Genomic DNA, 138,517 nt, shown 5'->3' with positions numbered 1-138,517 from the left:
TTGGCTCCTCCCAGGTGCCACAGAAGCACAGCTGTGATATACCCCCAGGGTTGCCCCACTTTCAGATGCCCCACAAACTGGGTGGGGGGCAGTCAGGAAGGATAGGGTTACAGACACTCCTCCCATCCCCTTCCCCCTGGAAATTGGAAATCTTGTCAGGAGGAACCACAAAAATTCCCCAGCCCCTTGGCTTCTGCTTTCTTTCTCTAGAGAGTAACCTTCAGTCTGAGGAGGGCTGAGCTAACTTACCTCCATGTGGTCAAGAGACTTTCATGTCCCTGATGGGCATCTAAGGAGAATGTTGAAGAATGAGTAGGAATTTGCAAGGAGAAAAATCTATCCATTTCTTTAACAATCACATTAATAGGCATCATTCACCAGTAAGCTTTTTCATTTACTCAACCAGGACTTTCTGATGCCTGAAAAGGATCGTTTGAGGATGTTTTAAAGAGTATATAGAAGGTTACAAAAAAAACCTCATTCATTCACTCAACGATCACACTTCCTAATGCCTCTTATGGAGACATTTGAGGAGGGTTTTGATGAATGTGTAGAAGTTCACACAAAAAAACCTATTGTTGCCTAACCTGCGGTGGTACAGTGGTTAAAGTGTCGACCTAAGACACTGAGGTTGCCGGTTCAAAACCCTGGGCTTCCCTGGTCAAGGCACATATGGGAGTTGATGCTTTCTGATCCTCCCCCCTTCTCTCTCTCTCTGTTCCCTCTCTCTGAATGAATAAATAAAAAATAATTAATTTAAAAAATTTTTTAAATCTATTCTTTTTTAAAAGATTTTATTTATTCTGGCCCTGGCCAGTTGGCTCAATGGTAGAGCATCAGCCAGCGTATGGAAATCCTGGGTTTGATTCCTGGCCAGGGCACACAGGAGAAGTGCCCATCTGCTTCTCCACCCTTCCCCCTATCCTTCCTCTCTATCTTATCTCTTTCTTCCCTTCCCACAGCCAAGGATCCATTGGAGCAAAGTTGGCCCGGGTGCTGAGGATAGCTCCATGGCCTCTGCCTCAGGCGCTAGAATGATTCCAGTTGCAATGGAGCAACGCCCCAGAAGGGCAGAGCATTGCCCCCTAGTGGGCATGCCATGTGGATCCCTGTCAGGTGCATGCAGGAGTCTGTCTCTGCCTCCCTGCTTCTCACTTCAGAAAAGTAAAAAATAAAAAATAAAGAAATAGATTTATTTATTGATTTTAGAGAGAGAAATGGCAGAGGAGAGGGGGCAGGAAGCCTCAACTTGTAGTAGTTGCTTCATATATGCCTTGAGTGGGCAAGTCTGGGGTTTCAAACTGACAACCTCAGCATTCCAGGTCGATGCTTTATCCACTGCACCACAACAGGTCAGACAAAGAAATCTATTTCTTCAAAAAATGTTCTCTGATGCTTATCCAAGAGACTTTGAGATGGATTTTGAAGAATACATAAGTATTTACCATTGAAAAATTGCATTTATTCATCAGTCAGTCAATAAATGTTCCCTGTTGGACATTGAAGGGGTCATTTTGGAAGGTGTTCTGTGTAGGAGCTCTCCAGATAAAGCAGGGACATTTGAGATCTCTCTGGTGGCTCCCCATCCAACAGCTCCCCATTTACCCAGCTCAACCAGCTCCAGTACACAGGGAACCTTTCTTTTCCTCAGGATTCCATCCTAAGTCCCAAGGAAAACTCTGATTGGCTGACCTTGAGTCATATGTCCACCTTAAACCAATCACAGTGGCTGAGGTGAATAAAGACTTTAGGTCACATGTCCACCCCAGCCTGGACTACAGGAGAACTTTCAGGCAGAACTAGCCAGAGACAGAACAGCTGGCCATTATAGGGCATGAGCTTCCCATCACTTGGAATATGCAAGTCACAACCAAAGTACAGTTAGTATAGGGTTGCCAGATAAAACACAGGACACTGGATTAAATTAGAATTTCATGAAATACTGAGGTCGTTGGTTTAAATACCTGGGCTTGCCTGGTTAAGGCACATAAGAGAAGCAACTACTATGAGTTGATGCTTCCTGCTCTTCCCCCCTTCTCTCTTTTTCTTCTCTCTAAAATCAATAAATGAAAAATCTTAAAAAGCATTAAAAAAAAAAAAAAAAAAAAAAAGCCTGACCCATGATGGCTCAGTGGATAAAACGTCAACCTGGAATACCGAGGTTGCTGTTTCTAAACCCTGGGCTTGCCCAGTCAAAGCACATAGGGGAAGCAACTACTACAAGTTGTTTCCTGCTCTGTCTCTCTGCCCCTTTTTCTCTATCTCTCTACTTTCTCTCAACAAACAAAATAAAATAAAATAAAATAAAATAAAATAAAATAAAATAATAAAAATAAAATCTTAAAAAAAAAAGAAGCCTGATCAGCTAATGGCACAGTAGATAGAGTGTTGACCTGGAATACTGAGGACCCAGGTTCTAAACCCCAAGGTCTCTGGCTTGAGCCACAAACTCACCAGCTTGAGTGCAGGGTCACTGGATTGAGGGTTTGAGTGTAGGATCATAGACATGACCCCATCGCTGGCTTGAGCCCAAAGGTCGCTGGCTTGAGCAAGGGGCCACTAGCTCAGCTAGAGCCTCCACCCTGGGTCAAGGCATGTATGAGAAAGCAATCAATGAACAACTAAAGTGCTGCATCTACGAGTTGTGCTTCTCATCTCCCTTCCTGTCTGTCTGTCTCACTAAAAAAAAAGGAAAGAAAAGAATTTTAGATAAGCAACACATAAGTTTTCAGCATAACTGTGTGCCAAGTATTGCATGGAACATATACTGAAAAATTATTCATTGTTTATCTAAAATTATTTATTTATTCATTTTAGAGAGGAGAGTAAGCATGTGAGAGAGGGAAAGAGAGAGAGAGAGAGAGAGAGAGAGAGAAGAGAGAGAAAGGGGGGAGGAGCAGGAAACATCAACTCCCATATATGTCTTGACCAGACAAGTGTAGGGTTTCAAACTGGCGACCTCAGCATTCCAGGTCGAAGCTTTATCCACTGCGCCACCACAGGTCAGGCTGTTTATCTAAAATTAGGCCCTGGCCGGTTGGCTCAGTGGTAGAGCGTCGGCCTGGCGTGTAGGAGTCCTGGGTTCGATTCCTGGCCAGGGCACACAGTAGAAGTGCCCATCTTCTTCTCCACCCCTCCCCCTCTCCTTCCTCTCTATCTCTCTCTTCCCCTCTCGCAGCCAAGGCTCCATTGGAGCAAAGTTTTCCCGGGCGCTGAGGATGGCTCTGTGGCCTCTGCCTCAGGTGCTAGAATGGCTCTGATTGTAGCAGAGCAACGCCCCAGATGGGTAGAGCATCGCCCCCTGGTAGGCATGCCGGGTGGATCCCAGTCGGGCGCATGCGGGAGTCTGTCTGACTGCCTCCCCGTTTCCGACTTCAGGAAAAAAAAAAAAAAGGTTAAAATTAAATTTAACCACTGGGTTGTATTAGTTTGCTAGAGCTGACATAAAGTTTCACAGATTAAATGTCTTCAATAACAGAAATTTATTCCGTACAGTTCTGGAGGCTGGAAGTTCAATATTAAGGTGTTGGGAGGTTTCGTTTCTTCTGGAGTCTCTCTCCTGGGCTTGTAGACGTCCATCTTCTCCCTGTGTTTTCACAATGTTATCCCTCTGTGCATGTCTGTATCCCCATCTCCTCTTCTTATAAAGACATCAGTCATATTGGATTATGATTCACCCGCATTACCTCATTTTACTTTAATTACTTCTTTAAAGGTGCTATGTCCTAATACAGTCACATTTTGAGGTCTTAAGGGTAAGGATTTCAACATATGAATTAAGGAACACAGTTTAGCCCTTAACAGTAGCTGCATTGGAAAACAGTCTAGTAGTTTTTGAGAAAGTTAAAACATAGTTACCATATGAACCAGGAATTCACTCTGGGTATATACCCAGGAAAATTTAAAGCAATGTCCCCACAACAACTTGTACATGAATGTCCATAGCAGCACTATTCACAATAGCCATAAGTGTAGAAATAACCCAAAATCAATTAATGGATAAATGGCTAAACATGAAGAGTGGTACATTTATAAAAGAATATTACTCACCGAGGTCTTCTTCTTTGCCTCTCTTGGCAGGCCTCCCCTTCTTCCTCTTGACATCAAGTTGTGTCTTGAGTAGGTTTTTCCCACACGACACTGGTAGTTCCCAGTGGGCTGGAGTACTACAAATGGTGACCCCCGACATGATTGTGTGACATCTGTGCATAAAGAGTTTAGCCTGATCTGTGGTGGTGCAGTGGATAAAGCATTGACCTGGAATGCTGAGGTCGCCGGTTCAAAACCCTAGGATTACCTGGTCAAGGCACATATGAGAGTTGATGTTTCCCGCTCCTCCCCTCTTCTCTCTCTCTCTCTCTCTCTCTCGCTCTCTCTCTCTCCTCCTTCTCTCCTCTCTAAAATGAATAAAGTCTTAAAAAAAAAAGAGTATAGTAGCCTGACCTGTGGTGGCACAGTGGATAAAGCATCAACCTGGAAATGCTGAGGTTGCTGGTTCAAAACCCTGGGCTTGCCTGGTCAAGGCACATATGGGAGTTGATGCTTTCTGCTCCTCCCCCCTACTCTCTCTCTCTCTCTCCCCTCTATAATGAATAAATAAAATCTTAAAGAAAAAAAGAGTATAGTAGTTTAGCAGCGGCACCTTACAGGGAATTCCGGCAAGGAACAGTCCCTATGTGCCTTGAGGAAGGGATTGAGGCATGTAGGTCAAAGAGGGGTTTCCACATGGGTCAGGAGCTCACTAAGCAGCAGCGCATTGACATTAGAAGTTTATAACACTTGCTCCACGCTGCTCAGTGTATTGTAGAGCCTAAAACATTACAGCAATTCTTACTGGCTATACAAGAGCACTGCCCATGGTTCTCCAACAAGAGAACCTTAAATTTCAAATTATGGGAGCAAGTAGGTAAAGCTTTGAAAAGGTGAATTGAACGAGGATTAAAGGTTTCTTTTCCTCTTCTCACAACATGGCAGAAAGTAAAAGAGGAATCTCAGCAGTCAACCTGACCGCCAGTTACAGCAACAATGAAATTTGAGGAGGTCTATAAAGGAGGACAAAACACCTTTCCCTCCTTCTTTGCCTCTTCTACCTCTTCCCCACCTTCACTCCAGCCCAGACCTGGGAAGAGTCATACTCTTTCCTTAATGGAAAATTGTCTCTGAGTAGGATTAATGTTAGGAAACCCAGATACTATTAAAGCTACAGCTACCCTGGCTATTGTAAAATCCTGAATTTTTCTGATTTTCTTTAATGTTTTAGCTACAATCCTCTGAACTATCATTTTGTTTCTTCTCTATCCTTTGCCTTGAAATTAGTCCCAGACTAGGGGACCCTGAAGGATCTGACTACAGTACTTCCCAGGCAGCTGCTGAGTGTGTATTTACTCAGGGAGGTTCTGCTAGTTCCTTTCTCTAGTGCCCCTGTCACAAAACACCCTGACTGAGATCGGGCAGGCATCTTTCTGGTCTGGTTGAGAACTGAAATCCCAGATTCCTCTCTGGTTTTTCTGATTCTGGTTTCTGTTTAGTTTTTGTCTGATATTGTAGCAGAATGCATAACACCCTGTCCATTCCTAAGGATAGTCCCCCTAGGGTGAATTCTGACTAATTGGTCAATCTATGTTTATAAATCTGTAAAATAATACCAACTTAAAATAGTCAAAAGGGCCTGACCAGGCGGTGGCGCAGTGGATGGAGTGTCCGACTGGGATGCGAAAGACCCAGGTTCGAGACCCCAAGGTGGCCAGCTTGAGTGAGGGCTCATCTGGTTTGAGCAAAAAGCTCACCAGCTTGAGCCCAAGGTCTCTGGCTTGAGCAAGGGGTTACTTGGTCTGCTGAAGGCCCATGGTCGGGGCACATGTGAGAGGGCAATCAATGAACAACTAAGGTGTTGCAACGTGCAAAGAAAAACTAATGATTGATGCTTCTCATCTCTCTGTTTCCTGTCTGTCTGTCCCTGTCTATCCCTCTCTCTGACTCTCTCTCTCTGTCTCTGTAAAAAATAATAATAATATTAGCCCTGGTCGGTTGGCTCAGTGGTAGAGCATTGGCCTGGCGTGCAGAAGTCCTGGGTTCGATTCCTGGCCAGAGCACACAGGAGAAGCGCCCATCTGCTTCTCCACCCCTCCCCTTCTCCTTCCTCTCTGTCTCTCTCTTCCCCTCCCGCAACCAGGGCTCCATTGGAGCAGGGTAGGCCCAGGCGCTGAGGATGGCTCTGTGGCCTCTGCCTCAGGCACTGGAATGGCTCTGGTTGCAGCAGAGTGAAGCCCCAGATGGGCAGAGTATCGCTCCCTGGTGGGCATGCCAGGTGGATCCCGGTCGGGCGCATGCGGGAGTCTGTCTGACTGCCTCCCTGTTTCCAACTTCAGAAAAATATGAAAAATTAAACTTAAAATAAAATAAAATAATAATAATAATAAAAAATAAAATAGTCAAAAGGTGGCTCTTTTGAGGCCTAAATTAAGTTCTTGCATGCAAAAATTGGACAAGCTGGCTCTAATACTGAACTAAATAAAATAGTTTTATTCTTGCATTGTTGCTTTAAAATTGAAATATGTAAGGAGCGCCCATTTAAATTTAAATAGAATGGAATTTTGCATCCTAAGCTTTTTCTTTGGTTTGTACTTTCTGAGGTCTTGCCATGCTGATTGCTCTAGTCTGTATTCTTTGTCTTTGGAGTTGAACTCTGCTATTAGGATTAGTCAGATTTATTTATGTGTCATGCCCATGTCTCTGTACCGTAATTTTATTGTTTGTGTGTAAAATTGTACTCAGGTCTGTGAAACAGAGGGATAAATAATGGATGGCTGGTTTTTAATTTTGGCATTTTCAAATTAGAACTACTTAACTGAGAGTCTAATCAAAGAAAACCTTTGCTGGATAAATGAGAGCCTGAACTCGTTCAGCTCTGAAGATAAGGGGCTCTTCCTCTGTCCAGCGCAAATCGAGTATTCCTAGGTGACCAAGAATCTCTGTGGAGGTATTGAGAGGACATCCCTCATGACGTGTAGGCTGCCCCACAGGGACTTCCAAATTTACCTGTAACTGAATAATTGACTCATCTGGGGATGTGCACATGAAGGCTGGTTACCTAGTGTTCCGAGTCCTCACAGCTGTATTAGGCAGCCGGGGAGAGAAACCGAGACATGTAAGAGGATTGAGATGACTTGGGAGGTAAAATCCTCTTGGAGCTCAACCCACAAGCAGCACACTTGAATCCACTACACAATATCTCTAGAAATTTGTTCAGACTCTGCAGATATACAAAGGAAACTAAAATTAACATGGAAAATCATACTTTTAAGGCCAGCAAGCCCCAAGGACACCAGCACCCCATTAATAATCCTGCAGGTTAACTTGCAAGTACCCACTGAAATGGAAACATTTCAGCTTGAAGTGCCCAAAATGGGAAATTTGTGATCCCTTGTATGGCCAGTAGCCACAGCCACCATCACAGCTGCTTGGCTAGTGCAGGTTCACATTTGATTCAGACAGACAGTAATGAAACTGCAGAGCCAAGAACTGGTAAGCCATTTTCTTTATTTCTAGCCTCACACTTGGCCGGTGAGTAAATACACACAGTGAGAAACCAATTCCCTTTCCATTCAGGGCTCCCAAAGCCACTGACTCATCTGAGTTTTCCTAGAATCAAAGACCCCACTTCTGTTCCCCTTCAGTTCCCCACCATCTTGCTCCCTAGCTCCTCTAAAACCACGTGGCCTCCCTCTCCTGCAACAACGTGGTCTCTTCTCTCCCAAAATGGCCTCCTAACTCCTCCTTTTAAACTTTTGAGCATGTATTAAAACTTTTCAGCATGAAAGCCCTCCTCCAGCACACATTAGCATAACCAAGCCCCTTCCCAAGCAGAAAGGTAGTTAGATGTATCACCTGGGCCACTGCCATTCACGTGGGCAGAGCCATTTTTAACAATAAAAGTGAGCAAAACCAAATAACACAAATTTTACAAACTTATTTGCCCAACATCCCTCCTAAGTGATTTTTTTTCTGCACGCTCAATTAGAAAATGCCAACTCTAAAGTTAATGTTAAATGAACAGAAAGCAGACATTGATTGGAAATAGAAGCTTCTGGGAGAAGTACAAAAATACTTTGAAAAAAAGTTTTATAGACTGTCTCTAAAGTAATGAATGGCCTTGGAAGTTAATGAATGATAACCCCCCCCCCCATATCTCTCGTTCTATAGCTTCTCTTCTATTTGCAACCTGAGCTCCCTTGTCTGGACTCCCCCTCATCCTCCTTTCTTCCTTCCTCTTCTATCTTTGCCTCATCTACTACCACTCCCTACTGATTTAGGGGAAAATAAGAATAGGAATTCAGATAAGAATAATCCAGGAATTCTAGCAGCTCCCTTTGAAGAAAAGCTGGTTTCAGGTAGAGAGGAACCAGCAATTGTGTATGTTCCTTAGACTACAAGAGAATTAATATACATAAAAGATTTCCCTGACTTTATCTGGGACCCTGGTGAGTTCACAAAGAAATTTAAAATTTAACTGTTGGAACATTTGATCCTGGCTATTCTGACTTATTCCAAATAATATATTTACTGGTTTCTAGGAGCCAAACAACAGAATTTAGTTAGCTCAAACTTCTGCAGCAATGATGACCGGGTCATCCTTTTTTAACTGTGGGAAGCCTGGACATATGGCTCAGGATTGTAGAGCACACAAATAGGAGTCTTTTTGTTGTAAAAAGCCAGGTCACCTTAAAAAAATAGGAAGCTGAAATGGGATTTTAAAAATATCTATGCATTAAGCATAAAGTTGCACCAAGGACTATAGAAGGGCATTTCCCTTTCTCTTTACTAACAGTTTAGGAGAAATTAAAATTACCATTAAAAATGGAAATTGCTGGCCTGACCTGTGGTGGCGCAGTGGATGAAGCGCCAACCTGGAACACTGAGGTTGCCGGTTCAAAACCCTGCACTTGTCTGGTCAAGGCACATATGGAGTTGATGCTTCCTGCTCCTCCCCCCTTTTTTTCTCTCTCTCTCTTTCTCTCTCTCTCTCCTCTCTAAAATAAATACATAAAAAAATTTTTTAAAAAAAGAACTTGCTAAGGCCCGGGTAAATACTGTAGGCTACTTTATCTGTTCTTAGCCCTACCCAACTAAGTTGCATCCTACTTCAGAGTAAAGCTTATGTACAAATGGTAGGAATATGTAATCAATCAATGATTGTTAAGTCAAAACCTGTCACTTTCCAATGAGGGAATATTAAAAGGTAATATATATTTTGTTAATCAAGTTTTCCCCAGTAAGCCTGGCCGGGTGATGGCGCAGTAGATAGAACGTCGGACTGGGATGCAAAAGACCCAGGTTTGAGACCCCGAGGTCTCCAGCTTGAGTGAGGGCTCATCTGGTTTGAGCAAAAGCTCAACAGCTTGAGCCCAAGGTCGCTGGCTTGAGCAAGGGGTTACTCGGTCTGCTGAAGGCCCACAGTCAAGGCACATATGAGAAAGCAATCAATGAACAATTAAGGTGTTGTAATGCGCAATGAAAAACTAATGATTGATGCTTCTCATCTCTCCGTTCCTGTCTGTCTGTCCCTGTCTGTTCCTCTCTCTGACTCCCTCTCTGTCTCTGTAAAAAAAAAAAAAAAAAAAAAAAAAATCCCGGCCAGGGCACACAGGAGAAGCGCCCATCTGCTTCTCCACCCCTTCCCCTCTCCTTCCTCTCTGTCTCTCTCTTCCCCTCCCACAGCCAAGGCTCCATTGGAGCAAAGTTGGCCCGGGAGCTGGGGATGGCTCTATGGCCTCTGTCTCAGGTGCTAGAATGGCTCTGGTTGCAACAGAGCAACGTCCAGATGGGCAGAGCATCGGCAGAGCATAGCCCCCTGGTGGGCATGCCGGGTGGATCCCGGTCAGGTGCATGCGGGAGTCTGACTGCCTCCCTGTTTCCAACTTCGAAAAAATACAAAAAAAACCCCCACCAAACTGATTACCCACATATCATCCAGAAGAATAAAATGTCAGAGTAAATCAAATACTGCACCAATTGGGAAAAATAATAATTTTAAAGAAATTTCTATGAAAGAAAAGTAATCTTGAGACTAAAGGTTTGTTGCAGGACATTCCAATACAACTTTGAGCCTTTCTCAGTACAGATATTGGCAACATATGCCAATATCCTTTAAGATCTGATGCACTAGCCTGACCTGTGGTGGCGCAGTGGATAAAGTGTGGACCTGGAACACTGAGGTCACCGGTTTGCCCAGTCAAGGCACATATGGGAGTTGATGCTTCCTGCTCCTCCTCCCCTCCCCCCTTCTCTAAAATGAATAAATAAAATCTTTAAAAAAAAAATGCTCACCAGCTTAGACCCAAAGTCCCTGGCTCAAGCAAGGGGTTACTCGGTATGCTGAAGGCCCATGGTCAAGGCACATATGAGAAAGCAATCAATGAACAACTAAGGTGTCGCAACGAAAAACTGATGATTGATGCTTCTCATCTCTCTCCATTCCTGTCTGTCTGTCCCTATCTATCCCTCTCTCTGACTCTCTCTCTCTGTCCCTGTAAAGAAAAAGAAAAAAAGATCTGATGCACTAGGAACTGGAATTAAGACCATTATACTAGATTACTTGAAAAAGCATTTATAGCCTGGCCTGTGGTGGCACAGTGGATAAACCGTCGACCTGGAATGCTGAGTTCTCCAGTTCAAAACCCTGCGCTTGCCTGGTCAGGGCACAGATGGGAGTTGATGCTTCCTGCTCCTCCCCCCTCCCTCCCCTCCCCTCTTTAAAATGAATAAATAAAATCTTTTGATAAAAAAAAGCATTTATAATTCTATGTACAAGCCCTTATAATTCTAGCTTTCCAGTAAAATAGATTTATAAAATATCTCAAAGTTTTAAATAAGATACCATAGTTATTCCTAGACATGCTGTGGTTCCAAATCCACATAATCTATTACCAGCTATTCCTATGGATTGCCAATATTTTTCAATAATAATAAAGTCATGTAGTGCCTGTTTGAGCATGTCTATAAAAGGACAAGGATACCTCTTTGCTTTCACCTGGGAAGGTTACAAGTTTAGTTACACAGTAACACCACAGGGATACACAGAGAGTCCCATCTATTGTCTTAGATACTAAAAGCTGATTTGAATAGTGCTGAATTTTCTAGAGATTTTACTCTAATCCAATTCATAGATAAGATACTTGATGCTCTAGGTCAGGACAAGCTCTGATTCTCTACCTTTAGTGAAATACTTGGGAAATCTCACACTTAAAAATTGGCTACTAATTAACCCTGAAAACTCAGAGGAATCCCATATTTCAAAAACAAAATGGCTTACAGGATTTCTGGGTTTGATTGGATATTGTCTTAATTAGGTTCCAAAGTTTTATTACTAAAATCAAATTTATATAAAGAAAATGGACATCATCACAGTCCTATAAAATGTTATAATCAGCAACTTGATTTCAGTAGCAAAAGGGCTCCATCCCTGAATAAGGGCTATCTCTACTACAGCCATGTAATGTAAACAAGCAAAAGAAATAAGTATGGCCTCACCATTTATTCATTTTAGAGAAGGGGGGAGGGGAGGAGGAGCAGGAAGCATCAATTCCCATATGTGCCTTGACTGGGCAAGTGGATAGAGCATCAGACTGGGATGCAGGCGACCCAGGTTCGAGACCCAAGGTCGCCAGCTTGAGCGTGGGCTCATCTGGTTTGAGCAACGCTCACCAGCTTAGACCCAAGGTCGCTGGCTTGAGCAAGGGGTTACTCGGTATGCTGAAGGCCCACGGTCAAGGCACATATGAGAAAGCAATCAATGAACAACTAAGTTGTCGCAACAAAACACTAAGGATTGATGCTTCTCATCTCTCTCCATTCCTGTCTGTCTGTTCCTATCTATCCTTCTCTCTGACTCTCTCTCTAAAAATAAAAATTAAAAAATAAATAAAAACAAAAGTACTGGCTGGCATTTGCTACAATACAGATAAATCTTGAAACCATTATGCTAAGTAAAAGAGCCCGACACAAAGACCACATAGTGTATGATCCCATTTACTGTATATGAAATGTCCAGAACAGGCAAATCCATAGAGACAGAAAGCAGATTGGTGCTTGCCAGGGGCTAGGGGACAAGGAATGGGGAGTGACTACTCATGAGGACAGGGTTTCTATTGGGGGTGATGAAAATGTTCTGGAATTAGATAGTGGTGATGGCTGCACAACTCTGTGACTATGCTAAAAATCATGAAACTTTAAAATGAGAATTTTGTGGTATGTGAATTATATGTCAATTTACAGAGACAAAGAGAGAGTCAGAGAGAGGGATAGACAGGAATAAACAGACAGGAATGGAAGAGATGAGAAACATCAATCATCAGTTTTTTGTTGTGACACCTTAGTTGTTCATTGATTACTTTCTCATATGTGCCTTGACCGTGGGCCTTCAGCAGACCGAGTAACCCCTTGCTCAAGCCAGCGACCTTGGGTCTAAGCTGGTGAGCGTTGCTCAAATCAGATGAGCCCACGCTCAAGTTGGCAACCTCGAGGTCTCGAACCTGAGTCCTCCACATTCCAGTCTGACACTCTATTCACTGTGCCACCACCTGGTCAGGCTTTTATGTCAATTTAAAAATGCATGTGTTAAGAACTAGTTTTGCCTGGGGGTCCTGTGTTTTTATGTGCTCAATCTGGCCATCATAACTTGGCAAATCCTACAGAACCTCTGTTGGTCAAATAAGTTTGTAAATATGATATATATGTTTGCTCGCTTATAGTTTGCATTGGGTGTGGGGGACAGGCTGTAAGCAGGCCGGGTCCTTATAGCCTAAGGCTTAGTTTCAAAACTAAGTCTTTCCCCATACCCTTGACTGTTGCATGATGTGGAGTGGTGCACTCTCATGAGGAATCCCATTATGCCTCAGATAAGTGACTTCGTATCAGAGACTTCCTTGTTTGTATATTGGATTAAAGGTTTGGATTTCTACACTATAAAATGGGGCAGAGGAGCCCATGCAGGAGGAGGACAGAGAAAGGCCGTGTTGAGGAGAGGAGAAGCAGCCAAAATGGCTGAGTGCTGAAGGAGAAGCCAGTTTGTGCAGAGTTTGTGCAGAGAGAAGGAGATGGGGAACAGAGGTGAATAAGGCTGGTGAGGTGAGGTATAAACCTTTGTGTAAGAATGAGACAGCACTCGATCACCAGATGTGCAGGCTTTATTAGAGGAGAAAGACCTGCTGGGGCACTCCTCCAGGAGAAGCACACGGGGTTACAGACTAGGGGCGAGTTATATAGTGTTTGGGAGAGCCTGAGGGGATAGTGAGGCAAAAGTCCTGGTATGTCCGGAATGCTCCTCCTTGGGGGGCTTCGAGCATGTGGGTGTTGAATCAAAAGTCCTGGTATGTCCGGAGCCCCTCCTTGGGACAGCTTGTCAGCTTTTTGGAATTCCTCTGTCTCAGGGGCAATAGTCCAGTAAGGGTGAGGTCTGACAGATAAGCGGAACATCAAGAGGGCAGTTTGGAATACACATATCTATCACTTTGATTCTAGGAAACTCAGATAAGTCAGTGGCTTTGGAAGCCCTGAATGGAAAGGGAAGTGTTTTCCCACTGTGTATATTTCTTGCCCACTGGGTGCAAGCTAGGATTAAAGCTAATGGCCCACCAGTTCTTGGCTCCGTTGTTTCATTACCGTCTATCCGAATCAAATGCAAACCGGCATGGACCAGGCAGCTGTGATGGTGGTCGTGGCTACTGGCTTTACAACCTCTCAGGCAATTAGACAGATGACCCTCCTGAGGGTTCTACCAGCCTGACAACATATTCTTATGTACAGGTCCAACTGGGGCAGCTGAGGAAACCTGCTGCTGCAGAGACAGTGGGAGTCCTAGTAAAAAAGAATGTGTGTGGTGCTGGGCAAATAAATTTGTAAAATGTGTTTTTTAGGTTTGCTCGCTTATATTTTGCATTGGCCTGGGCAGCGCCATGTGTATGTAGTCTGTGAAAGGCTGTGGTGCTTGCCCTCATGGCAGCACATTGCAAATTGTGGATTATCTTCCTGTTTGGGAGGGGCCATTGTATTGCTAATGTTTGCTGGAGAAGGGATTTTCCCCTCCTAGCTGGGGTTTTGCAGGAAGAGGAGTGCAGATGTGGAACCGGGACTGAGGGGCATTGGGAACTCTGCTGAGGTTGGTGGAAGCCTTTGATTCCAGGAGGAACCAGAGAAGATTTTCTGAGTTGTGGAACTAGAGAATGTGTCAAGGTTTTGGGAACTCTGAATGAGAGGGAAGCGGTCTTCCCTGCCTGTTTGCTTGCCTGCTGATAGGAGACTTTAATAAACGAAATGGCCCATTGTAAAGCCAGTAGCCACCGCCACTATCACAGCCGCCTGGTCCATGCAGGTTTGCATCTGATTCGGACAGACGGTAATGAAACAATGAGCCAAGAACTGGTGGGCCATTATCTTTAATCCTAGCTTGCACCTGGTGGGTAAGTAATACACACAGTGGGAAAACACTTCCCTTTCCATTCAGGGCTCCCAAAGCCACCGACTTATCTGATATTCCTAGAATCAAAGGTTTCTAGCTCACTAGACTTATTCACCTCTGTTCCCCATCTCCTTCCTTCTCCCTGCACAAACTGGCTTTTCCCTCAGCATTCCACCATCTTCGCCTGGCCTCCTCTACGTGGCCTTTCTCTGCTCTCCTCTCCAATACTTTTAAGGTATTTTTCCTCGCCGAGAAGGAAGGAAGAGGGTAGAGTCACAAAGTGTGGAGTAGCAAACGGCTTTATTGAGTACAGAGCGCACATCCCGCCCGGCAAGGTTCCCTGGCCCCGAGGAAAGAAAGATGGAGGAGAGATGGAGGTCAGGGAAGTTGCACAGATTAAATCGCATGGGAGATATTTAAAGCAGGGGTCCCCAAACTTTTTACACAGGGGGCCAGTTCACTGTCCCTCAGACCGTTGGAGGGCCGGACTGTAAAAAATACTATGAACAAATCCCTATGCACACTGCATATATCTTATTTTAAAGTAAAAAAACAAAACAGAAACAAATATAATATTTAAAATAAAGAACAAGTAAATTTAAATCAACAAACTGACCAGTATTTCAATGGGAATTATGCTCCTCTCACTGACCACCAATGAAAGAGGTGCCCCTTCCAGAAGTGCGGCAGGGGCCAGATAAATGGCCTCAGGGGGCCACATGCGGCCGCGGGCCGTAGTTTGGGGACCCCTGATTTAAAGGGCCCCTCTAGGGAAGTGGAGCTACTATGACGTGGTGAAATTTCACTGGCTGGCAGACCATCGCTTCTTTCCAAATGGTTCCTGGGGAGCTTCCTTTGGCGGGCTTGATTGTGGGCGGTCCTAGCCAAAGTGGGCGGGTCTGAGTTCTCTACATGACTATCCCTCTATCCACCGACCTTACAATACTAATCTCAGAAACCATGAGAGAGCAAGCTGCCAGTCTGCCCCCATTTTATAGTGTAGAAACCAAAACCTTTAATCCAATATACAAACAAGGAAGTCTCTGATACAAAGTCACTTATCTGAGGCATAATGGGATTCCTCATGAGAGTGCACCACCCTACATCATACAATCAGTCAAGGGTGTGGGGAAAAGCTTAGTTTTATTTATTTATTTTTTTTTGTATTTTTCCAAAGCTGGGAACAGGGAAGCAGTCAGACAGACTCCCGCATGTGCCTGACTGGGATCCACCTGGCATGCCCACCAGGGGGCGATGCTCTGCCCATCTTGGGGTGTCGCTTTGCCGCAATCAGAGCCATTCTAGCGCCTGAGGCAGAGGCCACAGAGCCATCCTCAGCGCCCGGGCAAACTTTGCTCCAGTGGAGCCTTGGCTGCAGGAGGGGAAGAGAGAGACAGAGAGGAAGGAGGGGGGAAGGGTGGAGAAGCAGATGGGCGCTTCTCCTGTGTGTCCTGGCCGGGAATCGAACCCGGGACTCCTGCACACCAGGCTGACGCTCTACCACTGAGCCTACCGGCCAGGGCCCGAAAAGCTTAGTTTTAAAACTAAGCCTTAGGCTATAATGACATGGCTTGCTTACAGCCTGTCCCCATATCCAATACAAACTATAAGTGAACAAACATTTATGTCATATTTAAAAATTTATTTGACCGCCTGACCAGGCGGTGGCACAGTGGATAGAGCATCAGACTGGGATGCAGAGGACCCAGGTTCGAGACCCCGAGGTCGCCAGATTGAGCGTGGGCTCATCTGGTTTGAGCAAAAAGCCCACCAGCTTGAAGCCAAGGTTGCTGGCTCCAGCAAGGGGTTACTCGGTCTGCTGAAGGCCCTCGGTCAAGGCACATATGAGAAAGCAATCAATGAACAACTAAGGTGTTGCAATGCGCAATGAAAAACTAATGATTGATGCTTCTCATCTCTCTCTCTGTTCCTCTCTGTCTGTCCCTGTCTATCCCGCTCTCTCTCTGAAAAAAAATTTTTTTTTTATTTGACCAACAATTATCATCAGTTACCTATAGGAGGTGGTCCTCATGAGTCACTTAGATACCCCAGTTTTGTGTTTAGCAAAGGCAGCCATCCTTAAAACAGAACAAAAAACTGGCAACTACAATAGCAGTCTGTTCTTATAAATAAAATTTTATTGGGGCCCTGGCGGGTTGGCTCAGTGGTAGAGCATCAGCCCGGCATGTGGAAGTCCCGGGTTCGATTACCTGTCAGGGCAATAGAAGAAGCGCCCAACTGCTTCTCCACCCTTCCCCCTCTCCTTCCTCTCTGTCTCTCTTCCCGTCCAGCAGCCAAGGCTCCATTGGAGCAGAGTTTCCCCAGGGCGCTGAGGGTGGCTCCATGGCCTCTGCCTCAGAAGCTAGAATGGCTCCAGCCCCAATGTAGCAACACCCCAGATAGGCAGAGCATCATCCAGTGGTGAGCATGCCGAGTGGATCCCAGTCAGGCGCATGCGGGAGTCTGTCTGACTGCCTCCCCACTTCTAACTTCAGAAAAATACAACAACAACAAAAAAATTATATTGGGACTAGGGTGAGGTTTAGGGTGAGGTAAGTGAGGCAGGGTAGTTAGTGCAAGGGCAGAGTTTGATTCTGTCTTTATTTAAAATGTTGATGTTTAGTAAATTATGCATATTTGTATTTGTATTGATTTTTTTTTTTTTTGTATTTTTCTTAAGTTGGAAACGGGAGGCAGTCAGACAGACTCCCGCATGCGCCCGACCGGGATCCACCCGGCATGCCCACCAAGGGGCGTTGGTCTGTTGCAACCAGGGCCATTCTAGCGCCTGAGGCAGAGGCCACGGAGCCATCCTGTATTGATCTTTTAAAATATTGTGTTAAAATACTTATCTTGATTACTGACTTGGGGGGGGGGGGGCTTACGTTTAGCACAAAGGCGAATGCCTCCGCTCACCTCACCCTACCAGTCTTGTTGTATGTCTCGGCCTCAGTTCCTACATCTTTGAAATGAGGATGATAATGCCCCCTTCCTTCTAGGGAGGATTCACTGAAAAATGTTTATTTCTAGGCTTGGGTGGGGTGTGGCCTAGGAGGGCGGGGTCGGCTCGCCCAGTGGGGCGGGGCCCTCCAGGAGGCTCTGGGGGGCGGGGTCAGGCCGTGTCAGCTGACCGTCTTGGCCAATAGAGGGGTGTCAAAGGCTTAGGCGGAGCCCGAGCGAGCCTGCAGCGCGGACTAGCGGGCCATGGACGGGCCGAGCCTCCTGCGGCGCCGCGGGCTCCAGGTAAGGCTTCTTGCGCGGGCGGGCACGCAGCCTAATAAACCTGACTGAGGACGGGGGCGGGACATCGGCGGGCCAGAGGAAACTGAGGTAGAGGGCGAGGCGCGCCCCTATCTCTGTCTTGCCCAATACGCCTCTTACTTCAAGTGCTCACCTAGTGGGAAAGGGATATGTCTCCTTTGACATATGGGGAAACTGACGCTGCAAGCGCTAGCCTGAGAGAAAAAAGCTGAGAGATTCGCCTTTCCTACCAGCTGCTCCAATAATAATATGAGCAATAGCAACCCTTGAGCGCTCACCCGATGTTCATCGTTGCATTAACCCCATTAGACTGATACACTGTTATTAATTAATGGGTATTAAAACTTGCCTCCTCACCCCTGCCTCTCAGTTCATCCCTAATGCAAGCCAGGGAGATTGGGGCTGTCCAGGTGCCCGTTTGTGAGATGAGGAAACTGAGTCTGAGACTGTCACTAAGCCAAGGTAGCCGAACAGGTTTTCTTTTTTTAAAATTGATTTCAGAGAGAGAGGAAGGAGGAAGAGAGAGAGAGAGACAGACAGACAGACAGGAACATCAATTTGTATGTTCCCTGACCAGGGATGAACTGGTAACCGCTGCTTCAGGACGAAGCTAACCAACCGAGCTATCCAGCCAGCAGCAGGGATTTAACCTGGAGTTTTAGCCAGCTCTATCAGACACAAGCCACTGCTAATTGGCTATGCGCGCGGTGGGCGACATGAGGCACTTTAGCTTCCGCGGGCCTCAGTTTCTCCAAGCGCCATAAGGGCCCCCCTTTTTTTGGAGACTGGCCGGTGTTCTGGAGGCTGCCCGGAGGCTTGAGGTTTATGTTTGAATCCACGCAGTGGCCCTGTGACTCGGGCGGCAACTCTTTGACCTCTCTGGGAATTAAGAGGATCTAGCCTTGTTTCCTCCGGGGCTTAGACCACACCCTTCCGAAGCCAGCAGGTTGCAGGTGAGGAACCTGGAATTTGTCATTGACTCAGCAAACATTTATTGAATGCTTGCCGTGTGCCTGGCTCTGCAGAGGCAGCGGGATGTTCCCTACCCTCTGCTACCCGCCTCCTCCCGGATGTCCCAGCCCCGTTGGAAAGATGAGGGCCAGAGCAGCAATGACCCTGCGGAGTGGTCAGCTGCAAGGGGGGACACTCAGGCACATCAGGAAAGGGCGACTGACCAAGCGTAGCTGGTGGCCTTGGGACAGAAGAGGCAGCAGCGGGTGGCTGGCAGGGTATTTAGGGAAATGAAAGAGGCTGAGGACAGCTAGAACTAGAAAGGAGGAGGGTGCGGGGCACTGAAGCTGGTGAAGGAGGGAGAAGGCGAGCCTTGAACTGAACACAGGCTGCTGTGGGACTGCGAACTCGGCAGAAGGTGGTGGAGAGCCGTGTGTGTGTGTGTGTGTGTGTGTGTGTGTGTTGGAGGGATTCAGGGAGAGCGCTGGCAGAGCTGCAGGGAAGAGACCCCCGAGGGCATGGTGACAGTGGGGGCGGAAGAAGAAGAGCCCAGAGGCAGGAGTGGGGAGTGGGGGGCAGTGAGGTGTTGTGAAGTGTGAAGGGACAGGCCCCGCCTGAAGTCCCAGTTAGACTCAGCCCGCCTGCGGCCTCTTAAAATAGGGAAACCGCCTTCGCTTTTGGGTAGGCGAGTGGGGGCGCTGCTAACGTCAGGAAGTGGGAGCCTGTTCCATGGGGAGGAAGCGTCCATTCACTGATGATTCCCATGTTACAAAAGTAGAAACTGAGGCTCAGAGAAATGTAGCCACTATCCAGGTGTCATGATGAGTAGCTGAAAGAATCTGATTTAAATATAGGCATGTCTTGCCTAACTGGTGATGGCGCAGTGGATAGAACGTCCGCCTGGAACACTGAGGTCCCTGGCTCAAAAACCCGAGGTCCTCTGCTTGAGCAAGGGGTCACTGGCTCCGCTGGAGGCCCCGCCCCTCAAGGCACGTATGAGAAGCAATCAATGAACAACTAAAAAGTGCTGCAACTACGAGTTGATGCTTCTCACCTCTCTCCCTTCCTGTCTCTCTCTCATTTGCTTAAAAAAATAATAATAAATAAATACAGGCATGTCTTGCTTTCCCTCCAAACCAACCCCACACTGGCCCATGGGCCACCAGTTTGCAGGCCACCAATTTGTGTTGGCTGTGGGTCAGGGGAAGAGGTAGAGACAGGTCCTTCTTGGTTTAGGTTAAGTTCAGACTTCTGTATAGCACTTTAAGAGCCAGTTAACATGAGCTGTTATTACTACTATGACTATTACTATTTTTTCATCATCAGCCACTTGGAAAAAAAACAGAATTTAAAGCACCAGATCCCCAAACGGTGTCCAGAGGCAAAGAAAAAGGCTAGAGCCTGTGGCTGGATTTTGTTACTGTTGGGAAGGCTCCCTGGAAGGTGCATCCTGCTTCCTTATGGCCCAGTTCCACTTATTCTCCTCCTCCAGGAAGCCCTTGTGTTTGCGCGATGTGGTCCCTGCTGACATCTCTCCCACTTGGCTTCAGCTAAGAACTTCCTGTGAGGCTTGGTGCCCACCTTGCTGAGTCACACTTCCACCCTACTGTTTCCCACTGGCCTGCTGGCCCAGCCTGACACACCTTTCAGCCCCTTTTCTCTCTCTGGATCCCCTCTAGTGCTGCCAGTATGGGGGTGTCTATGCCCTGCTCTTTCTCCTCCTCCTCCTTCTTTAGGGTGGAACTGAGGCTTCTGGAGGGGAAGCAGCATGGCCAAGCCCAGCCAAGCACAGAATAAGATACTGTAACTATTATTATTTTTATTTTTTTGTGACAGACAGACAGAGAGAGGGACAGATAGGGACAGACAGGCAGGAAGGGAGAGAGATGAAAAGCATCAATTCTTTATTGTGGCACCTTAGTTGTTCCTTGATGACTTTTTCATATGTGTCTTGACGGGAGTGAGGGGGCTACAGCAGAGCTAGTGACCCCTTGCTCAAGCCAGCAACCTTGGGCTTCAAGCTGGTGACCTTTGGGCTCAAGCCAGTGACCTCGCAGTCAAGCTGGTGAGTTCGAGCTCAAGCCGTTGATCTCAGGGTTTCAAACCTGGGTTCTCTGCATCCTAGGCCAATGCTCTATCCACTGCACCACCGCCTGGTCAGGCTGTAACTGTTATCTTTTTAATTTTTTATTTTATATATATATATATATATCTAGAGAGAGAGAGAGAGAGAGAGAAACATTGATTTGTTCTACTTATTCATTCATTGGTTGATTCTTGTATGTGCCTTGCCTGGGGATCAACCCACAACCTTGGCATATCAGGATGACACTCTAACCAACTAAGCTACCCAGCCAGGGCTATAAATATTATCTTTAAAGGGCAGTTCCAGCCTGACCAGGTGGTGGCGCAGTGGATAGAACATCAGACTGGGATGCGGAAGGACCCAGGTTCGAGACCCCGAGGTCACCAGCTTGAGCATGGGCTCATCTGGCTTGAGCAAAAAGCTCACCAGCTTGGATCCAAGGTTGCTGGCTCGAGCAAGGGGTTACTAGGTCTGCTGAAGGCCCGCGGTCAAGGTACATATGAGAAAGCAATCAATGAACAACTAAGGTGTCCCAACGAAAAACTGATGATTGATGCTTCTCATCTCTCTCTGTTCCTGTCTGTCCTTGTCTATCCCTCTCTCTGACTCTCTCTCTGTCCCTGTAAAAAAAAAAAAAACCCCAAAAAACAACAACAAAAAAGGGCAGTTCCAGAGGGTCACGGTTCTCTCCTACTCTGCTCTAGATGGAAGCCCTTCCACTCTGTGGGAAACAGCCCATAAAGAGGGGCCTGGGGGCTGAACAGATGATGCAGGGAGCCATAGTTTGAGGGCAATACTGGGAGAGTTCCACCAGCCTTTGTGGAACTGGAGTCGCCTCTCTGCCATTTCACATCTTTTTGTATTTTGGAAGCAAATTAATATTGATGGTTAAATTGATGGTTATTATTAACCTCACAAAAGTATTGTCTTGGCTCTGATTTATAGAAGCCACCCTGCTCCTTGATTCCTCTCAGAACCCAAGAAACTAGGCCGTTTTCCAAAGAAGGAAACTAAGGCACAGAGGGGTGAAATGTTTGGCAGGAGTCACACAGCCCTGATGATGGTGGGGGATAACCAGACTGGAAACCCATGGCTGTCCAGAACTTTAGGAGGAAATGGCTGGGATGGGAAAGGGTGCAGCCAGTATCCCTGGTTCAGATCCCAGTTCCTCCCTGTTTCTCAGGTTAGTAGGAGTTGGTGGGTGGGGAGAGCTGGCATAAGATCCCATTATAATTTGAAGGGGCAGAAGGAGACCCTGATGGTAGTGGTGGTAGTTCATCTGTTTGTGACCTGTTGCCCTGAATGGTAGTGAGTTCTCTGTCTCCAGAGGTATTTAAGCAGAAGGAGACCTCAGGGTGCCAGGTCAGACTTCTTTGACCTTGAACAGCTGGGGTTTTCTGAGCTCAAAGTACCTGAGCAACACAACACCTCTAGGTACCCTCCTCTGCTCCTGCCAGAGACCCTGCCAACTTCTCCAGCATGGTTGTCCTGTGTTGGGCAGCTTCCGGCCCCCTCCAATTGGTGCGGGGGTGGGTGGGGGTGGGGCGGTGACATCACTGATTGCCACAGTGAATGCCCAGCTCTGAATGTGGGCAGCCCTGAGCCCACTTAGGTAAAAATAGTCCTGTGTCCTGGACGCAGCCGCCCTGGTGAGTGTATGAGAGAGAGAGAGAGAGAGAGAGAGAGAGAGAGTGTGTGTGTGTGTGTGGGAGGGGTGGATCCAGAGACCTGGATTCTCCATCTTTTCTCTACCAAGAGGCATGGGCTGCTGGCGTCCCTCCAATCCTCAGTATACCGGCCTGTGAAAAAACGGACCCTGCTCCTAATGGGCAGTAGGTGGCTCGGTGAATGTAAAATTTGCCAGGTATTCTGATAGTCTGTGGAGGCCCTTGATGAGTGTAACAACAATAAAAATAATAATGGCTGAGCCTGACCTGTGGTGGCTAAAGCGTCGACCTGGAAATGCTGAGGTCGTCGGTTCGAAACCCTGGGCTTGCCTGGTCAAGGCACATATGGGAGTTGATGCTTCCAGCTCCTCCCCCCTTCTCCCTCTCTGTCTCTCTCTCTCCTCTCTAAAAATGAATAAATAAATAAAATAATAATGGCTGAGTTACCAGGATTCTCCTGATGTTATCTCCAAATTGCTACTGAGAGATTTTTTTTTGTATTTTTCTGAAGTTGGAAACGGGGAGGCAGTCAGACAGACTCCTGCATGCGCCCGATTGGGATCCACTGGCATGCTCACCAGGGAGGCAATGCTCTGCCCATCTGGGGCGTCGCTCTGTTGCAACCAGAGCCATTCTAGCACCTGAGGCAGAAGCCATAGAGCCATCCTAAGCACCCGGGCCAACTTTGCTCCAATGGAGCCTTGGCTGCGGGAGGGGAAGAGAGAGACAGAGAGGAAGGAGAGGGGGAGGGGTAGAGAAGCAGATGGGCGCTTCTCCTGTGTGCCCTGGTCGGGAATCGAACCCGGGACTCCTGCACACCAGGCCGACGCTGTACTACTGAGCCAACCGGCCAGGGCCCGAGATTTTTTTTTTTTACAGAAACAGATAGAGAGTCAGAGAAACGGATAGATAGGGACAGACAGATAGGAACGGAGAGAGATGAGAAGCATCAATCATCAGTTTTTCGTTGCGACACCTTAGTTGTCCATTGATTGCTTTCTCATATGTACCTTGACTGCGGGCCTTCAGCAAACCGAGTAACCCCTTGCTTAAGCCAGCGACCTTGGGTCCAAGCTGGTGAGCTTTTTGCTCAAGCCAGATGAGCCTGCGCTCAACCTGGTGACCTCGGGGTCTCGAACCTGGGTCCTCTGCATCCCAGTTCAATGCTTTATCCACTGCGCCACCGCCTAGTCAGGCTGCTGAGAGATCTTAACCACAGGGAGTACAAGTCACTTAGTCAAGTAGAAAAGAGATAGTAGATCTGGACCCAGATCTGAGTGTCCCCAGATTCTAAACCTGTGCTCCACAGCCTTTTTAGCCTTTACAAACCCTCTTGCATGCGCCTCATTTGATGGTTGACTCTGGGTTCACAGTAATGAGGGTACCCAGGTTTGGGCAGGTCAGCTTGCTGAGCTCTAAAAGGATCTTCAATAGGAAGTTATTGATTGGTCAGTGCCTCACTCCCCACCTGTGCCCAGGACCCAAACCAGAAGGTGCATGAGAAATGGCTTTCAGATCTGAAAGTGTTCAGTGGGAGGTTGATTCAGAGACCTCTCTTTCCTCTCAACAGATTATTTGTATTTAACTACTATTGACATATTTCTTTAAAAATATAACTAATTTGTTATTTTATTTTTGTATTATTTATTTATTTATTTATTTTTTACAGAGACAGAGAGTGAGTCAGAGAGAGGGATAGACAAGGACAGACAGGAATGGAGAGATGAGAAACATCAATCATTATTTTTGTTTTGTTTTGTTTTGTTTTAATTTTTTTTATTTTTTCATTTTTCCAAAGCTGGAAACGGGGAGGCAGTCAGACAGACTCCCGCATGTGCCTGACCGGGATCCACCAGGCATGCCCACCAGGGGGCGATGCTCTGCCCCTCTGGGGCGTCGCTCTGTTGCATACAGAGCCATTCCAGCGCCTGAGGCAGAGGCCACAGAGCCATCCTCAGCACCTGGGCCATCTTTGCTCCAATGGAACCTCGGCTGCGGGAGGGGAAGAGAGAGACAGAGAGGAAGGAGAGGGGGAGGGGTGGAGAAGCAGATGGGCACTTCTACTGTGTGCCCTGGCCGGGAATCGAACCCAGGACTCCTGCACACCAGGCCGATGCTCTACCACTGAGCCAACCAGCCAGGGCAATCATTAGTTTTTCATTGTGCATTGCAACACCTTAGTTGTTCATTGATTACTTTCTCATATGTGCCTTGACCGTGGGCCTTCAGCAGATCAAGTAACCCCTTGCTGGAGCCAGTGACCTTGGGTCCAAGCTGGTGAGCTTTTGCTCAAACCAGATGAGCCCACGCTCAAGCTGGCGACCTCGGGGTCTCGAACTTGGGTCCTTGGCATCCCAGTCCAACACTATCCACTGCACCACCGCCTGGTCAGGCTTTGTATTATTTATTGATTGATTTTAGAGAGATGGGGGGAGGGAAGCATTCATTTGTTTTTCCACTTAGTTGTGCATTCATTGGTTGCTTCCTGTATGTGCCCTGACTGGGTATCAAACCCACAACCTTAGCATTGGGGACAACGTTCCAACTGACTGAGCTAACCAGCCAGGGCCTAATTTGTTATTTTAAATAATGAAGTTATTTTTAATGCTGGGCAAGGAGGTAGATTGAGAATCCTGGAGGGCTTCCAGGAGGAAGAGATGCTTGAGCTGAGACCCAAAGGATGACCTGCAATTAAATAACACCAGAAAGGAGAGTGGTCCTGGCAGAGGACATAGCTGGTGCAAAGATTCTGAGGTGGAGATGAGCCCAGTATGTGGGACAAGCAGAAAAAAGGAATTGGGTGGAGTAGCGTGTGCATGGGGCCAACTTGGGGATGGGATGAGTGGAGGGCCAGGAATGAGAAGGGCTTGTCTCCCTGGAAATCATCCCTGTTTTCATCTTCTTTCAGAAGGAGCTGAGCCTGCCTCGCCGTGGAAGGAGGTGAGTTCACCTGGGGCAGGTGGGATGGGTGGAGGCCCTGTGGTTCTTCTGAGCAAAGATATTTCAGTAGTAGCCTCCAAACAGTGAATTTATTTAATAATTACAACAAAGTTTCTCACCTTGATCCTATCCCTGGTGTTGGCAAGTGTTTCACAAGTGCCTTGCATGGCCTCACAGCAGGCTGGGAGGCTCAGGCTAGTTTGCAAATGAGGAAACAGAGATGCAAAAGGGTTGCATCATTGCATCACTGGTTCAAGAGCACCCAGCTCAGAAATAGGCAAATTTCTCTAGTATCCAGAGTCTAGACTAGAATTTCAACCTAATATCCTGGAAGCAGCTCGCATGCCTCCTATGGTGGGGAACGCACTTTCTTTCAGGGAACATGGGTGGAAAATTGTATCTTTCAGGGTCACATAGTGTTTCTGTAGGTTGGGATTTTTGGATCTCCAAAGAAGATTTTGTTCAGTGCCTTCACTGGTTAACAGATGAGGAAACCAAAACCCTGGAGGGGGTGGGGTTTATCTTGTGCTGATGGTCTGGAGGTGAATGAGTGCAAACAAATTTCTTAGCCCTCAGTGCAATCATTCGGCAATTTTTTTTTTCTTTTTGGATCACCTACTGTGTGCCAGGCCCTGTTCCAGGCACAGGGACACAGAGACTAGTCATTGCTGGACCCTGTGCATGGAGCTTGTACTCTTGGGGAGAGTGATGGTAAAGTGATGTTATAAAGTGGAGAAATGAAACAGACAGAGGGGTTGGGGTGTGGCTTTAGCCCTGAAGATGAGGCCTCTTGGAGGAAGTGACATTTGAGATAAATCTGGAACCAGGGGGAAGACCCCAAGTGAAATGTCTAAGGTGAAGAGCATTTCATGCCTGACTGGGCTGTAGAGCAGTGGATAGAGCATTGGATTGAGATGCAGAGGACTCAGGTTCTAAATCCCGAGGTTGCCGGCTTGAGTGCAGGCTCACTGGCTTGAGCTCGGGGTTGCCAGCTTGAGCACAGGCTCACCAGCTTGAGCATGGGTTACTTGCTTGAGTGTAGGGTCATAGACATGACCCCATGGTTGCTAGCTTGAGCCCAAAGGTCGCTGGCTTGAAGCCAAAGGTCGCTGGCTTGAACCTAAGGTCACTGGCTTGAGCAAGGGGTCACTCACTCTGCTGGAGTCCCCCAGTCAAGGCACATGTGAGAAAGCAATCAATGAACAACTAAGGTGCCACAACAAAGAATTGATGCTTCTCATCTCTCACCCTTCCTGCCTGTCTATCCCTATCTGTCCCTCTCTCTGTCTCTGTGTGTCACACACACACACACACACACACACACACACACACACACACAGAACATGTCAGGCAGAGGGGACAGCTTGGACAAAGGTACTGAGGTGCATACTAGCTTGACATTGGAAGAACAGCTTGGAGACAGGAGTAGCTGGAGTGAGTAAGCATAGGGGAGATGGGGGAAGAGAAGAAAAGGGAGTTGATGAGAGTTTGAAATCTGATAGTGGGGATGGGGATAGTGGCCCCCAGCCCTGACCTTCTCTCCTTGGACTGGGGTATATTGCAGCTGGTGGGGCTGATCCCAGTAGAGGTTGGGGCTTGGACATTGCCCAGATAGCAGCCTTTGCCCAGGCTGGGGGTGGGGTGGTGGACAGTTAATCAATCCAAACCACAGAGGGCAAAGTACCGAGCCACATAGCAGGACCAGGAGAAAGACTCCCTAAGGGCTGTCTAGTCTCTGCTACCTGCAGTGTGCCGGGACTAGGTCCACCTGAGGATTCAGGACACCTACTGGACGACCCCATCCTTCAGGGTCTTGGCTAGGCATGAGGGATGGTGGGGTTCAGGTCGCCCCAGGTGGTGGTGTAGGGACGGCTTTGCGGAGGACGGGCGGGTGAGACCAAAGTCTGGTCAGAGCGAGGGGCCTGACATTCTGGGTTGAGGGACTCACGGAGCACAGGCCTGGAGGCGTGGCCGGGGCCTCGGCTGTGCGCATAGAGATAGAGATCCTTCGCTAGGAGTCGCAAACGCCAGGGTTGGAAGATACCGGCGGGGCCTGCTCAGATCCTGGGTCCCAAAGACACCCCCCCCCCCAGAGGCGGGGCAAGATCCGAGCCCGGGAGAGGCGGAGCCAGGCAATGGAGCTATGATGCGGGCAGGGGAGGCAGTGACATCCCTTCCTTTCCTTCCGTGCCGTGCCGTCCGCGGTCCTGGGATCTGGCAGCCCCAGTGTCCCTACCTACGAGGGAATGACACTGCGCCTCCAGCCAGCACCCCAACGCTCCTGCCGCCTGGGTAGGCCTGCGCGCAGGTGCAGAGTTCCGAGCCCCGCCCCGAGGCGGAGAGAACGCGCCCCCTGCGGCCCAGCCCCCACGCTGCGTCCTCCTGGTGTGCTGTCCCCACATCCGCATCTGTCAGTCCTTGTCGGATCACGCCACGAGCAGGGCTTAGGGGCCACAAAGGGGCGTCGGTACCCGGCCGTGTACACGCGGCCACAGCCTCGCCATGAAGTCCCGCAGGGACAAGCTGCACATCCCGGCGCTGACCCTTGAGTGAGTGGCTGGGGAAGAGGGAATTGAGGGGAGGAGGGACAGGCTGACAACCACCCTTCCCCAGTCGTCCAGAGCGGCACCGCTGCTTCCAGGGAGCTTTCCTGGGTCATCGGTCTGGTCCCGCCCTCCAGGCCTGCAGGAGACCCAGAATCCCAGGACTTGAGCCCCTTCTCCCTTCTCCTGGAAAACCGCAGCCCTGGTTCAGCCTTTGGATTCAGCCACATGCAGGGGCTGCTGCCAGGTTCACCGTCCCTGGCCTCTTTCTTTGCAGTCTATCTCCGAGTAGCCAGAGCCCATCCTTGCTGAGTCCCAGCAGTCCCTGCAGCCCTTGCAGCCCCTCGCTGGGCCTGCACCCCTGGAGGTAAGTGACAGTGATCAGGGCGGGGCTCAGATATGCCCTAGTACCCCAAAGCCTTGGAAACTGCCCAGACCCAGCTTCCTTCCCAAGGTACTGTGGGCTGCTGACCTCACTTCTTTGGGCCTCAGTTTACCACCTCAAAAAATGGCACTGTAATCCATACTAGGGTCCCGATAGGGAAATTCCACTTTCGGCCATTGCCAGCAAGTCCCCTGTCAGGTGGCCAGGGTGAAGCCAAAACTTGAACTGTTGCCCAAGGCCTTGAGACAGGTGCTGAGTTCCCAGCCTGTTCAGGACCCTCCCTGCTGAATCACCCCAAGGCTGTGACCTCAGCGATCTTTCCCACACCCAGCTTTCCAGAAAGCCCTCCCTCTGAATGCACACACACACAAACACACACACACCCAAGGCTGAGAGTCCACCGTTGGAGCTCCATGCACTGAGCTTAACCAGATAAAGAGATGTAGGCAGAAAAGAACCAGCTTGACTAAGCATCAGCCTTCTGTCACCTCCACAACCCTGGGAGGGAGGCACCCTCCCTGACCCCATTTCCCAGTTGTGGAAATTGAGACTCAAAGAGGAGACACCAGTTCTCCTGGTTCAGTATATCTGGAAGGCAAGTGGCAGGGCCACCTTCACCGCCAGAGTCTGTTGAGCCACCCTCTGTGACTGGTGGGGCTCAGCGTCTTGCTCCTGCATAGGAAAGAGTACCAGGTTATCATGGGCTCCTTGCACAGCTCAAGCACAAGTTCAGGGAGGGGACAGATGTGTGGGTCAGTGGTATAGAATTTGATGGCTCATTAGTCCTTTACACCTTAGTGTGAATGAACTGCTCAGGCTCTTCCTACAGGCCTTTATTGGGGAAAAGAGAAAATAATTTGGAACCCGTACTGGGTACTGGCTAATAGGCAGATACCTTCATTCAGTTAACAAACACTTATTAGGCACCTACTGTGTGCCAGGTGCTACGAATATAGCTGTGAACAAGATGAACATAGTCCCTCACTCGCGAGGCTCTCAGAAAATAGGCAGTGAACAAGTGAATGGACAAACAAGATACATTCGCACAGGGATACTCTCAGGGGAGGTTATATTTGAGCTACGATGTGGGCAGAACTAAGAGAGAGGCGCCAGGCAGAGGGAATTACATGTGCAAAGGTCCCAGGGCACAACTGAGATATATACAGTTTGTCCGTAAAGTCATGGCGCACTTTTGACTGGTCACAGGAAAGCAACAAAAGACGATAGAAATGTGAAATCTGCACCAAATAAAAGGAAAACTCTCCCAGTTTCATACCTATTCAGTGCAGTTCGATGTGGGCTTACGCACAGATTTTTTAGGGCTCCTTAGGTAGCTATCCCGTATAGCCTCTACTGACTTGTCACTGACTGATGGCCTACCAGAACGGGGTTTCTCTACCAAACTGCCGGTTTCCTTCAACTGCTTATCCCACCGAGTAATGTTATTCCTATGTGGTGGCACTTCATTATAAACGCGTCGATATTCACGTTGCACTTTGGTCATGGATTCGAATTTAGTGAGCCACAGAACACACTGAACTTGCCTCTGTACCGTCCACATCTCAACTGGCATGGCCATGGGCTGCTGCTGTGTTATGTCATCATCTACGCATGTGCACATGCTGCCACATCATCCTACAGAAACTGGGAGGGTTTCCCTTTTATTTAGTGCAGATTTCACATTTCTATCGTCTTTTGTTGCTTTCCTGTGACCGGTCAAAAGTGCACCATGACTTAACGGACACACTGTATTTTTAAGCCTTTGTAGCTGCCTTAAGGGGAAGAAAAGTCTGCGGGGACAGAGGACATGAATGAAGATGTCAGAGGCAGGGAGGTGGCCAGGGCAACATCTGGGTAGATGGTGGGCATGGACCTACCTGGGAGTCCAGTGGGAGGCAGGGACTGCTGTAGCCCCCATTTAGCAAAAGAGGAAACTCAGGACCTCAGTGGCACAAGAACTCAAATTATGTTATTCAAGGGCACCTGGGAGTGTCAGGCCAGAATTGGCTCTGAGTCCTTGGCCTCAACCACAGAGGAGCCCAGGGACCTGTTGAGAGCCCCTGAACCAGTTTTACCAGGAGGATGTGGAGGTAGAGTTGGGGGATTTAGCTGAGCTCGCTGGGCTGCCTCATTCTCCAACAGGGGGCAGCAGAGCCTCATCACCTTGGGCTAGGCAAGGAAGTGGGTCCTTGCCTCCCATAAGGCAAACACCCTGGGAATAAACCCACATTTGTCCCCTCAGCCTTCAAGGCCCGGTGGGTCTGGCCCCTTTGACCCACTTGCCTCCTCCCCGTTCATCTTCTCTTCATTCACCTTGCCCTAGCCTAGCAGCTTCCTGGACTGTCAGAATGTGAGCTAGTGCAGCTTGTCCTTTCTGCCCAAAGCTTTATTTTCTCCATTTCCTTCTTTCTTAGTTTTTTCAAGTCTCTATCAAGTCCACAGATAAGGAAACCTTCCTTGAACACTCTCTACTTAAGGGTGCCCAAGCTGTGGTTACATTCATTACGCTCATTTATTTCTTTCATCCAGACCCCATCGTGAGTGTGATTTCCATGTTTTGTTGTGTGATTATTGGGTAATTTCTCTCACCCAGACATCTAGGAGCAACCTTGAGGGCCAGACTGAATTTGTCCTAGTCATCCAATACCTTCGGGGTAAACCAGGTGCTCAGGTGATACTTGTGGTATGGACAAAAGGGAAGCATCTGGGAGGGAACTGCCTGTGGTGGTGGTGGGAAGAGGAGTTGAAAAAGGTCCTGAGTTGAGCCCTCACAGACAAGGGGGTGACAGAGGCTAGTCCAGGCAGGAACAGCATTGTCAGAGGAGTGTTCCCTTTGGGGCCATGAATGTTAAGGATGGAAAGAATTTGGATTTTCTACGCAGGGTACTGGGAGCCACACAGGGTATAAGGCTGGGAGGGATGTGGACAGCTCATGGCAGGTGGGAAGGGCTGGGGTGGTCAGACCAATGAGAGTTTGAAGGAATCTGTACACCCACCTGGAGCTTATCCATTTATACAATCTTTAGTATAAGTGGAGAGGCAAAGCCCTAGTCATAGACAGGGTTAGGATCTGAGCCCTAGGAGGCGGATCCACCCAGGAGTGTAGTTTTGCTGTAACAGCAATGAGAAACTGTAGGGGGTGAGCAGAGGAGAGATGTGACTTGGTGGGCGTTATTGGGCTGATGCCAAAGGTCAGTGGCTCAGGCAGTCTTCCACAGGAGGCCTTTGCCATGCCCACAGGCTCTCTGGATTGTCAGCTGCAGCAATCCTCCCTCCCCATCTTGTTCTGCAGAGGAATAAACTGAGGCCAGATGGACATGAGAGAAGCAGTTACTGGGGACACCAGTGCACTGGGTGTGATGGGGGCACATAAGCAGTGTAGGGTGTAGCCACAGCTGGGGATGAGGGGCAGCTCCTTTCCTAACTCTGTGCAGAAGTGCCCCTAGCACAAGTTGGAGGAGCTGGTGAGCACAGCATGTCAACATATGGTAATACAAGACCGTGGCTTCATTCCCACTTGGGTCCTCAGACCTGAGGAAGCTTGAGTGCCCCCTACACAGGCAGCTGGAAACCTGAGAGCCATAGGTGATCCCTCCCATCCTCATCACCAAATCTGGCCCCTAAGCAAGGCCTGTCCCTTGGCCTCAAAAGAAATTCAGAATTCAACTACTTGTCCCCACAGCTCCACCCTGGTCCAGGCCTCAGTGTCCCCCTTCCAGACCCTGTCACAGCCCCCCACTAGCCTCCTGCCACTTCCACTCTTGACCATGACAGCTCCTGTTCCCAATGGCAGATATGGACAAGTCTACAAACACAGTCCAGATCATACCACTCCCTTGTTCACATGTCCTCCAGGGCTCCTTGTGGCTCACACAGTAAACTGTACTTTCCCTGCATCCTGCAATGCCTGTATGGTCAGCTCTGCTGGCATCTTCCTGCTTCAGGAGGACTTTTGCATGAGCTCTGCCCCCTGAATGGGACACTCTTTCTCCATGGCTGGCACCTCTTCCTTCTCAATGTCTCAGCTGGCTACAGTGTCACCTCCTCAGGGCCTGTATGGTCAGCCCTGCTGGCATCTTCCTGCTTCAGGAGGACCTTTGCATGAGCTCTGCCCACTGAATGGGGCACTCTTTCTCCATGGCTGGCACCTCTTCCTTCTCAATGTCTCAGCTGGCTACAGTGTCACCTCCTCAGGAAGGCCTCCCAGCTAGTCATCTTTTGCTAATGTTACACCTGTCCTTTGCCCTTCACCTCAATGATTGAAATTAACTTGTTCATTTGTTTCCCTTACTTTCTGCCTCCCCCACCAGACTGGGGGCCCCTAAGGACAGGGATTATTTGCGGCTTTGTTCTCACTGGGCCCATCCCCAGGATTCAGCACAGGGGCAGGCACAAAGTGGGTACGTAATCAATGTTGAGTGAATTAATAACCAGATATGAGTGTTTCAGCCCTTGTCTGGTGAACCTGAAAAGCATTCTTGGGGAGACAACTGTCCAGACACTGTGTGGGCCACATGAGGGTGACACTGGACATAAGAAGACAAGGGTGGGGAGCCTGAAAGACTTGAGAAGCAAAATCAGTGGCCAGAGGCATTGGCCAGTTAGGGCTACACGCTAAGCAGCAGCACCCTCCCTATACTTGAGTCGCCCTTTCTCAGATATGGGGTCTGGGCTCCAGTATCAGTCCTGGGCCAATTAACAAAGTGTTGTGTGGCCTGTGAAGGGGCCACCATCAAAATGATGCTGTCCCTGACTTCCTGGGGCTGTCATGAGAGGAGGAAGCATTAATTTACTGCCTGCTGTATAAGACATTTCTCCTTCCATTATGAACACGAGGTATGACATAACCAACCTGATACCAGTTACTTTCTGTGCCTCAGATTCTTTTGCATTTTCACGAGGGATAATATGTGCAGATGGGGGAACAGAGGCTGGAAGTTAGTTAGCCTGATGCTACATTTACATATAATTCATGTAATCCTCTTGTCAGCCCTGTTTTCCTCCCATTTTACAGTTGTAAAAACTGAGACTTGCAAAGTTAAATCAAGTGTCATATTCCTGACTGTAGCCAGGCTGATGGCCTTTTCTGTTAGAGCATGTCAGCTGCCCTGACTCAGTTTACTAAACACGCCCACTGCGCCAGTTTAGTACTGGGAGATGCTGGAACCCCAAGGAGTCCTAGCCTGGGGAAGAGAAAGCCAGACAGACAACAGGAGAAGGCTTCCTGGAGGAGGGGACACTGGATTTTGCCAGGCCGGAAGGGTATTCCAAGGAGTGGAGCTCACGTGGGCGTGGTAGCATGAACCCGGCCAGGCCGCTAGATGGGCGTTAAGTGTTGCCTTTAGCAGAAGGGGTCAGCGCCGCTGGAGAGGGGAAGGGGTGCCGTGATGACATTACATTTTAAGGAAAGGAGCCAAGTTCCAAGTCCCAACCGCCGGGTGCCGGGTGCCGCCAACACCTCCCCCCGCCCTCGTCCTGGTAACCGCAGGACCTTCCATTCGCGGCCCAGGCAACGCCCCGCCCTCTGCCCGCAGACCTCGCTACACTCCGCCCACTCAGCAGCACGCGAGGCTGCCGGCACCGCTTCCGCCCCGCGCACCCCGCCTCCGATAGGCTCTGCTGGGCGGGGTCCTCCGGCACGCGCTTCCTCCTCGTCACCCCACTCCAGCCCCACAGTGCCCCCACCTTCACTCCCTTTGCTACCGGGCTCCTGGATCCGATCCCACCGCAGAGGTTTGCCTTGGGCCGCCGTCCGGGCACTTCCTGGGCCGCGGGCGGCACAAAGGGAAAGAGCAGCATGTCCGACCCCAGCTACTGGACGGCGGTGGCGGCCCCCGGCCACAGGAGTCGCCTAGCCAAGGGCGCACTGTTGCAGCGCTCCAAGAGGTAGGGGGCACGGCGCGGGTAAAAGCAAGGCTGCTGGCGTTCGAATAGACACTAGTTGCCAGGAGTGTGCCTCCGCGGCGTAGCGAAGGCCACTGTACGCGTTGGTAGCGGGACGGAGGAGAACGCTTTGGGATCCAGGTATCCGGTGGGGTCCCACATACGCTCCTTGCATTCTTACTCGCACTAAAGTGTCTGTCGGGGTCACAGCTGGGGTGGTGATGAGACAGCAGAGAGTTGAAACAGAGGCAGGATTTGAATCCAGGGCCCTAGGCCCCGGCTGAGTTGGGGAGGTGCTTCTTGGAAAAACTGACGCTGATTTGTATCTGTGGCCCCAGCTAGAAATGTTGGTTCACAAACGTATTTACTGCCTGAGCCTGGCGTGTATGTGGGGTGGCAGGAGCGCAAATTGTTGGTTTTAACTGAAGCAAAGCCTGTCCTCTCTTGGAGTCCCAGTTTCCAGTTCTGAAAAGCAGAGACTTAAGCGAGAGCTATGGGCTCTACCGGACCTGAATTCAAATGCCAGTTCAGCCACTGCTAAGCTGTGTGATCTCCGGCAGTTCCTTTACCTCTGGGTGCTTCGGGTCTCATTGGTGCTGAGATGGGGCATTCCCAAAGGGGCGCATTGGCAGAGGCTGCACAGTGAAACCTCGAATGCCAAGTCCAAGGCCTTAGGCTCTTCTCCCAGACCCTGGGGAGCCACAGAGGGCTTATGGGCACCTCAAGGACTCTACATAGGAAACTGGCCTCACGCTCCTGTTTTCTGCCATATTCTCATTCTCTGTTGAACCACATGGGTGGTGATTGAACTGCTAGGCTACTTCTCAGGGTCCTGGGCCTCCTCTAGGGAGGACTAAGCAAATAGTCGGCACTCAGTAGATGTTCAGAAAGTGAAGAAATGGTGCCCACTTTCCCTTTGGCACCTCTAGTTACACTGTTTTCAAGAGGGCCCTGCCTGAGAACAAGAGATAGGATAGGCCACCAAGTGTTTTTCCCAAATGCTGTTGGAAGTGACAGATGATAGGATTGGAGGTGGGGATAAGGAACTAGGTGAAGGGCAGGGAGAGGATATGGGTCTAGGGTTGTGTTGGGGGGCAGGGCAGGAAGCTTTGCAGAAACCTGTGGGTTTCACTCTTCCTTCTGTACCTCAAGACTAGAGGACAATCCCTGTGGCTGTTGACATCTGTGACCTCAGTTTTCCGGGCTGGGAAATGGGTGCATCTGATCTCTTCCACCTCCTGGCTTGTTGGGATTGACAAAAAATTACTTAATTCCCTGGGGAGGCCTGGCCTGGCCTGCACTCTGATCATGTGTCAGGCCCCATAGGCCTTGTCAAGAGAAAGATGACAGTACATGTATCTGCCATAATTTACCCAGTGCAGACCCAAAGCTGAGCCCTGTATATTGGTTTTATCAAATCTTCCCAGCATCTGGCAAGGTATACAGATGGAGAAACAGGCTCGGGGGATCAGCTATGGGCAATCTGTATCCAAACACTGCCCTCCTCCACACCCTGCCTGCCTTGTTGCCTGGGTTGTTGGCTGACCACGCTTCCCCACATGTTGGCCTGCACTGTGCCTTCTGTGCTCTTCCTGGCCCTGTAAAGCTGGAGGGTTTGTCTCCCTCCCTGTGCAGTGATGTGGCTGAGCTGCGTTGGCGGCTGGGGTATGTGGGCTGATGCACTGGCAGAACAAGCAGAGCTGTTGCTGGGTAACTACTCTGGGGGAGTAAGGGGGTGGGGTGGGACAATGTCACTCCCGACTTTCCTCTGCCGGGGTGCCTGCTGGGGCCAGAGCCCAGGTTGCCAGAAGGAGCTGGGATGGACGGAAGGAAGGAAATGTGTGGGTAACAGTTTGACAGAACATGAGACAGGGTCCAACTATGCAAGATCTGACTTTAGGGTTTTTAAGGGCAGACTGGCATTTTGGGGGAATCAGGAACGTTGCCAAGAGATTAGGGCAGTGGCCCAGGGAAAGGGTGTGTGGAATGGGGCGGGGGCCTGCCTTAAGCTACCTGCAGGCTCCATGGTCCTCACCACACTCTGTCTTATTTTCCAGAGCTCCTGGCAGTGGCCATAGCTTGGGAAAGGCATGAGGGTGGGAGAGTGAACACTGAAGCCAGAGAGGCAGGCCAGGGACTCCTGACCATGTACAGTGACAACCAGGAGGCCAGAAGTGCTTCATGCCACCACTTATAATATCAGTAATAGCAGATTTAGTAATAGTGGTATTTGTCAAAATCCTGCTGGGCCTTGAAGTCTGGGCTAAGTAAGAGCCATGGGGGAGTCCAGCTAGGGATGGAGTGGGAATGGTCGTGCCGAGCTTCTTATTCTGCTCCAAAGCAGTTTGAATGTGTGCACCAGCCTGGGGATGTGGTCTCCTCTTGAGCCCAGAGACCTGGACCAACGCCTAACCTTATTCCCACCTACCCCTACAGTTGCCGCAGTGGGAACCGTAAGAGCCTCGTGGTAGGAACACCCTCACCAACCCTTTCCCGGCCCCTGTCACCACTGTCAGTTCTAACCGGTGAGCACGGGAGCAAGCAGGTGGGTGCTGTGTCCTGTTTCTACCCCTGATGACTCAGTTTCTCCTGGCCTCCTGCTCAGCAGGCAACAGCCCCCTGGATAGTCCCCGGAACTTCTCGGCTGCGTCAGCTGCCAGCTTCCCCTTTGCCCGGAGGTGAGTGGTCCCTTGTTTGGGAAATGGTATCCTCATGACTGGTGAGGGAACAGGCAGAGTGTGTGTGCCTGTGGACCTGCCTCCTCACTGGCCTTTTCCCCTCCCCTGGCCCCTGCCCTGCGGTGGTCCCTCCCTCTAGTTTCTGCCCCTGCCTCGGCCTTCCGCAGCCACATTTCTTGCTCAGACAGGTAATTTTAACAAGCCCTGGGGGAGGGGGAGAGAGGAGACAGCACAGGTCTAAGAACTATTAATGAAGGTAATTCATTCACTTAATAAGAGCTGATGGAGGACCTGTGTGTGCAGGCATTTAAATGTCACTTATTCATTCGACACTTATTGAGTACCTGCTGAGGGCCTTGAGGAATGGAGGGCTGGACTTTAGCCCTTGGAGAGTGCCCTGTCTGGTGGAGGTGGCCATGATGTGCCCCAGGAGGTACGGCTCAGAAAGGTGGCAGCTTCTTTTTTTTTTTTTTAAGGTGGCACCTTTGATTGGGGGGTGGTACTGGCAGTTGGAATCAGGGACAAATTCCGGTGTCTGAAGGATGAGGAAGAAACGCAGTGGACTTGCCCACCCTGAATCACTCACCGTTCTTGGCCTTAGAGAGTCCTTCCTCCAATGGCGCCAGAATCTGGCAGCCACAGTGTTCGCCCTTGGTCCCCACAAACACAGGGGTCATGACTTCCTTCCATTTCTTCTTCTGGTTCTCCTCTCCAGGGCTGATGGCAGAAGATGGTCTCTTGCATCCCTCCCTTCTTCTGGCTATGGAACCAACACACCCAGCTCCACTGTCTCGGTACCTGCAGTCCCACCTTGTTGGCAGACAGGCGGGTTTGAGGTTGGAGAGGGATAGCTCTTTGGTTTGTTTGTTTTTTTTACAGAGTCAGAGAGAGAGGGACAGATAGGGACAGACAGGGACAGTCAGGAATGGAGAGAGATGAGAAGCATCAATCTTCAGTTTTTCACTGCAACACCTTAGTTATTCATTGATTGCTTTCTCATATGTGCCTTGACCATGGGCCTTCAGCAGACTGAGTAACCCCTTGCTTGAGCCAGCGACCTTGGGTCCAAGCTGGTGAGCTTTGCTCGAACCTTGGTCCTCTGCATCCCAATCCAACGCTCTATCCACTGTGCCACCGCCTGGTCAGGCTCTCTTTGGTTTTTTCAAGGGGTCAGATAGTTGTGCAGTCAGCAGGCTCCAGACTGTCTCTGCTGCATTGTGGGCAATGTGGAGGTTGCCAAGGAGGCCCAGCCTTAGCCACAGAAGCCCTCAGTCTGGGATCTACCAATATCCCTAGCCTGTGGGGTCAGGACCTGGCCAGAGGGGATCTTGAGGCTGCCAAGGGAACAGGCAGAGTGGGTTTTCCTGGAGGAGAGGGCATCAGAACTGGGTTATTGAGAGGTTTATAGGAGCCAGGCAGGAGAGTATTACTGTCTGATGACTAGCTGGTAGCCTGGGCCTTGAGGGCTAGTGCTGGGGTCCGGGCTGTGGCACTGACTATCAGCCTTCGCTCTGATACATCCTCCTGCCAGTCAAGCTCATCCTCCCGGGAGCGTCTCCACCAGCTTCCTTTCCAACCAACGCCAGACGAACTGCGTTTCCTGTCCAAGCATTTCCGCAGCTCAGAGAGTGTGGCTGACGAGGAGGCTGGCCACCGCTCACCCTGTCTTCGACCCCGTTCCCGCAGCCTCAGGTGGGTCTTGACCTCTAGCCCCTGCCCTGGCTCCTCCCTGGGCTGGCTTTTGGACCACAGCATGGCTCCCCTTCCCCTCTGGCTCAGCCCCCTTCCCCTAGGCTGGGCCTCAGGTCCTATGGCACAAGCTAATCATCACCCCCCTTCAGCCCTGGACGCACGACAGGACCCTTTGACAGCGAGGCCGTCATGATGAATCGTGTGTACCGGGAGAGGTTCCCGAAGGTGGGCAGTGCCGTGGGGCTGGGCCGGCCCCAGCACCCTCCACATTGCTTTCTCTCTTTGTGACAGACAGGCACTCTGTCTTCTTGGCTGTGTCCCCACATCTGTCCATTTTTATTTTTCCCTCTTGGTCTCTAATGTCCCCCCAGTCCTCTGACCCCATTGGCTTCATGGTCACATTTCTTTCCCTGCTGTGTCTCCCGCCCCCATCTGTGCATGTTGCTCCTCTGTTCTGTCCAATGACCAGGTCACCCATTTCCCCCGCCCAGGCCACGGCCCAGATGGAGGGTCATCTGCAGGAGTTCCTCACAGCCTTCGCGCCTGGTGCCCAGCTGGCACTAGCCGATGGTGTTCTGGGCTTCATCCACCACCAGATCGTCGAGCTGGCCCGCGACTGCCTGGGCAAGTCTGAAGAGGCACTCATCACCTCCCGCTACTTCCTGGAGATGCAGGAGAAGCTAGAGAGGCTGCTGCAGGATGTGTGTGGGGAGGTTGGGTCTGGGAGTCCCTGGGTTGGGCAGGGTGGGGACAAGGGCCTACGAGTAATGTCACACCCACCTGCCTCCAGGCTCACGAGCGCTCAGACAGTGAGGAGGTCGGCTTCATTGTTCAGCTGGTTCGGAAGCTGCTGATCATCATCTCAAGGCCAGCAAGGCTCCTAGAGTGTCTTGTGAGTCTCCTTCCATGGCCAGATGAGGGGCCTAATAGAGCTGAGACCACATCCCCAAGATACAAGACACAGTTCCCATTACATAGGGCTGAGGGAGGCTGCCAGACTGGGACTGCCTCCTGTAGGATGAGACAGGAACTAAGATCCCAGGGACAACTTGGAACCACTGGTCAGAGTGCTCTGGATGGGCACAGCATTTGCAAAGGCCTGGAAACAAGAAGCCCTCAACTGACTAATCCTTTTTAACCCCTCAGGAGTTTGACCCTGAGGAGTTTTACCATCTGCTGGAGGCTGCAGAGGGCCAGGCTCGAGAAGGCCAGGGCATCAAGACCGACCTGCCACAGTACATCATTGGGCAGCTGGGCCTGGCTAAGGACCCCCTTGAGGGTAAGCTAGGGTGGGGCCGGGTAAAGAGAGGAGACTGAGAGGCTGAGGCAGAGTCATTGGTACTTGTCTTTCTGTTTCCTGACCTTGATCACCCATGGGACCCACAGTGGGGAAAGTGCCTGAGATTCCAAGGTCAGGTGGCTGCACGGCACATTGGGCCCCCTAACCTGCCAAAGCCTTGGGGCCTCAGTGTCCTCAAATGCCAAGTTGAAGTGGGCCAGAGCACCATGGGATCACCACTGGCAATGACGTTTATATCATCCTACAAATCCACATAGCCTGTTCCCAGTTTTACCTAACTGTGGCCCCAGGGGTAGCCTCAAAGTCAGAAGGGGCCACCCGCAGGCAAGAACTCCCCCGAGCAGCTGGGATAGGGAGCCAAAATGTGGCAAGAGGGGAGCGTGGCACTTGGACTGGCTTGGTCCAAGGGTGGTCAGGGTAAGCTCTGGAAAGAGGTGATGTTTAAACTGAGAATGGAGAGATAACCAGGTGCAGATCTGAGGGAGAAAAAGGGGGGTGCCAGGCAAGAGAACTACAAAAGCCTTGAGGTGGGATTATGTCTGGCATATTGGAGGAGCAGAAGAGGGGTACAGCTGAGGAACGAAAGAAATAGGGGTTCGGGGGCAAGCAAGGGGATTGGAAGGGCCGGGCTATAATGGACAGTATATCTGCCTAGCTTCATTGCTGTGTTAACTTTGGGATCAGGCTGCTATTGTCCCCATTTGAAGCTGGAGAAACGAAGGCTCCAGGCAGATGAAGTTGAGCAGGGGATCAGACACAGGTATGCCTGAGGCCAGACCACTGGTGGACTGGCCCTGTGGCCAAAGCTGTCCTCCTGTCTGTCTAGGAAAGATAACATAGGTGGCGATGGGGGTGTGCCTGGTGTCATAGGGAGCAGGAAGTAGTAAGGCAGGTGGAGGCTGAGGCTGTGGGGCAGATCACCCACCCAATACCTGGAGGGGCCCACTGAGAATAGAAGGAGTTATATTTGAACTTAGGCCTTCCTCACCCCAAGACTGCACTGCCCCATCCCAGCCTAGCTCTGAGACTATGAGACATTCTTCATTGCCACTGTCACAGCTCAGAATTCACAGACCACTCACTCCAATCAACCTGCCAAGTCCTGGAGTTGGACTGTAAAGGGGCTTCCCATGGGCCACATTCTGAACTAGAAGGTTGTTAGAAGCCAGTGTTAAAACTGGGGATCGGCCCTGGCCGGTTGGCTCAGTGGTAGAGCGTCGGCCTGGCGTGCAGGAGTCCCGGGTTCGATTCCCAGCGAGGGCACACAGGAGAGGCGCCCGTCTGCTTCTCCACCCCTCCCCCTCTCCTTCCTCTCTGTCTCTCTCTTCTCCTCCCGCAGCCAGGGCTCCATTGGAGCAAAGTTGGCCTGGGCGCTGAGGATGGCTCTGTGGCCTCTGCCTTAGGTGCTAGAATGGCTCTGGTTGCAGCAGAGCAACGCCCCAGATGGCCAGAGCATCGCCCCCTGGTGGGCATGCCGGGTGGATCCCGGTTGGGTGCATGCGGGAGTCTGTCTGACTATCCCCCCGTTTCTAGCTTCGGAAAAATACCAACCCCCCCCCAAAAAACAAATCCCCCCCCAAAAAAACAAAACTGGGATCACTAGCACAAGGTTTGGAGCCAAGGTTTAATGAAGGCAGAGTAGTCAGAGCCTGGGCTGCCTGTTAGCCCTTCTTATTTTTTCATTGACTTGAGAGAGAGGAAGGAAAAAAGAGGGGAAGGGAGAGAAAGAACCATCGACTCATTGTTTCATTTAGTTGTTCCATTTAGTTGTGTACTCACTGATTGCTTCTCTATTGCCCTGTCTGAGGGTTGAAAGTGCACCAGGTGAATGCTTTATCCACTGAGCACCTGGCCAGGATCCTTGCTAGCCTTTCTAGATGGTTCCTTAGTTGTTTAGTCCAACCTCGTGGGTTTGGCTGAGACTTGGACACTGTAGGGTCTCATTAGAGGTATTACAGGAGCTGGTCAGGGGAGGCTTCATGTCCCCGGCCCCAGATGGGCCCTGGAAGCCTCAGGAAATCTTTGAGTGATAGAGAAGCAAGGTGTGGAGGCCCCATTGAAGGTTCTTCTTTTGTCTTTCAGAGATGGTGCCTTTGAGTCACCTCAATGACAGAGGACAGCCCCTAGCGCCTGAGTCCCTAGAGGTAAGGCACAGAGATTTGAGGCCCCACACCTGTCTTCTTCTTCTCAGGGCAAACCAGGGAGTTATGGGGGGGGGGGGCTAGTTTACAGAAGTCTTCCATGACAGGTGCTTAATAAATGCCTGTGACTATGAGGGGAAGGTCAGGGGAGTTTTTTTGGGAGGAGGGCACGGCTTGAGCAAAAGCTCAGAAACCCAGACACTGAGTTGGAGAAGTTTGGATGGGAGAAAAAGTAGTATCAGGCACCAGGACTTGGGGGCTGGAGGAGCCCAGCCCACTCCTCAGGGCATCAGGACCCTGAGTCTTTCTTGCCCCTCAGAGCCCTGCCCTGGTTGGCCCGTCACGGAGGAAGCCATGTGAAAGTGACTTTGAAACCATCAAGCTCATTAGCAATGGGGCCTATGGGTGAGTTTTTGGGTCCTCCACAGACCCATTTCTCAGATGCCCACTGTGACAGCTGAGTTCTGCAGAGGGACGTGGAGATAGAACACAACCAAGCACGGCCTGGGCCTGGCTGGTCCATTATCCAGGTGCAGGGGATTCTAATCAGGAAAAAAGATGACCCCCTGGTGGCAGTAGCATGCAGTGAGCATAATGGGCAACTTTGACAGATGTGCAGAGGGTGGGAGTGGGGAGTCCCTTACAGCGTGAGACCATCAGAGCAAGATGGAAGAGGGGGCCAGGAGCATGGTGGGGAGTCTCTGGGTCAGAGAGCCTCAAAGGGCAGGAACAGCATGTGTGGGTTCCTTGTAGTCCCAGGGTTTACCTGGTTGGGAGCAGTAGGGTGTAGTTTCACCAGGAATGTAAAGCTAGCAGGTGCTAAATAGCTAATAAGTTACTTACTTGGACTATATTTAAATCAGTTTGAGTTTGGTACAAATTTTTGAGTTAATGGGTCTCAGCCTGCTCTGAATAAATAAACACTGTAAGGGCCAACTACACCAGGGCCGTGTCTGGCTCATTTATAGGACACCAAGCAGAGCAGCTTAAACCCATGGTGACTGCTTTGTGAGAGAGGCCAGGTATGGAGAAAGGTGTCCCAGGTGGAGAGCTCAACACAGGCCAAGGTCCAGCAGATTGGGTCCTGGGCCCAGGTTTGTTCTTTGTGCCTGCCAGAGCCTTGAGCTCAGGCCTCAGTGAGTCTTGCCCTTCTCCCAGGGCCGTCTACCTGGTGCGGCATCGGGACACAAGGCAGCGTTTTGCCATCAAGAAGATCAACAAACAGAACCTGATCCTCCGTAACCAGATCCAGCAGGTCTTCGTGGAGCGCGACATCCTCACCTTCGCCGAGAATCCCTTTGTGGTCAGCATGTTCTGCTCCTTTGAGACCCGACGCCACCTCTGCATGGTCATGGAATATGTGGAAGGTGTGATCTCTGGGGAACCCCCAGGAGAAAGCCCATTGGGCCCAGTTGGAATCTGTTCTGTCCTTCATGGGGTCCCAGCCTGCCTTGGAGGCCCTCAGTCTAGGATGGGGTGTCAGGGCTAGGGAGTCCAAAAAAGAGTGTGAGGGTGGGAGCCTGGGGGATAGGGGGAAAATGTAAATCCTAGGCAGGGAGACTGGTGGAAAGAGGCCTGGAGGCTGGAAGAACAGGGAAGGGGTCACAGTGATGAGTTGCCGCTTCAGGTTTGCAGTTCAGGATACAGCAGGGCCTTCAGGTAAGCACAGAACAGGCATTTATCAAGATGCTGCCAGGCAAGGAGAGGAATCATGCACTTTGGAGGCACCAGCTGTGTATAGAGAAGGGGCTGTGCACTTAACAGGACTGCTGCTGCCTGGCCAAGGGAGAATCAGGAGTCAGGGGCCCTGCTTGCCTAACCCTTGCCCGGATCGCCACCCCAATTCAGACCCTTTTGCACCAGGTGGGGAGGGTGTGGAGGCTTTGGGCAGGGCTGTAGAGCCTATGCCTAAAGGATGTCTCCCCTCACAGGTGGCGACTGTGCCACGCTCCTGAAGAACATGGGCCCGCTGCCCGTGGACATGGCCCGCATGTACTTCGCAGAGACGGTGCTGGCGCTCGAGTACCTGCACAACTATGGCATTGTGCACCGGGACCTCAAGCCTGACAAGTGAGTGGCTGGGGCCTCCGGGGGCGGGGCCCAGGAGGGTTGGGGTGGGGCCTGGCGCTGCTCTTGAATGCCCTCTGTCTGGATTCTGTTGGCATCATGAAGCTTCTAGTGGTGGGAAGGCAGGGGTCTTGCACATGTTGAGCACCTGGTGTGTACAGAGGAGAGCAGTTAACTTAATAGGCACTTGCTGTATGCAGGGAAGGGACTATGAATTTAGGAAGGTGGTGCCAGGCAAGGAGAGGGAATGTGCACTTAGAATGTATAACTGTATATGGGAAGAAATCATGCACTCAGAGCTGCTGCCACACAAGGGAAGAGAATATGCACTTGTGAGGCACCAGCTATATACAGGAAAAGGAACGTGCATATTGCAAAACCTTATTTGTGAAGAAAGCGATGGCTAATGTCTTCAGCACATGTTCTGTTTTACTGCAGTAAAAAAAAGGAAGAGACTGGCCCTGGTCAGTTGGCTCAGCGGTAGAGTGTTGGCCCAGTGTGTGGAAGTCCCAGGTTCGATTTCTGGTCAGGGACACAGGAGAAGCGCCCATCTGCTTCTCCACCCCTCCCCCTCTCCTTCCTCTCTGTCTCTCTCTTCCCCTCCCGCAGCCAAGGCTCCATTGGAGCAAAGTTGGCCCGGGCACTGAGGACAGCTCCATGGCCTCCACCTCAGGCACTAGAATGGCTCTGTGGAAGCAGAGCAATGCCCCAGATGGGCAGAGCATCGCCCCCTGGTGGGCATGCTGGGTGGATCCCAGTCAGGAGCATGCAGGGTTCTGTCTGACTGCCTCCCCGCTTCTAACTTTGGAAAAATACAAAAAAATAAATAAATAAAAGGAAGAGACCATGTTTATTGAGGGTCTTGGGATGTTTATTTTATTCTAGCATCTAGTAAGTACCTACTATATGCCAGGTTCTCTATGAGGACTGGGGAGACATGAGCATGAATGTTAATAATCCTTAATGCTTGGTAACCCCTATAAAATTTTCAAAGCACTCTCCCCTGCATTAATTGAGAATCTGCTGTGTACAAAGGAAAGGGCTGCCCATATATTGAGTGCCCTCTAAATAAGAGGCAAGAAGCACATGATTCTTAGGTACTTGTTATGTGGAGGTGCGAACATAAGTTGTAAGAGCCCTACTTGTTTTCAGGGCATCTTGTAGTTTCCAAGAGCCTCAAAAAACAAAGCAATTGTGTATTTGGCCCCTGCTGTATACCTGGGTCTGTGCTTCGTGCCCTAAGGAAGCCCTGTGCCCAACAGGCTTCTTTGGCATCATTCATGGGTAGGATGGGGTCTTTCAAGTTTCTCAGGTCAGACCCCAGTGAAGGGCCTGCCCCTCAGGACCCTAATCTGCAAGACAGGGCAAGACTGTGCCCAACCTTGAAGGGTTGAGGGAGGGATAGGTGCACACAGTAGGTGCTTGAGGAAAATACTTCACTTTCACTTTGGAAAATTTCGATATAAACCCCAAAATGAAGGGAAGGTACATTAGTCCCCTCAGGTTGCCACAACAAAATAACGCAGACTGGGCAGTCAAAACAACAGAAATTTATTCTTATAGTCTTGAGGCCAGAGTCCAAGATCACAGTGTCAGCAGGGCCACCCGTGCCCTCTCTGAAGGCACCAGGAAGGGGTCTGTTCCAAGCTCCTCTCCCAGCTTCTGGTAGTTCCTTGGCTTGTAGTAGCATCACTCCAGTGTTCACATGGCATCCTCCTTCTGTGCATGTCTGTGTCCAAATTTCCCCTTTTTTTAAGGACACCAGTCATATTGGATTAGTAGCCATCCTGCTCCAATTTGACCTTAAGTAATCACATGTCCAATGATTCTTTCTCCAAATAAAGTCACATTCATGGTTACTGAAGATTAGGACTTCAACATGTGTGTTTTGTGGGGACATAATTTAGCTCATAAGAGAAGGATGTAGTGTCCCATGTCCATACTCAGATTCCACAACACTTGGCCAGTCCTTTATCCCCTCCCCACTGGATGATTTGAAGGAAATCCCAGGCATCATATCATTTCATTTACAAGAAGGAAAAAAAATTTTAAATAGCAGATATCATCGGTGTTCAAGAAAAATGTTTTTTTAGATGGTTTGCCTGTAGGAGCTCAGGAAACGTTGGTTGTGGCTATGCCTGATAGCAACAGCAAAGTGTTTTTTCACAGCTGTTGCACACAGTAGTTGCTCAAGAAACACCCCTTATTTAAAAAAACAAACCAGTGGGTGCACATAGAAGGTACGCCAAATTGTTTCTTTACAGAGTTGAGGTACACAATAGATGGCTCATCCTACAACCTGGATATATACAGTGAGTTCTACCGTGAGTTCTCTAGACATTTATTTTTAAGTTGTAGAGGTATCCAGGAGGTACATGAAAATGTGACTTTATAAAGATGGAGCATGTGATTATATCCCTTAGCAAACATATCTGTCCTTAAGCAAGAAAACTTAAACAGCAGCATACGTGGTAGATGTGCAAGTTTTTATAAAATGAATTCAGGCCCTGGCTGGTTGGTTCAGTGGTAGAGGCTCAGCCTGGTGTGTGGATATCCCTGGTTAGATTCCTAGTTAGGGCATACAAGAGAAGCGACCATCTGCTTTTCTGCCCCTCTCCTGCCCCCCCCCCCATCCTGTCCCCCCCAACCTGGCTCCAGCCAGGAGTTGACCTTCAGTGCTGAGGGCGCTGAGGATGGCTCTGTGGCCTCTACCTCAGGCATTAAAAAATAAATGGCTCTGTTACTATGCAAGGGACCAGCAGCTTCAGATGGGCAGAGCATCGCCCCCTAGTGGGCTTGCTGGGTGGATCCTGGTCATGGCACATGTGGGAATCTGTCTCTCTGCCTCCCCTCCTCTCACTAAAAAAAAAAAAATGGGCCCGCTCATGAGGTGCACAGATATTTTTATTTATTTATATATATATATTTTTAATTTTTATTTTACAGGGGCAGAGAGAGAGTCAGAGAGAGGGATAGATAGGGACAGACAGACAGGAACGGAGAGAGATGAGAAGCATCAATCATCAGTTTTTCGTTGCAACGCCTTAGTTGTTCATTGATTGCTTTCTCATATGTGCCTTGACCGTGGGCCTTCAGCAGACCGAGTAACCCCTTGTTTGAGCCAGTGACCTTGGGTCTAAGCTGGTGAGCATTTTTTTTTGCTCAAGCCAGATGAGCCCGCGCTCAAGCTGGCGACCTTGAGGTTTCGAACCTGGGTCCTCAGCATCCCAGTCCAACGCTCTATCCACTGTGCCACCGCCTGGTCAGGCAGGTGCACAGATATTTTTGTATACACTAGGTGCTCAAGATATGTTCATTTTTCAACACAGGATATAAACAATAGTTGCTTGCAAAATGTTTAATTTGTATAGTAATGGACACGTGTGCAAAAATACATTGTAGATCCCCCCCCCCCACAGTAGGTGTTCGGGAATTGGTTTAACACACAGTTGGGAGATGCTATGATTCTCAGGAAATTTGATTTTGCACAGCAAAATATACAGTAGGTGCTCCATAGCAACACCAGATGTAACCAGTAGGTGCACAGAGATGCTTGCCAAATTTGTAATATTGCCCAAGACCTATTGGTTCTTGTGATAATGTGGCTGTGCATGGAAGGACTTTTCAATCCCTGGAGTGCTCTGGCCTACCCTGGGTGGAGCCAAGTTCAAAGACAGCAGGAGCTGCCAGGTGTCTGGGCCCCTAGCTCTGAGCATGCTGCCTACCTACCTACAGCCTGCTTATCACCTCACTTGGCCACATCAAGCTGACTGACTTCGGCCTGTCCAAGATCGGGCTGATGAGCATGGCCACCAACCTCTACGAGGGCCACATTGAAAAGGACACCAGGGAGTTCATGGACAAGCAGGTGGGTAGGCAGGTGCCCCTGTGTGCTGGGCCCCTCCTTCTGAAGCCCAACCCTGGGACATGGCAAGACTTGGCAGCCAAAAGGGCTGCCCCCTTTAATTCTACCCAGCCCTTATTCCCAGCCTGGTCTGGCCTTCTGGTCTCTCCTGGGGTTTCTCCCGGGCTGGAGGCTGTCTTCAGTTTCCTTGTTCTGCCTGGCCCAGGTGTGTGGGACTCCCGAGTACATCGCACCCGAAGTGATCTTCCGCCAGGGCTATGGCAAGCCGGTGGACTGGTGGGCCATGGGCGTCGTCCTCTATGAGTTCCTGGTGGGCTGCGTGCCTTTCTTTGGAGATACCCCTGAGGAACTCTTTGGCCAGGTGGTCAGTGGTGCGTTCCCCATCCCCTGGGGCCACAGGTTTGAGTCTCTGCTGCACTGCAGCTCAGCGCAGCATTTTCCCCACCTGTGTTAGAGAGGGGAACAGCCCACATGTGGCCCACGCACCAATGATGTGTGTGGCCCCAGCTGGGCACAGGGGACACAACTGAGGACAAAATGGACAGCTCTTCTGGTGCTCACTGTCCGGTAGGCAAGACAGACAATAAGTGAGATAAATAAGCAAATTACAGAGCAGTTAGATGCCAAAATTGCCAAGAAGAAGAAGCAGAAAGGGGAAGGGGCAGGGTACTGGGGCACCATATTAAATAGAGAGCTGTGGAGGCCTCAGAGAAGACCTGTGAGCAGACCTGGAGGTGTGGCAGGGAGTTACGGACACAGGAGAGGGGTAGGTGCCCCGGGCAGAGGGCACAGCCAAAGCAAAAGCTGTGAGGTAGGACTGAACCTGGTGTGTTGAAGGATCAGAGGAGGCTAATGGCTTGAAGCACAGTGAGAGAAGAGAGGTACTAGGCAACATTATTCCCACCCCCTCACTCCCTTTTTTCATTTTAGATGAGATCATGTGGCCAGAGGGGGAGGAGGCCCTTCCAGCTGATGCCCAGGACCTCATCACCAGGCTCCTCAGGCAGAACCCACTGGACCGTCTGGGCACTGGTATGTATGGGGGCTGGGGTAAGCAAGAACTCTACTTGAAAGGTTGCATGGAGGAGAGGGACTTGCAGCTGGGGTTTTGAAGGATGCATAGGAGTTTCCCAGCAATTAGCACAAGACCTTGGGAGAATAGCAGGTAGCTGGGTCTTGTGCAGACGGAACACTAGGGCTGAGCCAAAAAGATCGGGGTCTGTATCCTAACATCCTCAATGGCCCAGCCCAGTGGACTCACTGTCCCAGTATTCCCAGTCACCTAGTGTTTTGTTAAGGGACTATTTGAGATGTAATGCAGCCACTGCAGGTCATGGTCATGATGAAGCTTGGCCACAGGAGAGAACAGTGAGGTTGAGGCTGAGGAACAGGACACCTTCATGCAGCCAGTCCTATTCCATGGACTAGAAATGTGCAAAAGGCACAAGAAGGAAGCCCTTAGAAGACTCTGAGGTTTCTTCTAAGACTATGGGTGGTTGGATCTCAGAATTCAACAGAGGGAAGATCAGGACCTGGGGTTTGAGCCCCAGCTCTGTTCCTCTCTGGCCTCTTTTTTTTTTTTTTTTTTTTTTTTTTTTTAATTTAGAGAGTGAGAGAAGGGAGGGAGAGAGAGAGAAACATCAATTTGTTGTTCCACTTATTTATGCATTCATTGGTTGATTCTTGTATGTGCCCTGACTGGGGATCAAACCCATAACCTTGGCATATTGGGACAACACTCAAACCAACTGAGCTTCCTGGCTAGGGCCCTCTCTGGGCTTTTAAACAGTGGTTGGCTCTGCCTCCTATCTCTCTGGTTCTGTGTTGGCCAAGTTTTGGTTCCTGTTGGCCCAGAGGGCCATGGGGTTAGGGCCCCACAGAGCTCAGCCAGGCATGTCTGCAGGCGGCACCCATGAGGTGAAGCAGCACCCCTTCTTCCGGACACTGGACTGGGCGGGACTTCTGCGACACAAGGCTGAGTTCGTGCCACAGCTCGAAGCCGAGGATGACACCAGCTACTTTGACAGTGAGTGGGGTTTTAGAGGCAGAGAGGGCTGTCTGCTAGGGTCTCTGCCCAGTCTTGGTACCTTTCCCTGGGCCTAGAGGTTCCAACTTCCTAAGCTTTCCAAGAAGCTGGGGCAGGTCTACCAGTTGCCCCCATGGCTGGAATTTCCTGTGCTTCTGGGTTCAGGATGTGCGGCACCCCCCTCAAATTGTGGGAGGGGGAACCAAGGCACTGAGCGTGCCAGACCACTGCCTGGGGTCTGCCTGCAGGTTCAGTGTCCCAGCATAGAACCCTGTGGGTCACATGGGAGGGTGGGGCACCTCGCCTTGCTTTTGTGGAGGGGTCCCCTCAGGTACTTCAGTGAGCTCACCCCATTCAGGGCTCTGGCCAAACAGCAAATACCCTTGGTTTACAGTACCTCTTCCAGAACTTGCTTTGTGATCTTGAGCATGTCAGAAGTCCTCTCTGAGGGTCTGTTTCCTCTTTTGAAAAGCAAGGAACATGGTTTATATTTGAGGTGCACAATTTTTCTAATTCTGGGTAACCTATCTCAAAAGTGAAGACAGTAAGGCTCAGACATAAGAATTCCCCCCACAGTCCCACAGCTTTTAGGGATATAGCTAGGATGGAGTCCCAGATATTCACTCTGCTGCCTAATCCTCTTGTGATGCCTAAACACACGGGGCACGGTCCCACCTTGAGGCCTTTGCCCTGGCGGTGCCCGTACCCCACCCTGCCTGGGATACCCTCTGCACATCACCTAGCACCCTCACAGCCACTTCACGTTGGCTGCATGTGCTTCTCTCCTGTAGCACGCTCAGAACGGTACAGACACCTGGGCTCTGAGGACGATGAGACCAACGATGAGGAGTCATCCACAGAGATCCCCAAGTTCTCATCCTGCTCCCACCGGTTCAGCAAGGTGGGGTCCAGGCCCTGGATGTAGGTAGCACTCAGGAAACATTGCAAGATATTTGGGTTTTCTTTGCATTTTTGTTGTTGTAAAATTCAGCATAAAATATACGGTTTAGCCATTGTAGAGTGTACAATTCACTGACATTTAGCACTCACAGTATTGTGCAGTCATCACTTCTGTCTAGTTGCAGAACATTTCCATTGTCCCCAAACCCCATACCCAGCAGCAGCCACTCCCTACACCCGCTCCTCCAGCCCCGATGAGCCACTAGTCTGCTTTCTGTGTCTGCAAATTTGCCTCTTCTGGACATTTCACATAGATGGGATCACATATGATGTGAGCTATTGTATCTGGCTTCTCTTACACTCAGCATGAATGTTTTCAGGGTTCATCCATGTTGTGGCGTGTGTCAGTGCTTCATTCCCTTTCATGACAGTAACATTCCATCATGCAGATGGACCACATTGTGTTTATTCTTCATCGGCTAATGCACATTTGGGTTATTTTCACTTTTTGGCTGTTGTGAGTAGAGCTCCTATGCTGAGTGTCATTTAATAGTTTCACAGGTTTAACTTAAGTTCTTTTCTTTGTCTATAATTTGATCAAAAAATCCTGTGCACTATTTGAAGGCCTGGGCCCTGGGCAGGTTTTCCTGATCATCAACAGGTATCTGGGCCCCTTTGAACCTCAGTTTCTCATCTGTACAGTGGGCTACAGATTTTGCTGTCTTTGGGGACATGCTGAGTAAGGATTTAATGAAGGGAATCACAGGAAAGCATCAGGCATGTAGGAAGTGGGTGTGTCTTCTGCCTCCATTTTTATTGCTGTTATTTTGTATTACTTCCCAGGTGTATAGCAGCTCTGAGTTCCTGGCTGTGCAGCCCGCTCTCCCCTTCACCGAACGGAGCTCCCATGAGGACCGGGAAGAAGGATGGGAGCGTGGTGAAGGGGAGGATGTCCAGCAGCTGAACACTGAGGTTCGGTAGGTAGGCTGGGCAGTATTAACATAGCCAGCCTGCAAGCCTAGTAGGAGCTGGAGCCACAAAATCTAACATTGGAAAGAGTTTCCTAATGACCCAGTAGAAAATTCTGCATCGACTAGACCCTGCCCGGTTAGCTTAGTTGGTTAGAGCATCGTCCCAACATGCCAAAGTTGTGGATTTGATTCCCAGCCAGGGCACATACGGGAAGCAACCAATGAATGGACAACTAAGTAAAACAATAAATGAATGTTTCTCTTTCTCTCTCTCAAATCAATCTATCAAAAAAAAAAAAAAAAAAAAAAAGCCTGACCTGTGGTGGCGCAGTGGATAAAGCGTCTACCTGGAAATGCTGAGGTCGCCGGTTCAAAACCCTGGGCTTGCCTGGTCAAGGCACATATGGGAGTTGATGCTTCCAGCTCCTCCCCCCTTCTCTCTCTCTGTCTCTCCTCTCTCTCTCTCTGTCTCTGTCTCTCCCTCTCCTCTGTAAGATGAATAAATTAATTAATTAATGAAAAAAAGAAAAGGGCCAAATATATTAGCCAACCTGTCAGACCTCTGCCCACCTAGCCCCTGTCATCACTCCCTTTGGCTTTGTATTCCTAACCACACTAAACATAAAGCAGCTGTATAACATCACACTGCTAGGCTTTTACTTGCACTGTTCCCTCTACCCAGAATACCTTTGCTAATGAACTCCTGTTCATCCTTCAAACCAGACTCAACAGAAATAATGTCTGCTAAAGGATGGGCATTGGACACAGAGAATGGAGCAGGCAAAGGAAACTCACCCTATATTTACAAGTTGTCCCTGACTCTAGGCTGAGTTAAGATGTGGCCGATGGGGGTGGCTGTGTGTCCTGAGGTGAGGGCACCTGGCAAGCATGACTTGGGCTCTTCCCTGCTTAGGCTGAGGTCGTGGACGTCCTCGGGGTCCTCCTGCTACTTGTCCTCTTCCCAGCCTGAGCAGGGACCCAGCCCATCTCTCCTGAGCACCATCAGCCTGGACACGATGCCCAAGTTTGCCTTCTCTTTGGAGGATGAGGGAGCCGGCCCAGCCCCTGTGGGCCCCAAGAGGCCCGTCTTCATTCTGGGGGAACCTGACCTGCCCCCAGCAGCTACCACAGTGACGCCCAAGCCCTCAAGTCTCTCTGGTAGGTGGGGCCCAGGGTGGGAGGAGTGATATCATGGAACGTTTCCCAGAGGAAGGACTATTTGAGATGGGTTTTGAAAGATGAGGAGTTCTACAGAGACCTATTTAAGATGGGAGAGGCCAGGGATCTGGAGAAGCTTCGGGCCTCAGCTTGGCCCCTACAGAGCCTCCAGCTTCATTAGGTCAGGACAGGACTGGATAGAGGAATGGGGCAGGGAAGCACCAAGATGGGGAGTTAGTGGTCTGATGAGGGGGAAGGGCTTCCTGGAAGAGGGAACTTGAGGATTGGAGCTTTCTGGGGAAAGCAATGTAGGAAGGGTGCACAGGAAGAGGAAACTGCCTGAGCAAAGACCAGAGGGTGCACTGTGTCCACGTCAACATTGACCCCTTCACCCTGCTAACCCCCAGCCGACCCCACCGCCCTCAGTCAGTCACGGCTACGGAGCAACAGCACTGGTGCCCGACACTGCACTCCACGGGCTCTGGATGCCAGCCGGGGATACCGCCTCGGGGGCTCTAAAGACCTGGCCCCTGAGAAGTCCAGGGCCTGCCCCAGCAGGGGCTGCATGCCCAAGTCGGCGTCAGTGTCCGCCCTGTCACTTATTATCACGGCCGGTAACACCCGTGGCCCTGCCTTGTCTTTGCTTGTCTGTCCACATCGATTTAACCATCGTGGGGGGGCTGCTTCTCCTGGGGTGTCGGGAGCTGGAGGGTCCCTCAGGGTGATGTTTGACCTGAGTCCCAGGAGAGGGGAAGGGTTAGGCATAGGGAGACCTGGGGGGCTGACACTCCTGGCAAAGGGAACTAACTGCATGTGCAGAAGCCCAGCACTGCAGCTGCAGTGAAGTAGCCAGAGTGGTCAACATTGTTGGGGAGAAAGGCACCCTATGGGCGGCCTACAAGGGAGTGACCCCCCCCAACCTTTATCCCCGCAGATGATGGCAGTGGTGGTCCCCTCATGAGTCCCCTGTCCCCACACTCACTGTCCTCGAACCCATCATCTCGTGACTCCTCTCCCAGCCGAGACCCATCCCCTGTGTGTGGCAGCCTGCGGCCCCCCATTATCATCCACAGCTCTGGCAAGAAGTACGGCTTCAGCCTGAGGGCCATCCGTGTCTACATGGGTGACAGTGACATCTACACTGTGCATCACATGGTCTGGGTGAGCTGGCCTGGGGGTGGGCGGGGACAGCCTGACCTGGTTTGGGGATAGCTGTGACCTGGCAAGATACGTGTTCTAGTCTGTGAGGTTTGGAGGCCCAGGATGGAGAGCTGGTGCCCTCTGGGTCTTTGCCATCCCTGTTATTTATAGGGAGGGAGTTGGACAAAGGAGACAGAGATCCTGAGTGGGCATGAAGCTTATGTCTCGTGCTGGCAAGTGCACAGTGGGTGGGTTGTCCTCCTTCCCCCCAGCCAATGGCTTGGCCTGTCCACTCTACTCATTCTCTGAATAGCCCACAAGGTCAGAGAAACTGAGGCAACATGAGATGCAGCAGCTTGCTAGCATCCCCAGCTATTGGACCACTGACCCTGCCATCTTCCCACAGAGCGTGGAGGAAGGGAGCCCTGCCCATGAGGCGGGCCTGCGAGCCGGAGACCTCATCACCCACATCAATGGGGAGTCGGTACTGGGGCTGGTGCACATGGATGTTGTTGAGCTGTTGCTGAAGGTGCTACCCCCACTGCCCACCCTTAGGGCTCCCTAAACCCCCCCCCCTTCTCCTTGAGGGCTTCCCATATCTCTACCACCACTAGGCCTCTACTAATTCTCCATGGGTCTCCCCTCCAGCCACACTGATCTACCCAAGTCCAAGCCTTGCACTCCCCCTCCCCTGAGACTAGGATGTGCTTCCTTCTTTGGCCGCTATCATCACCCTTCAGGGCCACTCCTCTAGGAAGCCCTTCTTAATCCCTTGGGGCTTGTGCCATCTCTGCCTCCCTCAGATCAGCCATCCTCAGTGGCTCAGGCTTGGGGGTAGCAACATAGGAGGAGGTAGGCCCCAGGTTGAGTAGATCCTAAAACCAGCAGATAGGTGGACAGCTCATTGGTAGTGCACAGAGACAGGGGACATATGTCTTTTGCCCAGCAAATGGTAGGTGTCTTTTGCCCAGCAAATGGTAGATCATTAGGTGAGACATGGCTGGATAGGATCTGGGGCATTGAAGAATAAGTGGGAAATGGGTAGGGAGGGGTGCTCTTGGGATGGAGGCACACAAGAGACCCCTCATCATTACTTCTACAGAGCAGCAACAAGATTGCCCTTCGGACCACAGCCCTGGAGAACACGTCTATCAAGGTAGGCCCTGCCCGGAAGAACGCGGCCAAGGGCCGTATGGCACGCAGAAACAAGCGAAGTGGCCGGCGTGAGACACAGGACCGGTGAGTAGCCAGGGAGCATGGATAGGAGAACCTGTATTGTGTGGGATGGGGGGGGCACTAGAGGTATTGGTCCAGGAGCTCCTGCTGAGGACAGGGGTCCTGGAACACTTGACGTTCTCACCCACAGGCGGAAGTCACTCTTCAGGAAGATCTCAAAACAGTCATCGGTGTTGCACACTAGCCGCAGCTTCTCCTCCGGCCTCCACCACTCCCTGTCATCCGGCGAGAGCCTTCCAGCCTCACCCACCCACAGCCTCTCCCCTAGCCCCACCATGCCCTGCCGCAGCCCTGCTTCTGATACCCTGGCAGGTGGGTGCACCCAGGACCACCTAAGGAGGGGGGAGCTGGCACAGTTGGGAAGATGGAATGACATGATGTGGGAAATAGATGACCAGAAGGGCCTTTCCAGTCTTCTGGAGTCTCTGAGGCAGCCTGGGGTTGTGCAGAGATAGGTGCAGGGGCAGGGAAGTGTGTGCCCAGCAGAGGGGACGTCATGAGTAAAAGGGCCTAGACTGGGGGGATGAGAAAGGTAGGGGAGGCCAGAAAGAGAACATTAGAGGATGGATCAGGCCTAAGAGCTGGGTTTAAATTGGTAGGCAGTAGGGAACCCCAGAGGATATGTGAGCCAGAGGGCAGAGAACAATCATTTGGATGCAGGAAAGGATGGTGACTTAGTTCAACACAGAGGGTACTCAGTCTCTGAGAGATGGGCTGGGGCAACCCAGAGGAGAGGCAGGGAAGGCCTCCTGGAGGACCACAGATCTACTGATCCAGGAAGCTCTCTCTGCCCCTTGGGGACCTCAACTGCTCTCTCCTTCAGCAGCCCCCTGACTTTGTGAGGCAGGGGTTATCTGTGACATCTCTGCCTTCCTCAGACTAGGTATCCTCTGGGGATGAGGACTGGGAGTGGGGAGGTGAGCACAGGCAAGGAGGCAGGGCCCTTGTTGGATAACTCTGGGGACCAGTGGACAGTTGGATGTAAATGGGTATCTTGGCCCAATGAGTAGTGAGTCATTAGGTGAGCAGTGGGTGAATAAGAGCTAGGGCTTTGATGTGTGAGTAGGAGTTCACCAGATCTAATCCAAAGGAACAGGAACAGCCTGTGTAAACAAGAGGCAGGAAAAGCAGGCATGATAGGTGGCCACATGAAACAATGTGGGCTTTGGCAGGTGCAGTCAGTCCCAGGGCCCTACCTCAAGGCTACGGACATGAGGCTGGTGGCCCTGACCTTCACCTGTCACCCACAGACACTGTGTCCCCACCCAGTGCATCTCCGAGCTCAAGCAGCCCTGCCTCTCCAGCCACTGCTGGCCACACCCGTCCCAGCTCCCTGCATGGCCTGGCCACCAAGCTTGGGCCACCCCGCCCCAAGGCTGGCCGCCGCAAGTCTACCAGCAGCATACCACCCTCCCCCTTGGCTTGCCCGCCCATGCCTGCACCCCCACCCCATTCACCCTCACCCCTGCCTGCACCCACCCGGTCCCCAAGGTTGCGCCGGGGCCAGTCAGCTGACAAGATGGGTGTAGGTGAGCGGCTAGATGGGGAGCCAGGGCGTCGCAGCCGTGGGCCAGACTCTGAGCTGGTGGTCATGCGAAGACTGCATCTGTCTGAGCGCCGAGACTCGTTCAAGAAGCAGGAGGCTGTGCAGGAGGTGAGCTTTGATGAGCCACCTGAGGAGGCCACCAGGCTGCTGCCACAGATTGCAGTGGAGGGCGCTGAGGCTGTGTCTGAAGCCTTGGGACCTGCTGGGAAAGACTGATCCCTCCCACCTGGCCTCCCCCTGGCCTGGAAGTAGTGGGTTTTTTGTGCAAGGTTTTTCCAGTCAGTGACACCTGGAAAGAGGACCAAGCCACTAGCCTGTGACACTGAGAAGGCAGAAAGCCATCGCGCTCCTTGCTGGAAGGTGTAGTCAAGCGCCTCTAGGTTTTGATGCCCATCAGTCAGGCTATATAGGGCAGGAATGGGAGATGAGGGTGGCACTGTAAATAGCAGCAAATCCTTATGACTAATTTATTATTTTTTTAACTATAAAAAATTCAGTTAGAAAGTTACAGAGGCAAAAGAAGGACCCTTGGAAGAAATGGGCTCAGGGAAGAGCTACAGAGGCAAAAGAAGGGCCCTTGAAGCTTAGGAGAGAGAAAGGTAAAGGTAACAAGGCTGGGAGGGGAAAGGAACAAGCATGCTCTCAGGAGCAGGAGAGACAGCATACCTAATTTATTTATTTTTTTAAATGAGAGGTGGGGAGGCAAAGACAGGCTCCTGAATGCAACCTGACCAGGATCCGCCTGGCAAACCCCCTAAATTGCGATGCTTTGCCTGGCTGGGCTACAGCTCTGTTGCTCAGCAACCGAGCTATTTTAGAACCTGAGGGCGAGGTCATGGAGCCATCCTCAGCTCCTGGGACCGACTTTGCTTGAACCATTCAAGCCATGGTTGCAGGAGGGGAAGAGAGAGAGAGGTGGGGGTGGGGGAGAAGCTGATGGATGCTTCTCCTGTGTGCCCTAACTGGGAATTTAACCCAGGACTTCCACACACCAGGCCAACGCTCTACTGCTGAGCCAACCGGCCAAGGCCAATTTTATTACTTTGTAAAGGTTAGCGAGATGGAGCCATCCAGGGTCCTCCTACCCACAGCCCCTGGAGATCAAAAGGAAGCACTTTGGATAAGTCACATGTGTTCGTGTTTTCTCGTTTTTCTGCACTTTAAATTTTTTTTAAAAAGTTTTTTGTGTTTTACTTGGTCCCATCCCTGACCAAAGACACACCAATGAGGATGCAGCCCAGCTCAATTGTCCTGGCCCAATTTGGATGTGACCTGGACAGTCTGTAATTTCCCTCCACCACAAAACAGAGTCATCCCCATGATGGACAGAATACTGCAGGCTGCTTCCCATCAACATAGCCTCCATTTATAGACTAGTCTGGCTAGAGTCTGCCTCCAGTCCTTAGGCTTAGGGAATATGAGAATTGGGGCTTGAACTGATGAGTAGGAGTTCACCAGATCTGGGCAGAGGGGTCACCCACTCCACTGGGGAACACTAATGGCCCAAGAGGCAGAGGCCTCAAAGGGCACTGCCAGCACCGAAGAATGTCCACCGTGTTCACATGTCTGATGCCCACCAGGGTGAACACTAGAACATGAAGTGTCTGAAACACCCCCTACACCCCCTGAGCATTCCCTCAATGTGTCAGATCCTCCCTGGGATGAAATTCGACTAGAAAACCCAAATTGGGAAGTAGTGGAGCCCAAGTTTGAATCTTTTTATTATTATTATTTTTTTTTACAGAGGCAGAGAGTCAGAGAGAGGGATAGATAGGGACAGACATACAGGAACGGAGGGAAATGAGAAGCATCAATCATCAGTTTTTTGTTGCGACTCCTTAGTTGTTCATTGATTGCTTTCTCATATGTGCCTTGACCACGGGCCTTCAGCAGACCGAGTAACCCCTTGCTCAAACCAGCGACCTTGGGTCCAAGCTGGTGAACTTTTTGCTCAAGCCAGATGAGCCCACGCTCAAGCTGGCGACCTTGGGGTCTCAAACCTGGGTCCTCTGCATCCCAGTTCGATGCTCTATCCACTGCGCCACTGCCTGGTCAGGCAAGTTTGAATCTTGATTTCACTGTTTGGCTCTGGGAAAATGGCTTCTCCACACTGTGCCTGAGTTTCCTTGTGTTTACAAAACTAATCCCAGTGACTTTATTACATACTTACTATGTGCCAAGCTCCTATACTTGGCTTCTCAGCCAGCCTTGAGAAAGCTGGAGCTGGTGTACAAATAACTGAGGCCTGATGAGGGGCAGAGACTTGTCCTACAATTGCATGCATGGTGAGAGGCATGCAGCCAGGGCCTTGTCAGCAAGGGAGCTTCAATGCAAAGTTCGATATGGGTACAGTTGACTCCAGCCAGTCCATGATGCCGTGTGACCCTCGGGCATCTCAGCCTGTTTCCCATTTGGAGGTGTCTGGCAATGGCAAGATTGCTGTGCCCCACATGGTTTTGTGCACTTTCCATACTGCAACCTGCTCTGTGTTACCCCCATCCCTCCCCCAGCACTGCCTAGTGTTGGAGCTAGACCAAGGCTGTGCATGACTTGCTTGTTTCTTCCACCGTGGAGCTGACAGTGAATAAAACCCACACTGACAAAAAGGAGGTCTAATGTCTGGATTTGTGACCAAGGTGCCAAAAAGAGAAGAGTGGGGTAGGGACGGGGTGAAAACAGACCCTCGGTTTGAAATCATTTGAAGTGGGTTTTGAATGCTGCATAAGAATTCACTGAGATTCTCCCCGATGGCTTCTCTGGCCCTGGCCTCCTGATGCTCTGTTCTAAAGTTTCATTCAGCTCTGGTTGGATAGCTGGGTTGGTTAGAGCGTCATCTGGAAGCGCACAGGTTGCCGGGCGATTCCCGGTCAGAGCATACAGGAACAAATCAATGTTCCTGTCTGTCTCTCTCCCCACACCCTACTCTAAAATCAATTTTTTAAAAAGTTTAATTCAGACATTTGCGGCTCTGAGCACTGTTAATAAATCATTTTTGTGTCCTTTTTATACTTGTTTGGGCTGTGCCGTAAAATTACCCCGGTTTCCACCCGAACCCAGCCGTCTGCATTTGGTCCCCTGTTGGGGGTGTTTTCGCCCTGGCTGGGCTCGAGTTCATTCAGCTGTTTCCGGACGCTCTGAGCTGCCATGGAAACGCCGTCAACCCCAGTTCCGGCTGGGTTCACAAATTTCTGTAATAGCCTCTTACCCACTCGGCCGAGGCCTTCTCTTTTACTGAGCGCGGCGCCGCATAACCCGCCCTCTGGAGCAGTCCATTCTTCAGCAATTTCTCGAAGCTGGTGGTCTGTCTCTGGGTCTGAACTACGGCCTCATTTGGGAACTTCTGGACGCTCTGATTCTTTCCAGAAGTTCCGCAGTCTCGGGGCTCAGCCTCTGTTCGCTAGTACGCTAGAGCACGCTCGGCCATTTCCGGAATTGCTCGGGCATCTTTAAGTTCGGCCGAGCCCAGTTGAGCCCAGCCGATCCCAGCCTTCGGATCACTCGTGTGACCGATTATGCTCGGCCATTTCCGGGATCACTCGAGTGTTTCTAAATTCGGGCAGCCCAGCTGAGCCCAGTCTCGGGAATCACTCGTCTGATCCGATTGCGTTCGGCTATTTCCAGAATCGCTCTGGCGTCTCTAAGGCCCTCGAGTCCAACCAAAGCTAACCTCGGAATCACTGACTCGATTGCGCTCGGCTGTTTCCGGAAATGAATGGCTATCTCAGGGCCACCCGCTACTCTCCAATCCCTTGGGAATCTGTTCGGCTCTTTCCGGAAGCACTCGGAAGTACCCAAGCTCCGCCTTAGACTCTCTTCTCCCGTCCCACCCGAATATACTCGGCTATTTCCGGCGAAGGTTTGCCTGGCGGTTCGGAACCTCGGCGGAGGCGGAGGCGGAGGCGGAGGCGGAGGCGGAGGCGGAGGCGGGGATCCCGGGGTGTGCGGACCGCGGCGGCGGTGGTGGAGCCTCGGGGTCTGGCTTGGCTCTACGTTGCGGCCGGGTGTTGGCGTTAGCGTTAGCGGCTACGACCAGTAAGTTTGGGCCGGCTAGTGTGGCAGGCGGGGCTGGAGTTCCGTGTAAATGCGGGGGTACCTAGGCAGAGTGTGTGTGGGCCCGTGGGACCTCGGGAGCCACAGAAAACAGGAGGCCTCGGGCTCGACCTGGCAGCCATGCAGTCACCCCACACGATGGGGCGGGACGGGGGCCTCCAGACTAAGATCAGGCGCTGGAGTCGCGGCCTGGAATGAAGAGAAGCCCTGCCGGGAGTGGGGCGTCGAGGAGCAACGAGGGGCTCCAGGCATCGTGTGGGCATAGTTGGGTACAAAGGTCGGGGTCGGCTCCACTTCCGGTCTCTGGAGTGGGCTGCGGAGTCCACGCAGGCCTGAGTGTGCGTCTGAACACTCGTGAACGCGTAGGCTCAGCGTTGAGCCGCAGAGCCCCCGCCAGGCCTGGCTCTGCTACCTCGCCTTTTGGATTCTAGAAGTGCTGTGTCCCCGTCCGTACACCTGGCGTGTGCAAACGAGTGCAGTTAAGTGGATCCAGGAGGTTTCCTAGACATTACCTTTCTGGACCTCAGTTTCCCCACTGTAGATTGAGGGCACGGGGACCAGGGAGCAAGTAACTCGGGGCACCTTGGAATGTGGAGCTCCCTGCTCAGACAGCTCCTGGGGCTCCTGGGGCCGTGGCATCGGTGGTGGGGTAAAGCTCCAACTCTGCCTGGCAGAGGCCCTGCATGGTAGTTGGCTTTCTTAGAGCTGCCCTGAATTCTTGGCAATTAACTTCCTGCTTTCAAGCCTTTGCTTATGACCAGTGCCCCCTCCTGTCTTTAGTGAGGACCTCCCACCCGCGCCTCTAGAAAGCACCCCTCCAATTCAACCTCTCAAGAGGATAGAACCTGCAGAACCAAGACTTGGAATGTGTGTGTGCTGAGCTCTGTCTCCCTGAAACTGGCAGCTACAGTGCTCTTCTGCCATCCACCCATCACTCTGGGGTTAAGGTCCCCTCAGCCTCCTACCAACCCCTCATGTCCTGCTCTGTCAGCCAGGACTCCTGTTTTGCAGGGATCAGAGATATCTTTGCCTGTGTGTGTGGAGGTACTCTGCTGGTGCCTCCTTTCCTACTCGTTTGTGCGCCTACTGTCTCCTGGGCTCAGCAGCTTCGATCCTTCAGAGCTCTCACCACACCCTGAGCATTCCCTGTTGCCTTAGGCGCTCTGAGTCTTAACTATCTGGCCATGTGGCTGCTACCTCCTTTCATCTATTCTGGGCCTTGAAGTTAGGCAGATCTGGGGTTTTGAATGGTAGTTTTCTGGCCTAAGACCTCCCTGCCCTGAGCCTCAATTTCCCCATCTCTAACAGAGATTGTTTACCCAGCATGCAGTATGCCTGGGGCAGGTATTCCAAGGAAGGGCACTTTACAGCTGGAGAAACGGAGATGCAGAGAGAGACAGGAAATAGCCCAACGTGACCCAGTGAGTCAGGGGATTCCAACCCAGGATTTGGGCCTGTCTCTGAGTTGGGGGTGGAAGGAATCAGACCTGGCTTACACTGCCTTGCTCTTGCCTTGCCCATCTCCTCCTAGGTCAGCGTCCCTCGAGCATGGTGACAGCCTATGCACTTAGCCCCCTTGTCTGGCGCAGCCGGAAGAGCTGCCAGCGTTGGGCACCAATGGCTCTCCACGTGAAGGAGTGAGTGGCCTAGCCCGGCCAGCCCTTTGGATTGAGGGGGCTTACAGTAACTGAGAGACCAGAGATGATGTTGCCGACCGCCTCCCACCACCTGACAAATGATGGACCGAGCAACAAGTGACCCTTGTAAGGGTTGTGGAACAATGACAGGAAGCAAGGCGTGAGCATCCTCTAATAGTCACCTGTAACTTTTTGGTGGAATTAGAGGTTTGAGCACCTTAAGCTGACCCAGTGGACCCTCCTGGTCCCCATCCCAGCTGATGGGGCCACTGGGGCTCTGAGCAGTCACTTGACCATACAGACCCCACCCTACCTGCCATGGCTGGTGCTGAGGGCTTCCAGTACCGTGCCCTGTACCCATTCCGCCGGGAGCGGCCAGAGGACCTGGAGCTGTTGCCAGGCGATGTGCTGGTGGTGAGCCGGGCAGCCCTGCAGGTGCTGGGTGTAGCCGAGGGCAGTGAGCGCTGCCCGCAGAACTTAGGCTGGATGCCTGGTCTCAATGAGCGCACTCGGCAGCGTGGTGACTTCCCGGGGACCTACGTCGAGTTCCTGGGGCCTGTGGCCCTGGCCCGGCCTGGCCCTCGCCCCCATGGCCCCCGCCCACTGCCTGCCAGGCCCCAAGAAGGGCCCCCTGAGCCAGGTGAGCTGCAGGTAGGGGCCCTATAAGGGGTGGGGGGTCCCCCTCTTAGATCCTCAGTTTCTTCATCTTTTCAGTGAAGCAGTGGTGCCTCTTCCAGGGGAGGAGGAATAAGGACATTTCGTCAGTTAACAAGTGTTGACCACGCTGATGTCAAGGGCTAGGTGCAGTTCACAGTGTTGGGAACACAGGGGTGGACATAGGCCTGGCTCTGCCCTCATGGGCCTGGTTCAGGAAGTGACAAGAATGTGATTAGCTGATGACAAAGGCTGTGAGGAGGGAGCTGGGAATAAAGGGTTCCAGTCAGTGGGCCTAGCAGGGCAGATGCCATAAGGTGGGAATGGGATGGGTTCAGGGAACAGACAAGCATGGCAAGGTGGAATGAGGAAAGGAAGGCTAATAGGGGCCATCCTTCAAGGACATCATGGGATTAATTTTGAAGAAAGTGGGGGACTTTTAGTAGAATTCAGAGGCTCAATTTAGCTTCATTTATGTGGTTTGCAGCCTGGATCCCTTGAGGTATTCCCTTTGTTACCCTGGTTTTACCTGGTTTTCAAAATGAAGGGAGCCATGAAGCACAGAAAAGGTGTGATGCTCAATAAAGGCCATGCAGTGCCTGGCCAGGCGGTGGCACAGTGGATAGAGCGTCAGACTGGGATGCAGAGGACCCAGGTTCGAAACCCTGAGATCTCCAGCTTGAGCATGGGCTCACCTGGTTTGAGCAAGGCTCACCAGCTTGAGCCCAAGGTCGCTGGCTCAAGCAAGGGGTCACTCGATCTGCTGTAGCCCCCCGGTCAAGGCACATATGAGAAAGCAATCAATGAACAACTAAGGCACCACAGCAAAGAACTGATGCTTCTCATCTCCCTTCCTGTCTGTCCCTATCTATCCCTCTCTCTGACTCTGTCTCTGTCACACACAAAAATAAAGGCCATGCAGTATGGTGCAGTATAAGGACCCCATAACGTCCCCAAAGATCCTTGGACATTCCCCCCTTTCAAGGGGTGTGCTGGGAGTAGAAACTCAAGGACACTTGAGTTTAAGCATACATTGAAATTTCTGTATATTGGGCAGGGGGTGGGTCCTAGCCTGGGAAATCAAGGCTCAGATTGTGGGGAAGAGATTGTGAGTACTGAGTGCCCAGTGTGGTCTGCTCTGACCTCATGGCAGCCCAATGAGGCCCATGTACAGATGGGGAGACCAAAGTGTAAAGGGGTCAGACCACTTTCAGGACCACCCAGTAAAGGCAAAGGTCTTAGAAGGCACCATGTCCCTGACGAATGACCTGTCTGGTTTTCTGCCAGAGGGACACTGATGCCCACAGAGCCCCATGTCATGGCGTGGAATGGGGGAGCCAAGGCTGTGTGGTGTTATCTTGGGACTTATAGCATCTGGCGTCTCCAAGCCCAGGCCTGTGTCCTGCCTGGGCCTGGAGGAGCAGGAGGCAGCCACATCCGGGCTCCCAGCCAGAATCTCCCTCTCCCCCGGTAACAGCTGCCTCCCTTCTCTGCCTGGCCCAGGTCCAGCTTCCACCCACTCAGGGTGGTAGCCCCGCCTTCTAAATCTTCCAGGGCTGAGTGACATGGTGGGGAAGGGCCTCTCCAGGCCTCAGTTTCCTTATCTGGAAATGAGGAGGATTGGTCTCTTTGTACCTTCAGGCCCTGCCCCTCCAGGACCCTGGGACCACTGGAGAGCATGCTGCAGTTGCCTGTGTTTCCTCATTTCCACCCCAGGCAAAGTGCTGAGTGCAGCGCCCCAGTGTCACCTGGGCTCTGCACCCACAGTGAGGTTGCTCCCACTCTGAGCCTCAGGTCCTCAACCATAGAATGAAGTTACTCCTGTTGTGATGGAACCTTCCCATTTCACAAACTTGTCACCAACAGGTTTCAGAGTCAAACTGCAGAACTGGCTGCCCCACCAGCTGGATCTTTACCTGCCTCCTCTTCCATTGTTCTTTCACTGTTTGTTTGTTTGTTTGTTTGTTTGTTTTTCGCCTTTTCATAGCTGGGTCTTACTCCAGCTTGAGGCACCACCTGGCCTATCACTCAGGGAGGCCCCACAGGCCCTGGCTTGCCCCTGTTGTGTGCCAGGGTGTCCCTCTGATGGCCAGAACTGCATCAAATGTTGTCCATGCAGGCAGAGTTCCTGAACGCAAAGGGCCCCCTCGGAAACTCACAGCCTGAAGGGGCTGGTTCAGGGAAGCCCCTGGAACCCTCTGGGAGTGATTTCAGCATTTTATTTATTAATTTTATTTTATTTTTAGATTTTGTTTTTATTCATTTTAGAGAGGGGAGAGGGAGAGGGAGAAGGGAGGAGGAGCAGGAAGCATCAACTCCCATATGTGCCTTGACCAGGCAAGCCTGGGGTTTCAAACAGGCAACTTCAGCATTCTAGGTCAACACCTTATCCACTGCACCACCACAGTCAGGCCTATTTTATTTTATTTTTAATTTATTGATTTTATTTATTTATTTATTTTTTTTACAGAGACAGAGAGAGGGATAGATAAGGACAGACAGGCAGGAATACAAAGAGATGAGAAGAATCAATCATCAGTTTTTCGTTGTGGCACTTTAGTTGTTCATTGATTGCTTTTTCATATGTGCCTTGACCCTGGGGCTACAGCAGACCTTGGCTCCAAGCTGGTGAGCTTTGCTCAAACCAGATGAGCCCACGTTCAGGCTGGCGACCTCCGGGTCTCGAACCTGGGTCCTCTGCATCCCAGTCTGACGCTCTATCCACTGCGCCACCGCATGGTCAGGCTTTAATTTATTGATTTTAGAGAAAGAGGAAGGGAGAAAGAGATAAACAGCTGGCCCTGGCTGGTTGGCTCAGCGGTAGAGCGTTGGCCTAGCGTGCGGAGGACCCGGGTTCGATTCCCGGCCAGGGCACACAGGAGAAGTGCCCATTTGCTTCTCCACCCCTCCGCCGCGCCTTCCTCTCTGTCTCTCTCTTCCCCTCCCGCAGCCAAGGCTCCATTGGAGCAAAGATGGCCCGGGCGCCGGGGATGGCTCTGTGGCCTCTGCCTCAGGCGCTAAAGTGGCTCTGGTTGCAACATGGCGACGCCCAGGATGGGCAGAGCATTGCCCCCTGGTGGGCAGAGCGTCGCCCTTGGTGGGCGTGCCGGGTGGATCCCTGTCGGGCGCATGCGGGAGTCTGTCTGACTGTCTCTCCCTGTTTCCAGCTTCAGAAAAAAAAAAAAAAAAGATAAACAGCTGTTGCTCCACCTAGCCATGCATTCATTGGTTGCTGCCCATATATGTCCCAGCCAAGGATCAAACCCACAACCTTGGCACATCAAGACGATGCTCCAACCAACTGAGCTACCTGGCCAGGATGGTTTAAGCATTATAAAAAGTGGGGAGATAACTTTTTCAAGGCAAATGACTTAGAAAATAAGGAAATGTCTTCAGAGTGAGGTATTCTGACCTAGACAGGGATGTTTTCTTTTTATTCTTTCTCAACCACTTTGTTGTTCCCACTGAGAAGGAAGAGATGATGCCAATTTCTCAGTTGAGGAAACTGAGGCACAGAAACAGTGGGACCTGTGCCTGAGGTGGCACAAAGAACAGTAGCAGGGGTTGAAAACTGCTATATGAGTTTCCTGGGCTCACTGGCACAAACTCCCATAAACCAAGTGGCTTTAAACCACAGGAATGTATTTTCTCACGGTTCTGGAGGCCAGAAGTCCAAGATCAAGTGTCAGCGGGCCACACTCACTCCAGAGCGTCTAAAGGAGGATTCTTTCTGTCTCTTTCAGCCTTTTTTTTTTTAAAGAAGCATTTTATTTATTTATTTAATTAATTAATTTTTTTACAGAGACAGAGAGAGTCAGAGAGAGGGATAGATAGGGACAGACAGACAGGAATGGAGAGAGATGAGAAGCATCAATCATCAGTTTTTCGTTGTGACATCTTAGTTGTTCATTGATTGCTTTCTCATATGTGCCTTGACCGTGGGCCTTCAGTAGACCGAGTAACCCCTTGCTCGAGCCAGAGAGCTTGGGTCCAAGCTGGTGAGCTTTGCTCAAACCGGATGAGCCCGTTCTCAAGCTGGCGACCTAGGGGTCTCAAACCTGGGGTCTCCGCATCCCAGTCCGATGCTTTATCCACTGCGCCACCGCCTGGTCAGGCTCTTTCAGCTTTTGGTGGGTCCAAGTATCCTTTGCTTAAGGCCGTATCACCCTAGTCTCTGCCTCTGTCATCACATGGCTTCTCGTATAGACACCAGTTATTGCATTTAGGGCCTTAAACCCAAGATGATCTCATCTCAAAGTCTTTCCCTTAATTATATTTGCAGAAACCCTATTTCCAGTTAAGACCACAGTCACAGATACCAGGGATTAGGATGTGGACATCATTTTTTGAGGACACTAATCAAACTACTACACCTGTTCTCTGAAGTTGTATGACTGATATTTTGATATAGAAGATTGTTTCCCACTAATGTAGGCCTCCTAGCCTGAGCCACAGGGCCTCTGGCTTCCTCAGGGTGGTGGTCCCCAGATGCCAGGCCCTTGCCTGAACTGGACCCTGCCTGGAGCTGCCCCAGCTGATGTGGAACAGGCCAAGAAAGGGGCTAGGGTCCTTCTAGGGACCCCATCAACATGCTGTCCCCTCTTGCCAGGCCTCACACTCCCTGACCTGCCCGAGCAGTTCTCCCCGCCTGATGTGGCTCCCCCAATCCTGATGAAGCTTATGGAAGCCATTGAGCGGACAGGTGAGCCTCATCCTGGCTGCAATCCCTGGACTCCGCTTGCTTATCAGTGGTGATGGGCAACTGATCCCTTAACACTGCTGTTGGGCTCTCTCTGCATAGGAGTAGGCTGTGCCCAGAAGATCTGGGCCTCCATGTTGAGCTGAGGAGGGACTGACTCCCAGGGGAAGATGGGACTGTAGACACCAGACCTGTCATTGCATGGGCTACATCCTGTACTGACAGCTCTCCCTTTTATCTCTGGGAGGATTAATAGCCACCCCAGTCCCCGTATGGGGTCAGGGAAGCATTTGACAGCTCTCCCGCTCCTCCCCCTTCAGGGCTAGACTGCGAATTCCTCTACAGGCCTGAACTGCCAGCCCCCTGCACAGGTGAGGAGGAGCTTCAGTGGATGGGGAAGGGAGGTGACCCCAACAGCCCCACCTACTTGACCCCCTGTATCCACAGACTGGTCCCTGAGCGACATAGAGCAATGGGACTCGGCAGCCCTAGCGGATGGTATTAAGGGCTTCCTGCTGGCGCTGCCTGCGCCCCTCGTGACACTGGAGGCCGCTACCGAGGCCTGCCGTGTCCTGCGGGGTGAGCCTAGTGGGGATCCCTGGGCAGGGAGGGGCCAGGGCTGAATAGCCCGGCTTACTCTGGCGATCTGTCTGCAGAGGCCGCAGGGCCGGTGGGGCCGGCGCTGGAGCCCCCGACACTACCACTGCACCGTGCGCTTACACTGCGCTACCTGCTCCAGCACCTGGGCGGGGTGGCCCGGCGCGCCCCCGCCCCAGGTTCCGCTATGCGAGCCCTTGGCATTGCCTTCGGGCCGCTGCTGCTGCGTGCACCGCCAGGGGTCGCACCTGTCGGGTGAGCAGCCGGTGCCTAAGGGGGCGGGGCCTGGGAAGTGACCCAGGTTTAGATGGAGGAAGGGCCCAAGGCTCTGTTGGGGGTGGGTAATAGGCCACAGCTGCTATAATGGGGACAGTAGGAAGGAAAGTAACAAGGGAGTGAACTTGGGCTTCAGGAAGACCCAGTCCCAAAGAGCTTGGGACCTAGACCAGAGGAGAGGCACTGTGTGTAGTGCCTGTCCCTTTGCCTCTACTCCTCCCACCCTAGGTGCTGGACTCATTTAGGCTTTGTGTGAGCATTTATTGAGCGCTTACTGCACATACATAAGCAGCAGTTGGCTTCCCATGCCTGCCTGCATCATCTGCCCTGCTGCCCAGGTTTCATGTGTACCAACCCCCCAGGTGTGCAAGCACATTCAGGACCATGTGTACACCTGTGTGCAGATACCCCTACCCAGCACTCACTGCACTCCCTTCCCCCAGGACCGAGTCCAAGCCGGACTTCCCAGCTCTGCTGGTGGAGAAGTTGCTTCAAGAATACCTGGAGGAGCAGGAGATCACACCCCCAGGTGACCCTCCCCTTTGTATCATTTCCCTCTCATTTTTGGAGGGCCATGAGTGCTGACTCGAGGCCCCACCAGTATCAGCAGGCTTGGTTGCACTGGAGGCTGACCCCAGTATAGAGATGGTGCTCATTGTATATTTTCTTGTCCTCCAGCTCTGCCGCCTAAACCACCCAAGGTAAAGCCAGCCCCCACAGGGCTGGCCAATGGGGGGAACCCACCTTCCCTGCAGGACGCTGAGTGGTACTGGGGTGACATCTCCAGGTAGGGTTGTGAGGTAGGGCCATGTGATGGGCAGGGCCTGAAGGACAGGGTCTCTTGTGGGTGGCCCCGATCTTGGGTGTTCCTACAGGGAGGAGGTGAATGACAAACTCCGGGACACACCTGACGGCACCTTCCTGGTCCGAGATGCCTCCAGCAAGATTCAGGGGGAGTATACACTGACGCTCAGGTATACTCACTGTCCCTTTTGGGATGATTGGGGTAAGAGGTGGAATGGAGATGTGTATGATATCAGGTCTGGGAAACCTGGGAGTCAGGCTGGGGGTCCCACTGGGCACTGACATCTCCTCTTATCTACCCTTAGGAAAGGCGGGAACAACAAGCTAATTAAAGTCTTCCACCATGATGGGCATTATGGATTCTCAGAGCCTCTCACCTTCTGCTCCGTCGTAGACCTCATCACCCACTACCGCCACGAGTCACTGGCTCAGTACAATGCCAAACTAGACACACGCCTCCTATACCCTGTGTCCAAGTACCAGCAGGTCTGGGGCCTGAGTGGGAGCCAGCAAGGGTGGTCCTGGGCCTCAATTTCCCAGGCAGCTTCATTGATCACACTGGATGTCCTCAGGACCAGATTGTCAAAGAAGATAGTGTAGAGGCAGTAGGTGCCCAACTCAAAGTCTACCACCAGCAGTACCAGGACAAGAGCCGGGAGTACGACCAGCTCTACGAGGAGTACACACGCACCTCCCAGGTACCTTGGGCCAGCACACATGGGGAGACTGAGGCACGGAGGCCAGTGGTGAGGCCATGGGGACAGATGACTACTTCCAGGTCACATAACAGTCACTTAACACTGGGGACTTCCCTAAAAACATAGAAGTAAATGTACATGATGATCAAAAAAAAAAAAAAAAGAACAAATGAGCCTCTCAAGAACAGCTGGCTAGGACCTAGGAGGTGTGTCAATTGAGCCTGTGCCTCTCTCAGGACCTCAGTTTTCCTGTCTGTAAACTGTAACTGTGGGTCTTTTTTTTTTTTTAATTTTAGAGAAAGAGGAAGGGGGTGAGGAAGAGAAACATAAATTTATTATTCCACTTATTTATGCATTCATTCATTGATTTTTATATGTGTGTGCAGGGATCGAACCTGCAACCTTAATGTTTCAGGACAATGCTCTAACCGAGTTACTCGACCAGGGCCAGAACTGTGGATGTTAATGCCTTCTCTGTCCCCTTAAACCTAGAAGTTATTCATAGTAATGACAGTAATCTAATGTGGAGTGAGGCAGACAGTCAGGAGGTCGCATTAAAGAACAGCATCTTCTAAAACAGGGAAGGTGAGGTTTTCTCACTCTGGGACTGTGATGATAAACTCCTTTGAAAAATTGAGGTGCAACTTACTTAAGGCAAATATCCGTCAGGCTGGGAATGGCTTAGTCTCTCCTGGGGCTCCTGAGGGATTTCTTGTCCCCTTTTTACTAATGGGTCAGTCAGCTGAGGCTCTGAGCCTCTTGTCTAAGATGCCTGTCTGGCATCTGCTAGGAACATCATGACCTTGGACATGACTTAGGCCCTCTGAGCCTTAGTTTCTCCATTACTAGTTCTGACTTTACCTGGCCTGGTAGCTCAGTTGGGTAGAGCATCGTCCCAATATGCCAAGGTTGCAGATTCAATCCCCAGTCAAGGCACATACAAATATTAACCAATAAGCACATAAATAAGTGGAACAATAAGACAATGTTTCTCTCTCTCTTTTTCTTTTAAAAAAATTTTTTAAATCACTAAGTTTTTTAAGAAATAAAAAAGATAGGCCTGACCTGTGGTGGCGCAGTGGATAAAGCGTCGACCTGGAATGCTGAGGTCGCCGGTTCGAAACCCTGGGCTTGCCCAGTTAAGGCACATATGGAAGTTGATGCTTCCTGCTCCTCCTCTCCCTCTCTCCCCCCTTCTCTAAAATAAATAAATAAAGTCTTAAAAAAAAAATAAAAAAGATAGTGTGGCTTTATAGGAAGCTGTTGGCAGGTTCTGTGAGATGGTGCACAGGAAGTGGTTGGTACAGCATCTACTCCAAAAGAGAGCCCAATGAACTGTAGCAACTAGATTTATCATTAATTCTCAGCAGCACTAACAAGTTCAGGAGTTTTTAAGTTGCCAAAAGGAGGTCATAAAGGAGGAGTGAGTTTGGGGAGTGGGGAGTTGAAGGTTGAGTAGTATTTGGTGTAATAGGAGCTAGAGGAATGACATGCCCAGTGGATAGAACAGCTTGAACAAAGTCTCAGTATTGGAGTTGGGATCTTCCATCACCCTCTTGACTTGGGGAGAGTCCCAGAAGATACTAACATTCACTCCCTCCTTCAGGAGCTTCAGATGAAGCGCACTGCAATTGAGGCCTTCAATGAAACCATCAAGATCTTTGAAGAGCAAGGCCAGACTCAAGAGAAGTGCAGCAAAGAATATCTGGAGCGCTTCAGGCGTGAGGGCAATGAGAAAGAGATGCAGAGGTGAGTCTGGCTCCTCTGCCCTGCCCTACCCCACCCTATCTCGTACAGTGTAAGTTGGGTAAGAAAGAAAATAGAGGGGACAGCTGGGGTTCCAGGAGGAGGAAGGGTCAGTTGAAATGGGCTTTGAAGGTGAATAGGAGTTCGCCAGAGGCAATATCAGGAAGCCACCTAAGGTCTCTGAGCCCCTCCTCTTCCAGGATCCTGCTGAACTCGGAGAGGCTGAAGTCTCGCATTGCCGAGATCCACGAGAGCCGCACAAAGCTGGAACAGGAGCTGCGGACACAGGCCTTGGACAATCGGGAGATTGATAAGCGCATGAACAGCCTGAAGCCAGACCTCATGCAGCTGCGTAAGATCCGAGACCAGTACCTGGTGTGAGTGCCCTGCGTTTGCCCATGGCCTCGTTGAGAGGACATTGGCAAGGGTTCTTTTCCCACTTGGGCCTTAGATTCTTCTGTGCACCTGCTGTATGCTGAGCACTGTGGAGCAACCATGCATATATTTTTGTCCTCTCCAAGTCCTTTGTAAAGTTTCCCCTTTCTAGCTAGGGAAGCTGAGGCGCAGAACAGGTAAGTTCAATACGGAGGCCAACAGCACTGTGTGCAGCCCCTAAGACTGAGCCTCTGGTAGTGACAAGACCCCGCTGGGTGGTGAGTTCTGGAAGCTCCATAAATGTTAACAGAAACAATAAATAGGGTGTTTCCTGGCAGAGCCACCCAGGATCTGCCACCTTCAAGTTGCCCTTGGATAAGCCAAGGCTGGCCCCTTGTGTCAACTGGCAGTATTGCACCTAAACCTCTGGTCAGCCCTTGCCTCAAGCTGGACTGGATCCCTATGGGCTGGCCCTGCCTCTGCTGCCCAATCCACTTTTCCTCTTCTTCCCAGGTGGCTCACCCAGAAAGGCACCCGGCAGAAGAAAATCAATGAGTGGTTGGGAATCAGAAATGAGACTGAGGAGTAAGTGGCTACATGAAATGGGGCAGGGAGGGCTTCCCAGAAGATGGGCCATTTTTGGTGGGTTTTGCAAATGAGTAGGAGTTTACCATGAAGGAAACATTGCACAGGATATAGGGAGCCTCAAGAGGCACACGAGTAAGTGACCAGGCCCCTCCCTACCTCCCCCACAGCCAGTATGCACTGATGGAGGATGAAGATGACCTCCCCCACCATGAGGAACGCACCTGGTACGTGGGCAAGATCAACCGCACGCAGGCTGAGGAAATGCTGAGCGGCAAGCGGGATGGCACCTTCCTCATTCGTGAGAGCAGCCAGCGCGGCTGTTACGCCTGCTCTGTGGTGTAAGTGCCTGTGAGGGTAGAGGATCCACAACGTTCCTTCCACGAATTCTTTTTTTTTTTTTGTATTTTTCTGAAGCTGGAAACGGGGAGAGACAGTCAGGCAGACTCCCGCATGCGCCCGACCGGGATCCACCCGGCACGCCCACCAGGGGCGATGCTCTGCCCCTCCGGGGCATCGCTCTGCCACGACCAGAGCCACTATAGCGCCTGGGGCAGAGGCCAAGGAGCCATCCCCAGCGCCCGGGCTATCTTTGCTCCAATGGAGCCTTGGCTGCGGGAGGGGAAGAGAGAGACAGTGAGGAAGGAGGGGGGCGGGGGGTGGAGAAGCAAATGGGCGCTTCTCATATGTGCCCTGGCCGGGAATCGAACCCTGGTCCCCTGCACACCAGGCCGACGCTCTACCGCTGAGCCAACCGGCCAGGGCCCTTCCAAGAATTCTTATTGAGCACCTACTGTGTGCTGGGCCTTGGGAAGACAGCTGGAAGAAGACCCCCATGGCTGGGAAGAAGGGATTATTGGGCATAGGGGAGGAAGTGGGGACAGTATCCAGGGCCAGAGATGACAGGGTGTAGAACAGGTTAGGTCCAGGAATTGTGGAAGCTGCTGGGTAAGCCCAAGTGGTGCTCACCTGACCCCATTTGTCCACACCACAGGGTAGACGGCGATACCAAGCACTGTGTCATCTACCGCACAGCCACTGGCTTGGGCTTCGCAGAGCCCTACAACCTGTATGGATCTCTGAAGGAGCTGGTGCTACATTACCAGCACACGTCCCTAGTACAGCACAACGATGCGCTCACTGTCACCCTGGCTCACCCCGTGCGAGCCCCAGGCACTGGGCCCCCACCAACAGCCCGCTGACCCCAACAGCACAAAGCTGCCTGGGCCCAGGCAGCTGCAGCCCACGGCTCCATCTTTCTGTCTCTATATGTTTCTTTCAGGTTCTGTCTGTCTCTCTTCTTTGTGAATCTTTCCCTGTGTCCATCTTTTTTACTCCATGTCTTTACAACCTGTCTTCATCATCTCTCTTCTCTGTTTGCTTGTCTCTCTCTCTTGCTTTCTGTGAGTCTCTGTCACTCTGTCTTTTTATTCCCATCTGTTGTTCTCTTTGTCTCTCTTAGTCTCTGTACCTCTGAGTCTGTGTTAGGGGAGCACACCTCCTTTACCCCATGTTCTCTTTCCCCATGGGTACTGCTCTCCCCATGGCTCTAGCTACCCTTGCAAATCCCTGGGGTCCCCTAAGCCCCACCTACCTATACCTGCCGTGTTTACAAAGGCCCCTGGGGTGCTCAGCCCCAACCTGGGTGCCCCAATTTTTAAGCCATAGACCTGGAGTCAGGGCAGGGAGGAACTTTGCTGGGCTGTTTCCGAGAACCTCCGCTGTGACATTTGGGGCCGGGCGGGTCCCGCCCCACAGACCCAACTTCCCCTCCAAACCCTGAAGTGAAACCAGCGACTGGTTATCCCCACAATGGCACTGCTGCCAAGAAGGCCCCTGCCCCAGGAAACAAAATGATTAAAAATAACCTTGTGAGCTGGCCCTACCCAGCCTGGGGCCTCCACGAATTGAGACTGCTATAGGTACTGCTGGGGCAGCTGAGATGTGCCACTGCCCACAGCACCTGCACTCAATACTCAGTTCAAGGCTTCTTGATTATGTTGGGTTCTGATTTTATGTTTCCTTGACTGTAAAGCCCATTTTCTCTCCTTTTTTGGGACGAGAGCCCTGGTTTTCTATGCTGCCGTGGACCTCCTCCTGCCTGTCCAGCTAGGCTGGCAGGCGGGTTTTGTATGGTACCTTGATACTGATGTGAATATAAAACATTGAACTCAGTGGATGGCTTCTGTTGTCAGTGGAACTTCTGTGTTTTGGGAGCCCTGACATTCAAAGAGTCACAGAGAAATGGGTTTGAGTTTAACTCAGGCTGCCAGTGAGGGCCACCAGCCCCTGCCCCCCAGTTCAGCTGCTTATGTCCAGAGAATTTGAGAGACCTGACCAAGGTCACACAGCAGACAGGTTCAAACCCTGAGCCCTGCCCCATACCCTGGCCTGCTCAGGGGAGCCCAGATCCCAGCCCAGCTCCTTACTGGGCCCCAGGCTGGCCCTAGGTTTGAGTCCCAGCACTCAGCCACCAGCTATGCCCCCTGAAATGTAGCTCATTTCCAGGTGTAGTCAATAGTCACAACCCATGCTACCCAAAGGGTTCCTCCATGTTCTTGATGCCTTCAGGCCGTCTCTCCCTGCTGACTCCCCTTCATACCTGCCTCTGACACTGAAGCCCAGTGGACACTGAGCTGGGTGCTTAGTGTCTATGACTTAGACTCCTGTTTACCATCCCCAAGGTCCCTGTCCCTTGACCCTTCCTATGCCCAGGGCTGGGAGCCTTCTGCCCTTCCCATACAGCACCAATCAGGGCCCAACATTCCTGGGACACTGACCCAAGTCTGGTTCTCACTGGGCTCTCCAATGGACAGGGACTGCCTGACCTCAGCCCCCATGCCACCCAGGCATTGTTTCTCTTCTGTGCCCAGTCAGGAGGCACCCCATGACTGCAGCCCAGACACTGTCTCCCCTGCGGTCCCGACCCATTGCATGGGTGCTCATAGGATAAAGGTCACCTTTTCAACCCCTCACCCCAGCCAGTTGAGTGAGCCTGTAGTGGGGGGAAGGGACAGATAATAGACCAGGAGTTCTCTAGCCAGTGTCTGCACTCCCCACCAGCTAGGTTTCCGTGATAAAGTTGCCTTCCCTCTCTGATCCTTAGTCTCCTTTAACCAAGTGGAGTCTATAGTTGTTACCTGGGCCCCCAACAGAATATCTCTGAGGGTCACATAATCAGATGGGTGGGGTTATATGTATGAGTCCATCCAGAATTATAGCAATTATATTTATAATTTCTCCCATTCTGCCCTGCACAGAGCACCCAACTAGCTCCCAAAACTTTCATTTTGCAGAGGTTTCAGGAAGGAAATGGGTTTTGCTAAGAGTCCAAAGGGGATCATCCAGCCATGGGAAACTGGCTCCCGGCCTGCTGCTGTGAATATCTGTGCAGGCTGGCGCTTCCCTAGACGGGAGAGGAACACGGGTTGCGGCTCTGGGGACCTGGCTGTATTCCAGGCTAGGTGTGGGCATTTCCTCCTATGGAATCCCATCCTCTGTGACTGCATTTGAGGCCCTGCAAAGTGTGACTATCTCAATCATTCCCCAGGCTGTTCTGTCTGCCTGCACTGCTGTCTGTTTCAACCCCTCCCAGGGTCACAGCCCAGCTGGCCCCGTCCCCACCCCCAGTCAAGGGCAACTCTTCCCTCTGCCTGAGCCCTCTACGGTGGCTTTATTTCCCAAACCTCCTTCTTTTCCCATTTTATAGAGCGGGGAAGTGAGGCTCCATTACTTGAGGTGCCCAGCACAGTCCTGGGGCTAGCTGGGGTCTGGCTGAATCTGCTGGTTTGGCTTCCTACACGGCCACCCTCACCCCCCACCCCATGGACAGAGTACAGGCTTTCGGTAATTACCACTCCAACCCTTGTTTATACCTCCCAACGGGAGCTTGCTGAGGAACAGGATGCACCCACGTCCCCAGTCACTTCTCCCCCTTCCCCGCCTCAGGGGTGGGGAGGCCAAGAGAAATGAACACTCCTCTTGCTCTGGCTTCTGCTTTCTGGCCCAGCTGTGGGCCAAAGCTGAGTCAACGCCGCGGGACTTGTATCTGGGCTGTGGGGCCGGACAAGGGGCGGGGGCAAAGGACAGGGCCGGTGGGTTGGGAATGATGGGGGTCCGGGACTAGGCTAGGGAAAGGGCCTCGGGCTGCGCAGCCAGTGCCTACTCCCAGGCAGGGGTCGAGCCCGTACCCCTGGTCCTCCTCAGTGCTCGGGCTCCCGGGCTAGGGGCGGGGCCGTGGCGCTAGGACACACTTCCGTCTCCCTCGGTCATCCCACGTCTGTTCCAGGCGCTTCGGCCCCAGCTTCACACGTCTGATCCGCGGGGACGGGGTGGGGAGTAATGAGAACCGCAGAGCGGCTGGATGACCTCGTGACTGCTGGCCCAGCACCCGACGGGGTAGGGGCGGGGGCGATTTGGAAAGGCAGACCCAGAGAGAGGACAGGCACCTAGAGACGCCAGCTCGGCTCCGAGAGGCGTGGGCCCCGGGAGGCGGGTCCGACCTAGGGGCAGGGCCACCTCCTGGTTAAAGACTGCTTCTTTCTTCCCCGACGCTGCTCCCGCTGCCGCACCTGTACCCACGCTGTAATGGCCTGGTCACCACTCCTGCCGTTCCTGCCGGTACTGCTGCTGCTGCTTCAGGTCCCGTCGGCCGTGCGCGCGTCCCCGCTGGACACTGTCGTTGAGCGGGAGACCCCCTGCAAGGTAGGAACGGCAACACTGCGGGAGGGCCAGCGCAGACAGGCATCCATGCTGGGTAGGGGGCTGGTCCCTTCCCCTAGATCTGGCTGGGGCAGCCCAGGGTCTGGACGGAACACACCAAGTCAGTGCCAAAGCCCGCCCTATTTAATCCCAGGCACCGCGGCCACACTCTCGGAGTCCTTTCGCTTTCCCATCTCAGGCTAAGAAGCTTGGCTGTCCCCACCCGCCTCCATCCCCCCCCCCCATCCCCGCCTGCCCCATGCAAGGGTGCATTGGACGCCTACTGTGTACATCTGGGATGAGAATTGGGTCTCCTCTTGGAGGCTAGGGGAAGCCCAGACAAGCCTGCCTATCGTACCCACATCCCTACTGGATGCACTTGGACCAGATAAGAGCTCTGACTGCTTCTGGTGTCCAGCAAACACATGCCCCGGAGGCTGAGCGATTTATTCACAAACCTGGCCTGCCCCACTCAGCTGAAGCCAGAAGCCAGCACTTATTAGGTGCCACCTCCTCAGTAGACTTGGGAGGGGTTCATGTGGGCACCTTTAGAGGAAGAGGAGTCAGAGCAGGTGTAGGTCTAAGGCTCTGGGCACGAAGTGGGAACAAATGAGCATCCATTAGTCTTCTGTGGTATGCACCTCCAGGAAGGCAGGATTGAGGTCAGGGACCAGAAATGTGCTTGCCTTGAATCCTTACTGCAAATGGTTTTCCTGGGTCAGAGGTTTTACTTCACTTGGAAGAATACAAGAGCCATGCATGAATTAAGTGCCTACTGTAGCAAGTCTGTCACATCCATTTTGCAGCCAAACAGATTTAGGGACACAGTCAAGTCTCAGAACCAGGAGTAAATTCAGAATGGAGCACTTACTATTAGCATCTCCCTTACTGCAAAAGAACCAAGAAAGGCTATACTTACCTGACCTGTGGTGGTACAATGGATAGAGAGAGTATCGACCTGGAATGCTGAGGTCACTGGTTTGAAACGCCTGGCTTGCCTGACCTGTGGTGGCGCAGTGGATAAAGCGTCAACCTAGAAACACTGAGGTTGCCGGTTCAAAACCCTGGGCTTGCCTGGTCAAGGCACATATGGGAGTTGATGCTTCCTGCTCCTCCCCCTTCTCTCTCTCTCTCTCTCTCTCTCTCTCTCAATCTCTCTCTCTCTATCTATCTCCCCCCTCCTCTCTAAAATGAATAAATAAATAAAAATTTAAAAAAAAAAAAAAAAAAAAAAAAAGAAACGCCTGGCTTGCCCCATCAAGGCACATATGATAAGCAACTATGAGTTGATGCTTCCTGTTCCTCTCCTGTCCTCTTTTCTCTCTAAAATAAACAAAGTCTTTAAAAATAGGGGTGCTACACTTGATCACACCCCTTCCTCTGCACAGGCTGGTGACCTGTGCCAACAGGTGCCCATTGGGAAGTCCCCCTGGCCACCTGTCAACGTGAGCCTCTACTATGAGGCGTTGTGCCCTGGCTGCCGGTCCTTCCTGGTCCGAGAGCTGTTTCCAACATGGCTGATGGTCCTGGAGATCCTCAATGTCACACTGGTGCCCTATGGAAACGCCAAGGTACATGGGCACCAAGGAAACTGAAGCATGTGGCCATGGTGGAGGGGCACCTGCAGACTGGCCAGCATTCACTCCACTGCCTTGCAGGAACAGAATGTCAGCGGCAAGTGGGAGTTCACGTGCCAGCATGGGGAGGAGGAGTGCAAGCTCAACAAGGTGGAGGTGAGCAGCCCCAGAGTCCCACATGGGGGCACAGAGGCCTGGGAGGCTATGGTGGTAATAAAGGTGAAACCCAGGCTCTGGCCAGGTAGCTTGGTTGATAAGAGCATCAACCTGATATGCAAAGGTTGCCAGTTCGATCCCTGGTCAGGGCACTTATAGAAATAGATCAGTGTTTCTCTCTCTCTCTCCCCCTTCTTCTTTCTCTAAAATCAATAAATTAAAAAAAAAAAAAAAGGTGAAACCAGCTCTCTTCCCTGCCTGTGTGCCTCCATTTAATCACAACTTCATTCATCTCTTTGTTAGTGGACATCCATGATTTTTACCAGAGTGCTTTTAGGGTGCTCTGGGCTCCCTCACATCTTTGCCTGCCCACTCCCTAACCCCACCCTCAGGCCTGCTTGTTGGACCAGCTGAAGGGGGATGAGGCCTTCCTTACCATTGTCTGCTTAGAGGAAATGGATGACATGGAGAACAATCTGAAGCCAGTGAGTGACACCATTTATACAGCCCGGTTGGGGGACCTTGGCCTTCTCTGCACTCAGATAAATACAAGTTCAATGCCTGGCCCCAACTGCCACTCTCTGTATAGCCCCAGGGAAATATTCTTCCCTCTCTAAGCCTCAATCTCTGACTCAAGGGAAGAAAGATCTTTGGGGACATGGGTAGATCAGGGAGTGCTTTCTCTAGGAAGAGCCTCTGAGCTGGGCTCCAAAGAATAGGAATGCACAGGGACACAGATGACAGTCCTCTGGGGTATGGGAATGACAAAACAGGCTTGCCCACCTCTCTGGAGGATTGTGAAAAAGAACTCCCAAAGGAATGACTCATCTTCCCTGATTATTTATTCATTCATCAAACATTTAGGCCACCCAGGAAGCCTTACTCTGAGACACCCCAGTCCTGCAGAACCATAGTGGGGCTGGCAGAGTACAGAGGAGGAGAGAACCCTCAGTAAATGCTGAGGGAACTGGAGGATGGGGTGTTCCTGGTGGAGGGAACAGCACAGATAGAAGCTCTGAGGAAAATGTAGGGGTCAGGGACTGTGGGTCTGGTCATAGGGGACTCAGGAGCACCTAAGACCCCTGCCTCAGGGGCCTCCACTTAGGCATGTATGAAGCACCAGCTATTTACCAGCATTGTGACATTGCTGTAGACCCAAGTGTCCCCTATTGCCAGTAAGAAAGCAGAAACTTGGCTTGGGGGCCCATGGTAGGAATGTTGGGGAGTTAACAAGATGAAGCTGAGGCTCACTGGCCCTCCTCTTCCCTCAGTGCCTGCAGATCTATGCGCCAAAGGTGTCCCCAGATGCCATCATGGAGTGTGCAATGGGGGACCGTGGCACACAGCTCTTGCACATGAATGCCCAACTTACAGATGCTCTGCAGCCGCCCCACGAGTATGTGCCTTGGGTCGTTGTCAATGGGGTAAGAACACTTGTAGGCTTCAGGTTGGCCCCCAGGCAGGAACCAGGGTGATGGATGTGCCTACCAATCTGGGAGGCAGGATGGAGGGGCCAGGTTAGGGCCATTTGCAGCCCCTTCTGGACCTGGCATGGGTTGCTCAGGGCAGGTGGCACTTGTGAGCTCCTGTCTTGCTTTGTGCAGAAACCTTTGGAAGACATGAGCCAGCTCCTATCCCTTGTGTGCCAGTTATACCAGGTAAGTCAGACAGGCAACAAAGGAATTCTACAGGTGTGGGTAGGGTCTCCTTTCAGGCCCCCAGTTCACAACCGTCTCCTTCAGGGTGAGAAGCCAGATGTCTGCCCACTCATGGCAAGTTCCTACAGGGACAGGCATGTCTGCCTCAAGTAATGGCTCCTGCCCTTGGATGGAGCTGAAGGAAGAAGAATGAGTTTCCACCTGCCCTCATTTTTCTGATTCCTGACTCAGCAGCTATGGCTCGTCAACCGGATAACTTACACATTCTATGAAGTCCTGACTCAACATTTTGACCCAAGATCAAAAAACTTGCCCCACTGAGAATGGTGCTACATTGAGGCTAGTTTAATAAACCCTACTAGATGTTGTGACAACATTCCTCCATTTTCCCTATCCTTCCTAGCCTGTGACAACTGCTTTTCTTCTGTTAGAGTTTTACTTTTTTAGATACCATATATAAGATCATACAATATTTGTCCTTCTCTGACTTTCACTCAGTATAATGTCCTCTAGTTACTCCATGTTGTCACAAATAGCAGGATTTCCTTTTTTCTTTTATGGTCAAATAATATTTGTGTTGTCCCTTATGTTCAAAAGAATCTCAAAGAAAGAACTTCCTTGGCAGATCTAGTTAGATTTGCCCTGATAATTTACACAGGAGCATTCAGTTTGCTTTGCTGGAAGTTTCTATGAGGAATTTCAGGTTGGACTCTGAAAACCCTTTATCATTGGCTAACTAAAGGTGAGAAACTCTACCAGGTTTTCCTTGCAGTATCTATTCTTCTTGGTGAATTACTTTTTTTTTTTTGATACCCCCCAAAATATTACAAGAATCTTGGTGGGCCAAGATCAACTAGAAGACTGACCCTGCATACCAGCCAGGTACGCAGAGGTGGATTAGGGTTGGTTAAGGCCCCAAGTGCAGAAGAAAATATTGGGCCCCTTACATTAGAAAAAAGTATAAAGTTGGGGGTTTGCAGGGCCCTTCAGAAGTCAGGGCCCAGGGTGTGCGCTTGGTGCGCCCGCCATTAAATCCATCTCTACAGGTACGAACAAATTTTCCTGGGATTTTGTAACATCAGCTCCCAAAAGTGAAACTTGGTTTCTTGAATGTGATTGTTGACAAAGTCTACCTGACTTTGTCTCATGAATCATAATTTGACTTTTTTAACCTTGTTGGAGGATTTCCAGCAAGATACAATAAGATCTAAAGTCTTGATTACGAGGTTGAGGTACTAGACAGCACTAGGCAATGCTGAAGGACAGTTTTTAAAAAAAACGGTAAAATCCTGATTCTCCTATAGATGTAAAAATGACGTGTTAAAAATGATTGTTAACTCATTATTAATGAGGAAAACTAGTCAGGTGTTAACACCATTTTAAGAGATCCACAGAACAGACATATCGAAATATTAAAATGAACACATAAAGTTAGACAAAAATAATTGGGGAAGAATGTCTCTCTACCTGGCTGAATTCATTTGCATATCCACAGGCAAAAATTACTTTTGCTGTTATCAGTTATAACTATAGAGTTATAAAAAGTTTCCACAGAAACAGAATACCCTAAAGTAGTGGTCCCCAACCCCCGGGCCGCAGACCGGTACCAGTCCATGGGCCATTTGGTACCGGTCCGCATTGAAAGAATAAATAACTTACATTATTTCCGTTTTTCTTATATTTAAGTCTGAACAATGTTTTATTTTTTTAATTTTTTATTTTATTTTACTTATTCAGTTTTAGAGAGGAGAGAGAGAGGGAGAGAGAGAAATAGAGGAGAGAGAGACAGAGAGAAAGAAGGGGGGAGGAGCTGGAAGCATCAACTCCCATATGTGCCTTGACCAGGCAAGCCCAGGGTTTTGAACAGGCAACCTCAGCATTTCCAGGTCGACACTTTATCCACTGCGCCACCACAGGTCAGGCCTGTTATATATTTTTTAAATGACCAGATTCCCTCTGTTACATCCGTCTAAGACTCACTCTTGACGCTTGTCTTAGTCACGTGATACATTTATCCGTCCCACCCTAAAGGCCGGTCTGTGAAAATATTTTCTGACATTAAACCGGTCCGTGGCCTATAAAAGGTTGGGGACCACTGCCCTAAAGGATGTCCTGTAATACAGGACAAAGAAAAAAAATTTTTTTTTTTTTTAGTAAAGTGTTTTTAGTACTAAAAAGTTGAGTTTTTGCAGGCCATAGTCTTTGTTGCAACTCTTCATTGTAGTGAGAGTAAACAACACAAACGGTCATGTATGTGTTCCAATAAAGGTTTATTTTAAGGACACAGAAGTTTGAATTTCATATAATTTTCACATACCCCAGAATATTATTTTGATTTTTCCTGACCAATGCAAAAATGTAAGAAACATTCTTAGCTCGTGGGCCTCACAAAAGAGACTGTGACAGGATTTGGCCCGAGGGCTGTAGTTTGTGACACCCTATTCCTGTCGGTGATGCATAGATTTCCATTGAAACTGACATTTTTCCCTTACAAGAACACAGGAAGTAACATGGGAATATAATTTTATGTGCAGCAGGAGAGTTTTTGCGAAATAAGTTAATGCATGTAATGTTCTGGGAACAGTGCCTAACACTTTTATTATTATTCTGGCACTAAGGTCAAATGCCCAGCTAAAGACCAAAGTCAATTTCTGGACCTGACTCCCACTGGGCTGCACGCGTAATGGAACTGTAGCTCCGCCTCCAATACCAGAAGTCTGTGGGATTAGACTTCCGACCGGTAGCTGTAAGGCCACAGTTCTGAATTCCCTCTCAGGAATTCCGCGAGAATCTGTAAGTCTGGAGGTCTACTAGACCAGACAGCATGGTAACTATCTAAGATTGACCATCTCAACGCGAAAGGCGGGACAACAGGCATAAAGGTGGTCTGAGATTAGCCAGTGCAGTATTGAGTTTAAGAGTGTGGCTACGGTTACCCGTTGGCGGGTGCAGAAAGGGGCGAGGAAACGCGTGTGAGACGTCAGCAATTGGCAGGCGTAGCGATGCTTGCTTGTGATTGCACCATACGCTGTGTGGCTTCGTTCAGCGATTGGCCAAGAGATAGTATGTCGGTCTTTTATTGGCTAACATCTCTCGGGGCGGGCAAACTGGGGCACTGAGCGGTCAGCGCTTGGCCAGCGGTTGGATATTACGGTCACAGTCGGGACGCACGATTGGTCGGCACCGGCAGGTTGGTTCGTAGCACTGGTTCCTGGTTCTCCGCACGCGATGGCGTCGGGTGGCTGGCGCTGGCTGCGTGGCTTATGGGCGGCGGGCCAGCCCATGTTTCAAGGCCGTGCGCTGCTTGTTACCAACACTCTGGGTTGCGGCGTGCTCATGGCGGCTGGGGACGGCGCGCGCCAGTCCTGGGAGATCCGCGCCCGGCCCGGCCAGAAGTTCAACCCACGGCGCTCAGGTAAGGAGACAGGCGCTGGTGGCTTTTGACTTCAGGGAAACTTTGACCCAGACCTCAGCTTTGAAAACCCCTAGACCGGACCCGCGGGCCGTGACCTCTAATCCGTGGCCTGTGTACCCGGCAGGACCCTTGATCTCCACGTGCACCCTAGAACCTGAAAGCTCCTACCTGGTTCTCCCCTCCCACTTGGGGTTCTCGGTTTCCTCCTACCACGGTCTCTGTCCTATCCCTTCCCCAGGTCTCCATTTCCTTGGGGGTCTCCGTCCCCTCCTAAGGGTCTTCGTTCCCTCCCATACTTGGGGTTTCAGTCCACTCCCACCCTCAGATCTCGTCCCCGCTCGCCCCCTAGTCCGTTTCCCTCTCTCCTGCATTGAGGTTTTGTGCAGTAGCCTAAGAAGCTGCACCCCGGGGTAGTCAAGGGCGCGCGGCATCTGGACCCTGCCAGCCTGGGATTGCAGCCCTGGCCCCAAGGTTCCCTACTCTCTGTGCTTTGGTTTCCTTCACTGGAAATAGGGGCAATGGTAGAATGCCCTCTCAGGGTGGTGGAGGGATGAAGTGAGATGTAAATGCAGCCCCTGGAATGGTGCCTGGCAATGCCCCCCCCCCCCCGTAATGGAATAATATCTGGGTGGGCTCTGGGAGGGCGTTGGGCTTACCCGGGGAGGGGGGTGCCGTGGCCTTCCTGACTCTTGGACTGCCCTCAGCGAGCATGTTTGCTGTGGGCTGCAGCATGGGCCCCTTCCTGCACTACTGGTACTTCTGGCTGGACCACCTGCTCCCTGCATCTGGCCTCCGTGGGCTTCCAAACGTCCTCAGGAAAGTCCTCATAGACCAGCTGGTGGCTTCTCCCATGCTGGGTGTCTGGTACTTCTTGGGTAAGGAACCCCATGAGCTTGAGCTTTGCAAATCCTTATAGGTCAGGAGGGGCAGAGCTAGGCTTGTGTTAAGAAGGATGCAGAGGTACATTCTGATGTACTTCCTATGTGGGTGGGCCCAGACGGGAGGTTGGGTCACTGGTGAGAAGACCTTGTGGGGGCAGGTATGAATGGTAGAATCACAGACAATGGTTCTAAGGACAAGAGGGATGAGGACAGTGTCTGATGGAGCTACCCTGGGGGGTACTTGGAAGAGGTTCCCAAGGGAGAGGAACTCAGCTGAGATTTGAAGGAGCCAGCAGGTAGAGGAACAGACCAAAGGAAGAAGAGCCGAGGCTGGGGTTTGACAGGGCACGATCACCCCAGCAATTACCTCTAGGAATAAAGTCCTAACCTGTTCCCCACCTTCCAGGCTTAGTTTCCTCATCTGTGAGGGACAGGTAATATAACAGCCTCAGCATCAGGAAGGGTGTGTCTCCCTCATTAGGACCCACTTGATATGTGTTGTTTCCCCACACCTACCACCCTATTGTACTGCTACTGCAAGACTTAAAAGTCAGGCCCCTCTGCCTGTCTCTCACAGGTCCTGCCCCACTGGTTCCATCATTGGGACTCCCCAACCCCTGATACTTTGATTCCCTCCCCAGGTCTTGGTACCCTAGAGGGCCAGTCTCTGGAAGAAAGCTGCCAGGAGCTGCGGGACAAGTTCTGGGAATTCTACAAGGTGGGCATGTCATCACAGGCCTCACCCAGCCCATTCTTTCTCCTCCTCCTTACATCTCTGCCACCCTACCCCTCAGAGCATCATTCCTAGCCCTGACCTTTACTACTCTCTCTCCTTCCCCACAGGCTGATTGGTGTGTGTGGCCTGCTGCACAGCTGGTGAACTTTCTCTTTGTGCCCCCCCAGTTCCGAGTCACTTACATCAATGGCCTGACACTGGGCTGGGACACATACCTCTCCTACCTGAAATACCGGGTGAGGGCAGCGGGCAAACCAGGCACCCAGGATACTCCTCAGGGGCCACACTTGTGAGTCCCAAATGGCAATACAGCTTCCCTCCAGGGCGAGGGTTTCCTGTGCCCTTGACAACCCACACTCCATGGTGGACAGGCAGGGAGCTGAATCCCAGCAGGGGTGAAGACTTGAGCCCCTCTCAGCTGTCCAATATGACCTTGGCCAGGTCCCTGCCACCCCTTTTCAGCAAGGCTGACCTCTCCCCCCACCACACACAGGTGGAGGGCTTGGTGAGGAGTCCAAAGGTATGAATGTGGCATGTGATCAGACCCCCTTGTGTGGATAGATCCCAGGCCCCCTGATGCCCCCAACATGAGTGGTACTGTGCAGACTGAGCTGCCGCACCCCCTCAACAGGATGCCAGACAGGTTAAGACTGATTTCCAGCCGACCACCCACCTAGACGGATGGGGCAGTAAGCTAGGGTCTTGGGCCGAGTTCCAGCCCCACCCCCACTCTTGGGTATCTGATTGGGCTGCCTCTTCCAAGCCCACTACCAGACCTTAACTTTCCCATTGGAGCACAACCATGAAAATGGACAGTCATTCTTCAGGTCTTCTCATTGGGAGCCTCTGTGACCAGGCTCAGCACTGGGCCCTAGCCAACCAGCCAGTCCCAAGTACCAACTGCTCAACACTACTGTGGACTGGACTCTGAGCGCTAGAACAAGGTAGGGAGCTAGCCTACAGCTGGCTCCCAGGATCTGGAGCTTTAGGCAGGGCCGTGTAGCACCAGTGTGATCTTCTGGTCATGGACTGTGGAAACTTCATTAAATTATCTCTGACTGAAAATGTCATGGGTGATGACAGCCAGCACTGGCAGGCGGCACTCATAAACACAGCATCGTCCATTTGTTTTATTGGGTGTGTGTAGTGTCACAACATCTCCTGGGGGGCTGGGGGTACATTTGACACTCATGAGGTCAGACAGGTCTGTGGAGTTGTGTTCCCAGGGTGTTGAGTAACCACAACAGCCCCCTCCCCGCAAAACATAAAACTTGGGGGCCAGGAACTAGGTGGGCTATTGCCAGCCTCTGACCTATCTTGTGGTCCATGCTGAGATCCCACTGTGGCCTCGGCCCACCATGTCACAGCCAAGAAGCTGGCAAGCCTTGCTACCTCCTGTCACCCCGCCCTCAGGTGTCATCTGGTCCCTTCTTCAAAACCAAGAGCTATTGATGGGGGTGAATTTTTAAAGGGGAGGGGTCTGGAGAGAAGAGCGGTGAGTTCACAGGGCCACGACACGCCACAGCAGAGCAGAGACGGGGCTTTATGTATATAGGATGGTGCAGGGGGGGGTGGTGCCAAGCCCCCAGGGGACATCTCCAATAAATAAATAAATAGCTACAATAATAAATAAGGGTGACAGGCTAGGGCTAAGGGCAGGGGTCTCGTGCCCATGGCTAGGAGGGGCCTGGTGGGAGGAGGAGGGTAGGGCAGGGACAGTGGGCCAGCTCTCAGCAGGCACAGTCCTGGTGAGGGGGTGCCTGCTGGTCCGTGAGCTGTGGGCCCTGCTTGGTGCCGGTGATGGCAGGGTCAGCTGTGTCAAGTGACTCAGACATCTTTTCGCAGATGACGTCTACTAGGCGCTCAAAGGTCTGCTTGACATTAATGTTGTCCTTGGCACTTGCCTCAAAGAACTCAAACCCTGTGGTCAGGAAAGGGAGGGGTGAAGACCCTGGGCCCCTCACTCCCAAAGACACTTCTCTAAGACCAGAAATAACCTGGAAGTTCCCAGTGCCAACTACACTGTAAAGGCACTGGCAAGTCCCATAAGGAAGTAACACTGAACGGGGTCACACCTGTGTTTTCTGCATTTCTTAATCCTACAACTGTCCCCTTCTCATTGTCCCCAGGGCCCTGGCAAAACCCACTGCCTTGTTCCCACCACCTAGTCCAGCCCCATACACTGTCCCTGGTGGCATCTGACATTTAAATCCAGCCGTGCCGGCCCCTGCTCACACTTTCTGTGGCTCTCTTGCCACTGGAAGAGTCCAGCTCTTCCGTTTGGGGTCAGGACCTGTGTGATTGGCCACAATCCATCTCAGTTACCCTCATGCTGCAGCTGTGTCAAGTGTTTGCCAAAATGCATAGGCTTTCCCTCCTCTGGCCTTTGCCCAAGTTGTTCCCTCTGCCTGAAGAACCTCCCTTCCATCAAGTACCAGATGCAATGTACCCTCCTCCACAAAGCCTTTGAGGCAGTCCCCACTGAACTTCCCCAGCCCAACTCCCTCCATCCCACAGAGCTGGAGGCCTCTTGGTCCAGCAACGCCCAGTATGAGGCTGGGCAGTAAGGGTGTCAGAACGACTCACTCCTGCATAGTGAACTACAAATCTATCAAGGTCTACCTCATATGGCTTCTAGGTCAAGGCTAGTTTGCAGAAAGTATAAATTGGGTTAGAATCTAGGCTCCATCTGGCTTTGCTGTGAGACCCTGGGCATGTCCCCTTCCCTCTCAGGGCCTCGGTGTCCTTCTTCTAGTCTGTAGATGTCCAGTCCTCTGGGTACTCACCAAGGTGGTCAGCCAGCTGCCGGCCGCGTTCTGACGACACCACTCGCTCATCCTCCATGTCACACTTGTTCCCCACCAGCAGCACCTGGGCGTTATCCCATGAATAGGTCTTGATCTGGGTTGACCTGGAGGAGAGGCAACAAGTGGCATAGGGCTGAGAGGAACTGAGCTCTGCTCCCTCACCTCACAGCAGTCCCCCTATTAATCGTTATTCCTTGAATATAGTGGGTTCAGATTCTCCCACAGCCTCTGTCCTGCCAGAAACACTGCTGTCCCTGGGTGTCTGCTTCAGCAATTCCCTGATCTTCAAAATCTCTTAGGCAGCTTCTCCCACTCTTCCCAGATCCCTGTCCCCAGAGAAAAGTTCTCCTTCCTCAGTAAAATCAGAAATTTTCTTAAAATTTATCATTACTTCTATGCAGAAATTTTTTTTTTTTAAGTGAGAGCAAGAGGGGCGGGGACAGGAAGGGAGAGAGATGAAAAGCATCAACTCATAGTTGCAGTTGTTCATTGATTGCTTTCTCCTACACGCCTTGACCAGGGGGCTCCAGCTGAGCCAGTGACCCCTTGCTCAAGCCAGCGACCTTGGGGTTTCAAACCTGGGTCCTCAGCATCCCTGGCTGATGCTTTATCCACTATGTCACCACCTGGTCAGGCCCAAAATGGAAGTATTTATGTCCTTTAACCTGTATAAACTGTCCTTTTAGTTTCTGTCCTCTCCTCCCCACAAGACCTTTTTTCCTATGTTAGTTTCTTTTATCCCCATTATTTTGAGCCAGTGATGCTGTGTTTTAATGATTATAGGTCAACAACATGTCTGGGACACCAATATTGTTATTTACATATCTGCTGGGGGGCTGGGGTGCCCTCATCAACCTACATCCCAGGCTTTTGCACCAAACCCGGCTCAGAAGACAGCCTGAGTGGGTGAGGATGTGCTTACCAGTCCTGTACGGCATTGAAGGACTCCTCGTTGGTGATGTCATACATGAGGATAAAGCCCATGGCACCCCGGTAGTAGGCTGTAGTGATGGTTCGGTACCGCTCTTGCCCTGCAGTGTCCTGGGAAAGAAGATATGGGATCAGAGAGGACCCACATGTAAATTCCTCAGTGGAAATGAACTCTGAGATAGTCCAGTTCAGCTCCCTCAAGACTCAGAGAAGAGCAGAGCTTGCCCAGAGGTACAAGGGGCTAGGGAGAGCCAGGCTGCTGCCTGCACCAAGAATATGGTGCTCGATCACCCTAGAGTCTGGTACTTGCAGAATCACTCCCTCATTCATCAATACATATGTACAGGGCACTACCATGTGCCATATACCACACTGGCATTGGGGACACAGCTGTAAACAAAGTAAATAAAAATCTACCCTTGTGGAACTAAGCTCAATGCAGGAAACAATAAACACATGAAAAAGAGGAAAATGTCCTATGTCAGAGAATGATAAGGATTGAGGAGGAAAATAAGGCCTGACAGCAATGGGCAGTATGGGCTGAGGCAGGGTTTTAAAACCTAAAGGAAAGGCCCTGGCCAGTTGGCTCAGTGGTAGAGCGTCGGCCTGGCGTGCAGGAGTCTCGGGTTCGATTCCCGGCCAGGGCACACAGGAGAGGCGCCCATCTGCTTCTCCACCCCTCCCCCTCTCCTTCCTCTCTATCTCTCTCTTCCTCTCCTGCAGCCAAGGCTCCATTGGAGCAAAGTTGGCCAGGCACTGAGGATGGCTCTGTGGCCTCTGCCTCAGGCGTTAGAATGGCTCTGGTTGCAACAGAGCGACGCCCCAGATGGGCAGAGCATTGCCCCCTGGTGGATCCCAGTCAGGCGCATGTGGGAGTCTGTCTGACTGCCTCCCCATTTCCAACTTCAGAAAAAGACAAAAAGAAAAAAAAAACATTAAAATGTTTTTTAAGGAAAACAAACAAAAAAAACCCTAAAGGATCTGGCCTGTGGTGGCACATTGGATAGATTGTCGACCTGGAATGCTGAGGTCACTGGTTCAAAACCCTAGGCTTGCCCAGTCAAGGCATAAAGAAGCAGCCAATGAACAACTAAAGTGAAGCAACTATGAGCTGATACGTCTTACTCCATTTCCCCTCCTGTTTCTGTAAAATCAATAAATAAAATCTTAAAAAAAAAAAAACAACTAAAGGAAGTGAGGCATGTGGCAGTAAGGGGAAGGACAATCCAGGCAGAGGACACAGCCAGGCCAAAGATGCTGACGTGGGACTGCCCGGTGTGTTTGAGGAACAGTGAAGAGGCAAAGGCAGCAATGAAGGGAGACAGACCAGGCAGGGTCTCCTAGGCCAGAGGAGGGGTGTGGGGTTTACCCAGCATGAGGAGGGAGACCTGGCAGCTAACAGGCTCCTTCAGGTCTCTGTAGGGTTGGGGGAGGCAGTCAGGACCATGGGGGAGATGGCTGTGCCTGTCCCAGGCAATGAGGTTGGGAGCCAACATTTGGTGAAACCTCAGACACTGACATGGAAGAACCTGCAGATGAGAAACTGAGGCACCAAGCTCAGTGATGCTCCTGCAGATATCAGGTAAAGGAAAGACCCAGCATTGCCCCCCCACACACACACATCCCTGCAGAGTACTGATTAGGGCATTAGGCTCTGATGAAGGAGCAGGGGCTCTTTCTTCTGTGCCTTTGGTACACAGTAGGTACATGGTAAATGCCCAGTTGTGTGAATTAATGAAAGAGATAGGCAAAGCTGGGGCTGCTTTTCCAGGAAGGGAAAGTGTTGGAGCCAGGAGCCCCCAGCTGGACCCACCCAGATCTGCAGCTTGATCCTCTTGTCGTTGCGGTAGATGGTCTTGACCTTGAAGTCTATGCCCACGGTGCTGACAAAGGCAGGCGTGAAGGAGTCATCTGCATAGCGGAAAAGGAAGGATGTCTTGCCCACGCTGCTGTTACCAATGATAAGGATCTTGAACATGTAGTCGAAGTTCTGGTCCGAGGACTCCTTCTGTCCATAGCGGGAGTCTGTAGCAGACGCCATCTGGGGATGTGGGGCGCAGGCTAGTGTGAAGGGTCCCCTACTATTCCTAGGCCCAGGCCCAGAATGGAGAAAACTCCAGAGCCACCGAGAGAAACTACCGTGCCACCAGAAGCCCCAGTACTAACTGTGGTACCCAGGGAAGAGGGCCCACTGTGACCTTGAAAAGGGGAAGGAGGCAGTATTTCAGGAAGGAGCTCAGAGAAGCCGGGATGGGGTAACCCTTGCAGCCCCCTCCTGCAGGCCTGTGCCCCAGGTCAGCTGTAACCCTAAACTCTATGGCTGCTCTGGGAGGGGGTGACTGAGGCTGGCCCCGCCCCCCATTAATCATTTATGTTCTTCAGAACCCAACGAAGCAACACGTGGACCGTCTGTATGGACGCACGTATGCAGCCCCTCTTCCCCCCCCCCCACTCTTATGCTGAAGGAGACCAAGCTGAGGCAGCTGCATCATGTGATAGGGGTGGAGCGTGCACACAGCACGGTACACACCCATAAACGCGCGTGCACAAGAGGGTCGAACATACTCGTTACATAGAACAGAGACGCAGTCACCTGTCTGCACACCGACATGCATATACAAAGATGCAAACCCATACGTGCACACGGCGCTCTCCACTCATGCAAGTGTGTGTACGTAACCCACATGGGCACGCATCCCCGTGTACTTACACACGGCCATGCACGCACACGCACAATCCATGCGTTTTCCTCCAGAAGCGTGCAGCAAGGACACACTTGGATCAGGACCCTCAAACGAGCAGAGCCAGGTACACACGGACACCTACCCCCAAACAGGCGGCCGAGCACACGCGTGTGCACACCCCGCGCACGCGCACGCACAGCTTCCCGCAAGGCACTCACCTCCCCTCCCCCTCCGCCGCAGAGGCGGGGGTTGGGGGGAATGAGGGTCGGGCAGGTGAGGGGAGCCAGTGTCCTACTCCTCCCCAGGTCCACGACCGCTGCATCCTCTCTCCATTTACCCTCTGCCAACCTCGGCCCTCCCCCTTGCCTCTGCCATCAGCAGATGACGGTTATTTAGGTGCTTTGAGCGGTAGCGCACTGGGCCACCCAGGAGCTCACCTTGCCCTGCACCAATGCGGTGGCGACCTAAGCGACGAAGACCTTTTTTGGCAGCGGCGGTGACAAGCTCCCTGCACGCTGATGCGGGGCTGCGCGGCAGCGGCTCGAGCCCCTGCAGTCTGCGGTGACGTCCTGCATAGAGCGGGGCGGGGCCTCACATGCAGATATAGCAGTGACGCCATCCTGGGGCGGAGCCGCGCTAGAAGATGTGGCCCTCTGACGCCCGCAGAGCTAGGAGGGGCTGGACTCCAACACAGATTGACGTACAAGTGGGGCGGGGTCCAGCGTGCGTATCCAGTAGAGGGTGGTAACGTCACAGGAGGAGAGACAGCTCCTGCCGGCTCCGCCTCTCCCGTTATGGAGGCGGGCCTTGCGCCAACCTCTCACTGGCTTAAGCTTCGAGTGTTGGATCGAATAGCCAATCAGAAGTTAATATCTTCCTTCTGTCCAATGGTGGCTCCCGAGTTGTGGACGAGGCTGAAGATTTGGCTGAGGTTTTGGCTGAGCCTGGATCGTCAAGCAGTGATCCTTCTCCCTGCTACAGCTCACCCTAGGTGGGAAATTCCGGCAATCCCCATCCAAGCCAGGATGCTCTGACCCCTGGCCAATCTCACCCTATTCCCAATTTCAGAAAAGAACAGAGGTCGAGAGCTGCTCCATACCCCCTACTTATGGGTTTTAAAATAAATAAGTACAAAATAAGAAAAGGCGGAAATAGGAGTTGAGAGAGACCCCGTCCATTTTCTTTTCTTTTCTTTTTTTTAAATTTTATTTATTCATTTTAGAGAAGAGAGAGAGAGAGAAAGGGCGGGGGGAGCAGGAAGCATCAACCTCCATATATGCCTTAACCGGGCAGGCCCAGGGTTTTGAACTGGCAACCTCAGCATTCCAGGTTGACGCTTTATCCACTGTGCCATCACAGGTCAGGCCCCGTCCATTTTCTTAAGTTTTACTTATTTTTTTTAGAGAGGAGAGGGAGAGACAGAGAGAGAGAGAAGGGAGGAGGAGCTGGAAGCATCAACTCCCATATGTGCCTTGACCAGGCAAGCCCAGGGTTTCGAACTGGCAACCTCAGCATTTCCAAGTCGAGGCTTTATCCACTGCACCACCACAGGTCAGGCTATTTTCTGAAGTTTAAGACCCCCATAGTGGGCTGGGCTGTTTTTGAAATAAAAGACGAAATAGGAAACAAGAGAGCCACCTTTCCCCACCAATTCCCAGAAAAGAAAGAAAGGGGCTGATGGGCGCTCTGACAAGCCCTCCCCTGCCTGCGCCCCATTTTGCGGGGAAAAAATTCTAAGAAAAGGCGGGAGTAGGGCAGAGAAATCGCCTGCCCCCTAAACTCGTGAAGCCTACAATAAAAGACCGGGGAACAGAGAGGGTGCGAGCGAGGCTTAGAGACCCAACAAAGAAGACGCGGAGCTAGAGGAGGCTTCACCCCTTCCTGGTTCCTGAGTTAAAGACAGAGCCGGAGAGACCCCTTTCCTCTATCGTGGGGAAACGACTCCGAGTGGAGACTTTAGGGGATGGATGATCCATCGTTGCCCTGTGCCCCTAATCTTGCGGAGGAAAAGTCAGAATTGCGACGGCCGGAGAACGATACCCTCGCCCCCATTCTAGGTCCCTGTCCCCATCTCCCTCTAGTCCCCAGACCCAGCCGGGGCGTATGGCCTCTGTTGGGCAGATAAAATGTATTATGCTCACTTTGTTAAAGATGGAGGCCGTCGCCCAGGTGATATTAATGTGTGTTGAGAATCCTTGTAGCCTGGGGCTTGGTTTTGGGATTAAGCCTTTCCCACCCTTTTTGATGTGGGGTGGTACAATCCAATCATGCCTCAAAGAAGTAACTTTGTATTAGAGACTTCCCTATTTTATATATTGGATTAGAGGTTGTGAAGCTACACTATAAAATGAGGGTAGAACGAGAGCTTAGGCTCTTGGTTCCTGAGATTATCATTAGAAGAGAGAGCAGAGGAGAGCAGAGAAAGGCCACGTGGAGGAGGCCAGGAGAAGCAGCCAAGATGGTGGAGTGCTGAGTGAGATGCCAGTTTGTGTAGAGTTTGTATTTGGGATAAGGAAGGAGATGGGGAACAGAGGCGAATAAGTCTGGTGAGCTAGAAACCTTTGATTCTAGGAAACTCAGATAAGTCAGTGGCTTTGTGAGCACTGAATGTGACTGGGTTTTGGAGCCCAGTGTATATTTTTACTTGCCCACCAGGTGCAAGCTAGAATTAAAGACTATGGCCCACCAGTTTTTGGCTCCGCTGTTTCTTTACCGACTGTCCGAATCCAATGCGAACCTGCATGGGCCGGGCGGCTGTGATAGTGGCCCTGGCCGTGGCTTCTGGCTTTACAGCCTCAAAATAATCCTGATCCACTGATTGCTCCCTAGGAGGGCAAGGTCGGGCTGGGGAGCTCCTCCTGTTTATAAAATGTTCCCCAGTCCTGGCTAGGTAGCTCAGTTGGTTACAGCTTATTACCCATGAGCCAAAGTTGGGGGTTCCATCCTGGATCAGGGCACAAACAGGAAGCAACTAGTGAACACACAACTATGTGGAGCAATATATCAATGTTTCTCTCTCAAATCAATTTTAAAACTTAAAAAAAATAATAATAAAAGCTCTCAAACTGCGGAGAACAGAATAACAGCATGTTGGGCAGATAAAATGTATTATGCTCACTTTGTTAAAGATAACAGGAGGAGGCCGTTGCCCAGGTGATATTAATGTGTGTTGGGGTGGGCTAAAGGCAGGCAGAATCCTTTAGCCTGGGGCTTGGTTTTGGGATTAAGCCTTTCCTACCCTTTTTGATGTAGGGCGGTACAATCCTATCATGCCTCAGAGGGTGACTCTGTATTAGAGACTTCCCTGTTTTGTATATTGGATTAAGGGTTTGGATTTCTACACTATAAAATGGGGATGGAATGAGAGTTTGGGCTCTTGGTTCCTGAGGTTAGCATGAGAGAGCAGAGAGAATAGAGCCAGCAGCGGGAGGAGGCCACGTGGAGAAGGCCAGGAAAGGCAGCCAAGATGGCAGAGTGCTGAGTGAGATGCCAGTTTGTACAGAGTTTGTATCTGGGATAAGGAAGGAGATGGGGAACTGAGGAGAATATGACTGGTGAGCTAGAAACCCTTTGATTCTAGGAAACTCGGATAAATCAGTAGCTTTGTGAGCACTGAATGTGACTGGGTTTTGGAGCCCAGTGTGTATTTTTACTTGCCCGCCGGGTGCAAGCTAGATTAAAGACTATGGCCCACCAGTTTTTGGCTCCATGGTTTCTTTGCCGACTGTCCGAATCCAATGCGAACCTGCATGGGCTGGGCTCCTCTGATAGTGGCCCTGGCCGTGGCTTCTGGCTTTACACAGCACATTACAGCTGCGGCCTCAATCCAGGCATGCCCCTAGTGCCCTGAAAGTGTGAACCGTCCCTGGAGCTCTGCTTGCGTTTGGGAAACCTGTTTTACCTAAGGATAACATTTTTGTCCCTCTCCCCTACTTCAACCATAAAAGCATCTCAATCCCACTGCAGAGAATTGAGAAAATTCAGAAAAACATACATACATACGTAAATCTACCCCAGGTACTTCCCCCTTCCCACAGAGACTGGCAGCCGAGTCCCAGCTCTGGGTGGGACTCTGGGTCCAGCTGGTCCAGGCACGCAGTGGAAATGAGGACCTGCGAGGCAACTCTGCTGGCTCCCTGACCTTCCTTCTTCAGGCTTCATATGAGGGCGGTACTCAGAAATACCTGTTTTTACCTCAGGGAAAAAAATCCCACAACAATGTGCACCAGCTTCTGCCCAGAGAAATTTGTGTTTTAACATAAAACAATGCAAGGCCTTTATTACTACGAATGAGCATTTAGCTCTGGAATTAGGAATGGTTGAATGAGGGGATATACTTTGGATGTCTCCTGCATGTCAGTGGCGACAGAGCTCACTGGAGGAAGCACCTCAAACCCTCCCAGATCCCTCCCCACTCAGAATAAAGTCCAAACTCCTCCCCAAAACCCAGGTCCCCGTAAGGCCCCCACCAACTACCCCCATCTCATCTTTCCCCTCCAGTCAGACATTCCTCTGGGTTCCAGGTGTGATGCTGCCTCAGGACGTTTTCACCTGCCCTTCCCTTTGCCTGGAGCACATTTCCCCCAGCCCTTCCCTCATTCTCCCCTCACCTGGTTCTCTCATCCCCTTCAGGTCTCTGATCAACACCACCTCCTTCCAGAGGTTTCACCCTGTCACCTCCTACCATGTTATCATATTTTTTCTTCCTGACACATCAGGAATGACTATGTTGATGTGTTTATCCATTAACCATCTGTGAGCTATGAGAGCACCTTGACCAGTGACACAATAAGTGACCTGTGATGAAATGACATGGATAAATGAATGAATGATTGGAGGAAGAGTGACTTTGACCAGGGATTTTACAGAATACCTCCCTGAGGAAGTGACATTTAAGCAGGAACCTGAAGGAGGAGGAAGAGGAGTTAGAGAGTGGGGGAGAAGCAACTGAATTCAAAGACCCTGAGGCTAGAACTCACTAAAGCTTAAGCAGCAGCCCCTCTCCAGTTCTGTTAGGGAGGTGAAGCAGGCAACTTTTTCTCCCTTAACAGAGGGCAAATTGAGGCCCTGAAAGTCACCCTAGGGATTCACAAAGGCTGAAAGTTCCAACAGGCCCTGAAGACCTTCTGCCACCTTCCTCTTTGGGTCTAGGGTGGGCCAAAAAGGCAAAGACCCCAACATCATAAAATAGGGGACTTGGAGCAGGTGAGAGACTTCAGTCCCCTCTATGGACCTCAGTTTCTACATCTGTAAAATGGAAGAAGAAAGAGGCAAAGTTGATTTGAACTTTAAGCATGTATCTCAGTGCTTGGCTCAGGACACACTTTCCTTAAATGTTACCTGTTGTTGCGAGTATGGGACCCTCGCAAAGAGCCCACTTTATCCATGAAGTGACAAATGCTTCAGGATGTTAAGGGACTTGTTGAAATTGGCAAAGTCTATCTTTGGGGACACTGAAGATGGTGCAGTGGACCTGGCCCAGGCATCCTGGAATCATGGTCTGGAGAGCATGCTGGACATGAATCAAAGAATCCCTTAGAACTTTCATCAGTGTCAGCACAGGAGGGAGGGTCAAGGACGACATCCCTGAGGAGGATTTACTGAGTTGAGACCCAAAGGGTGAGAATGAGGAGGAGAAGAAGCATTCTAGGTGGTGGGTAGAGCATATGCAAAGGAGGCCCTGAGGTGGAGCCATGTTTGGGATATGGAAAGCCAGTGTGGGTAGAGTGCAATCAGTAAGAGGGAGTTGGAGGAATGCCTCTGGCCCAGATTGAAGGGGCATATATGAGTGCTCTTATGAATGGGTGGAGAAAAATCCAGAGGGAAATAAGGTGAAATGCTGAAGGCAGATGGTTTATGGGTGAGGTTATAACTGAATTTTTAAAAATATATTTATTTTTTATTTTTTAGTGAGAGAAATAGACAGGGACAGACAGGAAGGGAGAGAGTTGAGAAATATCAACTTGTAGTTGTGTCACTTTAGTTGTTCATTAATTGCTTCTCATATGTGACTTGACCAGGGGCTCCAGCTGAGCCAGTGACCTGTTGCTCAAGCCAGAGACCTTTCTGTTCAAGCCAGTGACCATGGGGTCACGTCTATGATTCCACGCTCAATCCAGCAACCCTACACTCAAGCCAGCAACCTCAGGGTTTTGAACCAGGGACCTCAGTGTCCCAGGTCAACACTCTAGCCACCGTGCCACCAGCTGGTAAGGCAATTTATTGATTTTTTTTTTTTTTTAAGAGAGAGAAAGGCAGGGGGAAGGGAGGAGCCAGAAGTATCATCTCTCAGTTGCTTCTTGTATGTGCCTTGACTGGGCAAGCCCAAGGTCTCGAACTGAGGACCTCAGCATTCCAGGTTAATACTTTACTCACTGCGCCACCACAGGTCAGGTTATAACTGAATGTTATTCTTCATATTTCCATTATTTCCAAACTAGCTGTACCCGGCCACGCGTTGCTGTGGCTCAGTCTGGTTAAATGGAAAAGAAAGAAAAGAGAAAGCACACGTTTCTAATATGTTTAATTTCACAATGCTTGTGGGTATACAATATTTTTTGTTGTTCCATTGTCTGGTTTGCCGAGTCTAGAACACACACATATAATTGTCCATGTGAGAAGCAATCTGTGTAGATCTAAAGCGCACCATTCTAAAGATTGGCCCTGAGCTTTGTTGATGGTGATTGCAAATGCCAATCAAATTGGAAATTGCAATTTCTTAAATTGAAATGGCATATCCGTTGGAATCATAGGAATGTGAGGAATGAGGACATCTTCACCTTTGAAAGGTCCCGTCAAGATTCTTGCTTCTGGCCCTGGCCGGTTGGCTCAGTGGTAGAGCATTGGCCTGGCGTGCAGGAGTCCTGGGTTCGATTCCTGGCCAGGGCACACAGAGGAAGCGCCCATCTGCTTCTCCACCCCTCCCCCTCTCCTTCCTCTCTGTCTCTCTCTTCCCCTCCCACAGCCAAGGCTCCATTGGAGCAAAGTTGGCCCGGGCGCTGAGGATGGCTCTGTGGTCTCTGCCTCAGGAGCTAGAATGGCTCTGATTGTGGCAGAGCAACGCCTCAGATGGGCAGAGCATCGCCCCCTGGTGGGCATGCTGGGTGGATCCTGGTCGGCGTGCAGGAGTCTGTCTGACTGCCTCCCCGTTTCCAAATTCAGAAAGAAAAAAAAAAGATTGTTGCTTCTACAACGTTGCTCATTTTTTACAGCGCACAGACCCAAACACTTCATGTTTTACCATGAAATTCATCAGTGATTTCAGCTTCTGTCTGAAAACACATGCTGTGATGTCATGCCTATCCACTGGCGACTGGCCAGGAAGTAAGAGCTGTTGTATATTGTCTCAAGCTGGATTGCATGTGAATGTAATGAATAGGTCTGGATGCCTGTGGTGATGAACAAACGCAATTGCATCTTGAGCATACTCATGCATATGACGTGGACTGCCTGTATATGAAGATGGCAAAATCATTAGTCTTCCAATGTTAGTTGTATTACTGTCATTTACAACTGCATCTCGCAAATGAATGGTATTCTTCAGAGCGAAACTTGGTCTGATTCAAACGGATGAATATCAAACGTTCTATTTAGATTTTTGCATACATATCTACGATGTATTGGTGAAACAACTGACAGCATTTCCAACTGTGATTGTCTTCATTCTCTTGAATCATTAATTGGTATGAATAAAAGTTCATTGCGCTGCATTTCATATTTGTTTCTTCGCCACTGACTGGATTTATCATCTTAACGTTGAAGTGATATCCATTGGCACCATCCCAAAAGTGATTGGATATTGCAGGGCATCATAGCATTGATGAGTTCCTGCAACTTTTGTCAATTGATTGTTTCTCCGGAAGAACAATATCTCTAGGTTGGAATTGATCTCTGACTATAACAATTGCCACTTCAACTATAGTTGAAGCATTGAATCTTCGCACATGTTCTCCAGCAGTTGTTTTGTCAGCATGAATAACAATCTTGTGTGTATCAGATGGCATCATGTCAATTGCTGTTTTGAACAAACGCACTAAATTGTTTTTTTCATGAAGAAGCTCTTGCAGTTGGGAAACAATGGACCTTTTTATGCCAGTAGAAATTCCACAGTGTGCATTCAATTCATCATTGCCACTACTGATGAAATACATTTGTAGGAATTTGGTAACAGAAGCAGGGAGCTGGCTTTATGATAAATTTGTCCTTTCACTTTGAAAGTCGGCATGAATTGAACTGTTACGATTTCTGCACCGAACAACGTCATTTGGAAGCATGAGTTCTATTTCCCGATGTCACATAGGAAATGCTTTGATTCGGCGGTATATCTGGCAAGCAAAGTTTTTTGTTGTTGTTGTTGTTTTTTATTTTTTTTAATAAAGACTTTATTCATTATAGAGAGGGGAGAGAGAGAGAAGGGGGAGGAGCAGAAAGCATCAACTCCCATATGTGCCTTGACCAGGCAAGCCCAGGGTTTTGAACCGGCAACCTCAGCGTTTCCAGGTTGACATTTTATCCACTGTGCCACCACAGGTCAGGCTCCGGCAAGCAAAGTTTTTAATGGCTCTGGCGGTTCTCCAGGTTGAGGCAGTTTAATTTTTCTGGCGGTGCTACACATTCTTTTTGTTTCTCCATTAAATTTCGGAGCCTTGCAGTAAGAACACACTTCAGTCATAGTGCCGATGAGAACATGCCGGCTCAAACTATAATCATCAGCTGGGTTGTACCAGAATGCAAGGCTATTGTAATCGCGTGATTGCTGAGCACGGAGTCGTGTTTGACGCTGATCTGCTGTTTCTCATTGACGTCTTTCAGCCACTCTCAGCCTGTTGCGTTCATTCTGTTAAGGATGAAGCAGATCTGAAGCTGTAAAACGCTATCGCCATGCTCGCAACTGTGCATCCTCAAGTCTGGCTGCATGTAAATGGATCGTAAATCAGAAACATTGAAATGGAATTGTAAAATATTTAGTATAGCGCGTGTTGCTTTTATGTCCAACAGATGGCGCTGTTTTTCAAAAAAAGCATGTTTTTTGTTTTTGGGGGGTTTTTTAAATTCATTTTTAGAGAGGAGAGAGAGAGGAGAGACAGAGAGAGAGAAGAGGGGAGGAGCAGGAAACATCAACTCCCGTATGTGCCTTGACCAGGCAAGCCCAGGGTTTTGAACCGGTGACCTCAGCATTTCCAGGTCGACACTTTATCCACTGTGCCACCACAGGTCAGGCAAAAAAAAAAAAAGCATGTTTTTACCTGTCACAGGTGTGACATCTATATCTATATAATAGTAGGTATATAAAAAAGGGTGTGTATTTGAATGCAATGTTGTATCAAAATTTCAAAGCAATCGATTAAAAACTTTTGGAGATTTAAGATTTTGAACAAATGAACATTTACATTTTTATTTACATAGATTATCTATAGTGAACCTGTATTACTTGTAAGTAAAGGGGGAGGGAGAAAAAGTTGTAAATAATCATCCCCTAAATCTCTGCCTTTTATAGGTCTGGAAGGAAACGCACTAAGTTCATGACCCAGATGATGGTTGATTCTTCATCTGTGGAACTTGATCATTTATTGTGATGATGATGAATTATCAATGGAATAATTTAGTAATGACGCCAGCTGTTCTGGAAGCCAGAGGCTGCTGTGAGGAACTGTGTAATGCATAAGTTTTCAGGCATGCTGGGAAGAAAGTTGAGGGGTAGAATACTGAGTCTTCCAGGAATTGAACCTGAGACTTGAACACAGAACCACCTTGTCTTCTACCAGTGAGGCTGTTCCCGCCCAGGCTGAGCTCCAACAAGCAAGATGTGGCTGGCCAGGCAAGCAGGAACCCCCAAATTCGGCGCACCTCTTGCCACCAGGGGGCACCACTGGCTAATGTACAGAGCTCAGCTGTGCGGCCTTGAGCAGGCTCTATGCTTCAGTTCCCCTATCCATTAAATGGACGTAATACTAGTTTAGGGTAATAGTGTTTATTTATCCCAGAAAAATGTTCAGTGCCCCAAATTTCCAAAATATTTCAGGGTGGTTACAGACATCCCTCAACCAAAGTTTACTCAAATGCTAGGATCAGGCTATATAGGGGAAATTAAGGCCTAGGAGGCCTCTCTAGGGGAAGTCTTGGGCCCCCTAAGAATCAGGAGATTCTGGGGGGACCAGCAGGGGTTCCTGGGGCCAGAGAGAACAGGTACACCCAGAGACACCACTGAAGACAGAAATTACATCTACTTAAGCAATAACTGATGCACAAGCAGCAACAGGCCACATCAGTCTTCAGAGATGTCCCCACACAAAGCCCTCTCTTTGCTGCCCCCTTACCATCCCATCCAGAGCTTCAGAACACCAGAGTTTGAACTGGACAAAACTTAGTGCCACACATTCCCCCATTCAAGGCATTCTCCTGCAGGGAGCTTTCCAGCAGAGGAAAGGGAAGCACATGTAGGGGGCATCTCCTTGGGGCTGACCCCTCACCTCCTTGCACAGGGCTACCCCAGAGGCACATAGCAGGTATAAGCCTGGCACATAGTAGGTGCCCAATAAATATCTGATAAAGAATGAAAGAATAACTTAATGGATATGGCTCAAGACTGACTACTGGAGAAGCTGGGCCTAACCTAGCCCAAACTTCAGAACTGACTAGAGGAGAGCTCTCTCAGCAAAGCCAGGGGTCAGAGTGGACCCTGGGCCAAGTACCTCCAATTCAACCTCGAAGCTTGCCAAAACTAATAGCTTGGTTGTCTCTCTCAATGTATGAAGAAGGCAAGGCATGGGTCATCTGGGACCTCTTCTTGGAAAGTCTACCTGTAAGGTCGGTGGATAATGGGAAAGGTCAGACCCGTGAACTTTGGTTAGGACTGCCCACAACCAAGCGTGCCAAAAGAAACTTCCCTTTGGAAAACAGTGACCATCTGCTAGCCAGTGAGATTTCACCACGTCACATTAGCTCGACCACCCTAGGGACCCTTTAAATATCTGTCACACGGGTCACTCCTTGCGACTTCCCTGGCTTCCATCTTTCCTTGGGGCCAGGAAACCTCACCGGGCGGGATGCGCACTCTGTACTCAATAAAGCCTTTTGTTATTCCACACTTTGTGGCTCTGGCCCCTTCCTTCTCGGTGGGGAAAAATACCTTACACTACCCACCTGTCAAGGGCCATTAGGTGCCCAATGACTCAGCTGTAACATTGCCCTCATGATCCATGCAGGGCTTGCCCATGGTCCTCTGGTTGTCCAGGCATAAGGCCTCAGGATCTGGGCTTGCCTCAGGGGACAGGAGCTCAGTGTCAGGTGACTCCAAGGACTCCTCCTCTTCTTCTGCCTCCTCCAGTGTCAGCTCAAACTGGAATCCATCAGGCCGCCCTGCTCAGGGCTGGTGGGATCCACCGGGCTGCGGGCAATCTTGCTCTGGTACCACTCACGGTTGTCTTCCAGTGTGTCCAGCAGGTTCTGGTCATCTGGGTGTACCAGGTCAGCCCACGTCTCCCACAATGGGTGGGCAATGTGTAGTCAATGAAACCCACCTGTGCGAGGAGATGTGGCTGGGTGGTGGAGGTAGCCGTGCAGTGAGTCATCATGGAACCTAAACTCAGTCTAGCCTCCAGGCCTTTGCTAAGGTTGTTCTCTCTCTTTGGAAAGTCATTTTCTAACTCTATTCATCCTTCAAAACCCTCTTCAAACAACCCCCTCTTTAGGAAGCCTTCCTTCCCCTTCCTGGCCTCCCCAACCCCTAAGTCTCTCCTTTTGTGTGTGTGTGTGTGTGTGTGTGTGTGTGTGTGTATTTTTCTAAAGTTGGAAACGGGGAGGCAGTCAGACTCCCGCATGCACCCGACTGGGATCCACCAGGGGGCGATGCTCTGCCCATCTGGGGCGTCGCTCTGTTGCAACCAGAGTCATTCTAGCACCTGAGGCAGAGGCCACAGAGCCATCCTCAGCACCCGGGCCAACTTTGCTCCAATGGAGCCTTGGCTGTGGGAGGGGAAGAGAGAGACAGAGAGGAAGGAGAGGGGGAGGGGTGGAGAAGCAGATGGGTGCTTCTCTTGTGTGCCCTGGCCGGGAATTGAACCTGGGACTCCTACACGCCAGGCCGACGCTCTACCACTGAGCCAACCGGCCAGGGCCTAAGCCTCTCCTTTTACCCCAGCCCTCACCCATCAGGGCTGTGTGTGTGTCCTCCAGATTAAGATCCCCTCCAGGATCCACCACTCCACTCAGCACAGATGTTTTTAACCCCCATGAATGCAGATCCCTCTCCCTGCAGGCCAGGGAAAATGTGTCCCAGCCTGACTCCACACAGTCCAGGACAGACCACACCCTTAAGCCACACTCCCTCATTGACCAGCCAAGGGTCAAGCCAGAACTCAAGGGGTAGACTCCACCAGTCTTTTCCCTCCCCCATGCCCAGTGCTTGCCAGCTTGACTCAGTTGCCCTCCAACCTGGGACTTTTCTACTGAGGCCGTGTGCTTGTCACACATGGGGCTGATGTCCAGGCCTGACTCTCGCTCACGGTCGCCCTGCTGGAAGAACTCAGCCATGATGCGGTTTGTCCACTGGCAGTACAGGGGCAGTGGCTTAGTGGAGTTGCTGAGGTCAGCGCAGTGCACCAGGTTCTGCAAGATCTGGGGAGGCCAGAGCTCAGGAGGGCTCAGGCCAGACCACACCCAGGCCCAGTTAATCCCTACTACAGGCTGGCACTATGAACACATCCCTCTTACAGATAGGAAAACTGAGGCCTGGAAGGGGAAGGAGGGCTGAGGCACAATCATGTGAGTCTTGGTGCTTCCTTCAAGTTTGACACATAGTCAACACTTTCATAAATGCAGCTAAATGAGAAGCATAGGAACCGAGGCCCCAGGGTCTGCCTGGCTACATACCTGGATGTGGTCAAAGTAGTTGTCCAGCAGCAGAACTCCCAGGCTTGTCACCTTCTTGGTCCACCATGGTCTTGAGGTCAGCTAGGAGGTTCATGTGTTTGGACATGTCAGTGGCTAGCACCTGGGGGCAGGTGAGAGGGGAGTGGCAGGTATGAGAACTGCACCCACCCTACCCTTTACTCCCAAATGTCACACCCACTCAGATCCTCAGCCCTCTGAGCTACAGTGCGCTCATCTGTGAAATGAGGAAATGCAATGAGATTGGCTGCAAACCCAGCTCACAAAAGGAGCTGAGTCAGCAGTCAGAGCTCCAGGGTCACTGGGCTCATGGGGGTGCATCCTACATTTTAAAGATTCAATATGGGAGCTGAGGTGAGGTATACCTGAGGGCGGCAGTGAGGCCCATCCAGGACATGGCCTGTACAAAGGCCCTGGCACTGGACGGGCTGAGAGACAAAGAGGAAGCAATTCTAGTTGGAGTAAGTGAGGTCGACAGGAGCAGAGAGGGCCTCAAGGAGGAGTTAGGTGACTTATCTAGAGGTCCATGGGAGCCACAGGTGGTCTTGAAGCAGGGAGGGACCCAACCTGGTGCTCCCTAAATCTCCCTGTGGCCACTGTGCGCCTGGAAGGACTGTTTTCAGCAATTTGGAGAAAAATTCAAAGTTTGGCCCCAAACACAGCTGTTTAAAAATTAACTTTGCTGGACCCGTGTGGACTCAGCCCAGGAGAAACCATACCCAGCCCATGGGCTTCTCTGAGAATCAGACAAAAGTCTCAAAAGTTCTCAAACCTCCAGTCAGCCCCAAATGATGCCCACCACCTAAGGTCCCGACTCTCTCTCACCAAACTTTTAGTTTCTCTTCACTGGGAGCTTTGGCTTCCTCTGAGCTCTGCCCACATGCTGTTTCCTCTTCTGGGAACCCTTCTCACCAGCCCCCACATGCCCCACCCTGGAGGTCCCATATTCAGTGCTCCCTCCTGGGGAAGCCCTATCTGACCTTGTGCATGTCTCCACCACAGTTCTGTCTACAGATCATTCATCACAGCTCTGCTTGGGGGTCCCCATTATGGCTCCCACCACATGTCCATTTTCCCCATAAACCAGAATCTCAGAAGACCAGAACTGTCTCAGTCATTGTACAGTGCAAGCACACAATAGGTGCTCAATAAATGCTTGTAAAATGAATGAATGAAGAGCGAGATCCCAAAACTTACTCATATCTTCCAACCTGGAAACTATCAAATGGACAGACTAAAGGCTCAGAAAAAGTTGTATCTGAAACCCAGTTTCCATATTGCTGTGTGTGAAACAGCCAGGACCAAGGACCTGGTCACCCCACTCAGGGTTTAGAGGGTCATTGCCCCATAGTTTTGTTTTGTTTTTACAGAGACAGAGTCAGAGAGAGGGATAGATAGGGACAGACAGACAGGAACGGAGAGAGATAAGCTTCAATCATTAGTTTTTCATTGCGACACCTTAGTTGTTCATTGATTGCTTTCTCATATGTGCCTTGACCATGGGGCTACAGCAGACCGAGTCTGCTCAAGCCAGCGAGCTTGAGCTTTGCTCAAACCAGATGAGCCCGCGCTCAAACTGGCGACCTCAGGGTCTCGAACCTGGGTCCTCTACATACCAGTCTGACGCTGTATCCACTGCGCCACTGCCTGGTCAGGCCATTGCCCCATGTTATAGACCAGGAAACTCAGACTCAGAACAGAGATGTGCCCAGGTCTGACTGAACCCCCAATTTGGCCTAGCTCACCCCACTCCATACATCGCTGTGGCCTCACCATGTCGATGATCATCCTGCACATACTCAGCCACTGCTTGGTTCTGAGGTTCTGGAAGATGTTGCAGTTCTCTGCCTGCAGTAGCTTGAAGCCCACAGCCAGGTGGTGGTTCTCCAGAACAGAGGCATCATTGTACATAAGCGCAAGCTCTGAGTCTGTGGAGAAGGTGGAGAGCCTCAAGATCTGCCTGATCTGGCCTTGGCCGGTTGGCTCAGCGGTAGAGCGTCGGCCTAGCGTGCGGAGGACCCGGGTTCGATTTCCGGCCAGGGCACACAGGAGAAGCGCCCATTTGCTTCTCCACCCCTCCGCCGCGCTTTCCCTCTCTGTCTCTCTCTTCCCCTCCCGCAGCCAAGGCTCCATTGGAGCAAAGATGGCCCGGGCGCTGGGGATGGCTCTGTGGCCTCTGCCCCAGGCGCTAGAGTGGCTCTGGTCGCAACATGGCGACGCCCAGGATGGGCAGAACATCGCCCCCTGGTGGGCAGAGCGTCGCCCCTGGTGGGCGTGCCGGGTGGATCCCGGTCGGGCGCATGCGGGAGTCTGTCTGACTGTCTCTCCCTGTTTCCAGCTTCAGAAAAATGAAGAAAAAAAAAAAAAAAAAAGATCTGCCTGATCAACCCACTTCACCAAAAGGTAGGTTTGGTGAATTCTTGACAAAATCCTACTCATGCACTGAAGCTTCACTCTAATGCCCCCTCCTCCAGAAAGCCTTCTATGACCCTGTTTCTCTCTCTGGCCATGATCTGACTGCATAGGGCTGGGGACATCTGTGTTCAGCTCTGCCTCCTGAAGACTGGCAGCTCTTTGGGGACTTGGCATGGCAGGAGACAGTTTGTACTAAGTGCTGGTTGAATGAACAACAGCATCTGTCCACACAGACTCTGGAATCCTTGGGTGAGAGGGCTCTACTCTCATCCCCAGCTCTTCTGAGATGTATACAAGAGGTGCCCAATAACTGCTTATTGACTAAGTTTTTCAGATACAAAGGACCCTAAACTTTAAAAAAGCTCAGTGCAGCCTGACCAGGCGGTGGAGCAGTGGATAGAGCGTCAGACTGGGATGTGGAGGACCCAGGTTTGAGAACCCCGAGGTCACCAGTTTGAGCGCAGGCTCATCTGGTTTGAGGAAAAAGCTCACCAGCTTGAGCCCAAGGTCGCTGGCTCAAGCAAGGGGTCACTCGGTCTGCTGTAGCACCCCACTCAGGGCATATATGAGAAATCAATCAATGAACAACTAAGGAGCTGCAACGAAGAATTGATGTTTCTCATCTCTCTCCCTTCCTGTCTGTCTGTCCCTCTCTCTGACTCTCTCTGTCTCTGCCAAATAAATAAATAAATAAATAAAAGTATACACTATGGTATTTTTAGAAAAAAATAAAAGCTCAGTGGGCCCATGCCTTTGCTGGATAGCTCAGTTGGTTAGAGCGTTGTCCCTATATGTCAAGTTTGTGGGTTCAATATCTGGACAGGGCACATGCAAGAATCAATAAATGCATAAATAAGTAGAACAAAAAATTGATGTTTCTCTCTCCCCCTTCCTCTCTCTCTAAAATAAGTAAATAAATAAAAATTTTAAAATAAAATAAAATCTCAGTGGGCCCAGCTCAACTCTGCCACATTTGTTATTCTTTCATTAATTTAATATCTACTATGTACCTGGACCCTCTCTGAGTACCTAAGGGAGAGGAGACTGTCACAGCCATTTCATGAACAGGAGGACTAGGCTCAAAAAGCAGGGATGGAACCACTGGAAATCATATGATTGACAGATGGAGGCAGGGCCTCCGACTCACTGGTGTTAATGAGAAACTGGTTGGAGACTCCCAGATGGTCCACATCATGGATAGCACTTGCAAAAATGGCAGCTATGACAAAAAAAAAAAAAAAATGGCAGCTATGACTTCCAGGTCTGTGAATACAGCCTGAGCAGGCATGAGTATAAAAGGTGAGGGGCGGGCTCTCCGTACTCTGCACCTGCCCAGCCTGCCCATAGGGCCATACCTCAAGTGCAGGCATGGCCAGCAGCACATGTGCAGACTGGGCCACATCAGCAGCATGCAGGCTGTTGTTGTAGGCCACATCCGCATGGTAGTGACCCTCCAGAGTCAGCAGGTAGGTGACAAGCGTGTTTGCTGGAATCTGAAACGTCTTGAGCAGTTCCCGTTTCTGGTTCATCACAGGCCCTCAGTTAGGAACTCAGCCTCCAGGCAGCAGCACACACTGTTTCTATGCCTTCTCTCCTTCTGAACTTCAGTCCCTCTCTCAAATGTCCTATCTTCCAGGGTGCCCTCAATTCTGAACTCACCTGGTCTCTGTCCTGCCTGTCTGGTCTGTCCTTGACCCCCACACTACTTCCTTCCAGACTGGGCCTCTTAAGGCCTGGGCTCAGGGCTGAGGCTTGTTGACAATCAATAATAAACTGTTCAGCTTAGTGAACTCCTATGCATCCTTCAATGCCCTACTCAAATGATCCCATTCCGGGGTACGAGGGAGGAGTTGAAGTATATGTACCCCTGAAATAATGAGGTAGAAAGCGGTGAAATAAAGCCAGGAGTATTGGAATCTAAGGGTAGGGAAGGTACCTGAAAGATGCTGAATATGCTGGCTGTGAAGGGCTGGTTCCCACTTAGCTCTGCCAACTTGAACACATCAAGCCCCCATTTACTGGTGTCTTCCAATTCCTAAAATGTGAAGAACTGGAGCTTGACCCCAGCCTGACTTCCCCAGCCTCTGGACCTGCAATCCCATCCCCCAGACCCCAGATCTTATATTTAGCCCTACATGCCTAGTATACACATGGGCAAACTGAGGCTCACGATAGAGCATCCAAACAGAGCCAAGAATCTAACCTAGGTCTCAGCATTCTGGTTGGGAACCCACCTTGGCCAGTTGTCCCTCCTGATCAGTCTGGACCCAAAGCGTGGGATGGTGGCTGTGGAGAGGCTGGCACTGTGGGGGAGTCCATGAAGGCTGCTGATCTGGGACATGGGCCTTGAGGGCTCAATGGGGGTCCCCCTGAGTAACTCCACCTCAGTCTGCTGGTCTGGAGGGAGAGCAGGGTGGAACTCAGAGAAGCCAATTCCCCTGCTAGGGTTGTCCTGCCTAGTTTCAGGTCCTGGACTTTGCTAAGCCTCAGGATTAACCTATTTCATTTTTACCTGGATCAAAGTAAGCTCAAAGCAAAATACCGTCCCCCCTTCACACACACAAAAGCGAAGTCCCTATATTGCCTGTAGCTACCCCTCTTTTCATAGCTGATCTCAATAACCTCTTCTGATGGTCATGGCTCCTGAAAATCTGAGGCTCAGTGTTTTTCTCCAAACAGGCCAACGTCCTTTCTATCTCCCAAGCTGGAGACCCATCTGCCTGGTTTCCTCTATCTCCTTTTTGGAAAACTTTTACTCATACTTCAAAACCCTAGTTTTAATTTCCTCCACCTTCTGGAAGTCCCTTCTGTTCCTCCCTCTGGTCCAGCCTTCACCCATGAGACTTGGGGTGTCCATATCTGGCTCTGTCTCCCCCAGATTGAGTTCTGTAATAGAAGTCTTTCTTTTCTTCCTTCTTCCTACCCCGGCATGTTGCCCAGGCAGTGGCCCACCACAGCTCACCCAAGAAGGTTTGGGAGATGTACTCTGACACCTGGTTCCCAACATGGCTGGTTTCTGACAAGTGAGTCAACTCTCGGTTCAGTATCCGCTTGAACTGTAAGAAAAGGTGAGGACAGTGATGAAGGGGCACTGTGGATGGAGGCAAGTGATCTCAGCTCTCTAGCCTTCCTCACCTTCTTGGAGGCCATCCCCCCCACTGAGTGCCGGGTCTGCAGTGCCTCCAGCTGATCCAGACACCAGTCCAGCTCTTCCAATGTCTCCAAAGCCAGATTCTTCCCAGTGTTCTCTGGGGGCTGAGCTGTTTAGGGCCTGCCCTACCCCCACTCAGGGACCCCACACCCTTCATACCTCCATCTCTATATTTGGACCCTAGAGCCTTTCCAAGTAGGGCCCCTTAGGACCCCAGAACGAGTTGCAGATCTGTCCCTAAGTGGCTGTGTGACCATGGGCAGTTCTCTGCCCTTTTCTGGGCCTCACCTTCTCCATCTACAACATGGGCATGGAAGATTCCATCCCTGAGGGTGTTTTGGGAGTGTTACAATGAGCGCAGCCTAAGGTCTCTTGGGCCGAGGAGGTTACCATGGAGAAGAAATTGACAGTGGTCCCACAGTGGGAGGAAGGAGGAGAGCAGGTGCATTACCTGTAGGTGGAGGGGGCTGACTGCCAGATGAAGGGTTCCTGACGGATGCCTGCCTGCATGCAGTCCAGTCTGCTCAGGGGCGGTCTGCCTCACCCATATGGCCAGCCCCCACCTAGCGCCAGCCTCTCTGGCCAGCCCTGCTCTTCTCTCTGCCAGGCCCGCCCCTCGCCACTCCAGGTATACTTGGCTGCCCTGAAGCCTTGCAGGTGTGCTAGCACCGCGACATTGCTCTGCAGACTGGCCAGGACCAGTCGGGAGGGGGGATGATCAGTATTGTAAAGGGGGAAGGGGTCGACTTCACCTGCTTGGCTCACACAGGGAGGGGGAGGTGTGGACACCCACCTGGACAAAGTGTGTCACAATCACGTCTTCTGCATGTCTGTGGGAAGATGGGATATCAGAAAGGGCGACCAGGGAGATCGCCAGCGTGTTCCCATCTTCCAGCTTTTGCCCACACTATACCCTCAGCTGAGCACATCCTTCCTTCATGACTCCTCCTGCTGGCTTCCTACTGGGCTCATCTTACCCGACCCTTCCCTGAAAGCCACTACAGCCCCATCGACCTCAAACATGGGAGAAATGGAGTCCTGAGGGCAGCAGGGATATTATATTTCCCTTTCTATTATGGCTACCAGGAAGCTCAAATCAAGGTGTTCGTTCAGTTGCTATTAATTGTCCGTAATGTTTCTGGATTGCCACCCAACACCAGTTTATAGTCAAGCACAGATCACTAGATACCATTCTAAGAATACTCAACTGGGCCCTGGCTGGTTGGCTAGTGGTAGAGCGTCGGCTCTGCGTGTGGAAGCCCCAGGTTCAATTCCCTGCCAGGGCACACAGGAGAAGCACCCATCTGCTTCTCCAACCCTCCCCCTCTCCTTTTTCTCTCTCTCTTCCCTTCCTGCAGCCAATGCTCCATTGGAGCAAAGTTTCCCCAGGCGCTGAGGATGGCTCCATGGTCTCTGCCTCAGGTGCTAGAATGGCTCTGGTTGCAACGGAGCAACTGCCCAGATCGCCAGAGCATCGCCCCCTAGTGGGCATGCCGAGTGGACCCCAGTCAGGCGCATGCAGGAGTCTGTCTGACTGCCTCCCTGCTTCTCACTTCAGAAAAATAAATAAATAAATAAAAATAAAAATAAAAAAGAATGCTCAACTGAATAAGTGGCTGCTTGGCAAACTCCTACTTAAACTTCAAAACCCAGTTCAAATGGCCACTTGAAGGAGCTGTGCTGAGTGGAGGAATAAAAGAAGGTGAAATAGACGAGAAGGTGTCATCCCACCAGCTCAGATTCACAGGTCGCTGGCCACAGAGGAGTTCCAGGACATGGGCTTAGGCGAGAGCTGGTAGTCACTGTCTGAGCAGTACAGGAAGGACTCATGCTGCTGGCTATGTTGAGCAGGGGCCTGGACGACCTGGCCAAAGCCAGGCCCAACCTGAGGATCCAGGGCTCTTCTCCCACAGAAGAGCACATTTTTCAGGTCAAAGCTGGAAGCAGGGGAGGCATGGTCAGAGCCGAGGGTCCTGGCGTGCAGATGGCCTGTGTGGTTCAAACCTGTTTTTTCACATCCTCCCTGGAGCTGAACTGCAGGCCATGAAGGAGTAGCCTACAGTTTGTCCACCTGCCTTACAGTCACACCCCTACTCAGGGACCCAGCACCCCTCATGCCTTGGTCTCCACGTCTGTACCCAAACCCTCCAGGGCATGAGTTCAGATATGTTCCCAAATGTCTGTGTGACCATAGGTAGGTCTCAATTTTTTTTCTGTACATCAACCACCCTGTCTCTGATATAGGCGTGGTCTAGTCTTCTCCAAGGGCGCTTTTAAGGAGTTAAAACTGAGCATGAGGACAAAAACTGGGCGTCCATATTACTGAGGAAACTGAGGTCCCAGTTTCTTGGTAAATTCATTGGGACTGGAAACGGCTTTCTCGCTGTCCTCTCTGGAGGGGACTGGGTCCTGCCTAGATCCGATCAGTTGCAAGGTTCCCCACAGCAGGGAGAGGCCCCGCCCCCAGCCCCCTTGGCCACGCCCTGGAACACTCCTTTTCCTCCTCCAGGCCCTACCCTTCGCCTATTTGTTCCCGCCCCAATCTCGTCAACTACGCCCTCAGATCTTGTACTTCCCTGCTTGATTTTCACCCCAATGCTCTGCCTATTCTCTTCCACCTCCGGGCTTCTTGCATGGACTGTGCCCTCTTCCCGGAGCACCATTCTCCCCACAACAACCCCTACTCCGAGCAATCTCCAGTTCCTCCCTCCCAGCTCTCTCATTCCCGTGTCTCCCTCCCGCACACCCTGACTAGGTAATGGGGAATCTATGCTCATACTCCTTGGGGTCAGAGGTCAGAGAAAGAGTGGGAGAGGATGTGGGCAAGAACAGAGGTCTGAAGAGGGAGTTAGCAACAGGGGAGAAGGGCTGCCTGAGGGTCACGGACTGTTAGAGGGATCAGGCAGGAGACAGATAGAAACCGGGACCGCCCACAACTTGGGGCTTTTAGCCAAGGGCCAGTGTCCACCTGGTCCGCCACCAGGTCACCCATCTGGGATTCGGCAGTATTCTGTCCGGTTCGGCTGGATTTGGGCCAACTTAGTCAAACAGAGTCGGGTTTACTAAATTCTAATGGGTGTGGACCAGCTGAGTTCGGTCGGATGAGGTCGTTCTACAGACTTGCCTACGTCCGACCATGCTCGGGCAGGTTCGGTCACGTTCGGACACATTCGGCTATGTTCAAACTCACTCTGGTAAATTCGGGAGTGCTCGGCTTTCTCCCGAGGTTCTGCGCGAATTTGGCTTCAGCGGCGGCTGGAGTAGCCACTACTGCGCATGCGTCCAAGCTCTTGCTTTGCAATGTCAAGAAGAGGGCTGGTGGGGCTTCTTAACCCTAACCCGCCTGGCAAGGGGAGCAGGGTCCGGCAGAGGGACGCTCTTGGGAGTCGGGCGGGGCGGGGATAGCGGTCGATACTCTAACCCACCCTCCGAGGGAGAAGTCTAGGGGTGGCGACCTCTCCCCCTCCTCGCCTCTCCCAAAAGGTTCTGGAAAAGCGCACCCATTGATAACTAGGAAAACTGAAGCTGGGACAGGCCAACAGGGTGCTGGGTTCGAATCCAGTAAGCTGGCGCAAAGGGTTAAGGGTTGGTCGCAGCCACGGAAGCTGTTTTTCTTTCTGCTCTAAACTTAGCTGATAGAGGTGGGGTCAGGCTGTGGTTCCATGACGCGGGCGATGCAGGGCGAGGTCGCCCTCACTTTGGAAACCGCACGACTATCCATGGGTTAGATAGGTAAACTGAGGCACAGGGGTCTTGAGGCACCATCCTCTACCCTGACCTTCTGGGACCCAAGGGCACTCCCTCGACCACCACCAACCCCCGCGCTCTTTCCGGAGCCCTGGGCAAGGACTACCCTTAATAGGCATCTGGAGGGTGTCTAGGGGCGCTCTCCTGGATCTAGGACCCCCTTCCGGGCTGCAATAGGGCTCCATTCGGGACCACGGCCACGACTGCTCGCAACCTCGCCAGTTGTCACTGGCCATGACTTTGGAGAAGGGACCTCCAATCTCTGAGCCACCAGGTGCCAAATTATCAAGGGGATGTGAATACAGCACGAACCCGGCGCAACATGCCAGACACAGTCTGCGCCCACAAGCCCACCTCCGATCCTAGCCTCGCCCCCCACACACCACGGATTCACAGTCGCTTCCTGAAGGGCTGGGTTTTGAACCCAGAGAAATGTCGAGTCCTCGGAGGACGCCACCAAGTTTCGCTCTCACCCTGGGAAGCGCAACTCCTGTCTTAAGCTGCGGATGTTCTGCCTTGAAGGCCCCCATAAAATCGGGTCTTCTTCCGGGGACACCGAGGGTTCGTGAGCAGCCCTCCGGCCATATTGTCACTGACACCTGACGGATGGAGGAGAGCCTACGAAAGGGAGAAGTGACCATCGCCTCGTCTCAACTCACTCCCGGACGTTCAGGCTACCTGCCCAGGCGGGAGGGTCAGAGGGAGACGTGAGCTTCTGCTCATCCTGCTCTAGGCCCCACAGCTGCAAAGGGACAGCTAGCTGGTAAACCCGGCTTGCGTCCAGGCTGAGGGTGGAGGGAGACAGAGATAGGACAGGAGGAGACAGATGCCGAGAAAGAGTGTCCATATTCTCGCCCTCGATCCATCCCCAGCTGTCCCTGTGTTCTTCCCACCTCCAGCCTGGCGGTTCCGGTGACCCCTCTAGCCGTCCTCTCACCTCACCACAACCGATGTGCCACAGTGAAGCGCCTCTGCAGGTGGATGCTCTGGTTCACCAGGAGCTTCCTGAAGAGCCCAGGGGAGCTTTGAGGGGAGTCCCTGGGAAAGCCAGGCCCAGGAACCGAGGCAGGCGCGGGGATACCTTGCATCGCAGCAACAGCATAGAGGCCGGACGAAGAGTGAGCCAAGGAAACTTTTCTGGACAGCCGTGGGGGCGTGGCCGGAGAGGAGCGGGACAGAATGCTCACCCACCCCGCCTCACATCTGGACCATCCCGGAAAGCCCCACCGGCACAAATGGGGAAACTGAGGCTCAGAGCTGGGTGCCACTCACAGCTCCCCCTCTTTGGGGGTGCCCCTGTGGGGCCCAGAACCCAGATCTCACACCACTTTCCTCTGCAATCATGACTCATATTAGTGCAGTTCTCTGGGATAACATGTTGAAAAAGAGTGAGATGCAGAAGTCAGAAAGTGAAGCACCCTCCATTATGAGTGGAGCACTGGAGGCACTGAGTTTGCCGAACAGCTGCCCAGTACAGCTACCCAGTACTCCCAGTCCCACTCTGTCCATTTTCAGATAGAGAACTGAGGGGCTTCCCAGAAGTAACAAACCTTTACTTCTTTGCCAAGTGAGGGACTGAGGCATAGAGCAAGGTGGCAACAGACACAAAGCCTCATGGCAGCGCAGAGGGACCCAAAGCCAGCTCCTCCTGTCCCAGTTGCTCCCCTCCTCAAGTCCCCATATGACCCCTACCTGCTCTGACATACCCCAGGCCCTGTCTCTGGATCCTTTTCCCTCTCTTGCTGACTCTGCCAGACAAACATCCACACTCCATTCCAGCCAGATCTTCTGTTCTGTGAAGCATCAGCCGGCTCCCCCCAACTCCCAGGAAGGCCCCAGGGAGCCCAAGAAGGGAGCCCTCACCTCTGGTGTCTGGGGAAGTCAGGGGGCTATACCAGGTGTTCTACCCTTGGAATGTTGGGGTCAATAGCCCTGCCCTGTTCTGCAAAATAGAAAACCAAGTCTCAGAGATTGACTCAATCAGAAGCAGAACCCAGAATGGCCACCTCATAGGCAGAGGCCACTGAGGTCCAGGGAGACTCAGTCTCTCAGCTGAGGCCACACAGAAACTCTGAGCCCAATTGTGTCCCTGCTGTGGGATAACACCCCCACTGCCTGGGCCTTGCCCCTGGGGGGAGACTGTACTAGTTGTAGCATACCTAGAGAAAGATGAGGTACAGCTTTGGGAAATTGGGGCTTCAAAGAGGGACACTGAGACACCACAGGAAGGAGACCCTGATCCTCTCCTGACCTCTTAACCACACTATTGTCTTCATTGTACAGATGAGAAAGTGGAGGTTCAAAATGGGTCATGCTGGGTCCCAGGAGAACAAGGAGTCTCAAAGGTCTGGCTGGGAACCTCCTCTTGCTCCTGTGGCCCTATAGTCAGACACCTGGCAGGAACCAGACTCACTGTCCCCAAGACAAAAATACCATTTGTAGCTGCTGTGACTATTCCTAATTATAGCTGGTCCTCAGGGGATAGAGGCTGCCAGGGGCAGCCTGGTAGAGACACTGGGGCTAGTGTTCCTCTAAGGAGCCTTGACACCACCCCAGTTCCATGAGAGCGGTTTGTAATAGTCTTATCTCCCTAAGGAGAAACTGAGGCACAGAGGAATTCAATCACTCCCCTAAAGTCACAGACATGAAATGGAAGGTTAAGACTAAACACGTCAATACAAATAGCTCTTCCTACTCACCTGGCTTTCAGACAACGGCTGTGAGTGTAAAAGTCACTTGATTTTGGAACAACTCTCAAAAGTGAGGACTGGCCTGACCAGGTGGTGGCGCAGTGGATAGAGCATCGGACTGGGATGCAGAGGACCCAGGTTCGAGACCCTGAGGTCGCCAGCTTGAGCGCGGCCTCATCTGGTTTGAGCAAAGCTCACCAGCTTGGACCCAAGGTCGCTGGCTCGAGCAAGGGGTCACTTGGTCTGCTGTAGCCCCACGGTCAAGGCACATATGAGAAAGCAATCAATGAACAACTAAGGTGTCACAACGGAAAACTAATGATTGATGCTTCTCATCTCTCTCTGTTCCTGTCTATCTGTCCCTATCTATTCCTCTCTCTGATTCTCTGTCTCTGAAAAAATAAAAATTAAAAAAAAAAAAGAAAGCAATCTGTCTGATCAAAGACCAAGATCTGAAGGCTTAAAAAAAAGATTAAAAAAACAAAAGTGAGGACTGTTTTGCTAATTTGGGGGATGGGGAAGCTGAGGCACAGAGCAGTGTGTTCAGCTGCCTAAGGTCACACAGCCACAACAGGCTACCCAGACTGTGCCCTCTCTCACTTAACGCTTAACTGTCTCCATCCTCTCTGAAGTCCCAGAGGCTCCTCTGACATTAATGTTTTACCGAAATCTTAATATTAATGTTCCATTAAAAGAGTAAACATTAAATATTTTATTAATAATTTTAACAGTAATGTGTTATTAATAGCTTTTTTGATGGAGAAACCGAGCCACAGACCTGAGACTCAGCATTGGAATCTGGCCTGACTGAACCTGGGTGGTCCCAAACCCCACTGGATAAAGGGCAGAAAGAAGCTGAGGGATGGGTGGACCCAAGGACCCTCATTCTGACTTGTCCCTGTGTGCTCCATGACCTGAGGAGGTGCCCAGCAGTCTCTGGTGCCCTTAGCACATCACTGTCTCAATTCTCCTGATTTGAGCCTCCCTGCCCTGGGAAGGCACTTTTCTGCCACCAGGCAGTTCCATGGAGATAGGATGAGGGTCCTCATTTTACAGACAAACTGGAGAGAAGATATGACTCCCCTAAGTCCCCACAGAGACTCTAGACAGAGAGAGGAGAGTCGGGGCTATGTCATGTTGTGTAGATGCTCACTTGAGTTTGACCTCACCTTCCTTTTCTCCAGGCCCTTCTGCATTGCCCTCTGATATGAATCCAAATCTCTCTGGAAGCTCTGTGATGCCTGACCCCTGCTGGCCTCCCTGCTCTCTTCCTCCTGCTTATTCTGCTCCAGCATTACCCTGCTCTTTGCTGTGACCCAGCCAGGCTCATTCTCAACCCATGCCTTGCCTGAACACTTTTTCCCTGCTGTCACAGGTCACAGCTGAAGCATCACCCCCTCCAGGAAGCCCTCCCTGACTAGCTGGTTAAATATTCTCAGAGCACTCTCCTCTCACAGGTACAATTTCACATTTACTGTCATGATTATTTGATTTGTTTCTGCCTTGCCCACCAGCCCTTCAAGGGTAAGACCAGGTCTGTCTTGCTCCCAGCTGTGCCCTTAGGGCCCTGGCATTCAATAAGTTCTCAATAAATGCTTGGGAAATAAATAGGAGCCTCCCCTCCCACTCTCCAGCCATATTGGTCTGTATTCAGTTCCTCATTTACCTTATCCTTTTGAGTTTGAGGCTTTGCACAATCTGTTCCATCTAATTGGCATACCCTTCCCTGTACTCCCACTAGCTGATTTCTCTTTATCTTTTAGGTTAAGCTTAGATGCCACCTCTTTCAAACAGTTCTTCTTCACATTCTACCCTTCCAAAGCTGGGTCAAAAGCCTTCTCTCTCCAGCTGGTATGAGTTTGTCTCTGCCATCAGCATGTGAGCATCTGCTTGCCCATGGCTGTGTCCCCACTACAGGGTCTAGCACACAGTAGGTAGCTAATAAATGTTTGCTGAGCAAGGTCCTGGGACTTTCCTAGGTGCAGGTGATCCACCTGGGGCAGCAGGGAGGAGAGCCACAGTGGGGTACCACCCTCCCACACAGAAAATTCTCAACATAATGCAGAAAGTACAGATGCATGTTTGCATTTCACTGACACTCTCTGCTTGCTGGGGAGCACCCAGCAGATTAGCCTTGAACCCTGTTGTTCTTGAAGCTTAAGGATGAGCTCCTTCCCCCACATCAGCACATATAATATATACATGGACAGGATGCACAAGTGCTGGTTGACAGGGACACGACACACCCCTTCCAGAACCTTCCAAAATCATGCGGGCTCTCCCGCTTGACAGGCCCAAACTCAGTTTCTGTTCTTTCTTTTTCTTTTTTTTTTTTTTTGTATTTTTCTGAAGCTGGAAACAGGGAGAGACAGTCAGACAGACTCCCGCATGCGCCCGACCGGGATCCACCCAGCACGCCCACCAGGGGCGACGCTCTGCCCACCAGGGGGCGATGCTCTGCCCCTCCGGGGCATCGCTCTGCCACGACCAGAGCCACTCTAGCGCCTGGGGCAGAGGCCAAGGAACCATCCCCAGCGCCCGGGCCATCTTTGCTCCAATGGAGCCTTGGCTGCGGGAGGGGAAGAGAGAGACAGAGAGGAAGGAGGTGGGGGGTGGAGAAGCAAATGGGCGCTTCTCCTATGTGCCCTGGCCGGGAATCGAACCCGGGTCCCCCGCACGCCAGGCCGACGCTCTACCACTGAGCCAACCGGCCAGGGCCTTTGTTCTTTCTTGAAGATGGAAAATCATGAATCACCATGAGAGGGAGGGCAGGATTAGCTGAGGGCTGGAGGGGTAGTGGCAGGGGGTCTGCTGGATCACCTGGGAAGAGTTCCAACCCCCTCTGGACCATGAAGCCCAGCTGTTCCAGATTCTTCCAGGGCTGCTGGAGCACCAGGCTGGAGGGTGAGGCCAGGCTTATTGATCAAGAAACCAGTAGCCCCAGGAGGTCCATGGACCAAGGTGGGAGAAAATGAAGATCTAGAGTGGAAAATGACTCTCCTGAGGTCACCAGTCCAAATCTGGCCTGTTCTGATTTCCCTCCTACCCAAGGAGGGCAGGGGGCTACTGGGCCCTGCTCCTGGGTCCTTGAGTCCTGGTCCAGCAACTGGAGACTCTGGCCCCCTCAAGGCCTCTGTTCACCTGCTGCGAAGGAAGAGAAGCAGCCTTTCCCCACCTCAACCCCCCTTCTCCACCCCATCCTTTCTTTCTTTTTTTTTTTTTAATTCATTTTAGAGAGGAGGGGGGGAGAGAGAGAGAGAGAGAAGAGGGAGGAGCAGGAAGCATCAACTCCCATATGTGCCTTGACCAGGCAAGCCAAGGTTTTGAACCGGCAACCTCAGTGTTTCCAGGTTGACGCTTTATCCACTGCGCCACCACAGGTCAGGCCACCCCATCCTTTCTTAAGGGAAGAAGCATCCTGTGCTCAGGCTCCCTCAAGAAGCTTCTCCTCCTCCTTCCTGGGACTAGGGGCAGGGCAATAAGGGGTGTTGGTGGCAGGACAGGCCACAGAGGAAGCTCCTCCCCGCCAGAGCTGAGGACGGCCCAACCTGGCCCTTTCAGATGCTTGTAGTGGCCACAACCCCACAAATACCCGAGAACACTCCAGGGTCTGGAGGACCTCAACTGGGTTAGAACAAGGACAGTGTCACGCTGGTTCCACATACCACAAGGACCACAAGGGGAAAACACAGGCACATACACAACTGGTGTACATACAACCAAGCACAGCTCACAGAGATGCAGCTGGCTGTGGACACTCACACAACAGGTCAGAACACTGCTTGCAATTACTCAGACTCACACACATACTTAGATACAACCACACCTGGCACACCTGGGCACATACACCCATAACAATCATGGCATCACCATCCCCAGCTTCACTCGGCATAAAAACAGTTTTTCCCTCTAAAGCAGGGGTCCCCAAACTATAGCCCACGGGCTGCATGCGACCCCCTGAAGCCATTTATCTGGCCCCCGCCGCACTTCCGGAAGGGGCACCACCATCTCAGCCAAAAGCAGGCCCAGAGTTCCCATTGAAATACTGGTCAGGCCCTGGCCGGTTGGCTCAGCGGTAGAGCATCGGCCTGGCATGCAGGAGTCCTGGGTTCAATTCCAGGCCAGGGCAAACAGGAGAAGCACCCATCTGCTTCTCCACCCCTACCCCTCTCCTTCCTCTCTGTCTCTCTCTTCCCCTCCTGCAGCCAAGGCTCCACTGGAGCAAAGATGGCCCAGGCGCTGAGGATGGCTCTGTGGCCTCTGCCTCAGGTGCTAGAATGGCTCTGGTTGCAACAGAGCTACGCCCCCGATGGGCAGAGCATTGCCCCCTGGTGGGCGTGCCGGGTGGATTCCCAGTCAGGCGCATGCGGGAGTCTGTCTGACTGCCTCCTCGTTTCCAGTTTTGGAAAAATGAAAAAAATAAATAAATAAATAAATAAATAAATAAATAAATACTGGTCAGTTTGTTGATTTAAATTTACTTGTTCTTTATTTTAAATATTGTATTTGTTCCCGTTTTGTTTTTTTACTTTAAAATAAGATATGTTAGGCCCTGGCCGGTTTGCTCAGTGGTAGAGCGTCGGCCTGGTGTGCAGAAGTCCCGGGTTCGATTCCCAGCCAGGGCACACAGGAGAAGCGTCCATCTGCTTCTCCACCCCTCCTTCCTCTCTATCTCTCTCTTCCCCTCCCACAGCAAAGGCTCCACTGGAGCAAAAGTTGGCCCGGGCGCTGAGGATGGCTCTGTGGCCTCTGCCTCAGGCGCTAGAATGGCTCTGGTTGCAACAGAGCTAGCCCTAGATGGGCAGAGCATCGCCCCCTGGTGTGCCTGCCGGGTGGATTCCCGGTCGGGCGCATGCGGGAGTCTGTCTGACTGCCTCCCCATTTCCAGCTTTGGAAAAATACAAAAATAAATAAAATAAAATAAGATATGTGCAGTGTGCATAGGGATTTGTTCATAGTTTTTTTTTAGTCTGGCGCTCCAACGGTCTGAGGGACAGTGAACTGGTACCCTGTGTAAAACGTTTGGGGATCCCTGCTCTAAAGCATTGGCCTCAGCCAAACAGCAGAGATCCCCGCCCTCTGGAGAAACAAGGACCCTCCCCCACTATCACCAGGTTCCTTGCTCCCCTCCCCCACACCTAGAGAGGGCCCTGCCCCCGCCCTACTACCGCTTGTGGAAGGAGGTGGGCCAGGAGTTCCATGACTTCTTGAGCTCTGGCCGGCCCTGGTCCGGCTCGCTGCAGCCCGTGGACTTGTCCGGGTCAGAGTGGAATCGCTTCTGGATACGGATGGGGCGTCGCGGCTGCCGCCACAGGTGCTTCGGGGGTCTGGCTAAGCCTTGGCGGCAGAGAAGGCGGTTCAGTTCGCTGGATGCCTCCGCCCCTGCTTTTACCCCCGGGGTCTCCATGCGCCAGAAGAGGTGAGTGAGCCGTCTGGGAACAAGGAGTGTCAGTGTCTGCCAGGCGTCCTCAAACTACGGCCCGCCGGCCGCAATGCGGCCCCCTGAGGCCATTTATCCAGCCCCTACTGCACTTCTGGAAGGAGCACCTCTTTCATTGGTGGTCAGTGAGAGGACCACTGTATTTGGCAGCCCTCCAATGGTCTGAGGGACAGTGAACTGGCCCCCTGTGTAAAAAGTTCGGAGGCAGAGGCGACTGCGAGGAGATGTCCGTGCCAGCTGTAGTGAGCCGGAAAGGTAGAAAAACAGGGGCTCAAGGTGGGGCTGACACCGAGTAACTGTCCGTGCCCAGTGGTGCTGGAGGATAGCGGCGGGGGTGGGGGGGAGGAGAGCAAAACTTGGGCGTGGGGTTTAAAGATAGGTGCTGGGGCGATTCCTCTAGTGCTGAAGGAAAAAAGTCAAGACATGGGCTTGTAGTGGAAAAAATAGAAATTGTCTTCCCGGTTGCTGCCAAATGACAGCAGAAAGAGAGGGTTTGGGAAACCCCCACGCCAAGGCAGTGTCCCTTCTTTTGGTGCAGAAAAGGAAGAAGGTAATATAGATTCAGTGGATGAGACAGCGAGTTGCTGTCCTCCACCTGTCGGTGCTGAAGTCAGGGCAGGGAGTCAGGGGTTCCTGAGCACCTCCCGACTAGGGCGCCGTCCGCCCTGGAGGTGCTGAAAGCTGAACAGCGGAGGGCCCTCAACCCTCCCCAGTAACAGTAGCAAGGAGTCTGGAAGCAGAGTCAAGCGCTCTGTTCTTCAGAGGTAGGCAAAAATAGCTGTCTCTCCATCAAGCTCAGCAAGGTAGGCTTAGCATTCAGCCACAACTGGGGATTCTTTGGAGTCCTAAAACGCACCCACACAGGGTAGGGATACGGGAAGGACAGAGAAACTTGCATGCCTGGGATGGGCACACAGAAGCCGCCTCTGGTCAGGGCTGCCAACAGTGGGAGTGGGGAGAGAAGGACACCCTTTTATAGCCACACTGATACCCAGACCCTCAACGGAAATGGCAAGATCTCATTTGCCCTGTGACACTCCAGGGGTCCCACCTCACAGGCCTGCCCCTCCCTTCCGCAGTTCTAGAAACTCAAGGCCCTGACCCCCAAGCATTCTGATCTCAGGTAATTTTCTGGGAAGTGGCAAATAGAGGGTGAGAACATTTTCTACTGTGTTTACCTGAAGTAAACATGAACAAGACTGGGGTGGATAGTGTAGGCTCCAGGCTGGAGTAGCGAGGCCTTTAAGGCCTTGGTGTAGAAAATTTGAGAACAAGAAGAGCCCTGATTTTTGCAGAGGGCCCAGAGGATATCTCATAGATATTTTCCATTGGAGACTCTATCCCAGGGGTCCCCAAACTATGGCCTGCGGGCCGCATGCGACCCCCTGAGGCCATTTATCCGGCCCCCACCGCACTTTGGAAGGGGCACCTCTTTCATTGGTGGTCAGCGAGAGGAGCATAGTTCCAATTGAAATACTGGTCAGTTTGTTGATTTAAATTTACTTGTTCTTTATTTTAAATATTGTATTTGTTCCTGTTTTGTTTTTTTACTTTAAAATAAGATATGTGCAGTGTGCATAGGGATTTGTTCATAGTTTTTTTTATAGTCTGGCCCTCCAACAGTCTGAGGGACAGTGAACTGGCCCCCTGTGAAAAAAGTTTGGGGTCCCCTGCTTTACCCTTTACTCTAGTTGCATCCCCTGTTTGGAAAAATAAGAAATGTTTGGCCCAGGGAGTCAGACAGATTGAGCTCAAACCTTGGTACTGCCATGTCTCACTGGGTGATGAAAAACAAATGACTTCTCCCTGTCCTTTACTTTCCTGGATCAGTTCTTGGCCTCCCTCTTAGTCTCCTCTCCCCCAAAATTTGGGCCACTGTGGGGGAATATGTGTTCTGTTGCTGGTCAGCTATCACTTCCCTTCCCCAAGCCTGTTTTCTATTCTGGAAAGTGGGGATAATGATGGTATCCCCACCTTGTGGTATCACGGCAAGGATGAAAATGGATATCATATGTGAAGGGTCAAAGACCAGGAGCTGTCTATGCCAATACCTCCTCTCTCTTGCCCTCTGCTGGTGTCCACCAATGCCTACTATATCTACTTCATAAATAACTTCAGAATCTGCCAACTTCTCTCCAGTTCATGGCTTCCACTCTGGTTCAGGAACTACCATCTCCTTCCCAGAACTGCCTCCTCACTGGGCTCCTCCTGCTTCCACCCCTGCCCCTGACAGCCCTCCCCACAGCAGCCAGAGGGAAATTTTAAAAATGCCAATCATATCAATTCACTCTTTTGAAAACCCACCCAATGGCTCCACATTCCACTCCATGAAGTTTTGTTTTCGTTTTTGTTTTTTATATATATACAGGGACAGAGATAGAGTCAGAGAGAGGGATAGATAGGGACAGACAGACAGGAACGGAGAGAGATGAGAAGCATCAATCATCAGTTTTTCGTTTTGACACCTTAGTTGTTCATTGATTGCTTTCTCATATGTGCCTTGACCACGGGCCTTCAGCAGACCGAGTAACTCCTTGTTCGAGCCAGAGACCTTGAGTCTAAGCTGGTGAGCTTTTTGCTCAAGCTAGATGAGCCCGCACTCAAGCTGGCGACCTCGGGGTCTTGAACCTGGGTCCTCCGCATCCCAGTCCGACGCTCTATCCACTGCACCACCACCTGGTCGGGCTCACTCCATGAAGTTTTGTGTGTTCCAGCTCCTGCTCACCTTCCCAGGCTCCCCTCCTACCTTCCAGCCACACTGATCTGTATTCAACTCCTTATCTATCTTCTGGTTTTCTTCAACCTGACAATTTGTACAATTTGTTCCTTCTAATTGGTATACTCTTCCCTGTGCTCCTTCTGCTTGATTTCTCTTCATCTTTTTAAGCCACCTCTTCATCCTTAGATGCAACTTTTTCCAAGCAATCCTTTCTCACCCTCTACACTCCATGGCTGGGTCAGAGCCTCCTCTGGGCTCTATGCACCCTCATCTCTTGAGTTGGTATTAGACCATCTTCACTATCAGCATGTGAGCACTTGCTTGCCCATGGCTGTGTACCCAGTGCAGGGCCTGGCACAAAGCAAGCGTTTAATAAATACTTCATGAACAAGTTAAAGAAAGGTCCTCTAGACGAGGCATTTTTCCTTTCCTGTGATTGTCCCCTTGATCTCCATCTGCCTCCTCACCTGCCTGAAGCTGGACCATGGCTTTGCACTGTCCCTTGAGCCCCAATGGTGAACACCACACTAGCACTGGACTCAATTTCTCCAGGGGACTTTTGATGGCTTGACAGCGGTGGTAGCAATGGGGTCCCTGAGAAGTGTCTCCAGATGACACCATTGCCAAGGGGACTCAGAGTTGCTCAATCAGAATCGACAGACTTGGATCTGCTAGGGAGACAGTGAGAAGCCATGAGTGAGTTCCCGGGCATGGGACCTTCCTAGGACCCCGGGTACCATGAGGCTTTGAGATCCCTTCACCCAACTATCTGAACTGTCCCAGAGAGCTATATCTCAATCTTACTCCACCTGCCTCAAGTGAATTTTCTTTTCTGAGCCTCAGTTTTCTCATCTATGAAATTGGGAGATGAACCTCAACCCTGTAGGATGCAAATAGTGCCTGGCCCACAGAAGACATTACAGCAATATTTATTTATTATTTAGTTAATACACAATATATTTATTATTTATATTATACCATATATACTGCTATCTGTCATAATAATGGGCACTTGATAGTATTTCATCAATTATATTATTTATTAAAATATGAAAATTATAAACCCTGGCCTGTTGGCTCAGCCCAGCATGTGGATGTCCTGGATTTGATTCCCAGCCAGGGCACACAGGAGAGGTGCCCATCTGCTTCTCCACCCTTCTCCCTCTCACTTCTCTTTCTCTCGCTCTCTCTGTCTCTTCTCCTTCCCTCCTGAAGCCATGGCTCGATTAAAGCAAATTGGCCCAGGTGCTGAGGATGGCTCCATGGCCTCCTCCTCAGGAGCTAAAAAAATAAAATAAAAGGCTCCAGTTACAATGGAGCAAGGGCCCCAGATGGGCAGAACATCACCCCCTAGTGGGCTTTCCGGGTGGATCCTGGTAGAGGTGCATGCTGGAGTCTGTCCCTGTCTCCCCTCCTCTCACTAATAAACAAAATAACAAATAAATAAAATATGAATATGAAATTTCAGTAAATAAGTTAATAATAACAGTACCAATAGCTAACTTTTCTTACACACTCATTCCACTTTGTGATGTTCAAGAATCTCTTGTGGATCAGCTCATGAGGTCACAATGAGGCCTTTTATACCATTATCTTCATATTACAAGTAAAGTAACTGAGTCTCAGAGCTTTAGTAACTTGCCTAAGGTGGCATTTGGTAAATAGTGGAGGTGGGATTCTGGATTCTGACTCTCAGTTCATTTCTTGAAGGAAATATTGAATATGAGAAATTAAATGAGGTGTTGTTTGCAAGCATACTCTGAGTAAACACTTGAGACATTTAAAAACCAAACAGAACCAGCTGCAATTAATCAGTTGGAGTGTAAGCTCTCCAGCCCAACATATCTGGGATGGGTTCAATTCATGCTGCGTAGTCTAGAGCAAACATGCCTCAGTTTTCCCATCTGTGAACGCGGTGGGAGGAGGCAGAAAGATAAAAACGGTATCAATTTCTTAGCGTCCTTGGTAATATTCAATAAAAGGACAGGGGCCACACGCTCGGCACAGCCTGGGAGCTGTCCTCGGTACTGACCCCAGGGAGCGGCATCAAAACTGAAATCCACAGCCTAGGAGTGTGTGCGGGGGTGGGAGTAGGGGTGGGGGGTTAAGAAAGTACGTGGGGACACAAGAGAAGTGAAACTCAAAGAGATGGCCCAGCCCTTTCCTGCTCTGCTTCTGGACCTCAGCAATGAGTCTGTCTCCACCATCAGACTAAATGTTCAGATTTGGAAGCTGATGTCCAAGCCCCAAGGCTGATCAGAGCTAGGGGAAAGGGGAGTAGAGGAGCTGAGAGGAGTGCACGTTGGTTCAAACATCAGAGTCTCTACTAGGTGCAGGCAAACTGCATAGCTAGTTTTCTTCTCTTATTTCTCTGTCATTGAGGAGGACATTAATGTTCAGAGAAAAATGACCTGCTGAGGGTCACACAGCCAGAGGCTGCTTAGCTCCACCCACCCCAGCTCTTTGCACAGATTTGATCCTTCTAGGGACCCAGGATTCCTGGCCATCCCTCCCATTTGAGCACAACTGACAGTCCTACCCTCTCCCATGGGCACCTGAATTCTGATGCAGAAATCTAAGTAATCAACACTTGACTTTCCCCAAGAGGAAGAGTTCCCAGAAGATGAGAGTGTATTCAGGGAAAGCAGAGTGGGGTATGTGTGGACAGTGGGTCCTTCGCAGGGTAGGAAGCCCATTGATGTCAGCTGCCCATTTTCTGCTTGGAGAAACTGAACTCCAGATGGAAAGCTACTTGTCCACATTCATATTTATCTATTCAACAGATATGAAAAAATAGTTTCTGTAGTGCTAGAATAAAAATTAAATCATGTAAGGCCCTGTAGAGTGATGGGGAGATAATGTCAATCAGTAGTAGTTAGGAGACTTTCCGAGGAAGTAACTTTATTATTTTTTTTCTGAAGCTGGAAATGGGGAGAGACAGTCAGACAGACTCCCGCATGCGCCCGACCGGGATCCACCCGGCACGCCCACCAGGGGCGACGCTCTGCCCACCAGGGGGCGATGCTCTGCCCCTCCGGGGCGTCGCTCTGCCGCTACCAGAGCCACTCTAGCGCCTGGGGCAGAGGCCAAGGAGCCATCCCCAGCACCCAGGCCATCTTTGCTCCAATGGAGCCTTGGCTGCGGGAGGGGAAGAGAGAGACAGAGAGGAAGGAGGGGGTGGGGGTGGAGAAGCAAATGGGCGCTTCTCCTATGTGCCCTGGCCGGGAATCAAACCCAGGTCCCCCGCACACCAGGCCGACGCTCTACCGCTGAGCCAACCGGCCAGGGCCTTTTTTTTTTTTTTAAAGAGACAGAGAGAGAGATAGGGACAGACAGACAGGATCAGAGAGAGATGAGAAGCATCAATCATTAGTTTTTTTGTTGCGACACCTTAATTGTTCATTGATTGCTTTCTCACATGTGCCTTGACCGTGGGCCTTCAGCAAACCGAGTAACCCCTTAGCTCGAGCCAGCAAACTTGGGTCCAAGCTGGTGAGCTCTGCACAAACCAGATGAGCCCGTGCTCAAGCTGGCGACCTCGGGGTCTCGAACCTGGGTCCTCCACATCCCAGTCCAATGCTCTATCCACTGCGCCACTGCCTGGTCAGCCAAGGAAGTAACTTTAAACAGAGACTTGAAAGAGGAGAAGCAGTTGATCAGGAGAGATCTTGGGAGACAGCACACTAGGCAGAAGGAACAGCACATGGAAAGGCTCTGAGGTAAAACAAGCTGGTAGGTTTGAGGAATATTGGAAGATGGGAGTGGAGTGAAGAGTTGATGCAGATGGGGTGAGGAATCCAGAATTGATTCTGGGAGTAGATTGAAAGATTTTGAGTGAAGTGATTTGCTTATGATTATAAGAAGCCTCTTGTGCCAGTATCAGAAAGTAGAAACTGTTGGAGGCAAGCCAGAGGTTAAGCAGCAAATGGTGGGACATGGACAAGCACAGGGCCTGGGAATGAATTTGGGATGTGTTTTGGAGGCTGACAGACAGATTATGCCTATAGGGTGTTCAAGGATATTAAAGTATAACTAGTGTTTATGATGGGTTACTAGTCATTTCCCAGTTAACTAGAAGTCATACAGTTACCTGGTGGGTGGGACTACCATTACCTGGATGGGGAATATTTTGGAAAAAACATCAAGATCTGGGTCAATTCAGTCTGATGTGAGTATCATGTGACCCCCAGGGAGATCCAAATGTTTGTGGGGAGCCCAGCTAGTTTGGGGCTCAATAAGGGGGGTGATTCAACCTGTTGCCTTCTCCCATTTAAAGCAAGGTGGAATGAGGATGGGGTCTCTCAAAGCTGCAAGCAGAGGAGGAGAGGGTCTTCCTGGCCTCTCAACTGCAGCATTATTCAACCTGCCACTCCAGGCTAATTGCTTTCCTGGTTGAGAGGCTGGAGTGGGGACCAAAGGCCTGGCAGTGGCAGGAGAGCCTGCATGGAGAAGGGTTTGGAAGAAAGCTGAGGAGCTGTCTCTGGATTTGCTCATCTTACCCATCCCTGAGATCCTGACAGGTGCTCACCCTGGCTGCAACCTCAAGTCCTGCCTTTAAGACAAACCCTAAATCTATTCTTTGCCTGCTCCAGTGGCTCTCAGCATCCCTAGAACAAAACCCACACCTGAGACCTTCGTACCCTGGTCCCTGTCCACCCAACTGCCACCTCTCACTTTCCTCCATGTCCCCTCACTCAATGTGCCCCAGCCTCACTAACCTTGTTGTACCTGCTCCTTATACCTGCCTCAGGGCCTTTGTAGGAGCTGTACCTTCTGCAGGGAATACCTTTCTCTCAGCTCTCTCCATGGCTAGCTGCTTTTTTCATCCATTTTCCAGCTCATTTGTCACCTCCTCAGAAAAGCCCTCCCAGCCCAGCCTGGGAAGCCTCATTCACAATCACCCACTCCTACACTTTCCTGTCTTAGTTTTACATCTCTCTCCCTAGCCTATGAACTTGTGTGTGCTCCCTATGCCCAGCACTAGGCCAGGTACACAATAGGTGCTTTATGTGCAAAGGGAATGACTAGTGCTATAAATGGAATGTTTGAGGACTGCCAAAGGCTCCTCACTTTACAGAGGAGGAAAATGGGGCTGTGGAAAGAGGGACATGAGAAGGTAGGCTGCCCCCTTGCTCCATGGAGGGAGGGTTCAGTCTCTTCTAGCCCTGCTCCAGAGATGGGGCATGGATAAATGTGTTAACGTGTGGGACCTTACCTGCTGGTGGTTCATCTTGACTTTTCTCAAGCCACACAATTTTAGCCCATTTTTTACACAAAAAATTAGTCCTAAAGAGGTTACCAGCCACTCAGGTGTTGGTGATCAGCCTGGGATTCAATTCCACCTTCTACTGGATGAGCTCACTACCTAAATCCTGCTCACTGCCGTCTTTAAATCCTGCTTTGGTTTCCCACAATGGGGCCATTGGCCCTGCCTCAAAGTGTGGCCTCCTCTCCTTGGGCAATCAAAAACCCTGCTTCCAGACCTGAAGTGTCCCTGTTTCCCTTGCCCCACTGGTCCCTTGCTCTCAAAAGCAGTGGCTTCAGGCCCTGGCCGGTTGGCTCAGCGGTAGAGCATCGGCCTGGCGTGCGGGGGACCCGGGTTCGATTCCTGGCCAGGGCACATAGGAGAAGCGCCCATTTGCTTCTCTACCCCCCCCTCCTTCCTCTCTGTCTCTTCCCCTCCCACAGCCAAGGCTCCATTGGAGCAAAGATGGCCCGGGTGCTGGGGATGGCTCCTTGGCCTCTGCCCCAGGCGCTAGAGTGGCTCTGGTCGAGGCAGAGCGACACCCCGGAGGGGCAGAGCATCGCCCCCTGGTGGGCAGAGCATTGTCCCTGGTGGGTGTGCCGGGTGGATCCCGGTCGGGCACATGCGGGAGTCTGTCTGACTGTCTCTCCCCGTTTCCAGCTTCAGAAAAATTAAAAAAATAAAAAAATTTAAAAAAAGCAGTGGCTGTAGCCCTGGGCTGGACACCTGGATTGAGTCTTAGGCTTCTAGTGACCTGGGACTTGATTTTCCCACTTGAGTCTCCAGGCAGTTCTGGGTGTTTCCAAGTAGGGGGATGCTGGGACAGCCCTCCCCCATGGCCTGTATAAGGCCACCCTCTACGACTCACCTCACTTAGCAAGAAGGAGAGTGCTGTTCCACTGTGTCTCATGCTGCAGGCATCTCTGAACCTGGGGAGTCGGATATGAAACCCCCAGTTCCCGGGAGTTCCAAGAGTCTAGCCATGCTCCCCAGATAAGAAACTCACTCCCATACCCTGCACTCTCTCCTGGAGCCCACAGATGTTCAATTCAGGTAGCCTGGGCCACAGCACGGGCACCAGTGTGGGACACCATTTGAACCTCTGCAGAGGCCTGCACCTAGGGACAGAGGCTCGATGCCCACACACACTCCCCTTCCCCGCTCCCTACTGGGATTAGCAGCCCGGGACTATTAGGTCCCTCAGGAAGAAGTCCCCTGGCCCAGGTCCCATGGGGAAGGCATTCAGCTCCCAGACCATTTTTGAAGATTTGGAGCCCCTAGCCCACCACCTGACTCACACAAGCTCTGTGGTGACCAGGCAGGCCTGACATTCACTGCCACTGCTTAGTCCTGTGACCAGCCAAGGAGGAGGCAGAGGAGGACTGAGCCCGCCCAAGAGGGCGGTCCAGGGTTTCCCCCAGAAGAGTCCCTTAACTACCTGAGTGCCAGGCCCAAACTGGACATACCTACATACCACCCTTAGGATCGAGCCAGGAAGTGGTGAGCTGAGTGACAAGGAGGACATGAGGGTGTCACCAAGACAGATGTAAGAGAGAGTGGCAGAAGGGTAATCAAGTGTGTGGGGTTGGAACAGAGTAGGTGGGTGTTAATGAGAGAGGGAGAGAGCTGGAAACACAGAGAACCATAGAAAGGCAGAGAAAAACAGAGAGATGGAGAGAAAGGGGGACAGAAAGACAGAGAGACAAAAACAGAGAGAAAGAGAGGGAGAGAAAGGGAGAGGAAAAAGACAAACATTGACAGAGGAAGATGGAGAGACACAGAGAGAGGAACAGAGAGACAGACGTAGAAAGACAGAGAGACAATGAGACAGAGAGGACACTGCTTCACAGCAGAGCCTTTGAGGGTTTGGGGTGGCCCTCAGGAGTCCCTGGAGGCTCCAAGAGAGTTGCTCGCTGTGCTGTGCTGCCCCAGGCAGGTCAATGATCCTCTCTGGTCAATAACCCCTTCACAAACAGGAGAGGCTGAAGCTGCAGCTGAAACCCAGGTCTTCAGGAAAGATTATGGGAGGCCTCTGGCCAGGGGCAAGGGGTTTCTGTGTTGAGTTGTTAGGAGTTCATGTTTCACCAGAACTGCCACCTGCTGTCCCCAAGAATCATTAGAGCACGGCCCTCCCTCAGGCAGACTTTCCCTCAGTGTGCTGGGTGACCTTGACTCTGACCTCTCTAACCATTCATTTCACAGAAGGATAAACCCAGCCCTGAGGGGGCAGCTCCAGGCCCCAGTCTAAGCCAAGGGGCTCAGAACTTCCATGTCCCTGGTAGAGAAGCCTAAAGTTCCTGGTGGGGAGGGGAGTAAGCAGCAGAAAGACTCCATTGACTTGTGAAGGGTCCCCAGACCCAGGCCTGCCCCTCTGAGAGACTTTGTTATCCCTCCAGTCAAATTGGAAAGGAGAGTGTGGGTTCAGCTCACACCTGGTTCAGCTCACACCTGGAAGGCAGGGCTGAGCAGTGGGGGTAAGCGCATTTTGAGTCCCTGTTCTCTGCATGCTTCTGGGCCTTTCCTGTCTCTAAGCCTTTGCATGGGCTGCGCCTGTCTCCTGGAAAGACTTGTCCCCCTGCTTATCTGTCCCTTAAAGACCTGAAGGAAGACCAACCAGAAGATCAACCAGATTCCAGTGTGTGTGTGTGTGTGTGTGTGTGTGTGTGACAAAGAGATAGACAAATAGAGGGACAGACAGACAGGAAGAGAGAGATATGAGAAGCATCAATTCTTCATTGCGGCACCTTAGTTGTTCATTGACTGCTTTCTCATATGTGCCTTGACCAGGGGGCTACAGCAGAGTTAGTGACCCCTTGCTCAAGCCAGCGACCTTGGGCTTCAAGCTAGCGACTTTGGGCTCAAGTCAGCAACCATGGGGTCATGTCTATGATCCCACGCTCAAGCCAGATGAGCCCGTGCTCAAACCTGAGTCCTCTGCATCCCAGTCTGATGCTCTATCTACTGTGACACTGCCTGGTCAGGCTGCTCTAGTTTTTTTTAAGTGCATTTTTATCCTTTTGATTTTGAGTATATTTGTCTACAAGGAATTCATTCAGTTTACTATGTTTTCTCTGCTCTCATTAGCCACTCTTGGGAGTTCTTGCAAAGTGAGAAAAATCTAGAACTCTGTTTACAAATGCAGCAGACCTCTGGGGATGCATATGAAATGGGACACTTTGTGAAGATGGTTTATATCTTGTGACTTTAAGCAAGAAATTATCACACTTTGTGTTTGCACTCTTCTTTGAACATTTTGGAGACATGTTAGTTTGAGTGACAGGTTTTTTAGATGTCTCTAAAAATTCTTGGCCTCTATTGAACCCCTGGGGCCCTGGGTGGTCCTACCCTACCACCTTCCCACCTTCATTGCCTTCCCAGTAATACCCTACTCACCCAGTTAGGCACCTCACTCTCAAATGCACTAGGCATGATCCTACCTCAGGACCTTTGCGTGGTCTGTGCCTGCTACCTGGGTTGCTCTTCCCCTAAGTAACTTCATGGCTCCTCCCTCACGTCTTTCAAATTAAGATCTTTGTTGGCTACTTTTTCTTTTTTATTTATTTATTTATTTATTTATTTATTATTATTATTTTTTTTTTTTACAGAGATAGAGAGTCAGAGAGAGGGACAGACAGACAGGAACGAAGAGATGAGAAGCATCAATCATTAGTTTTTTGTTGCGCATTGCAACACCTTAGTTGTTCATTGATTGCTTTCTCATATGTGCCTTGATCGTGGGCCTTCAGCAGACCGAGTAACCCCTTGCTTGAGCCAGCGACCTTGGGCTCAAGCTGGTGAGCTTTTGCTCAAACCAGATGAGCCCATGCTCAAGCTGGCGACCTCAGGGTCTCGAACCTGGGTCTTCCACAACCCAGTCCAACGCTCTATCCACTACGCCACTGCCCGGCCAGGCTGCTGGCCACTTTTTAAAAATTTCAAACCATTTGCACTCATAATTCTACCCCTTATTCTGTTCTACTTTGTTCTTTTATAAACTGATAGATATATGAGTTTACCAGAACTTCCAACTGCCCTTTTGTTGTCCCACCTGGCTGCCTGACTTCACCCTTACTTACTGGACAATCGCCCCTGAAGCAGAAAAGTTCCAGAAAGCTGATCAACCACCCAAAGAGGAGCATTCCAGAAAGCTGAAATCCTAAAACTGCAGAAGGGAATAGACCAGAACTTTTGACTCAGTATCCCCTCAGGCTCTCCCAAACTCTATGAAATTTGTCTCATAATCTGTAACCAGTGCCCTTCTCCCCCGAGATTTCAATAAAGCCTTGTACTCTGGTCTTCTTGGACTCCCATGGATTCCAACATTTGGTGCCGAAACCTGGGACAGGGTACTAACTGCCTGGATGATCCCTCTTTACCGTCCAAACTTACAACCAGAGAAGCAATGGGCAGTGGCAGCTCATCCCAGGCTTACTCCCTGATTCTGTTTGGATGTGTAATTGTAGGTTGATTGGCCGGCAGTCTAACCCTGTCCTGAACCCCTGCCGGACCAGAAGGTAAGGAGTTTCTCCCTTCCCTCTCCCAGTTGGTTTTAATTTGACCCACAAGTTCCTAATCCATCATGGGACGGCTTTCTCGGGTCAGCCTCACATTTTGAGGGTTTGCCATTTTTGTGTCCCAGGGACAGCACATTCCAAAAGTCTAAGCGCTTAGCCAAATCCCTCCACATTCTCTTTGAGCTCCTTCTTAGGTGGTGACGACCCCTAAGCAGGACGACTCCACATTCCCAAGAGAGCTTTCTCCTTTGAGATTGTGATTGGAGGTAGGGAACGCCCTCTCTAGATCACTAATCTCCACATTGGGCTCTTCAGAGTCAAAACCATCTGACCAAACCCCGTTGGGCTGTCTTCTACTCATTTTCTTTTGCCATACTGCCTGACCACAATATAAACTAGACAATGACTCCCATGGGCCTGAAAACAGGACCTTTGATTACAACATCCTGAGAGATCTAGATAATCTTTGACACCGGATGGGAAAGCTTCTGAAATTCCTTATGTGCAGGCTTCCTTTTACCTTCGCTCCTGTTCTTAATTTCTGTGCCGCTTGTTCTACACGCAGGCCATTTTTGGCCAAAGAAACCTCACCTAAAACCTCCGCTCCTAATCTTTCCTTCTCCGTGGACTCCCAACTCTCTCCCCTTCCTGCCTGACCCCTGGGGGCACCCCTCTCTTGGGACCCCTCTCTGGTCCCTCTGCAAATCTCTTTCACTTGAGTCTCTTCCCTCCAGAAAGCCCCCTCCCCTCTCTTCGCTGAATCCTCTTTTTCTTTTCTTTTTTTTTTAGATTTTATTTATTCATTATAGAGAGGAGAGAGAGAGAGAGAGAAGGGGGAGGAGCAGGAAGCATCAACTCCCATATGCGCCTTGACCAGGCAAGCCCAGTGTTTCGAACCGGCACCTCAGAATCTTTTTCATTCACCTACAAATACCATTCTCTCTTTCTCCTTCCCTGCTGGCCAGGGGCTCCTCCCTTCTCCCCTATGTTCTTAAACCCCTCCTCCCTCCTTACAGATGGGTGGCTCTGTCTCTTTTTCTTCTTCAACCCATCCCTCCCTCCTCAGAGACTGGCTGTGCCTTCCACTACCCCTCGTTCTCTCCTCTCTCCTCAGAGCTCTAAATCTTTTAACTCCTCTGACCACGTGGTGCCTCCATCAGCACTTTAATCTCCCCCTCCTCCTCCTGCAGATTCTGACCCTCCTTCTTTCCATCCAGCTGCTCACACTGTCCATCTGTCTGCTTTCTCTCTTCCTCCCCTCTATGCTGACATCTCTCTGCCATCTCAAAAATCTTAAAAAGCAGAGTTGTCTATTGAGTTATGTGAGTAAGTAATCTGTCTTGTCTCTTTGTTTGTCATAAAATATCTCTAGTATAATTTGAATTGAAACAAGTAAAGCACGCTCATTTAAATTTCTCAATTTGTAATTTATATGTAAAGTCTTTGTTTAATGTGTAACTGTGTCTGTTTCTAAGGCCTTAAACCAATAATTACCCACCTCTTAAACCAAGCTTACTCATCCCCACAGACTCTCCCTACAATACCCTCATTCTTCCTGTTTGAAAACCTTCAGGGGCTTATCACCTCATGCAAGCCTTATACCTAATCAATGAGGCAGTAATTCCCCTCCATCCAGTAGTCCCTAATCTCTACAAATTACTGTCACATATTTCCTCAAACACCACTTACTTCATGGTCCTAGACCTCAATAATGCCTCTACACACTGACTCTTACTTTCTGTTTGCATTCACCTGGACTGACCTGGACACTAATGCAGCCCAGCATTTACATGGTCTGTCTTACTCCATGGGTTCAAAAACAGCCCATACCTGTTTGGGCAGGCACTAGCTCAGGATTTAACAACATGCAATCTTAAAACTAGTACTCTCTTACAATATGTAAATAACCTACTCCTCTGCAGCCTCTCCCTCCCTACCTCAAGGAGACACATCGCCACCCTTTTTCACTTCCTCACTATGAAGTAATAATATTGTGTCTTCTCTGGTAAGGCTCAACTTCACTCTTAGTCTATAGTCTATCTGGGCATCGCCTTAACCCCCACCACCTGAGGTCTCAACCTAGATCAAACTCAGACCCTCCACAGAATCCAACCACCTACCACCACAGATCAAATCCTTTCTTTCCTTGGTCTAATAGGTTTCTTTACACACTGGATTTCCAATTTTGCTCTCTTAGTCAAGCCCCTCAGTGATATCTTCTGAGCATGGCTTTTAAGGTCTATAATGGCCAAGGAAGTAACAGAAAAGGCAAATAAGGCCCCAAAAGAAGTCAGGAAATACCAGCTTTTGGCATACACTCTTAAAGGTTCCAGCGCCCTAAAGGGCTTCATAGGATTCCATCAGGGCCCTGCTCCAGAGTGGAAAGAAAGGTCATTGAACTGAAGTCTGCCAGGCTTCCTGGCCCCATCAAGGGACACATCATTGCTGTAGAAAGAGGGACATGAGAAGGTAAGCTGCCCCCTTGTTCCATGGAAGGAGGGTTCAATCTCTTCTAGCCCTGCTCCAGCTACCTGTGACCTGACCTTGCCCAGCATGCTGGGAATTGCCACTGAAGGCCCAAGGACATCGTTCATGAGCCTAAGGTATTTCTTTCAAGTAGCAGATAAACTGATCTCATTTCTTGTAAACACAAGGGCCATCGACTATGCCTTGCCTGAATATTTGAATTTTATTTATCCTTCAAAGATCTCTACTGTGGGTATTGACAGTCTAATTTTGTTGCTTTATTTAATGTATAATATCTCCTTTATTCCTCTTGTCTCAATGCCCCATGCCTATTATAGGCTGGGACCTGCTGCTAATTCCAGCTAGAAGCAGTGGTCACTAGGACTTAAACTCTAACTGCAAAGTTAGAGTTGAAATGTAACCACCCCTTTCCTAAGTGCTTACAGGATTTACAGGTTACTCAGAAAACTGTTCAAAGACTGTCCAAGAGGCGCTTCCAGTAGTACATCACCCAAGGACTGACTTTCACCTGGACAGGTCCACATACTGTGATCCTGACAACTCCCACTGTTGCTAAAGTAGAAAAACGGCATAACACCTATATGTGTCTCCCTACTAATTGGACAGAAATCTGTATCCTAATCTATCTCACCCCAAATATCAACCTAATCCCACCCTATGAGCC

At 51.0% G+C, this 138,517-nt stretch overlaps 6 protein-coding genes across 21 annotated transcripts; 4 read left to right on the top strand and 2 right to left on the bottom strand.

Moving 5' to 3' along the window:
- Positions 1-17,625: 17,625 nt before the first annotated feature.
- MAST3 (microtubule associated serine/threonine kinase 3) lies at positions 17,626-57,585 on the top strand. 10 transcript variants are annotated; one of them, XM_066269603.1, is made up of 27 exons: positions 17,626-17,698; positions 25,329-25,360; positions 36,608-36,696; positions 36,780-36,849; positions 37,565-37,643; positions 38,381-38,541; positions 38,691-38,766; positions 39,033-39,242; positions 39,332-39,433; positions 39,688-39,820; positions 41,924-41,985; positions 42,302-42,387; positions 43,141-43,349; positions 43,914-44,052; positions 47,785-47,917; positions 48,120-48,285; positions 48,845-48,946; positions 49,818-49,940; positions 50,732-50,841; positions 51,684-51,817; positions 52,725-52,969; positions 53,377-53,583; positions 53,904-54,130; positions 54,516-54,638; positions 55,212-55,348; positions 55,476-55,657; positions 56,596-57,585. In XM_066269603.1, the coding sequence occupies exons 1-27, from the start codon at positions 17,660-17,662 to the stop codon at positions 57,105-57,107; spliced, it is 3,888 nt and encodes a 1,295-aa protein (XP_066125700.1). In that variant the 5' UTR covers positions 17,626-17,659; the 3' UTR covers positions 57,108-57,585. The 10 variants fall into 10 exon arrangements, with proteins under 10 accessions (XP_066125700.1, XP_066125692.1, XP_066125726.1 ...); XM_066269595.1 differs by having other exon boundaries at positions 36,777-36,849; XM_066269569.1 differs by lacking the exons at positions 17,626-17,698; positions 25,329-25,360 and adding exons at positions 27,442-27,909; positions 28,181-28,270.
- A 3,046-nt stretch (positions 57,586-60,631) lies between these two features.
- Positions 60,632-75,189, top strand: PIK3R2 (phosphoinositide-3-kinase regulatory subunit 2). Of its 5 annotated transcripts, none has more exons than XM_066269662.1 (17): positions 60,784-60,923; positions 62,250-62,362; positions 62,473-63,218; positions 67,842-67,934; positions 68,252-68,302; positions 68,379-68,510; positions 68,588-68,783; positions 69,248-69,333; positions 69,483-69,591; positions 69,680-69,778; positions 69,914-70,094; positions 70,181-70,306; positions 71,913-72,055; positions 72,253-72,429; positions 72,941-73,012; positions 73,183-73,353; positions 74,007-75,189. In XM_066269662.1, exons 3-17 carry the CDS (start codon positions 62,897-62,899, stop codon positions 74,212-74,214), a joined length of 2,166 nt encoding a protein of 721 aa, XP_066125759.1. In that variant the 5' UTR covers positions 60,784-60,923; positions 62,250-62,362; positions 62,473-62,896; the 3' UTR covers positions 74,215-75,189. The 5 variants fall into 5 exon arrangements, with proteins under 5 accessions (XP_066125787.1, XP_066125759.1, XP_066125766.1 ...); XM_066269669.1 differs by having other exon boundaries at positions 60,790-60,923; positions 62,265-62,362; XM_066269653.1 differs by lacking the exon at positions 62,250-62,362 and having other exon boundaries at positions 60,790-60,923.
- Positions 75,190-77,264: 2,075 nt separating this feature from the next.
- Positions 77,265-81,859, top strand: IFI30 (IFI30 lysosomal thiol reductase). Of its 3 annotated transcripts, none has more exons than XM_066269722.1 (8): positions 77,265-77,410; positions 77,654-77,716; positions 79,102-79,284; positions 79,372-79,446; positions 79,839-79,931; positions 80,718-80,842; positions 81,051-81,104; positions 81,189-81,859. In XM_066269722.1, the coding sequence occupies exons 1-7, from the start codon at positions 77,354-77,356 to the stop codon at positions 81,067-81,069; spliced, it is 615 nt and encodes a 204-aa protein (XP_066125819.1). In that variant the 5' UTR covers positions 77,265-77,353; the 3' UTR covers positions 81,070-81,104; positions 81,189-81,859. The 3 variants fall into 3 exon arrangements, with proteins under 3 accessions (XP_066125819.1, XP_066125802.1, XP_066125811.1); XM_066269705.1 differs by having other exon boundaries at positions 77,281-77,410; positions 80,718-80,870; XM_066269714.1 differs by lacking the exon at positions 77,265-77,410 and having other exon boundaries at positions 77,443-77,716; positions 80,718-80,870.
- A 1,862-nt stretch (positions 81,860-83,721) lies between these two features.
- On the top strand, positions 83,722-86,571 carry MPV17L2 (MPV17 mitochondrial inner membrane protein like 2). Its single transcript, XM_066269749.1, has 4 exons — positions 83,722-84,519; positions 85,224-85,394; positions 86,042-86,118; positions 86,244-86,571. The coding sequence occupies exons 1-4, from the start codon at positions 84,333-84,335 to the stop codon at positions 86,427-86,429; spliced, it is 621 nt and encodes a 206-aa protein (XP_066125846.1). The 5' UTR covers positions 83,722-84,332; the 3' UTR covers positions 86,430-86,571.
- Positions 86,572-87,253: 682 nt separating this feature from the next.
- Positions 87,254-93,135, bottom strand: RAB3A (RAB3A, member RAS oncogene family). The gene is made up of 5 exons (XM_066269735.1): positions 92,995-93,135; positions 91,687-91,914; positions 89,866-89,984; positions 88,923-89,047; positions 87,254-88,057 (listed from the first exon to the last, which is right to left on the bottom strand). The coding sequence occupies exons 2-5, from the start codon at positions 91,912-91,914 to the stop codon at positions 87,867-87,869; spliced, it is 663 nt and encodes a 220-aa protein (XP_066125832.1). The 5' UTR covers positions 92,995-93,135; the 3' UTR covers positions 87,254-87,866.
- A 10,577-nt stretch (positions 93,136-103,712) lies between these two features.
- Positions 103,713-131,762, bottom strand: PDE4C (phosphodiesterase 4C). The gene is given in 22 exon segments (XM_066253278.1): positions 103,713-103,909; positions 103,912-104,056; positions 104,059-104,076; positions 104,990-105,172; positions 105,428-105,488; positions 105,490-105,548; positions 107,219-107,373; positions 109,008-109,113; positions 109,116-109,136; positions 109,216-109,380; positions 109,797-109,895; positions 110,095-110,126; positions 110,129-110,257; positions 110,823-110,916; positions 110,996-111,108; positions 111,463-111,515; positions 111,646-111,711; positions 111,806-111,841; positions 112,757-112,948; positions 126,075-126,275; positions 130,126-130,130; positions 131,721-131,762. Coding segments are annotated over 22 exon segments (2,172 nt in total).
- Between the last annotated feature and the right edge of the window lie 6,755 nt (positions 131,763-138,517).

Source organism: Saccopteryx bilineata, chromosome 1 (genome assembly GCF_036850765.1).
Source record: "Saccopteryx bilineata isolate mSacBil1 chromosome 1, mSacBil1_pri_phased_curated, whole genome shotgun sequence".
Classification (NCBI taxonomy): Eukaryota; Metazoa; Chordata; class Mammalia; order Chiroptera; family Emballonuridae; genus Saccopteryx; species Saccopteryx bilineata.
This window is presented reverse-complemented; position numbering and strand designations above follow the sequence as displayed.

Coding starts and splice junctions, on each gene's coding strand:
- MPV17L2 (XM_066269749.1), top strand. CDS start 84,333: ATGGCGTCGGGTGGCTGGCGCTGGCTGCGTGGCTTATGGGCGGCGGGC. Junction 85,395..86,041: donor GGGTGTCTGGTACTTCTTGG/GTAAGGAACCCC, acceptor TTCCCTCCCCAG/GTCTTGGTACCCTAGAGGGC. Junction 86,119..86,243: donor AGTTCTGGGAATTCTACAAG/GTGGGCATGTCA, acceptor CCTTCCCCACAG/GCTGATTGGTGTGTGTGGCC.
- IFI30 (XM_066269705.1), top strand. CDS start 77,354: ATGAGAACCGCAGAGCGGCTGGATGACCTCGTGACTGCTGGCCCAGCA. Junction 77,717..79,101: donor AGCGGGAGACCCCCTGCAAG/GTAGGAACGGCA, acceptor TCCTCTGCACAG/GCTGGTGACCTGTGCCAACA. Junction 79,447..79,838: donor GCAAGCTCAACAAGGTGGAG/GTGAGCAGCCCC, acceptor CCCCACCCTCAG/GCCTGCTTGTTGGACCAGCT.
- PIK3R2 (XM_066269662.1), top strand. CDS start 62,897: ATGGCTGGTGCTGAGGGCTTCCAGTACCGTGCCCTGTACCCATTCCGC. Junction 70,307..71,912: donor AGTACACACGCACCTCCCAG/GTACCTTGGGCC, acceptor TCCCTCCTTCAG/GAGCTTCAGATGAAGCGCAC. Junction 73,354..74,006: donor TGTTACGCCTGCTCTGTGGT/GTAAGTGCCTGT, acceptor TCCACACCACAG/GGTAGACGGCGATACCAAGC.
- RAB3A (XM_066269735.1), bottom strand. CDS start 91,914: ATGGCGTCTGCTACAGACTCCCGCTATGGACAGAAGGAGTCCTCGGAC. Junction 89,048..89,865: donor TTCAATGCCGTACAGGACTG/GTAAGCACATCC, acceptor CCTCTCCTCCAG/GTCAACCCAGATCAAGACCT. Junction 88,058..88,922: donor GCAGCTGGCTGACCACCTTG/GTGAGTACCCAG, acceptor TCCTGACCACAG/GGTTTGAGTTCTTTGAGGCA.
- MAST3 (XM_066269559.1), top strand. CDS start 27,863: ATGAAGTCCCGCAGGGACAAGCTGCACATCCCGGCGCTGACCCTTGA. Junction 39,243..39,331: donor TAGAGAGGCTGCTGCAGGAT/GTGTGTGGGGAG, acceptor ACCTGCCTCCAG/GCTCACGAGCGCTCAGACAG. Junction 39,821..41,923: donor GGCTAAGGACCCCCTTGAGG/GTAAGCTAGGGT, acceptor TTTGTCTTTCAG/AGATGGTGCCTTTGAGTCAC.